At 50.9% G+C, this 135710-nt stretch overlaps 2 protein-coding genes and 61 non-coding genes across 63 annotated transcripts; 37 read left to right on the plus strand and 26 right to left on the minus strand.

Moving 5' to 3' along the window:
• Window positions 1–3221: 3221 nt before the first annotated feature.
• On the plus strand, window positions 3222–3279 carry LOC138243753 (U7 small nuclear RNA). The gene has a single exon (XR_011192371.1). It is a non-coding gene; the product is annotated as a U7 small nuclear RNA (small nuclear RNA).
• Window positions 3280–15471: 12192 nt separating this feature from the next.
• On the minus strand, window positions 15472–18810 carry LOC138242687 (protein diaphanous homolog 2-like). Its single transcript, XM_069198243.1, has 4 exons — window positions 18718–18810; window positions 17298–17390; window positions 16496–16792; window positions 15472–15477 (listed from the first exon to the last, which is right to left on the minus strand). The coding sequence occupies exons 1-4, from the start codon at window positions 18808–18810 to the stop codon at window positions 15472–15474; spliced, it is 489 nt and encodes a 162-aa protein (XP_069054344.1).
• A 10274-nt stretch (window positions 18811–29084) lies between these two features.
• Window positions 29085–29157, plus strand: trnaf-gaa (transfer RNA phenylalanine (anticodon GAA)). The gene has a single exon. It is a non-coding gene; the product is annotated as a tRNA-Phe (tRNA).
• A 109-nt stretch (window positions 29158–29266) lies between these two features.
• Window positions 29267–29339, plus strand: trnav-aac (transfer RNA valine (anticodon AAC)). Its single transcript has one exon. It is a non-coding gene; the product is annotated as a tRNA-Val (tRNA).
• A 574-nt stretch (window positions 29340–29913) lies between these two features.
• On the minus strand, window positions 29914–29985 carry trnah-gug (transfer RNA histidin (anticodon GUG)). The gene has a single exon. It is a non-coding gene; the product is annotated as a tRNA-His (tRNA).
• Window positions 29986–30679: 694 nt separating this feature from the next.
• On the plus strand, window positions 30680–30752 carry trnav-cac (transfer RNA valine (anticodon CAC)). The gene has a single exon. It is a non-coding gene; the product is annotated as a tRNA-Val (tRNA).
• Window positions 30753–31373: 621 nt separating this feature from the next.
• On the minus strand, window positions 31374–31445 carry trnad-guc (transfer RNA aspartic acid (anticodon GUC)). Its single transcript has one exon. It is a non-coding gene; the product is annotated as a tRNA-Asp (tRNA).
• A 1024-nt stretch (window positions 31446–32469) lies between these two features.
• trnaf-gaa (transfer RNA phenylalanine (anticodon GAA)) lies at window positions 32470–32542 on the plus strand. The gene has a single exon. It is a non-coding gene; the product is annotated as a tRNA-Phe (tRNA).
• A 109-nt stretch (window positions 32543–32651) lies between these two features.
• Window positions 32652–32724, plus strand: trnav-aac (transfer RNA valine (anticodon AAC)). The gene has a single exon. It is a non-coding gene; the product is annotated as a tRNA-Val (tRNA).
• Window positions 32725–33298: 574 nt separating this feature from the next.
• On the minus strand, window positions 33299–33370 carry trnah-gug (transfer RNA histidin (anticodon GUG)). The gene has a single exon. It is a non-coding gene; the product is annotated as a tRNA-His (tRNA).
• A 694-nt stretch (window positions 33371–34064) lies between these two features.
• trnav-cac (transfer RNA valine (anticodon CAC)) lies at window positions 34065–34137 on the plus strand. Its single transcript has one exon. It is a non-coding gene; the product is annotated as a tRNA-Val (tRNA).
• Window positions 34138–34758: 621 nt separating this feature from the next.
• Window positions 34759–34830, minus strand: trnad-guc (transfer RNA aspartic acid (anticodon GUC)). Its single transcript has one exon. It is a non-coding gene; the product is annotated as a tRNA-Asp (tRNA).
• A 1024-nt stretch (window positions 34831–35854) lies between these two features.
• Window positions 35855–35927, plus strand: trnaf-gaa (transfer RNA phenylalanine (anticodon GAA)). Its single transcript has one exon. It is a non-coding gene; the product is annotated as a tRNA-Phe (tRNA).
• Window positions 35928–36036: 109 nt separating this feature from the next.
• On the plus strand, window positions 36037–36109 carry trnav-aac (transfer RNA valine (anticodon AAC)). The gene has a single exon. It is a non-coding gene; the product is annotated as a tRNA-Val (tRNA).
• A 574-nt stretch (window positions 36110–36683) lies between these two features.
• Window positions 36684–36755, minus strand: trnah-gug (transfer RNA histidin (anticodon GUG)). Its single transcript has one exon. It is a non-coding gene; the product is annotated as a tRNA-His (tRNA).
• Window positions 36756–37449: 694 nt separating this feature from the next.
• trnav-cac (transfer RNA valine (anticodon CAC)) lies at window positions 37450–37522 on the plus strand. The gene has a single exon. It is a non-coding gene; the product is annotated as a tRNA-Val (tRNA).
• Window positions 37523–38143: 621 nt separating this feature from the next.
• On the minus strand, window positions 38144–38215 carry trnad-guc (transfer RNA aspartic acid (anticodon GUC)). The gene has a single exon. It is a non-coding gene; the product is annotated as a tRNA-Asp (tRNA).
• Window positions 38216–39239: 1024 nt separating this feature from the next.
• On the plus strand, window positions 39240–39312 carry trnaf-gaa (transfer RNA phenylalanine (anticodon GAA)). Its single transcript has one exon. It is a non-coding gene; the product is annotated as a tRNA-Phe (tRNA).
• A 109-nt stretch (window positions 39313–39421) lies between these two features.
• trnav-aac (transfer RNA valine (anticodon AAC)) lies at window positions 39422–39494 on the plus strand. Its single transcript has one exon. It is a non-coding gene; the product is annotated as a tRNA-Val (tRNA).
• Window positions 39495–40068: 574 nt separating this feature from the next.
• trnah-gug (transfer RNA histidin (anticodon GUG)) lies at window positions 40069–40140 on the minus strand. Its single transcript has one exon. It is a non-coding gene; the product is annotated as a tRNA-His (tRNA).
• Window positions 40141–40834: 694 nt separating this feature from the next.
• On the plus strand, window positions 40835–40907 carry trnav-cac (transfer RNA valine (anticodon CAC)). Its single transcript has one exon. It is a non-coding gene; the product is annotated as a tRNA-Val (tRNA).
• Window positions 40908–41528: 621 nt separating this feature from the next.
• Window positions 41529–41600, minus strand: trnad-guc (transfer RNA aspartic acid (anticodon GUC)). Its single transcript has one exon. It is a non-coding gene; the product is annotated as a tRNA-Asp (tRNA).
• A 1024-nt stretch (window positions 41601–42624) lies between these two features.
• Window positions 42625–42697, plus strand: trnaf-gaa (transfer RNA phenylalanine (anticodon GAA)). Its single transcript has one exon. It is a non-coding gene; the product is annotated as a tRNA-Phe (tRNA).
• A 109-nt stretch (window positions 42698–42806) lies between these two features.
• Window positions 42807–42879, plus strand: trnav-aac (transfer RNA valine (anticodon AAC)). The gene has a single exon. It is a non-coding gene; the product is annotated as a tRNA-Val (tRNA).
• Window positions 42880–43453: 574 nt separating this feature from the next.
• Window positions 43454–43525, minus strand: trnah-gug (transfer RNA histidin (anticodon GUG)). The gene has a single exon. It is a non-coding gene; the product is annotated as a tRNA-His (tRNA).
• Window positions 43526–44219: 694 nt separating this feature from the next.
• trnav-cac (transfer RNA valine (anticodon CAC)) lies at window positions 44220–44292 on the plus strand. Its single transcript has one exon. It is a non-coding gene; the product is annotated as a tRNA-Val (tRNA).
• Window positions 44293–44913: 621 nt separating this feature from the next.
• On the minus strand, window positions 44914–44985 carry trnad-guc (transfer RNA aspartic acid (anticodon GUC)). Its single transcript has one exon. It is a non-coding gene; the product is annotated as a tRNA-Asp (tRNA).
• A 1024-nt stretch (window positions 44986–46009) lies between these two features.
• Window positions 46010–46082, plus strand: trnaf-gaa (transfer RNA phenylalanine (anticodon GAA)). The gene has a single exon. It is a non-coding gene; the product is annotated as a tRNA-Phe (tRNA).
• A 109-nt stretch (window positions 46083–46191) lies between these two features.
• On the plus strand, window positions 46192–46264 carry trnav-aac (transfer RNA valine (anticodon AAC)). Its single transcript has one exon. It is a non-coding gene; the product is annotated as a tRNA-Val (tRNA).
• A 574-nt stretch (window positions 46265–46838) lies between these two features.
• trnah-gug (transfer RNA histidin (anticodon GUG)) lies at window positions 46839–46910 on the minus strand. The gene has a single exon. It is a non-coding gene; the product is annotated as a tRNA-His (tRNA).
• Window positions 46911–47604: 694 nt separating this feature from the next.
• trnav-cac (transfer RNA valine (anticodon CAC)) lies at window positions 47605–47677 on the plus strand. The gene has a single exon. It is a non-coding gene; the product is annotated as a tRNA-Val (tRNA).
• A 621-nt stretch (window positions 47678–48298) lies between these two features.
• trnad-guc (transfer RNA aspartic acid (anticodon GUC)) lies at window positions 48299–48370 on the minus strand. The gene has a single exon. It is a non-coding gene; the product is annotated as a tRNA-Asp (tRNA).
• Window positions 48371–49394: 1024 nt separating this feature from the next.
• On the plus strand, window positions 49395–49467 carry trnaf-gaa (transfer RNA phenylalanine (anticodon GAA)). Its single transcript has one exon. It is a non-coding gene; the product is annotated as a tRNA-Phe (tRNA).
• Window positions 49468–49576: 109 nt separating this feature from the next.
• trnav-aac (transfer RNA valine (anticodon AAC)) lies at window positions 49577–49649 on the plus strand. The gene has a single exon. It is a non-coding gene; the product is annotated as a tRNA-Val (tRNA).
• A 574-nt stretch (window positions 49650–50223) lies between these two features.
• Window positions 50224–50295, minus strand: trnah-gug (transfer RNA histidin (anticodon GUG)). The gene has a single exon. It is a non-coding gene; the product is annotated as a tRNA-His (tRNA).
• A 694-nt stretch (window positions 50296–50989) lies between these two features.
• trnav-cac (transfer RNA valine (anticodon CAC)) lies at window positions 50990–51062 on the plus strand. The gene has a single exon. It is a non-coding gene; the product is annotated as a tRNA-Val (tRNA).
• A 621-nt stretch (window positions 51063–51683) lies between these two features.
• On the minus strand, window positions 51684–51755 carry trnad-guc (transfer RNA aspartic acid (anticodon GUC)). Its single transcript has one exon. It is a non-coding gene; the product is annotated as a tRNA-Asp (tRNA).
• A 1024-nt stretch (window positions 51756–52779) lies between these two features.
• trnaf-gaa (transfer RNA phenylalanine (anticodon GAA)) lies at window positions 52780–52852 on the plus strand. The gene has a single exon. It is a non-coding gene; the product is annotated as a tRNA-Phe (tRNA).
• A 109-nt stretch (window positions 52853–52961) lies between these two features.
• On the plus strand, window positions 52962–53034 carry trnav-aac (transfer RNA valine (anticodon AAC)). The gene has a single exon. It is a non-coding gene; the product is annotated as a tRNA-Val (tRNA).
• Window positions 53035–53608: 574 nt separating this feature from the next.
• On the minus strand, window positions 53609–53680 carry trnah-gug (transfer RNA histidin (anticodon GUG)). The gene has a single exon. It is a non-coding gene; the product is annotated as a tRNA-His (tRNA).
• A 694-nt stretch (window positions 53681–54374) lies between these two features.
• On the plus strand, window positions 54375–54447 carry trnav-cac (transfer RNA valine (anticodon CAC)). The gene has a single exon. It is a non-coding gene; the product is annotated as a tRNA-Val (tRNA).
• Window positions 54448–55068: 621 nt separating this feature from the next.
• trnad-guc (transfer RNA aspartic acid (anticodon GUC)) lies at window positions 55069–55140 on the minus strand. Its single transcript has one exon. It is a non-coding gene; the product is annotated as a tRNA-Asp (tRNA).
• A 1024-nt stretch (window positions 55141–56164) lies between these two features.
• Window positions 56165–56237, plus strand: trnaf-gaa (transfer RNA phenylalanine (anticodon GAA)). Its single transcript has one exon. It is a non-coding gene; the product is annotated as a tRNA-Phe (tRNA).
• Window positions 56238–56346: 109 nt separating this feature from the next.
• trnav-aac (transfer RNA valine (anticodon AAC)) lies at window positions 56347–56419 on the plus strand. The gene has a single exon. It is a non-coding gene; the product is annotated as a tRNA-Val (tRNA).
• A 574-nt stretch (window positions 56420–56993) lies between these two features.
• Window positions 56994–57065, minus strand: trnah-gug (transfer RNA histidin (anticodon GUG)). The gene has a single exon. It is a non-coding gene; the product is annotated as a tRNA-His (tRNA).
• Window positions 57066–57759: 694 nt separating this feature from the next.
• On the plus strand, window positions 57760–57832 carry trnav-cac (transfer RNA valine (anticodon CAC)). The gene has a single exon. It is a non-coding gene; the product is annotated as a tRNA-Val (tRNA).
• A 1717-nt stretch (window positions 57833–59549) lies between these two features.
• trnaf-gaa (transfer RNA phenylalanine (anticodon GAA)) lies at window positions 59550–59622 on the plus strand. The gene has a single exon. It is a non-coding gene; the product is annotated as a tRNA-Phe (tRNA).
• A 109-nt stretch (window positions 59623–59731) lies between these two features.
• On the plus strand, window positions 59732–59804 carry trnav-aac (transfer RNA valine (anticodon AAC)). The gene has a single exon. It is a non-coding gene; the product is annotated as a tRNA-Val (tRNA).
• A 574-nt stretch (window positions 59805–60378) lies between these two features.
• On the minus strand, window positions 60379–60450 carry trnah-gug (transfer RNA histidin (anticodon GUG)). Its single transcript has one exon. It is a non-coding gene; the product is annotated as a tRNA-His (tRNA).
• A 694-nt stretch (window positions 60451–61144) lies between these two features.
• trnav-cac (transfer RNA valine (anticodon CAC)) lies at window positions 61145–61217 on the plus strand. The gene has a single exon. It is a non-coding gene; the product is annotated as a tRNA-Val (tRNA).
• Window positions 61218–61838: 621 nt separating this feature from the next.
• trnad-guc (transfer RNA aspartic acid (anticodon GUC)) lies at window positions 61839–61910 on the minus strand. The gene has a single exon. It is a non-coding gene; the product is annotated as a tRNA-Asp (tRNA).
• A 1024-nt stretch (window positions 61911–62934) lies between these two features.
• trnaf-gaa (transfer RNA phenylalanine (anticodon GAA)) lies at window positions 62935–63007 on the plus strand. The gene has a single exon. It is a non-coding gene; the product is annotated as a tRNA-Phe (tRNA).
• A 109-nt stretch (window positions 63008–63116) lies between these two features.
• Window positions 63117–63189, plus strand: trnav-aac (transfer RNA valine (anticodon AAC)). The gene has a single exon. It is a non-coding gene; the product is annotated as a tRNA-Val (tRNA).
• Window positions 63190–63763: 574 nt separating this feature from the next.
• On the minus strand, window positions 63764–63835 carry trnah-gug (transfer RNA histidin (anticodon GUG)). Its single transcript has one exon. It is a non-coding gene; the product is annotated as a tRNA-His (tRNA).
• A 694-nt stretch (window positions 63836–64529) lies between these two features.
• On the plus strand, window positions 64530–64602 carry trnav-cac (transfer RNA valine (anticodon CAC)). The gene has a single exon. It is a non-coding gene; the product is annotated as a tRNA-Val (tRNA).
• A 621-nt stretch (window positions 64603–65223) lies between these two features.
• On the minus strand, window positions 65224–65295 carry trnad-guc (transfer RNA aspartic acid (anticodon GUC)). Its single transcript has one exon. It is a non-coding gene; the product is annotated as a tRNA-Asp (tRNA).
• Window positions 65296–66303: 1008 nt separating this feature from the next.
• trnaf-gaa (transfer RNA phenylalanine (anticodon GAA)) lies at window positions 66304–66376 on the plus strand. Its single transcript has one exon. It is a non-coding gene; the product is annotated as a tRNA-Phe (tRNA).
• Window positions 66377–66485: 109 nt separating this feature from the next.
• trnav-aac (transfer RNA valine (anticodon AAC)) lies at window positions 66486–66558 on the plus strand. Its single transcript has one exon. It is a non-coding gene; the product is annotated as a tRNA-Val (tRNA).
• A 2674-nt stretch (window positions 66559–69232) lies between these two features.
• On the minus strand, window positions 69233–71604 carry LOC138242688 (zona pellucida sperm-binding protein 3-like). Its single transcript, XM_069198244.1, has 9 exons — window positions 71047–71604; window positions 70830–70945; window positions 70648–70754; window positions 70392–70566; window positions 70197–70314; window positions 69898–69998; window positions 69747–69820; window positions 69397–69579; window positions 69233–69321 (listed from the first exon to the last, which is right to left on the minus strand). Exons 1-9 carry the CDS (start codon window positions 71602–71604, stop codon window positions 69314–69316), a joined length of 1440 nt encoding a protein of 479 aa, XP_069054345.1. The 3' UTR covers window positions 69233–69313.
• Window positions 71605–74267: 2663 nt separating this feature from the next.
• On the minus strand, window positions 74268–74341 carry trnat-agu (transfer RNA threonine (anticodon AGU)). The gene has a single exon. It is a non-coding gene; the product is annotated as a tRNA-Thr (tRNA).
• A 6028-nt stretch (window positions 74342–80369) lies between these two features.
• Window positions 80370–80482, minus strand: trnal-caa (transfer RNA leucine (anticodon CAA)). Its single transcript has 2 exons — window positions 80445–80482; window positions 80370–80415 (listed from the first exon to the last, which is right to left on the minus strand). It is a non-coding gene; the product is annotated as a tRNA-Leu (tRNA).
• Window positions 80483–90550: 10068 nt separating this feature from the next.
• trnal-aag (transfer RNA leucine (anticodon AAG)) lies at window positions 90551–90632 on the minus strand. The gene has a single exon. It is a non-coding gene; the product is annotated as a tRNA-Leu (tRNA).
• Window positions 90633–91790: 1158 nt separating this feature from the next.
• trnal-caa (transfer RNA leucine (anticodon CAA)) lies at window positions 91791–91903 on the plus strand. Its single transcript has 2 exons — window positions 91791–91828; window positions 91858–91903. It is a non-coding gene; the product is annotated as a tRNA-Leu (tRNA).
• Window positions 91904–135710: the final 43807 nt, after the last annotated feature.

The following is a 135710-nucleotide window of genomic DNA, read 5'->3' on the forward strand; positions in this document are numbered from 1 at the left end:
CAAAGAACCCCCACCTCCCCCGCAGAGAACCGAAACTGCTGAGGCCACACCCCCAGCCGCACCAGTGCCACAAGATGGCCGCCAGGATGACGGACAAAATGGCTGACCGGAGGAAGGGCCCTGGATAACTCCCAGCAAGAAGGGAAAGCGAAAGTGGGAGAAGAGAGGCAGGGCGGATCCACCTTTGGAAGGACAGAAAAAAATGGTAATGGTAAGGGAGAACCGTTTCCTCGTCCTGGAGGAAATGGAACTTTCTTCCCTCGAGGCCCAGGAACAACCAGAGGAGGCACCCTAGGAAATGATAACCCTCCCCCCCGAGGCCCAAAGACGACAAGTAACAACCCAGCAAACGGAACCCCCCTCCCCTGAGTCCCACGGACAACAGGAGGAGGCAGCCCAGGAAGAGGTAACCCCCTCCCCTGAGTCCCAGGGACAACAGGAAGAGGCAACACAGGAAGTCGGAACCCCCTCCCCCGAGGCCCAGGAACAACAGGAAGAGACAGCCCAGGAAATGGAGCCCCCCCTCCCCCGAGGCCAAGGAGCAACTGGAGGTTCCCGAAACTCCTGGAGAAAGGGAAGAAAAGAGCCTTCCCGAAGCGGTGGCGGAGAGTATCTTCGAGGAAGACTAGGATTACTTTGAAGCCGCCCTGGAGCCGGGACTGATGGTAGGGCTGGACCTGTCCAGCATGTTTACCTTTCAGTCCCCAGCGAGACCTGGAGGGAGCCCAGCATATTCCCCCCAGGACCCGAACGAGAGGAGTTACATCTAGGCTAAACAGTGCCCAGATGTAGACTCCCAAGTTTTCCACTGTAAGCACAAAGAGAGGAGGTTCAACTTTCACTTGTTTAATCATGACTATGAAACTTATCTTTCTAACAACTAACGTGAGAGGGCTAAGAGACCCGGTGAAAAGACGGGGAGTCTTTCATGATCTGGCTTCAAAGTCTTTCTCAGTTTGTTTCTTACAGGAGGTCCACCTGAAGGATGAAAGCGACAAGCTGACATTCAGCAGGGAATGGACGAAGGGAGAATCATGCTGGAGCGTAGGAGGGGTCCACTCTTCCGGAGTGGGAATCCTCCTCGGAAACCCAGAGATGACGCTGGTTTCCTCCTTCTCGGTGGTGCAGGGCCGGATCCTGGTCGCAGACATCGACTGGAGGGGGCAGAAGTTGAGAGCAATTAACGTCTATGCTCCGACGGAACCCTCTATCCGGAAGGAAGTGTTTGCTGACCTGACCAGCTGCTGCACCACCAACCGACAGGTCTCCCGGACAACGACCGGGAGAAGGGGAGCGACGCTAGTTCGGCAGAGCTGGAGTCGCTACTCAAGCAGTTCTCCCCGGTAGACGGTTTCAGACGGTGCCTCCCTAACGACACCGGAACGACATGGAAAAACTCCCGGGGAGTGTGCAGCCGCCTGGACTACATCTTTCTGCACACGACCTGCTCCCTGGAATCAGCGACGGTGTCCCCGGAGTGGTATTCCGACCATGAGCGCTTGACGGTGGTGGCTAACACCAACCTGCCGGCATTCGGTCGTGGGTACTGGAAACTGAACCGGGAGATACTGGAGGAAGACGACTTCAAGGCACTGTTCCGTAAAGACTATGCGAGCTGGAAGTTGTGTACCCACTGCCGGCTAGACTCAGACGAGCGCTGCAAGGGATGATCTTCGGCTTCGTCTTGGGCGGCAAGTACGAGTACATCACGAGAAACCGGATGTGTCAGCTGGTCGAGGAAGGGGGTCCAGATGTCCCACATTTCCCCCTGAAACTCGACTGCATCTTCTACTGCAACCTCTGTTGGGCGCTGCGGGAGCCCATCAGCCACAAGTACCAGTACTTTGTCAGGCTGTGGCTCTCCGTCCCCATGAGGCACTTGGTCCAGTGGTCAAACACTGGGCCCAAGGCAGAGATGCGACCGGAGTTCTACACCCATGCTGTCAAGTGGAGCAGGAGGTACGAGGCCACGAGACAGCCAGAGCCCTGCAGCAACCACAGAGCTCTGTACAAAGAGGTGAGGGGGCATCTGGTCGCCACAAAAGGCTAAGAGTTCCCAGACAAGTCTGGGAAAGAACGCAGCCGAAAGAACTGGACAACCAACTGAAGGACCTCAACTGGATGGCTGTACACAAGTGACTGGCTACCAGAGAGGTCCTCTACAGACACTCGCTTACCAGGAACCCGCATTGCCCCCGGGACAAGTGATTCGTCGAGGAGACTCAGGAGCACGTGTTCTGGAGCTGCCCCTTCGCCAAGGCGTTGTGGGGCAGAATGGACAACATTATGCAACTCCTGGGAACGGATGCGGTGCTCAGTTACCAGTACATTCTGCTGGGGGCTGGCACCCACTGGACTGGACAAGGGGACACAGGACCTGCGGGGGCTGCTGCTGTCCCTCACAAAACAAGGACTGTGGAAGGCGAGGAACACTCTCATCCGGCACAACATAAAGTGGGGGGCGAGGGAGCTGGAGGAGAGGATCCTGGCGGACCTCAGGAGGAGGACGAAGCACCACGTCGCCAAATGGGGTTTCCCCACGGCGAGGGAGCGCTGGAAAGGACTTTGGGATATACAGGGATTAAAGGACGATAGCGAGTGGTAGGTTTGGAGGGACTCTCTTAATTGCGCAAATCCGCCCCCACTTGCAAAGATTGATAACGGACAATCAATCTCCGTTCCGCCGTTGTTTTTTATTACATGGAGTGTTAATATGTGTGAGATGTTCCTTTTGAGATGTTTTTTTTTTTTGTGGAATAAAGTATATTTTGTAGAACAAAAAAATCTTATGACAAGGTTTACAAGTTATCTGTTGAACTACATTCTAATAGGTGTGGTCACAGTCCAGGTCAGTTGTTTATGTTTTTGTTTCTGCAGCAACTGTTAGATGAAATGTGCTAATATGTAACCTAACTCCAGTGTGAATAACTAGAAGAGGGGAGCAGCTCCATTCCAGACCAAGGGAGCTTTGAGATTGGCTGGGCCAGATCTCTCATTTGCATATCTGATTTGGAAATATAACACTACACCCCCTTCTTGCATGGATTTAACTTGCACCCAAGAGTCCCATACTGTGTATTGCTACTTATTTTTTTTATGATAAGTGGTGATTAGCAGTTGACAGGTTTTATTTGTTGAATTATAAATGGTTTTGTATTATCACCCTGAATGGCCTGTACTCAAGGTTTGGTAGGGTATGTGTTTTCATTTCATTTACCAAATGGAATTTTTGCTCTTTTAGTATTTGTCTAGAAGGCTTTCTGAAGTCAGGAAGCCCATTTATTTGGTGAAAAAAGATTCTGTATTAATATTAATATTTCTCATACAACATAAAAAGGGTCTTTTAGGAATAAAAAGATCTTGCACTTGGAAATCTTAATAAAGCTGTGTGCTTCCATACACTCGAGCAGTTTTGATTCCTAATATTTGACCTTAGGTGTGGGAACGGGTCTTTTTTGCCATTTGATTTCCAATTGATCAGCACAGTATAGAAAATAGACCCATAAAGCAACCTCAGCAGTGACAAATGTGCAAAAAGTGATCACTTGTTTTCGCCCGCTTTGAAACTGAAACCCTTTGGTGTGTTAAGAGAATGCGATAACCACTACACTGCGCAAGGTGGGAATGGGTGACTTGCAGAGAGTGTTGAACTTCGAGAAAGGACTTCTCTCAGGAATATATTTCCACATTCTGAAGAGGAGATTTACTCCATTTCTGTAGTCTGACTTCCTCTTTTGCTAGAGAGCTGTAGAATGTGGAGTCACCTATCCAGCTCTGGGAGCAATGTGTAGATAACAGGTTTGTTACTGCCGGATGAGCACAGTAAATTAATACAGCAGAATAAACACACTGAGTATTTGAAGGGAATTAACAATCTTTTACGTCTCGTCATGTTCAATGCTGCTGTCATTTCTGTAATATTGTGATTATCATGTTCATCACACATGCGCAAGATCCCCTGTTTGAAATTGGGCAGAAACAGGTGTCTTTTTATCTTCTCACATTTTGCACTCCTGCCAGTGTTTTTGGATCTTGTTTTGTCTTATTGCAAGAATTCGAATTTCCTGTGTCATTCATCACATCACATCACATCAAACAGCCAGCAGATCGTGTCACCTTTCATATAGTCATTCTTCTGCTTCCTAAATTTCCTAGAGACAGGTCTTTTCAGCAGAACTGACAAACGTGGCAAAGCAACCTGATAAGACCAGGTCCTAGAAGTCACTACTCAGTCAGTTACTACTGCCGAAATGCAAGCCCTTCCTCCAGCCTGAAGAAGTTGATCCTACATTACTCATGAAGAAGATGTATCTACCAAACCTCAGAGAGCTGAGCTGGATCACTCCAGTGGAGGGGGAGAGACAGAGAGGCACCAGGCTGCAGGCTGTGGACTTCTGAGTGAGCTGAAAAGGGACAGGTAGAAACATGTTGAATATTTAGTTTTACAACAATACCTTGAGTTTGGACTGCGATCAGCTTCATTTTGTATTTCAGCTGTGAAAATGCAATTTCAAAAATGCACGCCCCAGTCATGTTAGGTTCAAGTTACAGTTGCATCACAACTCAATACATTTGCAATTCACTTCAAATGTTGTTTTTGTTTGATCCAGTCTGTCCTCACCTAAAGGAGATATCGACTCAGTCTTTGGAATTTGTATATATATATATTTCAGTGATCCCTCAGCCATTCCTTCTGTTTTGTAATTCAATTTCTCTTTTAAAATTCCTTCCCCACTTCTAGGACCTGCAGTTGCTGAACTCCACAATGGCTTCTATTGGAAAGTCTGTGACTGAGACCAAGTAAGTGTTCACTTTTTTATGAAACCATTATTTATTTTGGAGCAATGAGCAATTCTTATATAAATACAATAAAATCATTATGCTCAAACTATGAGAGAGAAAATTAAGGATAATTTAAGAAATCAGTCTTAGCTTGTTTCTATACACAGATGGTATTATTTATTTTCAAAGGAAACCCACGAGGATTCCCCTGGTGTGCAAGATGTGCCTGAATACTTTTGATCAGCTTCCTGCTCACTTGAAGAGGGCGTGTATGAAGCACGCCACGGCAGAAGAGATCAGGATGGCCTCTCAACAGGCGAGGAAGGACATGATAAATCACCTGAAGAACATCGTGGATTACAACAGAATAGAGATTGTGTCTGGCGAGGCAAACAGGGCAGTGGTTGTAAGACTGCTGGAGTCCTTGGCATTAGGGACTAAATATACTAAACGTATGATGCTAAAATGATGCTAAAATGTTATTTTCACATATATTAATGTAATAAATGATTGCTTATGCTTTATGCACTACTTCACTGCTTCACTGCTCTATGCTGTCTGGAAATAAATCCTCAGACTGCTTACTGCCCTGGGCATGTACCAATAAATCCGAATGCACATCTGAATCCCAAACAGAATCTCTAGTAAAATACGATCATTTGTGAAACAGGCAAATGACTGTCTCAGGGGCCCATTCCTCATTCTCAAGACACATGTATGTAGTACGTACACCATGCATTGAGCAATAGGGACTGAAGACACCACAGGTAAGGTTATAAGTCATTCTGAGGGATACAGCTAGGCATCTGAAATGCAGGGTTTGAGAGCCTTCAGGAGCACTGCATCCTTTGAGACAGACCCGTGCGTGTTAAACAAATGATCATTTCTTTCAGCATTAGGGACTAAATATACTAAACGTATGATGCTAAAATGTTATTTTCACATATATTAATGTAATAAATCATTGCTTATGCTTTAACAACAAATCTAATTAAAATAAAAGCTTAAATTTTGTATTTATCTTGTACCATAGAACATGATTTTCTTTGTATTTCATGCCCACAAAGTGTCCAAATGTTCTATGATCATTTCTTTCAGCATTAGGGACTAAATATACTAAACATATGATGCTAAAATCCTGAAAAAAGGATGTGCTCCATCTCGTCAGTAGATTGGATTCCAAAACTGATTTGGGTCAATATACATTACCTTTGAAGATAAGGTACAGTCTACTGTAGGGAACCATCAACGTAGAAAGCATTGGCCTTCCCTGGGGGGCAGGTAGGTGCAAAAGATAAACCTTTATCCTATCTTTATCCTAAGATAAGTGGCCAAGCTCATCATGTTGCCATAGTAGACAAAGTTCTATAAAATGTTGAATAACTTTTAAAAAAAGCATTTTGGTCTTTCAGTACTGTACAAGGTTAATTAAACTGTCCCTGGTAATGCAAAGTAATTAGAAGCATCCCAGAAACTTTATCTCTAGAAACATTAGCTGTTTTATATCATGTAATTTAGTGTGATGTTGTCAGAATTCAAGGACATTATCACACACAGAAATTGGTTCAGTTAAATCTAAAAAACACAGCTAAACATGGGTTTAAATGTAAAATAGAAGTCTTACCTCTTGTCAAAAGATTTAATTCAAGAAGTGAACCTCAGATCCTTTTTTGAAAAAAGTAAGTTCAAATGAAAATGATTGTTAAAAACTGGGCTTTCAATAAATGACAAATTTAATCTAATACTGCTCTGATCATGGTAGCAGGAAGGTGTGAAAATTACTCTGTACCTAGGAGTATTTTGATCCCGAGTTCTGAATCCCAAACAGAATCTCTAGTAAAATAGGAGGCACTGGACTATAAATACCCATCCATGTTATAACACACTCACCAAGGGTTTTTTAGTTTAACTCTGAGCTTTGAGAGATTTAATACCTATGGTACCCATATTCATCCTTTATTTAAGGGAAGTACACATCCTAGACACACAGGAAACCCTCTTGCCCCAAGGGAAGACCGATACTTTGGATGGTAATGATTGAACCTGGCTTACAACAGACATCTTTTGAAATGGTAATTCTTTCAGGTGGCTTGGCAAACTTCCTGCCCCAGCTAAGACAGGTACTTTGGATGTTAATGCTTGAGACTAGACATCTTTGGAAATGGTAATTCTTTCCGAGGGCTTGGGAAACTCTATTTCTTTGAATGCACCTGCACTGTTGAATATACTTTAAACCCATGCTTAGCCATGTTTTTAAAATTAAATTATAACGATTTCTGTGTTTGATAATGGTAGCAAAGGCTTACTGGATATGAGTGTCAAGTGTCGACACGAGTGTGAGCAGCGTCGATTCGAGTGTGAACGGTGTCAACACGAGTCCTGTTGTTCAGTACAGTGTCAATACGAGTGTGAACAGTGTCGACACGAGTGTGAACAGTGAGTCCCGTTGATCAAAAAAGTATCAATATAAGTGTGAACAGTGAGTCCTGTTGTTCAGTATAGTGTCAATACGAGTGTGAACAATGAGTCCTGTTGGTCAGTACAGTGTCAATACGAGTGTGATAAGTGTCGACATGAGTGTGAACACTGAGTCCTGTTGATCAAAAAAGTATTAATAGAAGTGTGAACAGTGAGTCCTGTTGTTCAGTATAGTGTCAATACGAGTGTGAACAGCGAGTCCTGTTGTTCAGTACAGTGTCAATATGAGTGTGAACAGTGAGTCCTGTTGTTCAGTACAGTGTCAATACGAGTGTGAACAGTGAGTCCGGTTCTGTACAGTGTCAATACGAGTGTGAACAGTGAGTCCGGTTCTGTACAGTGTTAACTCATTGAATTCCCTCTTGCTCTGCACAGTGTTACAGGTGAGAACACGTGTTTTATTCTTTGCAGAATTAACACAGACAGATACTGCTGTTGAATACTCCACAGTCAACAAACCCCGAGCCGCACAAAGTGAGGATCTTTTACTTCTATCTATTAAACTAGCAGAAATAAAACATCATGATAACTTCTTGCTGCTCTGTCCAGTTTAAACACAAGTGTGAACATTTGTAATAATAGTGAGTCCTGCTGTTGTGCACAGCGTGAATACAAGCGTGAACAGTGAGTCCTGTCGTCTGAACAGTGTCAATACGCGTGTGAACAGTGAGCCCTGTTGTTCAGTATGGTGTTAATGTAAGTCTTATCCTGTATAGTATAAGTTAACATAAGTATTGACCCGTATCCTGTTCTCTACAGACATCACACTACCCAACAGTGATGTGGAGTACGCCACCGTCAACAAACCGAGAGAAGCACAAAGTGAGGACTTTTTTAACTCTTTACCACAGTATAAAACCCACAGGAGTAATGAGAATGACACTAAAAACAACAACACTGATAGTGAACAAGAGATTTTGAACAATACACATTCTAGTCAGATTTAAATACCCACAGACCTGACCGTTGGAAGTAGTAAAAAAATGCAAATTATTTTTTTTCTGCGTGCAGGTTTTCTAAGAATTGAAGAAAGGTTAAAAACGAGAGAACGCCATTTGGTTTTTCAAACCTGTCTGGTAGTTAGTGATTAATTGGACCCATGATTTAATCCACCTGTATCTGGAGAGAAGCCAGGGTATCGGCATCAACAACAAGGCTGGGCAGCTTGTTCCCCACCCGCCTCTGTGTAAAGACGCGTCACCCATTCTTGGTTTTATTTTCACCTTTCACTATACGTGAAGAATTCCAAAAGGTGCACAAATGCTCTGGAGCTATTCTGTGGTTCGGCGATGTCTCTGGAGCCTTTTGTCACAGTGTGCGACTTCCCTGTGTGTCTCCCCGAACACAGGGTCTGACTGAAGGGGCACTGACCTGCAGGAATGGGAGGAGACCGAGCTGGGACGGTTCTGCCATGTCAGCGAAACTCTGGACCCCGACTTCATCTGCCAAAGAAACAGCAGCGTCAATTAACTCAGCCAGCGAGTTCAACTGTCGCCTCCCTTCTCTCCATCTCTGTGTGTCCCATCTCTTCATAACCCGTCTCCTATCAATCCTACTGTGTTTCATTTACTCTTCCTCACTCTGTCTCCTGTCCGGTTGTCTGCACTTAAAACTGAGGTATTTCCTGTGATCTCCTCTCTCTCGCTGTGTCTCCTGTCCTGTGTGTTTGTTACTGAGGGATTCTCTGTGATCTCCTCTCTCTCTCTCACTGTGTCTCCTGTCCTGTGTGTTAGTATGTTTGTTACTGAGGTATTTCCTGTGATCTCCTCTCTCTCACTGTGTCTCCTGTTCTTCAGTGTTTTAATTATTTTTAAATTAAAAATAATTTAGCTCATTCCTCTCTCACTCACTGCGACTCCTATCCATTCTGTGTTCAGTTCCTCTGACTTGCCTCTTGCATCAGCGCTAGCAATATCATGCATCTATCTAATTTAAAATTATTGATCTGTCACCTTGATAGTTCGATCTCTGCTACAGTTAGCATAGATGGCACAATTAAAAGGACGATGAGCTCAACATCTGTGCGCGTCTAATTAACTGAACCGTACAGAACATTGTGCCTCAGCTAGTCTCTCGCTGGCGGGGTCGCCCATCGGCGAGACAACGTCTCCAGGAAATTCTGTGGACTGGACACCGCGGGAGGGTGGGGCTGTGTTTCCGCACGAACGCCGGAAATCACTCAGGATCTCCAGAGAGACTCCTGTAGCCTTACAGCATCACAGTCACAGGCCTCAGCATTGCAACTGTATAATATCAAACGCCCAGACACCCTGAGGTGAGGCCGACCAGTCTGAAGTATTACCTGTAAACACCAGGCACACTGGAACCTGACTTCATCGTCCACTTAGCGCAGAGGTGGGGCGGACAGTCAGTTTTCTGGGGAGAAAAAAAACAACACCAGGAATTTAGCATACTGAAAGGATCATGGAGTGATGATCTGGCTGAACCCGCTTGGCTGAGGGCTCCTGGCCAGAGGACGAGGAGGCTGGGACCCCCCCCTGCACAGCGAGGAGGAGTGACCAGGGGGGGCAGCTACACAGGTGGAGACGGGGTGGGAGAGGGACGCGAGGGAGAGAGGGGGATCACGTGCAGTATTGACAGTGTTTCAGGAGAGGAGTCAGGAGTGATTGCTAAAATATCGACAGCCGAGTCTGACCGAACTAGGGTGTGGCCATCCCTCTCGAACTTTCATCACAAACTCCGGTCTTCCTGCGGTGTCTCTGAGGAAGCTACCATTTTTCATTGGCTACTAAGAGGTGGAAGAGGTGTTAGTGGGACAGCAGGGGGGCGCTCACCCTGCGGTCTGATACCCCAGTATAGTGACGGGGGACACTATACTGTAAACAGGCGCTGTCCTTCGGATGAGACGTAAAACCGAGGTCCTGACTCTCTGTGGTCATTAAAAATCCCGGGGCGTCTCTCGAAAAGAGTAGGGGTGTAACCCAGGCGTCCTGGCCAAATTTCCCATTGGCCCTTACCAATCATGACCTCCTAATAACCCCCCTCTCTGAACTGGCTTCATCTCTCTGCTCTCCACCCCACTGAGAGCTGGTGTGTGGGGAGCGTTCTGGCGCACTATGGCTGCCGTCGCATCATCCAGGTGGGGGCTGTACATTGGTGGCGGTAGAGGGATACCCCATTCCCTGTGCAGCGCATTGAGTGGGGTGTCCAGAAAAGCGCTATATAAGTGTTAGCAATTATATAGCTCAGCCCCTCAGTAGTTGAGATCTCTGTTATACCCATCTAGAAACATGCAATCAGCATGTTATTGTTGAAGCAATAGTCACAACATTATTCCACACCTGGGTGAGAGGCGGGTTATGATGACAGTCATGCTTTCTACACCTTATACTGAGCTCAGAAATGGACCGGGCGGACATCTCACGAGCAGATCCCTCTGCGTATAAGAAAGGCAACTTGTCTCTGCAAAAATACCACGGATTCACATCCAAAATATGATAAAAAGGCAAAAACCCCACACTTGGAATGCAAACGTACCCTACAAAGGAAACACGGTTTTAAAACCAACTTGATTTTCCCCTGGAGAAACCTTTTTATGGACACACATCGCATCTATTACACATGTATAACTAAATATAAAGATAAAACTTAATATAAGAAGTCATGACACATCACACATGACAAAGTCTGGTCCAGAATAAACAGTTTACACTGACCCACCTTTATTTACCCTGGTCACTCACTTCTATTAACTGTTTAATTGGGTAACAAATGAATATTTGTTTCAATTTGGGATCTACACCTGGGAGCCCTGAAATGTTGGCCAGAGGGGAGAAGCTGATATTCAGACGTGAGAATATATTATGATGTTGTTTTTCACCTGTCTAATCAAAGCTTGTTCAAAAATGATCTGATTATAGGACACCCGAGTTTATAATCATACTCATTCCACTTGTTACAATTATCAACCCCCCATGACGAGGCAATATTTCATACCTTTGTTTCTTTGTGGGTTCAAAGTTCTGTCCTGTCGTTTCACACGTAATGTTTTGGTAGTTATCTCAATTTTCCTTTGCAATTATCTCCAAGATCATCATCAACTTTTTGTAAAACGCTATGCACAACTGATATTTAAAGAAAGTCCTGTACCAAAAGGTCTTCGTAGGGAAAGACAACTTTTTCCTTACGTCAGTCGCTACACGGTTACTCTTAAAATCCATTCATCGCCTTTAAAAAAAAAGTTTCGTTTTTTATTGTGGTTCACTGACATTTCTGTCACAATTCTGAGGGACCCCAAATAAAATTAACTTGCCTGTTTGAAGACGCCGGCGAGGTTAAGACAGGTATCGAGCCACCTCCGTATCTAACGGACGTTTAAAATAAAAAAATGGCGTGTAATGTTGCGAAGGGCTACTGTTTTTTTATAGGTTGTCGATTGTAAGGGACGTGGGCCGCGACAGAAATACTTGTCGGGGTGGGAAAAGATTTATTGATGGTTTATTGTACCGCAACGGTCACAATTGACTCACCAGCAAAGATGGCGCCGAGGCCACATCGACTCCCTCCCGCCCTGCCTCGCACCGAAGCTCGAGCTGCGGAGCGCGACGCCGAACCGCCGGTCCGCGGGCGCGGGCGCCGGACATAGACGTCTTAACCCCTTCCGAGGCGCAGGAATTATAGATCACTGTAGTTTCTTCTAGACCCGGGTTAGGGACAGTGTGCCCTCCGTGAGAGTCTTCTGAGGAAGACAGTGTCTCATGGGTGTCCAGGCTGTCCATCACAGGACACACAGACATACACACTCACACACCCTGGACAGGACACCAGTCCAGCACAGGACACACACACACTCACTCACACATCCTGGACAGGACACCAGTCCATCACAGGACACACACACACTCACACACCCTGGACAGGACACCAGTCACTCACAGGACACACACACACACACACACACACACACACACACACACACACACACACCCTGGACAGGACACCAGTCCCTCACAGGACACACACACACACAACCTGGATAGGACACCAGTCCCTCACAGGACACACAGACACACACACTCACACACCCTGGACAGGACACCAGTCCATCACATGACACACACAGACTCACTCACACACCCTGGACAGTACAGCAGTCCATCACAGGACACACACACACCAGGGCCAGTTTTCCCAGAAGCCAATTAGCCCAAAAACCTGTCTTTGGACTCGGAGAACACAAGGAGAACATGCAGACTCCACACAAACAGTTCCGAAAGCCCGAAAAGTGGTTGACGTTTTAATTTGGCAACGCCACGATGGATCCCAGTTTTTTTTTTATTTTGGAGGCCAAAGAGGACAAAAAAGGAAACGTCCGGAGTCTTGTAGCGTGAAAAGGGTTTAAATTTCGACTTAAGGAGTTGGCCATCGTTATATTTCGCGAGGTATATAATACAGGGGGAAAAAGAACATTTACATTTATCAATCTACTAGTAATACTGGGTGGATGTCACGTTCCCCAAAGTTCAGTGTCTCTCTCTAATAAAGTAGAAACGCGACATTAAACTCCGTTCGAAACGGGAGAAATCACCAGGACACGATACAGCTGACGTCCGGAAAAGAAAAAAAGAACTCCTATTCCCATTTGTAATGACCCTGTCGTGTTTTTCCCGGTGTACGCTTCTCTTTCGGAGACCGTTTCTCTCTGGTGTTGTTTTGCTGTTGGAATAAATGCCGAGGTGACCCTTCTGTGTGGAGTCTGCGTGTTCTCTCCAGCGGGTCGTTTCCTCCACCGCAGGGGCTGGTCGAACCGGGGTCTCCCAATCGTCACAGAAGTGTGTGTCATTTTGGGTGGTGGGGGGGGGTGCATCGGGGATACTGCGCCCCGAGGGGGTGGCCTCTCACCTTGCTCCGGACGATGGGAGAAGACCTGTACCTTCACGAGTCCGGGTTGTGAAAACTTCTTCTGACAGTTCAAAACGTTTCAAAGAGACTACAGCGCTACCCTGTGTTCCATTTCTATCGTGTATTATTAGACAGTCATAAGTATCTGTCCTGATCACAGAGTCCCCCTCTCACTGCCAGGACAGGAGCCCAGTGCAGCACGAATAATAATAATAATTAATAAGTCTGGACCCTCCACTCAGAGCTCTTCCCAGGTCAGGGGGATCCCCTCCAGCCCCCCCAGTGTGCAGCCCCCACCTGGATGATGCTCCAGTCCGCTCAGCACACAGCAGCTCTCAGTGGGGAGGAGAGCAGAGGGATGGAGCCAGTTCAGAGAGGGGGGTGAGTAGGAGGCCATGATGGGTCAAGACCAGGGGGGGAATCAGGCCAGGACACTGGGGTAACACCCCTACTCTTCTCCAGAGACACCTCGGGATTGTTAATGAGTCTCATTAACGTCTGTTGACGTCTCATCCGAAGGACGGCGCCTGTTTACAGTCCAGTGTCCCCCGTCACTATACTGGGGCATCAGGACCCACACAGACCGCAGGGTGAGAGCGCCCCCTGCTGGCCCCACTCACACCTCTCCCAGCAGCAACTTTGGGGGGGGGGGGGGGGGGCAGGGAAAAAACCAAAAGCTAAACAGATTTTTTTTTAAAAAAATTTATTGATGCTTAACAAAAGGTCATCAGTCCAGTCTGGGGGCCATCAGCTTCAGTCCAGTGCAGTCTGGGGTCCCTCAGCTTCAGTCCAGACTGGGGTCCCTCAGCATCGGTCCAGCACAGTCTGGGGTCCCTCAGCTTCGGTCCAGCACAGACTGGGGTCCCTCAGCTTCGGTCCAGTCTGGGCTCCCTCAGCTTCGGTCCAGCACAGACTGGGGTCCCTCAGCTTCGGTCCAGCACAGTCTGGGGTCCCTCAGCTTCGGTACAGCACAGCCTGAGGTCCCTCAGCTTTGGTCCAGTCCAGTCTGGGGCCTCTCAGCTCCAGTCTAGTCCAGTCTGGGGCCCCTCAGCTCCAGTCCAGTCCAGTCTGGTGTCCCTCAGCTCCAGTGCAGTCCAGTCTGGGGTCCCTCAGCTTCAGACCAGCACAGTCTGGGGTCTCTCAGCTTCAGTCCAGCACAGACTGGGGTCCCTCAGCTTCGGTCCAGCACAGACTGGGGTTCCTCAGCTTCGGTCCAGCACAGTCTGGGGTCACTCAGCTTCAGTCCAGACTGGGGTCCCTCAGCTTCGGTCCAGCACAGTCTGGTGTACCTCAGCTCCAGTCCAGTCTAGTGCCTCTCAGCTCCGGTCCAGTCCAGTCTGGTGTCCCTAGGCTCCAGTCCAGTTGTCTGGTGTCCCTCAACTCCAGTCCAGTCCAGTCCAGTCCAGTCCAGTCCAGATGTTAGCAGGCACAGAACCAGGAAAGGAACCTGGAAAGAATATTGTTATTGCAGGTGTGAGGGACATAGACACAGACGTCACCATGACATCAAACAGCAAGAGGAGACTCCTCCTTGAATCACAGACATGACCGGGCGGCGCCCCCCTGTCTGCTCACCTGCTCCTCCTCTTCCTCTTCTTGTCCTTCCCGGCAGCCTGCTCCTCCTCTCCCTCGCTCTTTCTCTCCTGAGCTACAGGCTCCGCCACCTCCATCGGCTCGTCTTGATCTTCTGTCTCCACCGACACGCAGCTCAGGGACATCAAAAAGACGCATCGGCGCTTCTGAAGCAGAGACAGGAGAGTCACGTTAAGAGTCGGACTGGACACTCCAGTACATGAACACTGCACTGAGAGAGAGAGGGGTTCATACAGACACACTGACTGGACACTCCAGGACATGAACACTGCACTGAGAGAGAGAGGGGTTCATACAGACACACTGACTGGACACTCCAGGACATGAACACTGCACTGAGAGAGAGAGGGGTTCATACACACACACTGACTGGACACTCCAGTACATGAACACTGCACTGAGAGAGAGAGGGGTTCATACAGACACACTGACTGGACACTGGACAGGAGTAAAGAGAGGATCAGAGCATTACCCACCTTCTTTTTCTTCTGTCTCACAGGAGGTGGTGATTGGACCTCCTCCAGCTGGAGTCCGAGGAGGGAGAGAGGGGGCAGGAGAGGGACAGCACAGGGAGAGAAAGAGAGAGACAGGTGAGTCAAGTGTCCCAAGAGCACAGAGACTCTGCTGAGATCACACTTGCAGTGAGTGAGCCTGGGTGTAGCCCACTAATACTGACCCACTGGACACCACAGGACAGAGAGGAGGAGGAGAGAGACACACTGAGGACAGAGAGGAGGAGGAGAGAGACACTGACAGTCAGGGCTGAAATAGAGAGAGACAGAGAGGCAGGGACAGGCAGACAGCAGGCCGAGAGAGACACTGACAGACAGGGCTGAAAGAGACACTGAGACCCAGGGACAGACAAGACGGCAAAACTCCACCACAGACAGGACAGGGGGCAGGGTGGGACCAGCACTGACCTCCTTCCTCTCTCCTGCCGGAAGAGCTGTCTCCACCTCCTCTTCCTCCTGCAAGTCAAGAGACAGGCTTAGAGAGAGACGGGCTGGCGGGACATCGGCGAACAGAGCTGAAGTCAGAGAGCAGAGGAGACAGGCCCAGCTGGGACAACGCAGGACAGACAGAGAGACAGACAGGGAGACACACGGAGAGACACAGGGAGAGAGACCCAGCTGGGACAACGCAGGACAGACAGAGAGCAGGGAGACACACGGAGAGAGAGGAGGGAGGGAGACCCAGCTGGGACAACGCAGGACAGACAGAGAGACAGGCAGGGAGACACACGGAGAGACACAGGGAGAGAGACCCAGCTGGGACAACGCAGGATAGACAGAGAGCAGGGAGACATGGAAAGACACAGGGAGAGAGACAGGGAGAGAGGGACAGACACAGAGAAAAAGAGAGACTCAGACAGAAGGACAGAAAGACAGAAAGAGAGAAGTACAGATGGACAAAAAGACAGAGAAAAGGACAGAAAGACAGATGGACAGAAGGACAGATGGACAGAGAAAAGGATAGATAGAGTGATGGATAGAAAGACAGAAAAGGACAGAAAGACAGATGGACACAGAAAAGAACAGAAAGACAGAAGGACAGAGAAAAGGACAGAAGGACAGGACAGAGAAAAGGACAGATGGACAGAGGGACAGATGGACTGAAGGATAGACGGACAGATGGACGGACAGACGGACAGAAGGTCAGACGGACAGACGGACTTTGCCCCACTTGCCTCGTCAGACATCTCAGCCTCTCTCCTTGCCCTCCGCACCGGGGAGCCCCAGGCGGGGCCTGGCGGGGCCGGGCGGGCGATGGGGGGCAGGACGGGCGGGGGCAGGGGCAGGGGCACCGCCCCGGGCAGCAGGGGGGGCTCGAGGGGCATGGCGGCGAGGAAGGGGGGGCGGCAGGGCGGGGCGGGCAGGGGCCTGAGGGGGCTGGAGGGGGGGGCCGGGGGCGGGGAGCGGAGGGGGCTCTCGGGCGAGGAGGGGGGGGACACCGAGCGGAACGAGCCGGGCGAGCCCGAGCGGGACGAGCAGGGCGACCCCGGGAGCTCCAGCTGCAGCTCGGCCGCCCTCTCCAGCTTCTGGACGAGCTCGGGGAAACAGGAAGACACCACAGGATTCTGTCCAGCGGGGAGAGGGGGAGACACAACACAGGGGGGATGAGGAGCAGAGACTACGCCTGGACAGGTGAGTGTGTACAGTGTGTCCAATGAGAGTGTGGACAGGTGAGTGTGTACAGTGTGTCCAGTAAGAGTCTGGACAGGTGAGTGTGTACAGTGTGTCCAGTGAGAGTGTGGACAGGTGAGTGTGTACAGTGTGTCCAGTGAGAGTTTGGACAGGTGAGTGTGTCCAGTGTGTCCAGTGAGAGTCTGGACAGGTGAGTGTGTACAGTGTGTCCAGTGAGAGTGTTGGCAGGTGAGTGTGGACAGTGTGTCCAGTGAGAGTGTGTCCAGTAAGAGTCTGGACAGGTGAGTGTGGACAGGTGAGTCTGTACAGTGTGTCCAGTAAGAGTCCGGACAGGTGAGTGTGTCCAGTGTATCCAGTAAGTGTCTGGACAGGCGAGTGTGTCCAGTGTGTCCAGTAAGAGTGTGGACAGGTGTGTCCAACAGTAAGAAGCTGTCTTACCCTGTAACCCAGCTCAGGGGTGTTAGGGGGTGCTCTGTCTCCTCCCCAGATCTCACCTTCAGGTCGTGTGAAATGCCGGACCACTAGAAGACGCTGGAAACGAGGACACAAGACAGAGATCAGGTCCACAGAGCTCACTCAATCACTACAGCAAGCAGAGACCTCTCGGCCATCAGGACTGTGGGGGTCAGAGTGGGGAGCTGTAGGGTATCGGGAGTTTAGGGGTCAGTGTGGGGAGCTGTAGGGTATCGGGAGTTTAGGGGTCAGTGTGGGAAGCTGTAGGGTATCGGGAGTTTAGGGGTCAGTGTGGGGAGCTGTAGGGTATCGGGAGTTTAGGGGTCAGTGGGGGGAGCTGTAGGGTATCGGGAGTTTAGGGGTCAGTGTGGGGAGCTGTAGGGTATCGGGAGTTTAGGGGTCAGTGTGGGGAGCTGTAGGGTATCGGGAGTTTAGGGGTCAGTGTGGGGAGCTGTAGGGTATCGGGAGTTTAGGGGTCAGTGTGGGGAGCTGTAGGGTATCGGGAGTTTAGGGGTCAGTGGGGGGAGCTGTAGGGTATCGGGAGTTTAGGGGTCAGTGTGGGGAGCTGTAGGGTATCGGGAGTTTAGGGGTCAGTGGGGGGAGCTGTAGGGTATCGGGAGTTTAGGGGTCAGTGGGGGGAGCTGTAGGGTATCGGGAGTTTAGGGGTCAGTGGGGGGAGCTGTAGGGTATCGGGAGTTTAGGGGTCAGTGTGGGGAGCTGTAGGGTATCGGGAGTTTAGGGGTCAGTGTGGGGAGCTGTAGGGTATCGGGAGTTTAGGGGTCAGTGTGGGGAGCTGTAGGGTATCGGGGGTTTAGGGGTCAGTGTGGGGAGCTGTAGGGTATCGGGGGTTTAGGGGTCAGTGTGGGGAGCTGTAGGGTATCGGGGGTTTAGGGGTCAGTGTGGGGAGCTGTAGGGTATCGGGAGTTTAGGGGTCAGTGTGAGCAGCTGTAGGGTATCGGGAGTTTAGGGGTCAGTGGGGGGAGCTGTAGGGTATCGGGAGTTTAGGGGTCAGTGGGGGGAGCTGTAGGGTATCGGGAGTTTAGGGGTCAGTGTGAGCAGCTGTAGGGTATCGGGAGTTTAGGGGTCAGTGGGGGGAGCTGTAGGGTATCGGGAGTTTAGGGGTCAGTGGGGGGAGCTGTAGGGTATCGGGAGTTTAGGGGTCAGTGTGGGGAGCTGTAGGGTATCGGGAGTTTAGGGGTCAGTGTGTGGAGTTGTAGGGTATCGGGAGTTTAGGGGTCAGTGTGTGGAGCTGTAGGGTATCGGGAGTTTAGGGGTCAGTGGGGGGAGCTGTAGGGTATCGGGAGTTTAGGGGTCAGTGTGGGGAGCTGTAGGGTAGATGTGGGGCACCGGGCCCACCACAGGGCGGCCGGTCCAGTCTCGCGGAAGGCGACCGGGTCAGACTTACGGAAAAGCACCGGGACTTGGGCCGGGATCTCTCCCGCTGCCAGTCCGGGTTCGGCCTGACCGGTGTGACCTGTGAAGACGCCAAACTGCTCATCTCCAAGACAGCTCTGACCACATAGCCCAGCCCAGTCGTGTCGAGACTAGAGGCCTTGGGCAGTCTCTACAGTGTGTCCAGTGAGAGTGTGGACAGGTGAGTCTCTACAGTCTGTCCAGTGAGAGTCTGGACAGGTGAGTGTGTACAGTGTGTCCAGTGAGAGTGTGGACAGGTGAGTGTGTACAGTGTGTCCAGTGAGAGTCTGGACAGGTGAGTCTCTACAGTGTGTCCAGTAAGAGTCTGGGACGTCCAGAGGCAATCTGTGCTCTCAGAAGGCCATAATGGACCCGCGACCCTGTCTCTTGAGCCGAGGCATGTCCTCAGTCAAGATCACCACTGGAAGTGTCTCTCCTCGTCTGGAGGTGTTACCGTGAGACCTGGTCTGTCAAGCGCTTTGCGCTGCTATGTGTGTGAAAGGTGCTCTATCAGTGAAGTTTATTATTATTATTATTATAATACAGCGAGCGCTGCTGGGGGCGGAGAGGTCAGTCGGAGGAGGGCTGGACGCTGGACGCTGGACGGCGGGCGGGAGGGGTGGACTTACGACGCCTCGCCAGGCTCGGGTCCTGCTGCGACCGCGCACGGCCGTGCGGCATCTCTGTCGGTCCATCGTCCTGCCGAGACAAGCAGAGTCACAGAGGGGAGGGGAGGGGGCGGAGCCACACAGCTGGGCGGCTTGTTCCCCACCCCCGCCCCCCTCTGTGTATAGAAGAGCCTCCTGTCCTGACTGGAGGACCTCACCCAGCTGTGGCTGGAGAGAAGCCAGGGTATCGGCTTCAACCACAGGGCTGGGCGGCTTGTTCCCCACCCCCACCACCCTCTGTGTACAGTAGAGCCTCCTGTCCTGACAGGAGGAGCTCACCCAGCTGTGTCTGGAGAGGAGCCAGGTTATCAGCTTTGTTCCACACCCCCGCCACCCTCTGTGTACAGAAGAGCCTCCTGTCCTGACTGGAGGAGCTCACCCAGCTGTGTCTGGAGAGAAGCCAGGGTATCGGCTTCAACCACAGGGCTGGGCAGCTTGTTCCCCACCCCCACCACTCTCTGAGTAGAGGTGCACCTCCTCTCAATATCTTTTTACAGCACGATCACACCCATAAGAGTTGAGTAACGGTAAAAAAAACAACTTATTTCTCCACTTATTTTGTTATTTCTCACTTTTGACTGACTTACCGATTTCACGGGGATTCTGAAGAGCGTTTCTGAAGCTGAAACTAACGATCTAAGTCGAAGTAACTTTATTGGAAGAAACACGTGTTTAGAAAGGACTATATAGCGCTTTCCTCCTCCTCTTCTCTCTTCACTCCTCTGAGCTCATGGGGCTCCGGCGCCGCCCCCGCTCTGTGACGTCAGGCGGCTCATTGTGACGCCCCCGTGACGTCGCCCCAAACGCGCTCACGGCTCGGCCGCGAAACAAAAATGGCCGACATTTTTCACGGTTGCTGTTTTTTTTTGGGTGGACATTTTATTTTTCCCAACTCTCGGCGGCCAGCCGGGTGTCCCTGTACGACCCCGGTAGTCGCCACCTCGGACAGGCAGGGGAAACGGGTCCAGCTGTTTCCGGCCCAAGGCTTACAAAAGCTGCACTTGAATTTAAAGACAAAATCACGTCGAGGGCGCATTCAGCACCCCCACGTCCAACACGGGTTTCCGTGGGGTTTGGTTCAGTGAAATTAGACCCCCCCGCCGACCCCCAAATCAAAGAAAGACCAAACTCCACCCCCCTCTAGCGCCCAAGGGCGGAAATTTCGGGCCACGCCACGTCCAAAAAACACGGGTTCCCCCCCCCCCCGTCCTGCGGGGAAAAGAAACGTCATTTTCTTTTCCGAGCGCTGCGTGGGACCTCACGACCCCCCCCCACCCCAAAAAAAAAAAACGGGCTTCGCAGACAAGGAAAACCGGGCACGTCGACCTCTCTACAACACCACCCGGCTGTTTCTGTTTCAAACCGTGGGAAAAAAATAAATACAATTTCGCCCTTCACCGACCGCCGCGCAAAAAAACACAACTTCACGCTACAGAAACGGCCTGTGTGAGGGGGGGGCACGGGAAAAAAATAAAACCTGCGTGTTTTTGGCAGAGTAAGCTCAGCGGGGAAACTCCCTGAATCTCGGGGTTGCTTCTTGAACCCCGAAAACGACCTTTTTTCTCTCTCGTTTTCTTGGTGTCTGGGACGTTCACGAACTCCCGCGTCGGTGCGATTCCCAGCGGGACTTGAACATAACGCCCCCCGTGGAGCCACAGCACCCCCGTGTGGCCGAGAGGACTACCACCCGCAGGGCTGAGCTTTTACTGCCGTGTCCCGCTTTCACTCTGGTGATGAAGGAGGGAATCAAGGAGGAGAATTAATATTGTGATCCACCAGTCCATCACAGGACACACACACCCTCACACACCCTGGACAGGACACCAGTCCATCACAGGATGTTCAGTGCCTCTCTCTAATAAAGTAGAAATGCGACATTAAACTCCGTTCGAAACGGGAGAAATCACCAGGACACGATACACCTTGCTCCGGACGATGGGAGAAGACCTGTACCTTCACGAGTCCGGGTTGTGAAAACTTCTTCTGACAGTTCAAAACGTTTCGAAGAGACTACAGCGCTACCCTGTTTTCCATTTCTATCGTGTATTATTATACAGTCATAAGTATCTGTACTGATCACAGAGTCCCCCTCTCACTGCCAGGACTGAAGCCCAGTGCAGCACGAATAATAATAATAATTAATTCGTCTGGACTCTCCACTCAGAGCTCTTCCCAGGTCAGGGGGATCCCCTCCAGCCCCCCCAGTGTGCAGCCCCCACCTGGATGATGCTCCAGTCCGCTCAGCACACAGCAGAGGGAACAGAGGGATGGAGCCAGATCAGAGAGGGGGGTGAGTAGGAGGCCATGATGGGTCAAGACCAGGGGGGGAATCAGGCCAGGACACTGGGGTAACACCCCTACTCTTCTCCAGAGACACCCCGGGATTGTTAATGAGCACAGAGAGTCAGGACCTTGGTTTGACCTCCCATCCGAAGGACGGCGCCTGTTTACAGTCCAGTGTCCCCCGTCACTATACTGGGGCATCAGGACTCACACAGACCACAGGGTGAGAGCGCCCCCTGCTGGCCCCACTCACACCTCTCCCAGCAGCAACTTTGGGGGGGGGGAGGGAAAAAACCAAAACCAAAAGCTAAATAGATTTTTTTTTAAAAAAATTTATTGATGCTTAACAAAAGAACAAAAATTACAAGCTTCAGTCCAGACTGGGGTCTGGGGTCCCTCAGCTTCAGTCCAGTCCAGTTTGGGGCCCCTCAGCTTCAGTCCAGTCCAGTCTGGGGCCCCTCAGCTCCAGTGCAGTCCAGACTGGGGTCCCTCAGCTTCAGTCCAGCACAGACTGGGTTCCCTCAGCTTCGGTCCAGCACAGTCTGGTGTCCCTCAGCTTCAGTCCAGACTGGGGTCCCTCAGCTTAGGTCCAGCACAGTCTGGGGTCCCTCAGCTCCAGTCCAGTCCAGTCTGGTGTCTCTCAGCTCCGGTGCAGTCCAGTCTGGTGTCTCTCAGCTCCGGTCCAGTCCAGTCTGGTGTCCCTAGGCTCCAGTCCAGTCCAGTCTGGTGTCCCTCAGCTCCTGTCCAGTTCAGTCTGGGGCCCCTCAGCTTCAGTGCAGTCCAGTCTGGTGTCCCTCAGCTCCACTCCAGTCCAGTCCAGTCCAGATCTTAGCTGGCACAGAACCAGGAAAGGAACCTGGAAAGAATATTGTTATTGCAGGTGTGAGGGACACAGACACAGACGTCACCATGACATCAAACAGCAAGAGGAGACTCCTCCTTGAATCACAGACATGACCGGGCGGCGCCCCCCTGTCTGCTCACCTGCACCTCCTCTTCCTCTACTTGTCCTTCCCGGCATCCTGCTCCTCCTCTCCCTCGCTCTTCCTCTCCTGACCCACGGTCTCCGCCGCCTCCATCGGCTCGTCTTGATCTTCTGTCTCCACCGACACGCAGCTCAGGGACTTTAAAAAGACGCACCAGTGCTTCTGAAGCAGAGACAGGAGAGTCACGTTAAGAGTCGGACTGGACACTCCAGGACATGAACACTGCACTGAGAGAGAGAGAGGGGTTCATACAGACACATGACTGGACACTCCAGTACATGAACACTGCACTGAGAGAGAGAGGGGTTCATACAGACACACTGACTGGACACTCCAGTACATGAACACTGCACTGAGAGAGAGAGAGGGGTTCATACAGACACACTGACTGGATACTGACTGGACACTGGACAGATGTAAAGAGAGGATCAGAGCATTACCCACCTTATTTTTCTTCTGTCTCACAGGAGGTGGTGATTGGACCTCCTCCAGCTGGAGTCCGAGGAGGGAGAGAGGGGGCAGGAGAGGGACAGCACAGGGAGAGAAAGAGAGAGACAGGTGAGTCAAGTGTCCCAAGAGTACAGAGACTCTGCTGAGATCACACTCGCAGTGAGTGACACCGACACTAACCAGCCTCAGGACAGCACTGCTAGAGCACCACAACCCAGACTCAACCACATCACAGCACAGATCAAACAGCAATATCTCACACACTGGGACACACACACACAAACACAACATAAACTGGAATGCTACAGAACCTTAAACAGACAATACACACTAGCTGAATATTTGACCAAAATAAAAAATAACAAACAGAAACAGACCCTGACGAAGTACAGGCTCAGTGACCACAACCTGGCCATAGAAACTGGGCGACACAGGCAGACCTGGCTGCCCAGAGAGGACATGCTGTGCTCCCACTGCCAGCGGGGAGAAATAGAGACAGAGGTGCACTTCCTACTGCACTGTGACAGATACTCTGGGATTAGAGAAACATTCTTCCCGAAATTCAGAAATCTAATCCCAGAGTTCCCACACCTGCCAGAATCACAACGGGTCCCAATCCTACTGGGAGAGGGAGGAGTGAACTCAGTTGATCTGGCAGCCCAGTATGTGATCTCCTGTCACAGCCTGAGGAACAGTGAGTCTGTCTCCCAATAATGCTCCAGCCGCCTACAGTATATGTCAATATTTTATAATATGTCTTTGTTGTAAATGTCTGTAACGTGTCTGCTTTATGCAGAGAGTGGCGGGGGTTGGATGTCAAGGCCTGACGATACCGTATTACGCAGAGAGTGGAGGGGTGGGATGTCAGGGCCATACGACACTTCTTTATTCAGAGAGTGGAGGGGGTAGGATGTCAGGGCTAGATGACACTGCTTTACACAGAGAGTGGAGAGGTGGGTGTCAAGGCTATACGACAGTGCTTTCCGCAGAGAGTGGTGGGGGTGTGATGTCAGGGCCATACAACAGTGCTTTACACAGAGAGTGGTGGGGGTGGGATGTCAATGCCATATGACACTGCTTTACACAGAGAGTGGCGGGGCTAGGATGTCAGGGCCATATGACACTGCTTTACACAGAGAGTGGTGGGGGTGGGATGTCAGAGCTTGACGACACTGCTTTATGCAGAGAGTGGAGGGGTGGGATGTCAGGGCTATACGACAGTGCTTTCGACAGAGAGTGGTGGGGGTGTGATGTCAGGGCCATATGACACTTCTTTACGCAGGGAGTGGCAGGGGTGGGATGTCAGGGCCTGACGATACTACTTTACACAGTTAGTGGTGGGGGTGGGATTTCAGGGCCATACGACACTTCTTTACGCAGAGAGTGGCAGGGCTTGACGACACTGCTTTATGCAAAAAATGGAGGGGTGGGTGTCAGGGCTATATGACAGTGCTTTCCGCAGAGAGTGGTGGCGGTGTGATGTCAGGGCCATACAGCAGTGCTTTACACAGAGAGTGGTGGAGGTGGGATGTCAGGGCCATATGACACTGCTTTACACAGAGAGTGGCGGGGGTGGGATATCAGGGCCTGACAACACAGCTTAACGCAGAGTGTGGAGGGGTGGGTGTCAGGGTTATACGGCAGTGCTTTACGCAGAGAGTGGTGGGGGAGGGATGTCAGGGCTTGACAACACTGCTTTATGTAGAGAGTGGAGGGGAGGGTTTCAGGGCCATAAGACACTGCTTTATGCAGAGAGTGGAGGGATTGGTGTCAGGGCCATATGACACTACTTTACACAGAGAGTGGCGGGAGTGGGATGTCAGGCCCTGACGATACTACTTTACGTAGACAGTGGCGGGGGTGGGATGTCAGGGCCTGACGATACTTATTTACGCAGAGAGTGGCAGGGGTGGGATGTCAGGGCCTGAAGATACTGCTTTTCGCAGAGAGCGGAGGAGGTGGGATACAACCTCTCAGTGGGGCCAGCAGGGGGCACTCACCCTGCGCTCTGTGTGGGTCTTAATGCCCCAGTGTAGTGACGGGGGACACGATCTGGCCCACCAGCGACGAGCAGGTTACCAGATCTAGACAAAGGGGGCAACTCTTAGTCGTATGAGCTTAGACACACATCGCAGCGATTAAAAAAACAAAACAAACATATTATGTCTGTTACTAACGACTTTTTTTTCCTACATTGAAAGTCTCTTTCCCAGGTGATTTTCTAGCGCGACTGGGGCTCTTCATTTCTCCTCGGTGTCTCATCGCGGGCGGATTTGAAACAGACCACAGAAGATGGTCACACACTATATTATTATTGAGAGACAGGCTCACTGTACCTCAGGCTGGGACAATAGATCACACTGTATTATTATTATTAAGATTATTGAGAGTCTGGCTCACTGTTCCCCAGGCTGGGACAGGAGATCCCACACTGTATTATTATTATTGAGAGACAGGCTTACTCTCTGTTCCTCAAGCTCAGACAGGACATCACATACTGTATTATTATTGATTGACAGGCTCACTGTTCCTCAGGCTGGGACAGGAGATCACACACTGTATTATTATTATTTAGAGACAGGCTCACTGTCTGTTCCTCAGAGTTGGACAGGAGATCCCACACTGAATTATTATTTTAGAGAGACAGGCTCACTGTATGTTCCCCAGGCTGGGTCAGGAGCTCACACAGTATTATTATAATTATTGAGAGACAGTCTCACTGTCTGTTCCTCAGTCTGGGACAGGAGATCACACACTGTATTATTATTATTGAAAGACAGGCTCACTGTCTGTTCCCCAGGCTGGGACAGGAGATAACACTGTATTATTATTGAGAGACAAACTCACTGTCTGTTCCTCAGGCTGGGACAGTAGATCACACTGTATTATTATTATTGAGAGTCTGGCTCACTGTTCCCCAGGCTGGGACAAGAGATCCCACACTGTATTATTATTATTTAGAGACAGACTCACTGTCTTTTCCTCGGTCTGGGACAGTAGATCACATTGTATTATTATTATTAATATTATTGAGAGTCTGGCACACTGTTCCCCAGGCTGGGACAGGAGATCCCACACTGTATTATTATTATTTTGAGAAAGGCTCACTGTTTGTTCCTCAGGCTGGGACAGGAGATCACACACTGTATTATTTTTATTGAGAGAGAGGCTCATTGTCTGTTCATCAGACTGGGACAGGAGATCCCACACTGAATTGTTATTATTGAGAGACAGGCTTACTCTCTGTTCCTCAGGCGAAGACAGGACATCACATACTGTATTATTATTGATTGACAGGCTCATTGTTCCTCAGGCTGGGACAGGAGATCAGACACTGTATTATTATTATAGTGAGACAGGCTCACTGTATATTCCCCAGGCTGGGACAGGAGGTCATACATTATATTATTATTATAGAGAGACAGGCTCACTGTATGTTCCACAAGCTGAGACAGGAATTCACACTGTATTATTATTATTGAGAGACAGGCTCACTGTCTGTTCCTCAGGCTGGGACAGAGGATCACACACTGTATTATTATTGAGAGACAGGCTCACTGTCTGTTTCTCAGGCTGGGACAGAGGATCACACACTGTATTATTATTGAGAGACAGGCTCACTCTCTGTTCCTCAGGCTGGGACAGGAGATCACACATTGGCTTGTTATTGAGAGGCAGGCTCACTGTCTGTTCCTCAGGCTGGGACAGGAGATCACACGCTGTATTATTATTATTGAGAGACAGGCTCACTGTCTGTTTCTCAGGCTGGGACAGGAGATCACACACTGTATTACTATTATTGACAGATAGGCTCACTGTGTCTTCACTTGGGCTTGAACAGGAGATCACACACTGGATTATTATTATTGAGAGAGGCTCTCAGTCTGTTCCTCAGGCTGAGACAGGAAATCACACACTATTATTATTACTGAGAGACAGGCTCACAGTCTGTTCCTCAGGCTGGGACAGGAGATCACACACTCTATTATTATTATTGAGAGACAGGCTCACAGTCTGTTCCTCAGGCTGGGACAGTAAATCACACACTCTATTATTATTATTGAGAGACAGGCTCACTGTCTGTTCCTCAGGCTAGGGTAGGATATCACACACTGTATTATTAGTATTGAGAGAAAGCCTCAGTGTTCCCCAGGCCGGGAAAGGAGATAACACATTGTATTTTTATTATTGAGAGACAGGCTCACTGTTCCTCAGGCTGGGACAGGAGATCCCACACTGTATTATTATTATTGAGAGACAGGCTCACTGTCTGTTCCTCAGGCTGGGACAGGAGATCACAAACTGTATTATTATTATAGAGAGACCTGCTCTTTCCTGACTGTTCCTTAGGCTGGGACAGCAGATCATAATCTGCTTTATTATTATTGAGAGACTGGCTCACTCCTGTCTGTTCCTCAGGCTGGGACAGGAGATCACACACTGTATTATTATTATTGAGAGACGGGCTCACTGTCTGTTCCTCTGACTGGGGCAGGAAATGACACACTGTATAATTAGTATTGAGAGACAGGCTCAGTGTTCCCCAGGCTGAGACAGGAGATCACACACTGTATTATTATTATTGAGTATCTGGTTCACTGTTCCCCAGGCTGGGACAGGAAATCACACACTGTATTATTATTATTGAGAGACAGGCTCACTGTCTGTTCCTCAGGCTGGGGCAGGATATCACACACTGTATTATTAGTATTGAGATACAGACTCACTGTCTGTTCCTCCTGCTGGGACTGGAGAACACACACTGTTCTATTATAACTGAGGGACATGCTCACTGTTTGTCCTTCAGACTGGGACAGGACATTCCATACTAGGTTATCATTATTGAGAGACAGGCTCGCTGTCTGTTCCTCAGGCTAGTACAGGAGATCACGCACTGTATTATTATTATTTAGATACAGGCTCACTGTGTGTTCCTCTGGCTGGGACAGTAGATCACACTGTATTATAATTATTGAGAGGCTGACTCACTGTTTCCCAAGCTGGGACAGGGGATCACACACTGTATTATTATTGAGAGACAGGCTCACTGTCTGTTCCTCTGGCTGGGGCAGGGAATCACACACTGTATTATTATTATTGAGAGACAGGCTCACTGTCTGTTTCTCAGGCTGGGACAGGAGATCACACACTGTATTATTATTGAGAGACAGGCTCACTGTCTGTTCCTCTGGCTGGGGCAGGGAATCACACACTGTATTATTAGCATTATTAAGAGACAGGCTCGCTGTCTGCTCCTCAGGCTGGGACAGGATATCACACACTGTTGTAGTGTTCTCTCACGAGGCACCAGTTCTGTAGGGGTTTGGGCATTTACTGGGACAATTATTTTTGTGGCAGTAAATCACAAAATTGATTATTTTAATGGTCTTAGAATCCAACCATGCGACATAACTCAAACAATGCACACACAGGTACTAATACACGAGGATACATTTGTTAATATATAGAATATGCATGCAAACCTAACAGATCTTATCGTAAGGCTTAACAGAATACAAAAGATATAAATTCATTCAGTTACAAAGAGTTACACATATCAAGAGGACATAAGTATATCATTCATTTAGACCGTTTCGTAATTGAACTTGTTTACAACGTCTACATGAGATACTCAAAACAAGAACATAACCCTTAGGAATTAAATTGATATCAACTGGTTGGGAGCAGTAATGCAATAAGGTTCAATACTCACTGCCAGTGGGTCCCTTTTCTCACCGTTTCCGTAGTGCAGCGGTTATCACGTTTGCCTCACACGCGAAAAATCCCCGGTTCGAAACCGGACGGGAACAGCCTCTTTCTGTACGCTCCTGTACTTCACAGAGGTCTTGAGCGACCGGTCACATGTTCCTTTCCTTCTGAGTGACGTTCCTGCAACACTCTCCCGCTGCTCTTGGTGCGCTCATGCCGCAACACAGGAAGGCTGGAGCAGGTGGCTGTGGGCTTTGCGCACTGCCGAAATAGCTCAGTTGGGAGAGCGTTAGACTGAAGATCTAAAGGTCCCTGGTTCGATCCCGGGTTTCGGCATTTTGTTTCATCGCGCCCTTTGTTCCTCTCTCCAGCGCCCCCTGCCTACAGTGACGCGTCCCTTTCTCAGCCCGAAACGCAAGCGAGACACCAGCAGCAGTCCCTGCAGGTTTCCGTAGTGTAGAGGCTATCACGTTCACCTAACACGCGAAAGGTCCCCGGTTCGAGACCGGGCGGAAACAGCCTCGTTTTGCACGCTCCTGTACTTCACAGAGGTCTTGAGCGACCGGTCATTTGTTCCCAATGTATTTCCGGTGCCTTCGTGCACTCCTGTACCAAACGCACGTTCCTTCTGTACGCGGAGCCGATCATTTGCAATTGGGCTGTGCCGACAGACCAGGTCGAGCTCTGTCGGCTCAAAAGCAGCGCAGGACCTGCAAGAACAACAGAAAGATTAGCATCCAGCGGGGGCCTCTTAGTGAGCCCAAGAGCTCATCAAGAATCGGCTCCAGCAACAGGGCTGGGCGCATTGTTCCATTCTCCGCCCACTCTCGGTGTAAACAAGTCCCTCCTGGTCTCTGCTTGAAATGCACTTTCCTGCGTTTGCTTTGGTGTAACTGGCTTCCCCTGCATGGGCGAATGTGAAGAAGATCCTTAGTAAGTCATTGAAGAAAACCGAGAAGAGGTCGGAGTGGCCTCTGTCGTTCATCAACGATCCAGTCAGGCAGTACTCCTCTGTAAAGCGCCGTTCGTTCACGTCGATTGGCTTTTTTTTGCCTTCATTCGTGCGAGTAGTAAAAGCAGACGCCCCTATTCTGCCGTGACCCGGATTCGAACCGGGGTTGTTGCGGCCACAACGCAAAGTACTGACCACTATACGATCACAGCGAGTTACCGAGACACACGCGGCAGGGCGGAAAGGGCTGTGCTCTCTTCGTGTGACATAATTCGGAAAAGTCCTGACGTTGCATTTCAACTGAGCCCCAGTATACATCGACCCTTCGACACTCTGAGTGACAACTCTCTTGCGTGTTTTCTCATATTTATGTAGTTTGCTTGCTTGATGCCGTGAACAGCATGGTTGTTCGCTGCCATATAGTCTAGCGGTTAGGGTTCCTGGTTTTCACCCAGGCGGTTCGACTCGGTTTTGCCTCCTGCTTTCCAAAAGATCAGCACCGTGTACGAAAGAGCCGCATTAAAACTACTCGAACGTGCAAAACGTGCGAGAAGAGGGGGCGCTTGTTTCCAACCGAAACTTCTCGCGTGTGAGACGAGCTGATCATCGCTGTGGGAGGGTTACTCTGGTAGACAGGGCTGACCTTCGGCAATAGGATTTATAGTCTCCAAGATGATATTTGCACTTTCTGGAGAGGCGATTTTCTCCACTTCAGTAGCCCGATTTCGTCGATTGCGTGGAGAGGGCTGTAGAATGTGGCGCCGCCTTTCCTGCTCCGTCCATGACAGGCGTGCTGGTCTCTGGAGAGAGAGCACGGTCCATCAGCGCACTCCAATAAAGGCACTGGAAGCAGCTAAATCGCATTGGCGAAGCTCAGCGCTGGGCCGCTGGGCACGTCTTACCACCGTTTCCGTAGTGTAGTGGTTATCACGTTCGCCTCACACGCGAAAGGTCCCCGGTTCGAAACCGGGCGGAAACAGACATCTTTTGTCGCCAGGCACAAAAGGGGATTGGGGATTCGCCTAGCGCTGTGATCGAACAGACCCACTGGACCCACCTCTTAGTGTGGCGGGATCTGCACAGTGCATGTCACAGCGCATCCTGCTTTCACTTCAAGGCGCGTCCTGATGCACCCCAGTCTCCCGCGTGACAGGTGGGGACAGGTGACAGGTCCTATACTAACGAGGAAGACATCGCTCTCTCCGACCCCCGGCATCGTGTCCCGACCCACCGTGCTGGAAGCCGACGCGTGCTGTGATTCCTTTACGGAGCAGAAATGACAACCGAGGAGCCGAGAGATCATTTCAGCATTTCGCGTCTGAACGGAAAACACAAACGACCAACTCGGAATGACTTGCCTTTGACGCTTCTCAAAGCGTTCTTTGTGCATCGAACAGACCCACTCACCTCTTAGTGTGGCGGGATCTGCACAGTGCATGTCGCAGCGCTTCCTGCTTTCACTTCAATGTGCTTCCTGATGTCGAGTCGACTGCCGTGCGGAGGCTCTGAAAGCGAGAGCAATGAAAAGGTGCACGACGCTGTGAAAGAAAACAGAGAAGTGAAAGGCAGTCATTTCTCTAAGGAGGTGAAAGAAAAGCTACTCCCCGTCGGGGAATCGAACCCCGGTCTCCCGCGTGACAGGCGGGGATACTTGCCACTATACTAACGAGGAAGACATCGCTCTCTCCAACCCCCGGCATCGTGTCCCGACCCAGCATGCTGGAAGCCGACGCGTGCTGTGATCCCTTTACGGAGCAGAAATGACAACCGAGGAGCCGAGAGATCATGTCAGCATTTCGCGTCTGAACGGAAAACACAAACGACCAACTCGGAATGACTTGCCTTTGACGCTTTTCAAAGTGTTCTTTGTGCACGACGACTGCGCCGCCTAGCAGATACAAAGGGGTTGTACAACTTTGAACTAGCAAATGGAAGAGGGCTAAGCCCCCTCTCTTTTAGCCCAGGTTCGATCTGTCTCCCAGAATCACCAGGGCGCACACACACACACACCCGTGCCGTTGAAGTGCTCTGCTTCATTTCTAAGTGCAACTCAACATTCACTCCTACCCCGAGTGCAGAAAAGACAGCATCCACAGCAACAACAGCTCAGGTCTCTGCACAGGAGCTAAGCTGCCCTCATCTCCTCTGCTCTGCGGCTCCTGCGGAGTGGAGTCCTGCCTGGAGCCGTGTTTGCAGGCGGCGGCTCCCCGCGCCCTGTCTGGGCGTCGTGTCCAAGAGCTCCTGGGAGGAAGAGCGAGCCCTCCCACTCGGGGGCTTTTCCACGGTCTGTGTGAGGAGGGGCGGGTGTGTCCAGTAGCTTATCGAGCGGAAGCCTGGGGCGGCGGAGAGCTGTGATCGTGCAGACCTTGAGGTGTCACCTCTTTGTCTGCTTTCCCGCCCCCCCTCCGCCCAAGCTCTGCTCCAAAGTAGCCCGGCAACCCCTCACACCTGCACGTGTCACAACCTAAGGTGCGGTCATGAGACACCCATGGCGTGTCGTTCTGTTCTTGCTAATTGTTTCCTGCCCGTCGCAGGCAGGAGTCCATGCGAGGAAGATGCGCTGGACAGAGCTCAGAGGGCGCAGCTGGGTGGCTTTCCTTCTGAGTGACGTTCCTGCAACACTCTCCCGCTGCTCTTGGTGCGCTCATGCCACAACACAGGAAGGCTGGAGCAGGTGGCTGTGGGTTTTGCGCGCTGCCGAAATAGCTCAGTTGGGAGAGCGTTAGACTGAAGATCTAAAGGTCCCTGGTTCGATCCCGGGTTTCGGCATTTTGTTTCATCGCGCCCTTTGTTCCTCTCTCCAGCGCCACCTGCCTAAAGTGACGCGTCCCTTTCTCAGCCCGAAACGCAAGCGAGACACCAGCAGCAGTCCCTACAGGTTTCCGTAGTGTAGCGGCTATCACGTTCGCCTAACACGCGAAAGGTCCCCGGTTCGAGACCGGGCGGAAACAGCCTCGTTTTGCACGCTCCTGTACTTCACAGAGGTCTTGAGCGACCGGTCATTTGTTCCCAATGTATTTCCGGTGCCTTCGTGCACTCTTGTACCAAACGCACGTTCCTTCTGTACGCGGAGCCGATCATTTGCAATTGGGCTGTGCCGACAGACCAGGTCGAGCTCTGTCGGCTCAAAAGCAGCGCAGGACCTGCAAGAACAACAGAAAGATTAGCATCCAGCGGGGGCCTCTTAGTGAGCCCAAGAGCTCATCAAGAATCGGCTCCAGCAACAGGGCTGGGCGCATTGTTCCATTCTCCGCCCACTCTCGGTGTAAACAAGTCCCTCCTGGTCTCTGCTTGAAATGCACTTTCCTGCGTTTGCTTTGGTGTAACTGGCTTCCCCTGCATGGGCGAATGTGAAGAAGATCCTTAGTAAGTCATTGAAGAAAACCGAGAAGAGGTCGGAGTGGCCTCTGTCGTTCATCAACGATCCAGTCAGGCAGTACTCCTCTGTAAAGCGCCGTTCGTTCACGTCGATTGGCTTTTTTTTGCCTTCATTCGTGCGAGTAGTAAAAGCAGACGCCCCTATTCTGCCGTGACCCGGATTCGAACCGGGGTTGTTGCGGCCACAACGCAAAGTACTGACCACTATACGATCACAGCGAGTTACCGAGACACACGCGGCAGGGCGGAAAGGGCTGTGCTCTCGTCGTGTGACATAATTCGGAAAAGTCCTGACGTTGCATTTCAACTGAGCCCCAGTATACATCGACCCTTCGACACTCTGAGTGACAACTCTCTTGCTTGTTTTCTCATATTTATGTAGTTTGCTTGCTTGATGCCGTGAACAGCATGGTTGTTCGCTGCCATATAGTCTAGCGGTTAGGGTTCCTGGTTTTCACCCAGGCGGTTCGACTCGGTTTTGCCTCCTGCTTTCCAAAAGATCAGCACCGTGTACGAAAGAGCCGCATTAAAACTACTCGAACGTGCAAAACGTGCGAGAAGAGGGGGCGCTTGTTTCCAACCGAAACTTCTCGCGTGTGAGACGAGCTGATCATCGCTGTGGGAGGGTTACTCTGGTAGACAGGGCTGACCTTCGGCAATAGGATTTATAGTCTCCAAGATGATATTTGCACTTTCTGGAGAGGCGATTTTCTCCACTTCAGTAGCCCGATTTCGTCGATTGCGTGGAGAGGGCTGTAGAATGTGGCGCCGCCTTTCCTGCTCCGTCCATGACAGGCGTGCTGGTCTCTGGAGAGAGAGCACGGTCCATCAGCGCACTCCAATAAAGGCACTGGAAGCAGCTAAATCGCATTGGCGAAGCTCAGCGCTGGGCCGCTGGGCACGTCTTACCACCGTTTCCGTAGTGTAGTGGTTATCACGTTCGCCTCACACGCGAAAGGTCCCCGGTTCGAAACCGGGCGGAAACAGACATCTTTTGTCGCCAGGCACAAAAGGGGATTGGGGATTCGCCTAGCGCTGTGATCGAACAGACCCACTGGACCCACCTCTTAGTGTGGCGGGATCTGCACAGTGCATGTCACAGCGCATCCTGCTTTCACTTCAAGGCGCGTCCTGATGCACCCCAGTCTCCCGCGTGACAGGTGGGGACAGGTGACAGGTCCTATACTAACGAGGAAGACATCGCTCTCTCCGACCCCCGGCATCGTGTCCCGACCCACCGTGCTGGAAGCCGACGCGTGCTGTGATTCCTTTACGGAGCAGAAATGACAACCGAGGAGCCGAGAGATCATTTCAGCATTTCGCGTCTGAACGGAAAACACAAACGACCAACTCGGAATGACTTGCCTTTGACGCTTCTCAAAGCGTTCTTTGTGCATCGAACAGACCCACTCACCTCTTAGTGTGGCGGGATCTGCACAGTGCATGTCGCAGCGCTTCCTGCTTTCACTTCAATGTGCTTCCTGATGTCGAGTCGACTGCCGTGCGGAGGCTCTGAAAGCGAGAGCAATGAAAAGGTGCACGACGCTGTGAAAGAAAACAGAGAAGTGAAAGGCAGTCATTTCTCTAAGGAGGTGAAAGAAAAGCTACTCCCCGTCGGGGAATCGAACCCCGGTCTCCCGCGTGACAGGCGGGGATACTTGCCACTATACTAACGAGGAAGACATCGCTCTCTCCAACCCCCGGCATCGTGTCCCGACCCAGCATGCTGGAAGCCGACGCGTGCTGTGATCCCTTTACGGAGCAGAAATGACAACCGAGGAGCCGAGAGATCATGTCAGCATTTCGCGTCTGAACGGAAAACACAAACGACCAACTCGGAATGACTTGCCTTTGACGCTTTTCAAAGTGTTCTTTGTGCACGACGACTGCGCCGCCTAGCAGATACAAAGGGGTTGTACAACTTTGAACTAGCAAATGGAAGAGGGCTAAGCCCCCTCTCTTTTAGCCCAGGTTCGATCTGTCTCCCAGAATCACCAGGGCGCACACACACACACACCCGTGCCGTTGAAGTGCTCTGCTTCATTTCTAAGTGCAACTCAACATTCACTCCTACCCCGAGTGCAGAAAAGACAGCATCCACAGCAACAACAGCTCAGGTCTCTGCACAGGAGCTAAGCTGCCCTCATCTCCTCTGCTCTGCGGCTCCTGCGGAGTGGAGTCCTGCCTGGAGCCGTGTTTGCAGGCGGCGGCTCCCCGCGCCCTGTCTGGGCGTCGTGTCCAAGAGCTCCTGGGAGGAAGAGCGAGCCCTCCCACTCGGGGGCTTTTCCACGGTCTGTGTGAGGAGGGGCGGGTGTGTCCAGTAGCTTATCGAGCGGAAGCCTGGGGCGGCGGAGAGCTGTGATCGTGCAGACCTTGAGGTGTCACCTCTTTGTCTGCTTTCCCGCCCCCCCTCCGCCCAAGCTCTGCTCCAAAGTAGCCCGGCAACCCCTCACACCTGCACGTGTCACAACCTAAGGTGCGGTCATGAGACACCCATGGCGTGTCGTTCTGTTCTTGCTAATTGTTTCCTGCCCGTCGCAGGCAGGAGTCCATGCGAGGAAGATGCGCTGGACAGAGCTCAGAGGGCGCAGCTGGGTGGCTTTCCTTCTGAGTGACGTTCCTGCAACACTCTCCCGCTGCTCTTGGTGCGCTCATGCCACAACACAGGAAGGCTGGAGCAGGTGGCGGTGGGTTTTGCGCGCTGCCGAAATAGCTCAGTTGGGAGAGCGTTAGACTGAAGATCTAAAGGTCCCTGGTTCGATCCCGGGTTTCGGCATTTTGTTTCATCGCGCCCTTTGTTCCTCTCTCCAGCGCCACCTGCCTAAAGTGACGCGTCCCTTTCTCAGCCCGAAACGCAAGCGAGACACCAGCAGCAGTCCCTACAGGTTTCCGTAGTGTAGCGGCTATCACGTTCGCCTAACACGCGAAAGGTCCCCGGTTCGAGACCGGGCGGAAACAGCCTCGTTTTGCACGCTCCTGTACTTCACAGAGGTCTTGAGCGACCGGTCATTTGTTCCCAATGTATTTCCGGTGCCTTCGTGCACTCTTGTACCAAACGCACGTTCCTTCTGTACGCGGAGCCGATCATTTGCAATTGGGCTGTGCCGACAGACCAGGTCGAGCTCTGTCGGCTCAAAAGCAGCGCAGGACCTGCAAGAACAACAGAAAGATTAGCATCCAGCGGGGGCCTCTTAGTGAGCCCAAGAGCTCATCAAGAATCGGCTCCAGCAACAGGGCTGGGCGCATTGTTCCATTCTCCGCCCACTCTCGGTGTAAACAAGTCCCTCCTGGTCTCTGCTTGAAATGCACTTTCCTGCGTTTGCTTTGGTGTAACTGGCTTCCCCTGCATGGGCGAATGTGAAGAAGATCCTTAGTAAGTCATTGAAGAAAACCGAGAAGAGGTCGGAGTGGCCTCTGTCGTTCATCAACGATCCAGGCAGGCAGTACTCCTCTGTAAAGCGCCGTTCGTTCACGTCGATTGGCTTTTTTTTGCCTTCATTCGTGCGAGTAGTAAAAGCAGACGCCCCTATTCTGCCGTGACCCGGATTCGAACCGGGGTTGTTGCGGCCACAACGCAAAGTACTGACCACTATACGATCACAGCGAGTTACCGAGACACACGCGGCAGGGCGGAAAGGGCTGTGCTCTCTTCGTGTGACATAATTCGGAAAAGTCCTGACGTTGCATTTCAACTGAGCCCCAGTATACATCGACCCTTCGACACTCTGAGTGACAACTCTCTTGCGTGTTTTCTCATATTTATGTAGTTTGCTTGCTTGATGCCGTGAACAGCATGGTTGTTCGCTGCCATATAGTCTAGCGGTTAGGGTTCCTGGTTTTCACCCAGGCGGTTCGACTCGGTTTTGCCTCCTGCTTTCCAAAAGATCAGCACCGTGTACGAAAGAGCCGCATTAAAACTACTCGAACGTGCAAAACGTGCGAGAAGAGGGGGCGCTTGTTTCCAACCGAAACTTCTCGCGTGTGAGACGAGCTGATCATCGCTGTGGGAGGGTTACTCTGGTAGACAGGGCTGACCTTCGGCAATAGGATTTATAGTCTCCAAGATGATATTTGCACTTTCTGGAGAGGCGATTTTCTCCACTTCAGTAGCCCGATTTCGTCGATTGCGTGGAGAGGGCTGTAGAATGTGGCGCCGCCTTTCCTGCTCCGTCCATGACAGGCGTGCTGGTCTCTGGAGAGAGAGCACGGTCCATCAGCGCACTCCAATAAAGGCACTGGAAGCAGCTAAATCGCATTGGCGAAGCTCAGCGCTGGGCCGCTGGGCACGTCTTACCACCGTTTCCGTAGTGTAGTGGTTATCACGTTCGCCTCACACGCGAAAGGTCCCCGGTTCGAAACCGGGCGGAAACAGACATCTTTTGTCGCCAGGCACAAAAGGGGATTGGGGATTCGCCTAGCGCTGTGATCGAACAGACCCACTGGACCCACCTCTTAGTGTGGCGGGATCTGCACAGTGCATGTCACAGCGCATCCTGCTTTCACTTCAAGGCGCGTCCTGATGCACCCCAGTCTCCCGCGTGACAGGTGGGGACAGGTGACAGGTCCTATACTAACGAGGAAGACATCGCTCTCTCCGACCCCCGGCATCGTGTCCCGACCCACCGTGCTGGAAGCCGACGCGTGCTGTGATTCCTTTACGGAGCAGAAATGACAACCGAGGAGCCGAGAGATCATTTCAGCATTTCGCGTCTGAACGGAAAACACAAACGACCAACTCGGAATGACTTGCCTTTGACGCTTCTCAAAGCGTTCTTTGTGCATCGAACAGACCCACTCACCTCTTAGTGTGGCGGGATCTGCACAGTGCATGTCGCAGCGCTTCCTGCTTTCACTTCAATGTGCTTCCTGATGTCGAGTCGACTGCCGTGCGGAGGCTCTGAAAGCGAGAGCAATGAAAAGGTGCACGACGCTGTGAAAGAAAACAGAGAAGTGAAAGGCAGTCATTTCTCTAAGGAGGTGAAAGAAAAGCTACTCCCCGTCGGGGAATCGAACCCCGGTCTCCCGCGTGACAGGCGGGGATACTTGCCACTATACTAACGAGGAAGCCATCGCTCTCTCCAACCCCCGGCATCGTGTCCCGACCCAGCATGCTGGAAGCCGACGCGTGCTGTGATCCCTTTACGGAGCAGAAATGACAACCGAGGAGCCGAGAGATCATGTCAGCATTTCGCGTCTGAACGGAAAACACAAACGACCAACTCGGAATGACTTGCCTTTGACGCTTTTCAAAGTGTTCTTTGTGCACGACGACTGCGCCGCCTAGCAGATACAAAGGGGTTGTACAACTTTGAACTAGCAAATGGAAGAGGGCTAAGCCCCCTCTCTTTTAGCCCAGGTTCGATCTGTCTCCCAGAATCACCAGGGCGCACACACACACACACCCGTGCCGTTGAAGTGCTCTGCTTCATTTCTAAGTGCAACTCAACATTCACTCCTACCCCGAGTGCAGAAAAGACAGCATCCACAGCAACAACAGCTCAGGTCTCTGCACAGGAGCTAAGCTGCCCTCATCTCCTCTGCTCTGCGGCTCCTGCGGAGTGGAGTCCTGCCTGGAGCCGTGTTTGCAGGCGGCGGCTCCCCGCGCCCTGTCTGGGCGTCGTGTCCAAGAGCTCCTGGGAGGAAGAGCGAGCCCTCCCACTCGGGGGCTTTTCCACGGTCTGTGTGAGGAGGGGCGGGTGTGTCCAGTAGCTTATCGAGCGGAAGCCTGGGGCGGCGGAGAGCTGTGATCGTGCAGACCTTGAGGTGTCACCTCTTTGTCTGCTTTCCCGCCCCCCCTCCGCCCAAGCTCTGCTCCAAAGTAGCCCGGCAACCCCTCACACCTGCACGTGTCACAACCTAAGGTGCGGTCATGAGACACCCATGGCGTGTCGTTCTGTTCTTGCTAATTGTTTCCTGCCCGTCGCAGGCAGGAGTCCATGCGAGGAAGATGCGCTGGACAGAGCTCAGAGGGCGCAGCTGGGTGGCTTTCCTTCTGAGTGACGTTCCTGCAACACTCTCCCGCTGCTCTTGGTGCGCTCATGCCACAACACAGGAAGGCTGGAGCAGGTGGCTGTGGGCTTTGCGCACTGCCGAAATAGCTCAGTTGGGAGAGCGTTAGACTGAAGATCTAAAGGTCCCTGGTTCGATCCCGGGTTTCGGCATTTTGTTTCATCGCGCCCTTTGTTCCTCTCTCCAGCGCCACCTGCCTAAAGTGACGCGTCCCTTTCTCAGCCCGAAACGCAAGCGAGACACCAGCAGCAGTCCCTACAGGTTTCCGTAGTGTAGCGGCTATCACGTTCGCCTAACACGCGAAAGGTCCCCGGTTCGAGACCGGGCGGAAACAGCCTCGTTTTGCACGCTCCTGTACTTCACAGAGGTCTTGAGCGACCGGTCATTTGTTCCCAATGTATTTCCGGTGCCTTCGTGCACTCTTGTACCAAACGCACGTTCCTTCTGTACGCGGAGCCGATCATTTGCAATTGGGCTGTGCCGACAGACCAGGTCGAGCTCTGTCGGCTCAATAGCAGCGCAGGACCTGCAAGAACAACAGAAAGATTAGCATCCAGCGGGGGCCTCTTAGTGAGCCCAAGAGCTCATCAAGAATCGGCTCCAGCAACAGGGCTGGGCGCATTGTTCCATTCTCCGCCCACTCTCGGTGTAAACAAGTCCCTCCTGGTCTCTGCTTGAAATGCACTTTCCTGCGTTTGCTTTGGTGTAACTGGCTTCCCCTGCATGGGCGAATGTGAAGAAGATCCTTAGTAAGTCATTGAAGAAAACCGAGAAGAGGTCGGAGTGGCCTCTGTCGTTCATCAACGATCCAGTCAGGCAGTACTCCTCTGTAAAGCGCCGTTCGTTCACGTCGATTGGCTTTTTTTTGCCTTCATTCGTGCGAGTAGTAAAAGCAGACGCCCCTATTCTGCCGTGACCCGGATTCGAACCGGGGTTGTTGCGGCCACAACGCAAAGTACTGACCACTATACGATCACAGCGAGTTACCGAGACACACGCGGCAGGGCGGAAAGGGCTGTGCTCTCGTCGTGTGACATAATTCGGAAAAGTCCTGACGTTGCATTTCAACTGAGCCCCAGTATACATCGACCCTTCGACACTCTGAGTGACAACTCTCTTGCGTGTTTTCTCATATTTATGTAGTTTGCTTGCTTGATGCCGTGAACAGCATGGTTGTTCGCTGCCATATAGTCTAGCGGTTAGGGTTCCTGGTTTTCACCCAGGCGGTTCGACTCGGTTTTGCCTCCTGCTTTCCAAAAGATCAGCACCGTGTACGAAAGAGCCGCATTAAAACTACTCGAACGTGCAAAACGTGCGAGAAGAGGGGGCGCTTGTTTCCAACCGAAACTTCTCGCGTGTGAGACGAGCTGATCATCGCTGTGGGAGGGTTACTCTGGTAGACAGGGCTGACCTTCGGCAATAGGATTTATAGTCTCCAAGATGATATTTGCACTTTCTGGAGAGGCGATTTTCTCCACTTCAGTAGCCCGATTTCGTCGATTGCGTGGAGAGGGCTGTAGAATGTGGCGCCGCCTTTCCTGCTCCGTCCATGACAGGCGTGCTGGTCTCTGGAGAGAGAGCACGGTCCATCAGCGCACTCCAATAAAGGCACTGGAAGCAGCTAAATCGCATTGGCGAAGCTCAGCGCTGGGCCGCTGGGCACGTCTTACCACCGTTTCCGTAGTGTAGTGGTTATCACGTTCGCCTCACACGCGAAAGGTCCCCGGTTCGAAACCGGGCGGAAACAGACATCTTTTGTCGCCAGGCACAAAAGGGGATTGGGGATTCGCCTAGCGCTGTGATCGAACAGACCCACTGGACCCACCTCTTAGTGTGGCGGGATCTGCACAGTGCATGTCACAGCGCATCCTGCTTTCACTTCAAGGCGCGTCCTGATGCACCCCAGTCTCCCGCGTGACAGGTGGGGACAGGTGACAGGTCCTATACTAACGAGGAAGACATCGCTCTCTCCGACCCCCGGCATCGTGTCCCGACCCACCGTGCTGGAAGCCGACGCGTGCTGTGATTCCTTTACGGAGCAGAAATGACAACCGAGGAGCCGAGAGATCATTTCAGCATTTCGCGTCTGAACGGAAAACACAAACGACCAACTCGGAATGACTTGCCTTTGACGCTTCTCAAAGCGTTCTTTGTGCATCGAACAGACCCACTCACCTCTTAGTGTGGCGGGATCTGCACAGTGCATGTCGCAGCGCTTCCTGCTTTCACTTCAATGTGCTTCCTGATGTCGAGTCGACTGCCGTGCGGAGGCTCTGAAAGCGAGAGCAATGAAAAGGTGCACGACGCTGTGAAAGAAAACAGAGAAGTGAAAGGCAGTCATTTCTCTAAGGAGGTGAAAGAAAAGCTACTCCCCGTCGGGGAATCGAACCCCGGTCTCCCGCGTGACAGGCGGGGATACTTGCCACTATACTAACGAGGAAGACATCGCTCTCTCCAACCCCCGGCATCGTGTCCCGACCCAGCATGCTGGAAGCCGACGCGTGCTGTGATCAATTTACGGAGCAGAAATGACAACCGAGGAGCCGAGAGATCATGTCAGCATTTCGCGTCTGAACGGAAAACACAAACGACCAACTCGGAATGACTTGCCTTTGACGCTTTTCAAAGTGTTCTTTGTGCACGACGACTGCGCCGCCTAGCAGATACAAAGGGGTTGTACAACTTTGAACTAGCAAATGGAAGAGGGCTAAGCCCCCTCTCTTTTAGCCCAGGTTCGATCTGTCTCCCAGAATCACCAGGGCGCACACACACACACACCCGTGCCGTTGAAGTGCTCTGCTTCATTTCTAAGTGCAACTCAACATTCACTCCTACCCCGAGTGCAGAAAAGACAGCATCCACAGCAACAACAGCTCAGGTCTCTGCACAGGAGCTAAGCTGCCCTCATCTCCTCTGCTCTGCGGCTCCTGCGGAGTGGAGTCCTGCCTGGAGCCGTGTTTGCAGGCGGCGGCTCCCCGCGCCCTGTCTGGGCGTCGTGTCCAAGAGCTCCTGGGAGGAAGAGCGAGCCCTCCCACTCGGGGGCTTTTCCACGGTCTGTGTGAGGAGGGGCGGGTGTGTCCAGTAGCTTATCGAGCGGAAGCCTGGGGCGGCGGAGAGCTGTGATCGTGCAGACCTTGAGGTGTCACCTCTTTGTCTGCTTTCCCGCCCCCCCTCCGCCCAAGCTCTGCTCCAAAGTAGCCCGGCAACCCCTCACACCTGCACGTGTCACAACCTAAGGTGCGGTCATGAGACACCCATGGCGTGTCGTTCTGTTCTTGCTAATTGTTTCCTGCCCGTCGCAGGCAGGAGTCCATGCGAGGAAGATGCGCTGGACAGAGCTCAGAGGGCGCAGCTGGGTGGCTTTCCTTCTGAGTGACGTTCCTGCAACACTCTCCCGCTGCTCTTGGTGCGCTCATGCCACAACACAGGAAGGCTGGAGCAGGTGGCTGTGGGCTTTGCGCACTGCCGAAATAGCTCAGTTGGGAGAGCGTTAGACTGAAGATCTAAAGGTCCCTGGTTCGATCCCGGGTTTCGGCATTTTGTTTCATCGCGCCCTTTGTTCCTCTCTCCAGCGCCACCTGCCTAAAGTGACGCGTCCCTTTCTCAGCCCGAAACGCAAGCGAGACACCAGCAGCAGTCCCTACAGGTTTCCGTAGTGTAGCGGCTATCACGTTCGCCTAACACGCGAAAGGTCCCCGGTTCGAGACCGGGCGGAAACAGCCTCGTTTTGCACGCTCCTGTACTTCACAGAGGTCTTGAGCGACCGGTCATTTGTTCCCAATGTATTTCCGGTGCCTTCGTGCACTCTTGTACCAAACGCACGTTCCTTCTGTACGCGGAGCCGATCATTTGCAATTGGGCTGTGCCGACAGACCAGGTCGAGCTCTGTCGGCTCAATAGCAGCGCAGGACCTGCAAGAACAACAGAAAGATTAGCATCCAGCGGGGGCCTCTTAGTGAGCCCAAGAGCTCATCAAGAATCGGCTCCAGCAACAGGGCTGGGCGCATTGTTCTATTCTCCGCCCACTCTCGGTGTAAACAAGTCCCTCCTGGTCTCTGCTTGAAATGCACTTTCCTGCGTTTGCTTTGGTGTAACTGGCTTCCCCTGCATGGGCGAATGTGAAGAAGATCCTTAGTAAGTCATTGAAGAAAACCGAGAAGAGGTCGGAGTGGCCTCTGTCGTTCATCAACGATCCAGTCAGGCAGTACTCCTCTGTAAAGCGCCGTTCGTTCACGTCGATTGGCTTTTTTTTGCCTTCATTCGTGCGAGTAGTAAAAGCAGACGCCCCTATTCTGCCGTGACCCGGATTCGAACCGGGGTTGTTGCGGCCACAACGCAAAGTACTGACCACTATACGATCACAGCGAGTTACCGAGACACACGCGGCAGGGCGGAAAGGGCTGTGCTCTCGTCGTGTGACATAATTCGGAAAAGTCCTGACGTTGCATTTCAACTGAGCCCCAGTATACATCGACCCTTCGACACTCTGAGTGACAACTCTCTTGCGTGTTTTCTCATATTTATGTAGTTTGCTTGCTTGATGCCGTGAACAGCATGGTTGTTCGCTGCCATATAGTCTAGCGGTTAGGGTTCCTGGTTTTCACCCAGGCGGTTCGACTCGGTTTTGCCTCCTGCTTTCCAAAAGATCAGCACCGTGTACGAAAGAGCCGCATTAAAACTACTCGAACGTGCAAAACGTGCGAGAAGAGGGGGCGCTTGTTTCCAACCGAAACTTCTCGCGTGTGAGACGAGCTGATCATCGCTGTGGGAGGGTTACTCTGGTAGACAGGGCTGACCTTCGGCAATAGGATTTATAGTCTCCAAGATGATATTTGCACTTTCTGGAGAGGCGATTTTCTCCACTTCAGTAGCCCGATTTCGTCGATTGCGTGGAGAGGGCTGTAGAATGTGGCGCCGCCTTTCCTGCTCCGTCCATGACAGGCGTGCTGGTCTCTGGAGAGAGAGCACGGTCCATCAGCGCACTCCAATAAAGGCACTGGAAGCAGCTAAATCGCATTGGCGAAGCTCAGCGCTGGGCCGCTGGGCACGTCTTACCACCGTTTCCGTAGTGTAGTGGTTATCACGTTCGCCTCACACGCGAAAGGTCCCCGGTTCGAAACCGGGCGGAAACAGACATCTTTTGTCGCCAGGCACAAAAGGGGATTGGGGATTCGCCTAGCGCTGTGATCGAACAGACCCACTGGACCCACCTCTTAGTGTGGCGGGATCTGCACAGTGCATGTCACAGCGCATCCTGCTTTCACTTCAAGGCGCGTCCTGATGCACCCCAGTCTCCCGCGTGACAGGTGGGGACAGGTGACAGGTCCTATACTAACGAGGAAGACATCGCTCTCTCCGACCCCCGGCATCGTGTCCCGACCCACCGTGCTGGAAGCCGACGCGTGCTGTGATTCCTTTACGGAGCAGAAATGACAACCGAGGAGCCGAGAGATCATTTCAGCATTTCGCGTCTGAACGGAAAACACAAACGACCAACTCGGAATGACTTGCCTTTGACGCTTCTCAAAGCGTTCTTTGTGCATCGAACAGACCCACTCACCTCTTAGTGTGGCGGGATCTGCACAGTGCATGTCGCAGCGCTTCCTGCTTTCACTTCAATGTGCTTCCTGATGTCGAGTCGACTGCCGTGCGGAGGCTCTGAAAGCGAGAGCAATGAAAAGGTGCACGACGCTGTGAAAGAAAACAGAGAAGTGAAAGGCAGTCATTTCTCTAAGGAGGTGAAAGAAAAGCTACTCCCCGTCGGGGAATCGAACCCCGGTCTCCCGCGTGACAGGCGGGGATACTTGCCACTATACTAACGAGGAAGACATCGCTCTCTCCAACCCCCGGCATCGTGTCCCGACCCAGCATGCTGGAAGCCGACGCGTGCTGTGATCCCTTTACGGAGCAGAAATGACAACCGAGGAGCCGAGAGATCATGTCAGCATTTCGCGTCTGAACGGAAAACACAAACGACCAACTCGGAATGACTTGCCTTTGACGCTTTTCAAAGTGTTCTTTGTGCACGACGACTGCGCCGCCTAGCAGATACAAAGGGGTTGTACAACTTTGAACTAGCAAATGGAAGAGGGCTAAGCCCCCTCTCTTTTAGCCCAGGTTCGATCTGTCTCCCAGAATCACCAGGGCGCGCACACACACACACCCGTGCCGTTGAAGTGCTCTGCTTCATTTCTAAGTGCAACTCAACATTCACTCCTACCCCGAGTGCAGAAAAGACAGCATCCACAGCAACAACAGCTCAGGTCTCTGCACAGGAGCTAAGCTGCCCTCATCTCCTCTGCTCTGCGGCTCCTGCGGAGTGGAGTCCTGCCTGGAGCCGTGTTTGCAGGCGGCGGCTCCCCGCGCCCTGTCTGGGCGTCGTGTCCAAGAGCTCCTGGGAGGAAGAGCGAGCCCTCCCACTCGGGGGCTTTTCCACGGTCTGTGTGAGGAGGGGCGGGTGTGTCCAGTAGCTTATCGAGCGGAAGCCTGGGGCGGCGGAGAGCTGTGATCGTGCAGACCTTGAGGTGTCACCTCTTTGTCTGCTTTCCCGCCCCCCCTCCGCCCAAGCTCTGCTCCAAAGTAGCCCGGCAACCCCTCACACCTGCACGTGTCACAACCTAAGGTGCGGTCATGAGACACCCATGGCGTGTCGTTCTGTTCTTGCTAATTGTTTCCTGCCCGTCGCAGGCAGGAGTCCATGCGAGGAAGATGCGCTGGACAGAGCTCAGAGGGCGCAGCTGGGTGGCTTTCCTTCTGAGTGACGTTCCTGCAACACTCTCCCGCTGCTCTTGGTGCGCTCATGCCACAACACAGGAAGGCTGGAGCAGGTGGCTGTGGGCTTTGCGCACTGCCGAAATAGCTCAGTTGGGAGAGCGTTAGACTGAAGATCTAAAGGTCCCTGGTTCGATCCCGGGTTTCGGCATTTTGTTTCATCGCGCCCTTTGTTCCTCTCTCCAGCGCCACCTGCCTAAAGTGACGCGTCCCTTTCTCAGCCCGAAACGCAAGCGAGACACCAGCAGCAGTCCCTACAGGTTTCCGTAGTGTAGCGGCTATCACGTTCGCCTAACACGCGAAAGGTCCCCGGTTCGAGACCGGGCGGAAACAGCCTCGTTTTGCACGCTCCTGTACTTCACAGAGGTCTTGAGCGACCGGTCATTTGTTCCCAATGTATTTCCGGTGCCTTCGTGCACTCTTGTACCAAACGCACGTTCCTTCTGTACGCGGAGCCGATCATTTGCAATTGGGCTGTGCCGACAGACCAGGTCGAGCTCTGTCGGCTCAAAAGCAGCGCAGGACCTGCAAGAACAACAGAAAGATTAGCATCCAGCGGGGGCCTCTTAGTGAGCCCAAGAGCTCATCAAGAATCGGCTCCAGCAACAGGGCTGGGCGCATTGTTCCATTCTCCGCCCACTCTCGGTGTAAACAAGTCCCTCCTGGTCTCTGCTTGAAATGCACTTTCCTGCGTTTGCTTTGGTGTAACTGGCTTCCCCTGCATGGGCGAATGTGAAGAAGATCCTTAGTAAGTCATTGAAGAAAACCGAGAAGAGGTCGGAGTGGCCTCTGTCGTTCATCAACGATCCAGTCAGGCAGTACTCCTCTGTAAAGCGCCGTTCGTTCACGTCGATTGGCTTTTTTTTGCCTTCATTCGTGCGAGTAGTAAAAGCAGACGCCCCTATTCTGCCGTGACCCGGATTCGAACCGGGGTTGTTGCGGCCACAACGCAAAGTACTGACCACTATACGATCACAGCGAGTTACCGAGACACACGCGGCAGGGCGGAAAGGGCTGTGCTCTCGTCGTGTGACATAATTCGGAAAAGTCCTGACGTTGCATTTCAACTGAGCCCCAGTATACATCGACCCTTCGACACTCTGAGTGACAACTCTCTTGCGTGTTTTCTCATATTTATGTAGTTTGCTTGCTTGATGCCGTGAACAGCATGGTTGTTCGCTGCCATATAGTCTAGCGGTTAGGGTTCCTGGTTTTCACCCAGGCGGTTCGACTCGGTTTTGCCTCCTGCTTTCCAAAAGATCAGCACCGTGTACGAAAGAGCCGCATTAAAACTACTCGAACGTGCAAAACGTGCGAGAAGAGGGGGCGCTTGTTTCCAACCGAAACTTCTCGCGTGTGAGACGAGCTGATCATCGCTGTGGGAGGGTTACTCTGGTAGACAGGGCTGACCTTCGGCAATAGGATTTATAGTCTCCAAGATGATATTTGCACTTTCTGGAGAGGCGATTTTCTCCACTTCAGTAGCCCGATTTCGTCGATTGCGTGGAGAGGGCTGTAGAATGTGGCGCCGCCTTTCCTGCTCCGTCCATGACAGGCGTGCTGGTCTCTGGAGAGAGAGCACGGTCCATCAGCGCACTCCAATAAAGGCACTGGAAGCAGCTAAATCGCATTGGCGAAGCTCAGCGCTGGGCCGCTGGGCACGTCTTACCACCGTTTCCGTAGTGTAGTGGTTATCACGTTCGCCTCACACGCGAAAGGTCCCCGGTTCAAAACCGGGCGGAAACAGACATCTTTTGTCGCCAGGCACAAAAGGGGATTGGGGATTCGCCTAGCGCTGTGATCGAACAGACCCACTGGACCCACCTCTTAGTGTGGCGGGATCTGCACAGTGCATGTCACAGCGCATCCTGCTTTCACTTCAAGGCGCGTCCTGATGCACCCCAGTCTCCCGCGTGACAGGTGGGGACAGGTGACAGGTCCTATACTAACGAGGAAGACATCGCTCTCTCCGACCCCCGGCATCGTGTCCCGACCCACCGTGCTGGAAGCCGACGCGTGCTGTGATTCCTTTACGGAGCAGAAATGACAACCGAGGAGCCGAGAGATCATTTCAGCATTTCGCGTCTGAACGGAAAACACAAACGACCAACTCGGAATGACTTGCCTTTGACGCTTCTCAAAGCGTTCTTTGTGCATCGAACAGACCCACTCACCTCTTAGTGTGGCGGGATCTGCACAGTGCATGTCGCAGCGCTTCCTGCTTTCACTTCAATGTGCTTCCTGATGTCGAGTCGACTGCCGTGCGGAGGCTCTGAAAGCGAGAGCAATGAAAAGGTGCACGACGCTGTGAAAGAAAACAGAGAAGTGAAAGGCAGTCATTTCTCTAAGGAGGTGAAAGAAAAGCTACTCCCCGTCGGGGAATCGAACCCCGGTCTCCCGCGTGACAGGCGGGGATACTTGCCACTATACTAACGAGGAAGACATCGCTCTCTCCAACCCCCGGCATCGTGTCCCGACCCAGCATGCTGGAAGCCGACGCGTGCTGTGATCCCTTTACGGAGCAGAAATGACAACCGAGGAGCCGAGAGATCATGTCAGCATTTCGCGTCTGAACGGAAAACACAAACGACCAACTCGGAATGACTTGCCTTTGACGCTTTTCAAAGTGTTCTTTGTGCACGACGACTGCGCCGCCTAGCAGATACAAAGGGGTTGTACAACTTTGAACTAGCAAATGGAAGAGGGCTAAGCCCCCTCTCTTTTAGCCCAGGTTCGATCTGTCTCCCAGAATCACCAGGGCGCGCACACACACACACCCGTGCCGTTGAAGTGCTCTGCTTCATTTCTAAGTGCAACTCAACATTCACTCCTACCCCGAGTGCAGAAAAGACAGCATCCACAGCAACAACAGCTCAGGTCTCTGCACAGGAGCTAAGCTGCCCTCATCTCCTCTGCTCTGCGGCTCCTGCGGAGTGGAGTCCTGCCTGGAGCCGTGTTTGCAGGCGGCGGCTCCCCGCGCCCTGTCTGGGCGTCGTGTCCAAGAGCTCCTGGGAGGAAGAGCGAGCCCTCCCACTCGGGGGCTTTTCCACGGTCTGTGTGAGGAGGGGCGGGTGTGTCCAGTAGCTTATCGAGCGGAAGCCTGGGGCGGCGGAGAGCTGTGATCGTGCAGACCTTGAGGTGTCACCTCTTTGTCTGCTTTCCCGCCCCCCCTCCGCCCAAGCTCTGCTCCAAAGTAGCCCGGCAACCCCTCACACCTGCACGTGTCACAACCTAAGGTGCGGTCATGAGACACCCATGGCGTGTCGTTCTGTTCTTGCTAATTGTTTCCTGCCCGTCGCAGGCAGGAGTCCATGCGAGGAAGATGCGCTGGACAGAGCTCAGAGGGCGCAGCTGGGTGGCTTTCCTTCTGAGTGACGTTCCTGCAACACTCTCCCGCTGCTCTTGGTGCGCTCATGCCACAACACAGGAAGGCTGGAGCAGGTGGCTGTGGGCTTTGCGCACTGCCGAAATAGCTCAGTTGGGAGAGCGTTAGACTGAAGATCTAAAGGTCCCTGGTTCGATCCCGGGTTTCGGCATTTTGTTTCATCGCGCCCTTTGTTCCTCTCTCCAGCGCCACCTGCCTAAAGTGACGCGTCCCTTTCTCAGCCCGAAACGCAAGCGAGACACCAGCAGCAGTCCCTACAGGTTTCCGTAGTGTAGCGGCTATCACGTTCGCCTAACACGCGAAAGGTCCCCGGTTCGAGACCGGGCGGAAACAGCCTTGTTTTGCACGCTCCTGTACTTCACAGAGGTCTTGAGCGACCGGTCATTTGTTCCCAATGTATTTCCGGTGCCTTCGTGCACTCTTGTACCAAACGCACGTTCCTTCTGTACGCGGAGCCGATCATTTGCAATTGGGCTGTGCCGACAGACCAGGTCGAGCTCTGTCGGCTCAAAAGCAGCGCAGGACCTGCAAGAACAACAGAAAGATTAGCATCCAGCGGGGGCCTCTTAGTGAGCCCAAGAGCTCATCAAGAATCGGCTCCAGCAACAGGGCTGGGCGCATTGTTCCATTCTCCGCCCACTCTCGGTGTAAACAAGTCCCTCCTGGTCTCTGCTTGAAATGCACTTTCCTGCGTTTGCTTTGGTGTAACTGGCTTCCCCTGCATGGGCGAATGTGAAGAAGATCCTTAGTAAGTCATTGAAGAAAACCGAGAAGAGGTCGGAGTGGCCTCTGTCGTTCATCAACGATCCAGTCAGGCAGTACTCCTCTGTAAAGCGCCGTTCGTTCACGTCGATTGGCTTTTTTTTGCCTTCATTCGTGCGAGTAGTAAAAGCAGACGCCCCTATTCTGCCGTGACCCGGATTCGAACCGGGGTTGTTGCGGCCACAACGCAAAGTACTGACCACTATACGATCACAGCGAGTTACCGAGACACACGCGGCAGGGCGGAAAGGGCTGTGCTCTCGTCGTGTGACATAATTCGGAAAAGTCCTGACGTTGCATTTCAACTGAGCCCCAGTATACATCGACCCTTCGACACTCTGAGTGACAACTCTCTTGCGTGTTTTCTCATATTTATGTAGTTTGCTTGCTTGATGCCGTGAACAGCATGGTTGTTCGCTGCCATATAGTCTAGCGGTTAGGGTTCCTGGTTTTCACCCAGGCGGTTCGACTCGGTTTTGCCTCCTGCTTTCCAAAAGATCAGCACCGTGTACGAAAGAGCCGCATTAAAACTACTCGAACGTGCAAAACGTGCGAGAAGAGGGGGCGCTTGTTTCCAACCGAAACTTCTCGCGTGTGAGACGAGCTGATCATCGCTGTGGGAGGGTTACTCTGGTAGACAGGGCTGACCTTCGGCAATAGGATTTATAGTCTCCAAGATGATATTTGCACTTTCTGGAGAGGCGATTTTCTCCACTTCAGTAGCCCGATTTCGTCGATTGCGTGGAGAGGGCTGTAGAATGTGGCGCCGCCTTTCCTGCTCCGTCCATGACAGGCGTGCTGGTCTCTGGAGAGAGAGCACGGTCCATCAGCGCACTCCAATAAAGGCACTGGAAGCAGCTAAATCGCATTGGCGAAGCTCAGCGCTGGGCCGCTGGGCACGTCTTACCACCGTTTCCGTAGTGTAGTGGTTATCACGTTCGCCTCACACGCGAAAGGTCCCCGGTTCGAAACCGGGCGGAAACAGACATCTTTTGTCGCCAGGCACAAAAGGGGATTGGGGATTCGCCTAGCGCTGTGATCGAACAGACCCACTGGACCCACCTCTTAGTGTGGCGGGATCTGCACAGTGCATGTCACAGCGCATCCTGCTTTCACTTCAAGGCGCGTCCTGATGCACCCCAGTCTCCCGCGTGACAGGTGGGGACAGGTGACAGGTCCTATACTAACGAGGAAGACATCGCTCTCTCCGACCCCCGGCATCGTGTCCCGACCCACCGTGCTGGAAGCCGACGCGTGCTGTGATTCCTTTACGGAGCAGAAATGACAACCGAGGAGCCGAGAGATCATTTCAGCATTTCGCGTCTGAACGGAAAACACAAACGACCAACTCGGAATGACTTGCCTTTGACGCTTCTCAAAGCGTTCTTTGTGCATCGAACAGACCCACTCACCTCTTAGTGTGGCGGGATCTGCACAGTGCATGTCGCAGCGCTTCCTGCTTTCACTTCAATGTGCTTCCTGATGTCGAGTCGACTGCCGTGCGGAGGCTCTGAAAGCGAGAGCAATGAAAAGGTGCACGACGCTGTGAAAGAAAACAGAGAAGTGAAAGGCAGTCATTTCTCTAAGGAGGTGAAAGAAAAGCTACTCCCCGTCGGGGAATCGAACCCCGGTCTCCCGCGTGACAGGCGGGGATACTTGCCACTATACTAACGAGGAAGACATCGCTCTCTCCAACCCCCGGCATCGTGTCCCGACCCAGCATGCTGGAAGCCGACGCGTGCTGTGATCCCTTTACGGAGCAGAAATGACAACCGAGGAGCCGAGAGATCATGTCAGCATTTCGCGTCTGAACGGAAAACACAAACGACCAACTCGGAATGACTTGCCTTTGACGCTTTTCAAAGTGTTCTTTGTGCACGACGACTGCGCCGCCTAGCAGATACAAAGGGGTTGTACAACTTTGAACTAGCAAATGGAAGAGGGCTAAGCCCCCTCTCTTTTAGCCCAGGTTCGATCTGTCTCCCAGAATCACCAGGGCGCACACACACACACACCCGTGCCGTTGAAGTGCTCTGCTTCATTTCTAAGTGCAACTCAACATTCACTCCTACCCCGAGTGCAGAAAAGACAGCATCCACAGCAACAACAGCTCAGGTCTCTGCACAGGAGCTAAGCTGCCCTCATCTCCTCTGCTCTGCGGCTCCTGCGGAGTGGAGTCCTGCCTGGAGCCGTGTTTGCAGGCGGCGGCTCCCCGCGCCCTGTCTGGGCGTCGTGTCCAAGAGCTCCTGGGAGGAAGAGCGAGCCCTCCCACTCGGGGGCTTTTCCACGGTCTGTGTGAGGAGGGGCGGGTGTGTCCAGTAGCTTATCGAGCGGAAGCCTGGGGCGGCGGAGAGCTGTGATCGTGCAGACCTTGAGGTGTCACCTCTTTGTCTGCTTTCCCGCCCCCCCTCCGCCCAAGCTCTGCTCCAAAGTAGCCCGGCAACCCCTCACACCTGCACGTGTCACAACCTAAGGTGCGGTCATGAGACACCCATGGCGTGTCGTTCTGTTCTTGCTAATTGTTTCCTGCCCGTCGCAGGCAGGAGTCCATGCGAGGAAGATGCGCTGGACAGAGCTCAGAGGGCGCAGCTGGGTGGCTTTCCTTCTGAGTGACGTTCCTGCAACACTCTCCCGCTGCTCTTGGTGCGCTCATGCCACAACACAGGAAGGCTGGAGCAGGTGGCTGTGGGCTTTGCGCACTGCCGAAATAGCTCAGTTGGGAGAGCGTTAGACTGAAGATCTAAAGGTCCCTGGTTCGATCCCGGGTTTCGGCATTTTGTTTCATCGCGCCCTTTGTTCCTCTCTCCAGCGCCACCTGCCTAAAGTGACGCGTCCCTTTCTCAGCCCGAAACGCAAGCGAGACACCAGCAGCAGTCCCTACAGGTTTCCGTAGTGTAGCGGCTATCACGTTCGCCTAACACGCGAAAGGTCCCCGGTTCGAGACCGGGCGGAAACAGCCTTGTTTTGCACGCTCCTGTACTTCACAGAGGTCTTGAGCGACCGGTCATTTGTTCCCAATGTATTTCCGGTGCCTTCGTGCACTCTTGTACCAAACGCACGTTCCTTCTGTACGCGGAGCCGATCATTTGCAATTGGGCTGTGCCGACAGACCAGGTCGAGCTCTGTCGGCTCAAAAGCAGCGCAGGACCTGCAAGAACAACAGAAAGATTAGCATCCAGCGGGGGCCTCTTAGTGAGCCCAAGAGCTCATCAAGAATCGGCTCCAGCAACAGGGCTGGGCGCATTGTTCCATTCTCCGCCCACTCTCGGTGTAAACAAGTCCCTCCTGGTCTCTGCTTGAAATGCACTTTCCTGCGTTTGCTTTGGTGTAACTGGCTTCCCCTGCATGGGCGAATGTGAAGAAGATCCTTAGTAAGTCATTGAAGAAAACCGAGAAGAGGTCGGAGTGGCCTCTGTCGTTCATCAACGATCCAGTCAGGCAGTACTCCTCTGTAAAGCGCCGTTCGTTCACGTCGATTGGCTTTTTTTTGCCTTCATTCGTGCGAGTAGTAAAAGCAGACGCCCCTATTCTGCCGTGACCCGGATTCGAACCGGGGTTGTTGCGGCCACAACGCAAAGTACTGACCACTATACGATCACAGCGAGTTACCGAGACACACGCGGCAGGGCGGAAAGGGCTGTGCTCTCGTCGTGTGACATAATTCGGAAAAGTCCTGACGTTGCATTTCAACTGAGCCCCAGTATACATCGACCCTTCGACACTCTGAGTGACAACTCTCTTGCGTGTTTTCTCATATTTATGTAGTTTGCTTGCTTGATGCCGTGAACAGCATGGTTGTTCGCTGCCATATAGTCTAGCGGTTAGGGTTCCTGGTTTTCACCCAGGCGGTTCGACTCGGTTTTGCCTCCTGCTTTCCAAAAGATCAGCACCGTGTACGAAAGAGCCGCATTAAAACTACTCGAACGTGCAAAACGTGCGAGAAGAGGGGGCGCTTGTTTCCAACCGAAACTTCTCGCGTGTGAGACGAGCTGATCATCGCTGTGGGAGGGTTACTCTGGTAGACAGGGCTGACCTTCGGCAATAGGATTTATAGTCTCCAAGATGATATTTGCACTTTCTGGAGAGGCGATTTTCTCCACTTCAGTAGCCCGATTTCGTCGATTGCGTGGAGAGGGCTGTAGAATGTGGCGCCGCCTTTCCTGCTCCGTCCATGACAGGCGTGCTGGTCTCTGGAGAGAGAGCACGGTCCATCAGCGCACTCCAATAAAGGCACTGGAAGCAGCTAAATCGCATTGGCGAAGCTCAGCGCTGGGCCGCTGGGCACGTCTTACCACCGTTTCCGTAGTGTAGTGGTTATCACGTTCGCCTCACACGCGAAAGGTCCCCGGTTCGAAACCGGGCGGAAACAGACATCTTTTGTCGCCAGGCACAAAAGGGGATTGGGGATTCGCCTAGCGCTGTGATCGAACAGACCCACTGGACCCACCTCTTAGTGTGGCGGGATCTGCACAGTGCATGTCACAGCGCATCCTGCTTTCACTTCAAGGCGCGTCCTGATGCACCCCAGTCTCCCGCGTGACAGGTGGGGACAGGTGACAGGTCCTATACTAACGAGGAAGACATCGCTCTCTCCGACCCCCGGCATCGTGTCCCGACCCACCGTGCTGGAAGCCGACGCGTGCTGTGATTCCTTTACGGAGCAGAAATGACAACCGAGGAGCCGAGAGATCATTTCAGCATTTCGCGTCTGAACGGAAAACACAAACGACCAACTCGGAATGACTTGCCTTTGACGCTTCTCAAAGCGTTCTTTGTGCATCGAACAGACCCACTCACCTCTTAGTGTGGCGGGATCTGCACAGTGCATGTCGCAGCGCTTCCTGCTTTCACTTCAATGTGCTTCCTGATGTCGAGTCGACTGCCGTGCGGAGGCTCTGAAAGCGAGAGCAATGAAAAGGTGCACGACGCTGTGAAAGAAAACAGAGAAGTGAAAGGCAGTCATTTCTCTAAGGAGGTGAAAGAAAAGCTACTCCCCGTCGGGGAATCGAACCCCGGTCTCCCGCGTGACAGGCGGGGATACTTGCCACTATACTAACGAGGAAGACATCGCTCTCTCCAACCCCCGGCATCGTGTCCCGACCCAGCATGCTGGAAGCCGACGCGTGCTGTGATCCCTTTACGGAGCAGAAATGACAACCGAGGAGCCGAGAGATCATGTCAGCATTTCGCGTCTGAACGGAAAACACAAACGACCAACTCGGAATGACTTGCCTTTGACGCTTTTCAAAGTGTTCTTTGTGCACGACGACTGCGCCGCCTAGCAGATACAAAGGGGTTGTACAACTTTGAACTAGCAAATGGAAGAGGGCTAAGCCCCCTCTCTTTTAGCCCAGGTTCGATCTGTCTCCCAGAATCACCAGGGCGCACACACACACACACCCGTGCCGTTGAAGTGCTCTGCTTCATTTCTAAGTGCAACTCAACATTCACTCCTACCCCGAGTGCAGAAAAGACAGCATCCACAGCAACAACAGCTCAGGTCTCTGCACAGGAGCTAAGCTGCCCTCATCTCCTCTGCTCTGCGGCTCCTGCGGAGTGGAGTCCTGCCTGGAGCCGTGTTTGCAGGCGGCGGCTCCCCGCGCCCTGTCTGGGCGTCGTGTCCAAGAGCTCCTGGGAGGAAGAGCGAGCCCTCCCACTCGGGGGCTTTTCCACGGTCTGTGTGAGGAGGGGCGGGTGTGTCCAGTAGCTTATCGAGCGGAAGCCTGGGGCGGCGGAGAGCTGTGATCGTGCAGACCTTGAGGTGTCACCTCTTTGTCTGCTTTCCCGCCCCCCCTCCGCCCAAGCTCTGCTCCAAAGTAGCCCGGCAACCCCTCACACCTGCACGTGTCACAACCTAAGGTGCGGTCATGAGACACCCATGGCGTGTCGTTCTGTTCTTGCTAATTGTTTCCTGCCCGTCGCAGGCAGGAGTCCATGCGAGGAAGATGCGCTGGACAGAGCTCAGAGGGCGCAGCTGGGTGGCTTTCCTTCTGAGTGACGTTCCTGCAACACTCTCCCGCTGCTCTTGGTGCGCTCATGCCACAACACAGGAAGGCTGGAGCAGGTGGCTGTGGGCTTTGCGCACTGCCGAAATAGCTCAGTTGGGAGAGCGTTAGACTGAAGATCTAAAGGTCCCTGGTTCGATCCCGGGTTTCGGCATTTTGTTTCATCGCGCCCTTTGTTCCTCTCTCCAGCGCCACCTGCCTAAAGTGACGCGTCCCTTTCTCAGCCCGAAACGCAAGCGAGACACCAGCAGCAGTCCCTACAGGTTTCCGTAGTGTAGCGGCTATCACGTTCGCCTAACACGCGAAAGGTCCCCGGTTCGAGACCGGGCGGAAACAGCCTCGTTTTGCACGCTCCTGTACTTCACAGAGGTCTTGAGCGACCGGTCATTTGTTCCCAATGTATTTCCGGTGCCTTCGTGCACTCTTGTACCAAACGCACGTTCCTTCTGTATGCGGAGCCGATCATTTGCAATTGGGCTGTGCCGACAGACCAGGTCGAGCTCTGTCGGCTCAAAAGCAGCGCAGGACCTGCAAGAACAACAGAAAGATTAGCATCCAGCGGGGGCCTCTTAGTGAGCCCAAGAGCTCATCAAGAATCGGCTCCAGCAACAGGGCTGGGCGCATTGTTCCATTCTCCGCCCACTCTCGGTGTAAACAAGTCCCTCCTGGTCTCTGCTTGAAATGCACTTTCCTGCGTTTGCTTTGGTGTAACTGGCTTCCCCTGCATGGGCGAATGTGAAGAAGATCCTTAGTAAGTCATTGAAGAAAACCGAGAAGAGGTCGGAGTGGCCTCTGTCGTTCATCAACGATCCAGGCAGGCAGTACTCCTCTGTAAAGAGCCGTTCGTTCACGTCGATTGGCTTTTTTTTGCCTTCATTCGTGCGAGTAGTAAAAGCAGACGCCCCTATTCTGCCGTGACCCGGATTCGAACCGGGGTTGTTGCGGCCACAACGCAAAGTACTGACCACTATACGATCACAGCGAGTTACCGAGACACACGCGGCAGGGCGGAAAGGGCTGTGCTCTCTTCGTGTGACATAATTCGGAAAAGTCCTGACGTTGCATTTCAACTGAGCCCCAGTATACATCGACCCTTCGACACTCTGAGTGACAACTCTCTTGCGTGTTTTCTCATATTTATGTAGTTTGCTTGCTTGATGCCGTGAACAGCATGGTTGTTCGCTGCCATATAGTCTAGCGGTTAGGGTTCCTGGTTTTCACCCAGGCGGTTCGACTCGGTTTTGCCTCCTGCTTTCCAAAAGATCAGCACCGTGTACGAAAGAGCCGCATTAAAACTACTCGAACGTGCAAAACGTGCGAGAAGAGGGGGCGCTTGTTTCCAACCGAAACTTCTCGCGTGTGAGACGAGCTGATCATCGCTGTGGGAGGGTTACTCTGGTAGACAGGGCTGACCTTCGGCAATAGGATTTATAGTCTCCAAGATGATATTTGCACTTTCTGGAGAGGCGATTTTCTCCACTTCAGTAGCCCGATTTCGTCGATTGCGTGGAGAGGGCTGTAGAATGTGGCGCCGCCTTTCCTGCTCCGTCCATGACAGGCGTGCTGGTCTCTGGAGAGAGAGCACGGTCCATCAGCGCACTCCAATAAAGGCACTGGAAGCAGCTAAATCGCATTGGCGAAGCTCAGCGCTGGGCCGCTGGGCACGTCTTACCACCGTTTCCGTAGTGTAGTGGTTATCACGTTCGCCTCACACGCGAAAGGTCCCCGGTTCGAAACCGGGCGGAAACAGACATCTTTTGTCGCCAGGCACAAAAGGGGATTGGGGATTCGCCTAGCGCTGTGATCGAACAGACCCACTGGACCCACCTCTTAGTGTGGCGGGATCTGCACAGTGCATGTCACAGCGCATCCTGCTTTCACTTCAAGGCGCGTCCTGATGCACCCCAGTCTCCCGCGTGACAGGTGGGGACAGGTGACAGGTCCTATACTAACGAGGAAGACATCGCTCTCTCCGACCCCCGGCATCGTGTCCCGACCCACCGTGCTGGAAGCCGACGCGTGCTGTGATTCCTTTACGGAGCAGAAATGACAACCGAGGAGCCGAGAGATCATTTCAGCATTTCGCGTCTGAACGGAAAACACAAACGACCAACTCGGAATGACTTGCCTTTGACGCTTCTCAAAGCGTTCTTTGTGCATCGAACAGACCCACTCACCTCTTAGTGTGGCGGGATCTGCACAGTGCATGTCGCAGCGCTTCCTGCTTTCACTTCAATGTGCTTCCTGATGTCGAGTCGACTGCCGTGCGGAGGCTCTGAAAGCGAGAGCAATGAAAAGGTGCACGACGCTGTGAAAGAAAACAGAGAAGTGAAAGGCAGTCATTTCTCTAAGGAGGTGAAAGAAAAGCTACACCCCGTCGGGGAATCGAACCCCGGTCTCCCGCGTGACAGGCGGGGATACTTGCCACTATACTAACGAGGAAGACATCGCTCTCTCCAACCCCCGGCATCGTGTCCCGACCCAGCATGCTGGAAGCCGACGCGTGCTGTGATCCCTTTACGGAGCAGAAATGACAACCGAGGAGCCGAGAGATCATGTCAGCATTTCGCGTCTGAACGGAAAACACAAACGACCAACTCGGAATGACTTGCCTTTGACGCTTTTCAAAGTGTTCTTTGTGCACGACGACTGCGCCGCCTAGCAGATACAAAGGGGTTGTACAACTTTGAACTAGCAAATGGAAGAGGGCTAAGCCCCCTCTCTTTTAGCCCAGGTTCGATCTGTCTCCCAGAATCACCAGGGCGCACACACACACACACCCGTGCCGTTGAAGTGCTCTGCTTCATTTCTAAGTGCAACTCAACATTCACTCCTACCCCGAGTGCAGAAAAGACAGCATCCACAGCAACAACAGCTCAGGTCTCTGCACAGGAGCTAAGCTGCCCTCATCTCCTCTGCTCTGCGGCTCCTGCGGAGTGGAGTCCTGCCTGGAGCCGTGTTTGCAGGCGGCGGCTCCCCGCGCCCTGTCTGGGCGTCGTGTCCAAGAGCTCCTGGGAGGAAGAGCGAGCCCTCCCACTCGGGGGCTTTTCCACGGTCTGTGTGAGGAGGGGCGGGTGTGTCCAGTAGCTTATCGAGCGGAAGCCTGGGGCGGCGGAGAGCTGTGATCGTGCAGACCTTGAGGTGTCACCTCTTTGTCTGCTTTCCCGCCCCCCCTCCGCCCAAGCTCTGCTCCAAAGTAGCCCGGCAACCCCTCACACCTGCACGTGTCACAACCTAAGGTGCGGTCATGAGACACCCATGGCGTGTCGTTCTGTTCTTGCTAATTGTTTCCTGCCCGTCGCAGGCAGGAGTCCATGCGAGGAAGATGCGCTGGACAGAGCTCAGAGGGCGCAGCTGGGTGGCTTTCCTTCTGAGTGACGTTCCTGCAACACTCTCCCGCTGCTCTTGGTGCGCTCATGCCACAACACAGGAAGGCTGGAGCAGGTGGCTGTGGGCTTTGCGCACTGCCGAAATAGCTCAGTTGGGAGAGCGTTAGACTGAAGATCTAAAGGTCCCTGGTTCGATCCCGGGTTTCGGCATTTTGTTTCATCGCGCCCTTTGTTCCTCTCTCCAGCGCCACCTGCCTAAAGTGACGCGTCCCTTTCTCAGCCCGAAACGCAAGCGAGACACCAGCAGCAGTCCCTACAGGTTTCCGTAGTGTAGCGGCTATCACGTTCGCCTAACACGCGAAAGGTCCCCGGTTCGAGACCGGGCGGAAACAGCCTCGTTTTGCACGCTCCTGTACTTCACAGAGGTCTTGAGCGACCGGTCATTTGTTCCCAATGTATTTCCGGTGCCTTCGTGCACTCTTGTACCAAACGCACGTTCCTTCTGTACGCGGAGCCGATCATTTGCAATTGGGCTGTGCCGACAGACCAGGTCGAGCTCTGTCGGCTCAATAGCAGCGCAGGACCTGCAAGAACAACAGAAAGATTAGCATCCAGCGGGGGCCTCTTAGTGAGCCCAAGAGCTCATCAAGAATCGGCTCCAGCAACAGGGCTGGGCGCATTGTTCCATTCTCCGCCCACTCTCGGTGTAAACAAGTCCCTCCTGGTCTCTGCTTGAAATGCACTTTCCTGCGTTTGCTTTGGTGTAACTGGCTTCCCCTGCATGGGCGAATGTGAAGAAGATCCTTAGTAAGTCATTGAAGAAAACCGAGAAGAGGTCGGAGTGGCCTCTGTCGTTCATCAACGATCCAGTCAGGCAGTACTCCTCTGTAAAGCGCCGTTCGTTCACGTCGATTGGCTTTTTTTTGCCTTCATTCGTGCGAGTAGTAAAAGCAGACGCCCCTATTCTGCCGTGACCCGGATTCGAACCGGGGTTGTTGCGGCCACAACGCAAAGTACTGACCACTATACGATCACAGCGAGTTACCGAGACACACGCGGCAGGGCGGAAAGGGCTGTGCTCTCTTCGTGTGACATAATTCGGAAAAGTCCTGACGTTGCATTTCAACTGAGCCCCAGTATACATCGACCCTTCGACACTCTGAGTGACAACTCTCTTGCGTGTTTTCTCATATTTATGTAGTTTGCTTGCTTGATGCCGTGAACAGCATGGTTGTTCGCTGCCATATAGTCTAGCGGTTAGGGTTCCTGGTTTTCACCCAGGCGGTTCGACTCGGTTTTGCCTCCTGCTTTCCAAAAGATCAGCACCGTGTACGAAAGAGCCGCATTAAAACTACTCGAACGTGCAAAACGTGCGAGAAGAGGGGGCGCTTGTTTCCAACCGAAACTTCTCGCGTGTGAGACGAGCTGATCATCGCTGTGGGAGGGTTACTCTGGTAGACAGGGCTGACCTTCGGCAATAGGATTTATAGTCTCCAAGATGATATTTGCACTTTCTGGAGAGGCGATTTTCTCCACTTCAGTAGCCCGATTTCGTCGATTGCGTGGAGAGGGCTGTAGAATGTGGCGCCGCCTTTCCTGCTCCGTCCATGACAGGCGTGCTGGTCTCTGGAGAGAGAGCACGGTCCATCAGCGCACTCCAATAAAGGCACTGGAAGCAGCTAAATCGCATTGGCGAAGCTCAGCGCTGGGCCGCTGGGCACGTCTTACCACCGTTTCCGTAGTGTAGTGGTTATCACGTTCGCCTCACACGCGAAAGGTCCCCGGTTCGAAACCGGGCGGAAACAGACATCTTTTGTCGCCAGGCACAAAAGGGGATTGGGGATTCGCCTAGCGCTGTGACCGAACAGACCCACTGGACCCACCTCTTAGTGTGGCGGGATCTGCACAGTGCATGTCACAGCGCATCCTGCTTTCACTTCAAGGCGCGTCCTGATGCACCCCAGTCTCCCGCGTGACAGGTGGGGACAGGTGACAGGTCCTATACTAACGAGGAAGACATCGCTCTCTCCGACCCCCGGCATCGTGTCCCGACCCACCGTGCTGGAAGCCGACGCGTGCTGTGATTCCTTTACGGAGCAGAAATGACAACCGAGGAGCCGAGAGATCATTTCAGCATTTCGCGTCTGAACGGAAAACACAAACGACCAACTCGGAATGACTTGCCTTTGACGCTTCTCAAAGCGTTCTTTGTGCATCGAACAGACCCACTCACCTCTTAGTGTGGCGGGATCTGCACAGTGCATGTCGCAGCGCTTCCTGCTTTCACTTCAATGTGCTTCCTGATGTCGAGTCGACTGCCGTGCGGAGGCTCTGAAAGCGAGAGCAATGAAAAGGTGCACGACGCTGTGAAAGAAAACAGAGAAGTGAAAGGCAGTCATTTCTCTAAGGAGGTGAAAGAAAAGCTACTCCCCGTCGGGGAATCGAACCCCGGTCTCCCGCGTGACAGGCGGGGATACTTGCCACTATACTAACGAGGAAGACATCGCTCTCTCCAACCCCCGGCATCGTGTCCCGACCCAGCATGCTGGAAGCCGACGCGTGCTGTGATCCCTTTACGGAGCAGAAATGACAACCGAGGAGCCGAGAGATCATGTCAGCATTTCGCGTCTGAACGGAAAACACAAACGACCAACTCGGAATGACTTGCCTTTGACGCTTTTCAAAGTGTTCTTTGTGCACGACGACTGCGCCGCCTAGCAGATACAAAGGGGTTGTACAACTTTGAACTAGCAAATGGAAGAGGGCTAAGCCCCCTCTCTTTTAGCCCAGGTTCGATCTGTCTCCCAGAATCACCAGGGCGCACACACACACACACCCGTGCCGTTGAAGTGCTCTGCTTCATTTCTAAGTGCAACTCAACATTCACTCCTACCCCGAGTGCAGAAAAGACAGCATCCACAGCAACAACAGCTCAGGTCTCTGCACAGGAGCTAAGCTGCCCTCATCTCCTCTGCTCTGCGGCTCCTGCGGAGTGGAGTCCTGCCTGGAGCCGTGTTTGCAGGCGGCGGCTCCCCGCGCCCTGTCTGGGCGTCGTGTCCAAGAGCTCCTGGGAGGAAGAGCGAGCCCTCCCACTCGGGGGCTTTTCCACGGTCTGTGTGAGGAGGGGCGGGTGTGTCCAGTAGCTTATCGAGCGGAAGCCTGGGGCGGCGGAGAGCTGTGATCGTGCAGACCTTGAGGTGTCACCTCTTTGTCTGCTTTCCCGCCCCCCCTCCGCCCAAGCTCTGCTCCAAAGTAGCCCGGCAACCCCTCACACCTGCACGTGTCACAACCTAAGGTGCGGTCATGAGACACCCATGGCGTGTCGTTCTGTTCTTGCTAATTGTTTCCTGCCCGTCGCAGGCAGGAGTCCATGCGAGGAAGATGCGCTGGACAGAGCTCAGAGGGCGCAGCTGGGTGGCTTTCCTTCTGAGTGACGTTCCTGCAACACTCTCCCGCTGCTCTTGGTGCGCTCATGCCACAACACAGGAAGGCTGGAGCAGGTGGCTGTGGGCTTTGCGCACTGCCGAAATAGCTCAGTTGGGAGAGCGTTAGACTGAAGATCTAAAGGTCCCTGGTTCGATCCCGGGTTTCGGCATTTTGTTTCATCGCGCCCTTTGTTCCTCTCTCCAGCGCCACCTGCCTAAAGTGACGCGTCCCTTTCTCAGCCCGAAACGCAAGCGAGACACCAGCAGCAGTCCCTACAGGTTTCCGTAGTGTAGCGGCTATCACGTTCGCCTAACACGCGAAAGGTCCCCGGTTCGAGACCGGGCGGAAACAGCCTCGTTTTGCACGCTCCTGTACTTCACAGAGGTCTTGAGCGACCGGTCATTTGTTCCCAATGTATTTCCGGTGCCTTCGTGCACTCTTGTACCAAACGCACGTTCCTTCTGTACGCGGAGCCGATCATTTGCAATTGGGCTGTGCCGACAGACCAGGTCGAGCTCTGTCGGCTCAAAAGCAGCGCAGGACCTGCAAGAACAACAGAAAGATTAGCATCCAGCGGGGGCCTCTTAGTGAGCCCAAGAGCTCATCAAGAATCGGCTCCAGCAACAGGGCTGGGCGCATTGTTCCATTCTCCGCCCACTCTCGGTGTAAACAAGTCCCTCCTGGTCTCTGCTTGAAATGCACTTTCCTGCGTTTGCTTTGGTGTAACTGGCTTCCCCTGCATGGGCGAATGTGAAGAAGATCCTTAGTAAGTCATTGAAGAAAACCGAGAAGAGGTCGGAGTGGCCTCTGTCGTTCATCAACGATCCAGTCAGGCAGTACTCCTCTGTAAAGCGCCGTTCGTTCACGTCGATTGGCTTTTTTTTGCCTTCATTCGTGCGAGTAGTAAAAGCAGACGCCCCTATTCTGCCGTGACCCGGATTCGAACCGGGGTTGTTGCGGCCACAACGCAAAGTACTGACCACTATACGATCACAGCGAGTTACCGAGACACACGCGGCAGGGCGGAAAGGGCTGTGCTCTCGTCGTGTGACATAATTCGGAAAAGTCCTGACGTTGCATTTCAACTGAGCCCCAGTATACATCGACCCTTCGACACTCTGAGTGACAACTCTCTTGCGTGTTTTCTCATATTTATGTAGTTTGCTTGCTTGATGCCGTGAACAGCATGGTTGTTCGCTGCCATATAGTCTAGCGGTTAGGGTTCCTGGTTTTCACCCAGGCGGTTCGACTCGGTTTTGCCTCCTGCTTTCCAAAAGATCAGCACCGTGTACGAAAGAGCCGCATTAAAACTACTCGAACGTGCAAAACGTGCGAGAAGAGGGGGCGCTTGTTTCCAACCGAAACTTCTCGCGTGTGAGACGAGCTGATCATCGCTGTGGGAGGGTTACTCTGGTAGACAGGGCTGACCTTCGGCAATAGGATTTATAGTCTCCAAGATGATATTTGCACTTTCTGGAGAGGCGATTTTCTCCACTTCAGTAGCCCGATTTCGTCGATTGCGTGGAGAGGGCTGTAGAATGTGGCGCCGCCTTTCCTGCTCCGTCCATGACAGGCGTGCTGGTCTCTGGAGAGAGAGCACGGTCCATCAGCGCACTCCAATAAAGGCACTGGAAGCAGCTAAATCGCATTGGCGAAGCTCAGCGCTGGGCCGCTGGGCACGTCTTACCACCGTTTCCGTAGTGTAGTGGTTATCACGTTCGCCTCACACGCGAAAGGTCCCCGGTTCGAAACCGGGCGGAAACAGACATCTTTTGTCGCCAGGCACAAAAGGGGATTGGGGATTCGCCTAGCGCTGTGATCGAACAGACCCACTGGACCCACCTCTTAGTGTGGCGGGATCTGCACAGTGCATGTCACAGCGCATCCTGCTTTCACTTCAAGGCGCGTCCTGATGCACCCCAGTCTCCCGCGTGACAGGTGGGGACAGGTGACAGGTCCTATACTAACGAGGAAGACATCGCTCTCTCCGACCCCCGGCATCGTGTCCCGACCCACCGTGCTGGAAGCCGACGCGTGCTGTGATTCCTTTACGGAGCAGAAATGACAACCGAGGAGCCGAGAGATCATTTCAGCATTTCGCGTCTGAACGGAAAACACAAACGACCAACTCGGAATGACTTGCCTTTGACGCTTCTCAAAGCGTTCTTTGTGCATCGAACAGACCCACTCACCTCTTAGTGTGGCGGGATCTGCACAGTGCATGTCGCAGCGCTTCCTGCTTTCACTTCAATGTGCTTCCTGATGTCGAGTCGACTGCCGTGCGGAGGCTCTGAAAGCGAGAGCAATGAAAAGGTGCACGACGCTGTGAAAGAAAACAGAGAAGTGAAAGGCAGTCATTTCTCTAAGGAGGTGAAAGAAAAGCTACTCCCCGTCGGGGAATCGAACCCCGGTCTCCCGCGTGACAGGCGGGGATACTTGCCACTATACTAACGAGGAAGACATCGCTCTCTCCAACCCCCGGCATCGTGTCCCGACCCAGCATGCTGGAAGCCGACGCGTGCTGTGATCCCTTTACGGAGCAGAAATGACAACCGAGGAGCCGAGAGATCATGTCAGCATTTCGCGTCTGAACGGAAAACACAAACGACCAACTCGGAATGACTTGCCTTTGACGCTTTTCAAAGTGTTCTTTGTGCACGACGACTGCGCCGCCTAGCAGATACAAAGGGGTTGTACAACTTTGAACTAGCAAATGGAAGAGGGCTAAGCCCCCTCTCTTTTAGCCCAGGTTCGATCTGTCTCCCAGAATCACCAGGGCGCACACACACACACACCCGTGCCGTTGAAGTGCTCTGCTTCATTTCTAAGTGCAACTCAACATTCACTCCTACCCGAGTGCAGAAAAGACAGCATCCACAGCAACAACAGCTCAGGTCTCTGCACAGGAGCTAAGCTGCCCTCATCTCCTCTGCTCTGCGGCTCCTGCGGAGTGGAGTCCTGCCTGGAGCCGTGTTTGCAGGCGGCGGCTCCCCGCGCCCTGTCTGGGCGTCGTGTCCAAGAGCTCCTGGGAGGAAGAGCGAGCCCTCCCACTCGGGGGCTTTTCCACGGTCTGTGTGAGGAGGGGCGGGTGTGTCCAGTAGCTTATCGAGCGGAAGCCTGGGGCGGCGGAGAGCTGTGATCGTGCAGACCTTGAGGTGTCACCTCTTTGTCTGCTTTCCCGCCCCCCCTCCGCCCAAGCTCTGCTCCAAAGTAGCCCGGCAACCCCTCACACCTGCACGTGTCACAACCTAAGGTGCGGTCATGAGACACCCATGGCGTGTCGTTCTGTTCTTGCTAATTGTTTCAGGAGTCCATGCGAGGAAGATGCGCTGGACAGAGCTCAGAGGGCGCAGCTTGGTGGCTTTCCTTCTGAGTGACGTTCCTGCAACACTCTCCCGCTACTCTTGGTGCGCTCATGCCACAACACAGGAAGGCTGGAGCAGGTGGCTGTGGGCTTTGCGCACTGCCGAAATAGCTCAGTTGGGAGAGCGTTAGACTGAAGATCTAAAGGTCCCTGGTTCGATCCCGGGTTTCGGCATTTTGTTTCATCGCGCCCTTTGTTCCTCTCTCAAGCGCCACCTACCTAAAGTGACGCGTCCCTTTCTCAGCCCGAAACGCAAGCGAGACACCAGCAGCAGTCCCTACAGGTTTCCGTAGTGTAGCGGCTATCACGTTCACCTAACACGCGAAAGGTCCCCGGTTCGAGACCGGGTGGAAACAGCCTCGTTTTGCACGCTCCTGTACTTCACAGAGGTCTTGAGCGACCGGTCATTTGTTCCCAATGTATTTCCGGTGCCTTCGTGCACTCTTGTACCAAACGCACGTTCCTTCTGTACGCGGAGCCGATCATTTGCAATTGGGCTGTGCCGGCAAACCAGGACGAGCTCTGTCGGCTCAAAAGCAGCGCAGGACCTGCAAGAACAACAGAAAGATTAGCATCCAGCGGTGGCCTCTTAGTGAGCCTAAGAGCTCATCAAGAATCGGCTCCAGCAACAGGGCTGGGCGCATTGTTCCATTCTCCGCCCACTCTCGGTGTAAACAAGTCCCTCCTGGTCTCTGCTTGAAATGCACTTTCCTGCGTTTGCTTTGGTGTAACTGGCTTCCCCTGCATGGGCGAATGTGAAGAAGATCCTTAGTAAGTCATTGAAGAAAACCGAGAAGAGGTCGGAGTGGCCTCTGTCGTTCATGAACGATCAGTCAGGCAGTACTCCTCTGTAAAGCGCCGTTCGTTCACATCGATTGGCTTTTTTTTGCCTTCATTTGTGCGAGTAGAAAAGCAGACGCCCCTAATCTGCCGTGATCCGAATTCGAACCGGGATTGTTGCGGCCACAACGCAAAGTACTGACCACTATACGATCACAGCGAGTTACCGAGACACACGCGGCAGGGCGGAAAGGGCTGTGCTCTCTTCGTGTGACATAATTCGTCCTGACGTTGCATTTCAACTGATCCCCAGTATACATCGACCCTTCGACACTCTGAGTGACAACTCTCTTGCGTGTTTTCTCATATTTATGTAGTTTGCTTGGTGGCGCAGTCGTCGTGCACAAAGAACGCTTTGAAAAGCGTCAAAAGCAAGTCATTCCAAGTTGGTCGTTTGTGTTTTCCGTTCAGACGCGAAATGCTGAAATAATCTCTCGGCTCCTCGGTTGTCATTTCTGCTACATAGAGGAATCACAGCACGCGTGTTAAAAGAAGACTGTGATATTCGGTGCGTCTTGGATTAGACGAGATTAAAGAGTGAGTAGTTTTGTTTTTCTGTGATGTAATGGGACCAATGAAGAATGTGGCATTCAGACTAATGTGGAGTATTTGTTTCCTTAGGGAAATTGGCACTACCATATACTGGGGCATTAGGACCCATATGGACCGCAGGGTGAGCGCCCAGCGACAGAAACCAGACGGTACAGTGTGTCGGGCTCGGCCGCGAGCAGGACAATGACTTCACTGAAATGTTTAACTGATAAAACCCAAATGAACCAAACCTGTATAAATTAGTGGTGGAAAGGAGTCTTTTTATATAGCAAAAGGTCCCTGATCCTTTGGTAAGAACGATGGGTATATAACCCATTGTCCTCAATATTAGAAATGAATCCTTGAGCACTGCTGTTGTACCAACGGTCCATAAAAGCCTAACATTACCCTTTCTTGCATAAATTGTAGAACATGCCGTCACATTTCAGTTGCACCTCAGTAGCAGTTTGATCTATTATCACCCTACTCCCCACCTCATAACCTTCACTCTTCTAATTCTGGTCTCCTAATTGTCCCCAAAGCCCGTCTACACTGTATGAGTGACAAGGCCTTCTCCTGTTATGCCCCCAAGCTCTGGAACTCTCTCCCCAAGGATAGCAGAGTCACCTTCCCTAAACTCCTTCAAATTCAGACTCAACACCTTCTTCTGTAGAAGAGCCTTTACTGAACTGGTTCCATTCTTTACCCCTCTGCTTCTACTTTCCTTAGTACCACCATCCATGGTCTCCTCTGTCTATTGGAATTGTTTTATCCTGTGTATTCTTATTGTAATTCTGTCAAGTGCTTTGAGAAGCCACCTTTGGAACCATTATATAAAATAGTTTAGCCTAAATCCTTGAAGCTTTAATAGGGCAGTGCAGTAGGGCTAATAATTGACAGTGTTAGTGGGCCAGCAGGATTTGTGCAAATTATAGGTAGTCACAACGGGAGACTAGAATTCACTTGAAATTCATGACATGGGACACTGAAACAGTGGAGAGGCTTTGTGTAGTAAGCGTTCAGTCTCAATCTACACAGTCTGTACTGCTGGTAGAGGTGGTTGTGAACACTTGTCTTCCGGATCAAGTACTGGGATCTCCAGTTTCAATCCTAATACTTCCCGTGACTGTCCAATACTGTGAAACCAATACCCATAAGACAAGACCTCCAAGATTCTAACTGTACCTTTATTCACTGATGTTTGGGCACCAGAATTGTTCCTCTGGTGAGGAAGGGAAGGCCTACTTTACACCAAGCCCCTGTTGACAATCCCTTCCTTGTGTTTCTTTTAGTCAGTTTGTGCAGCCTAGAATAGGACATCAGATCTCACTCTTACTGGGCACTACAGTAGCAACTGACACTCCATAAGCACTACCCCTCTAGGAAACAGGAGGACTGCCAGTATATTGAAGACCTCTGTCTCTCCCCCAGTAAAAAAGTCACAATGACCTGCCCAAGGAATAGTGCGGCTATCTTCCCCCAGTACAATGCTTTATTACTCCAGCCATTTTCAGTCCTCATTGGCAGCAATATGGGAAGCATTCTTGAAAGGGGAACCCCCACAAATACTTCCATTGATTAATGGGTCTCACTTCCCTTGAACTCCTCCACCCAATTCAAACCTATAAACCATAAAGAAACAAGGGCAGGCAGAAGGGTCTTTCATAGCTTTATTGAGATGTTGCCATTACAAGGCAAGTGGAGGCAGGAGAGTCACAAGGGCCAGGCTGGAGCCTTCATTCAGGCACCTGGGGAGGAAGGAGAACAATCCAGCTACACTGTAGGACACCACCCCTACAGGAGCTCCTCCTGCCAGACCCTACCTGTCCACTGGCCAACATCTCCAAAGTCATCTGCTCCCTCCACATCCTCACTGGTGCTCTCAGCATCTTCACTGCAGCTCTGAGGGTCTCCTTCCTCATCCTCAGTCCAGTCAGCTCCCACATCCAGAGGAGCTTCTACTGGTGCCACAGCCACCCGACTACTGGTCACCAGGCTCCTGGTACCTGTGGACAAGCAGCACCCAGGAGTGAGGGATCCGCTATACCCAGAGACCCACAGTCTACTCATCTAAACAGTCCCTTTGTCCAGCACGTTATCATTCCTCAGTTGTCCAAGCATGGTTGTCTCTTGGGCAGAGATGCATCCACAAGGGAAAGAGAACCAGACCCACCTTCATTCCGACTGCCAGCACACCTGGACTCACAGCAGGCACAGACCTCATGGTCACCATACAGCTCCTCCCACCTGGAGGAGAGGAGGACAGGTGAGGCCTCCACCTGGCATGTCCCAGAGCACCCTCAGCAGGCTCCTTGCAGAAGTACCTCTTAGCCTCCCTGTTGTAGGTGCAGGACTTGGCCCCTGGTGTTGCTTTAGCAGGAGCCACAGCCATGACACAGTGCATGTACAGCTCAGTCACTTCATGCTGCAAGAGGGAAGGTCACAGCATTAAGGGATCAAGGCCAATAGAGGGACAGAGAAAGACCTTCTGCCATCAGTGAAAGCAAGCTGGCAGCTATAGGCACTACAGCTGCCACAGTCTGGTTCACATCTAGATCATGGATGAAAAAGCAGACAATGGATCAGTAGAGCGAGAAGGCGGAGCAGCCATTGAGAGCAGTACCTTCCTGGACAGCTTCTTCTGGAAGAGGAAGGCATCAATTGTGAAGTGGAGCACATCCTTCTGCTTGGAGGGGACAAACCTGGACAGGCAGCCATCTGCCTTGCTGTCCACCATGCACCTGGGGACAAGGACAAGGATGAACCCCTGCAGGCTCTCAGGGCTCCTGCCCACCTCCCCTCCCAGAAGGGGCCGTACCCCAAGTTGTCGATCACGGGGAAACGGGGCTGGGAGTGCTGGTCTGGTTTCTCCGTTACGTAACACGAGTGGATGTACAGCCTCTGCTCCGCTGTGGCAAAGTAGGCAGTGGCCTGGAAGTACATGGGCTGACCCAGGAAGTACTCATCCTTAGGAGAGAGCCGGACCCAGTGGGCTGGAGAGAGAGAGAGGCAGCATCACACCTGCACACAGCACCCCCTGCAGGCAGGAGGAGCCACTCGCTCAAGGAGCTTACAGTTGGTGGTGAGCAGCACAAAGCTGTGTTTGTTCTTCAGGTCCTTGAAGAAGGTCCTTCTCCTGGCCCACGTGGGGACATAGCCAACCTTGTAGGAGTAGTGGAACCTGCAGGACAGAGGGGATGAGGGGCTTCTGGACACTTTCCCAGCGGCTTCTCAGCAGCAGCAGAGCCCTGCCTACCTGTTGTAGGAGCACTTGACCGGCACAGAGAAGGGAATGAAGCGATGCACAGGTGCACTGGAGGAGGGCGGGGCATAGCGGAGAGTGTTGGAGTACACCAGGCGGCCCTGGACAACCTGCAGGGTCACAGAGGAAGGGATATTCCCAGGAAAGGCAACCCCGATACTGGCCCTACAGCTCACATCGATACACTGCCTGTAGATGAAGAGCCGCTTACCGATCGCTCGGTGCCGCACTCGTGAAGCCCGTAGATGAAGTAGAAGTAACTGCGTGTGGTTCGGCTGACGCTGCAGTTGCCCAAGGTCACCTCCGATGGCCGACAGCTGAAGCCGAACAGGAGCCGACTGACCCTCACGTACATCCTGCTGGAGTCGCACCACACGGCCACTCCTCGGGTGCCCCCGATGGCCGGGCGAGCCGGCTGCCGCCCTCCCTGGGGAGGAAACAGGACGCTCTTGATGTAGGCGGGTAAGGGGCGGCTGCCGGCTTCGGGCTTCATCTTCTCCTTGTCGAAGTAGGGCGAGTACGCGTCTCTGGACACGGGAAGGCGGCGAAAGTCGGGAGCCAAGGTCTGCGAGTCGTTCTCGATTGCAGACATGTCTTCTGAGGGCGCATCTGCCAGGTTCAAATCCTCCGACTGGGCTGCGTCTTCAGGAGCAGGGAGGTCGGCCTGGAGAGCTAATTCCCGAGAGTCCCAGCCAGCCGGCCCGGCGGAGATCAGTGCGGGGAGCCCGGCCCCTGCGCACAGGCACAGCACAAAGAGAAACGAGCGCATTGCCAAATTGATGTCCCACTAAACTGCTACAGAAGTAAGACACATAAACCACCAAACTGTGACCGGGGTAAAGTTAGCTTGAAGTTCGAAAACGATTTTGGCACGCCTGTAGCGCTTTTTGTAATTGAAATTTGTAATTGAAATTTTCAAAAACTATATTGAAAATACTACTGACAGCAGGAAGATTAAAATATTCTTTACTCAGCAGCTTATTAAAAACAGCTCCCACGATGTTCAAACCGATTTTTTACACAGAACACTGACACATAGAAAGGTTTATAAGGTTCTGGGGGCTGTCTGGTGTGTAAAACACTTGGTTTCAGCAGTGTGGGTGCTGTATTTGAAATGCTATTGAGCCATGAAGACGACCCACCTGTCCCAGTGTATTACCTGTAGTGCTATCTTCAGAAAATCATTACAAAATAAAGAAAGGGGCCACAGCCACAGTAAGGTTGTATGAGGTTTGGGGGCCTGTCTGGTGTGAAAAACACTTGGTTTCAGCAGTGTGGGTGCTGTATTTGAAATGCTATTGAGCCATGAAGACGACCCACCCGTCCCAGTGTATTACCTGTAGTGTTATCTTCAGAAACTCATTACAAAATAAAGAAAGGAGCCACAGCCACAGTAAGGTTGTACGAGGTTTGGGGGCCTGTCTGGTGTGTAAAACGCTTATTTTCAGCAGAGTGGGTACTGTATTTGAAATGCTATTGAGCCATGAAGACTACCCACCCGTCCCAGTGTATTACCTGTAGTGTTATCTTCAGAAACTCATTACAAAATAAAGAAAGGAGCCACAGCCACAGTAAGGTTGTATGAGATTTGGGGGCCTGTCTGGTGTGAAAAACACTTGGTTTCAGCAGTGTGGGTGCTGTATTTGAAATGCTATTGAGCCATGAAGACGACCCACCCGTCCCAGTGTATTACCTGTAGTGTTATCGTCAGAAACTCATTACAAAATAAAGAAAGGGGCCACAGCCACAGTAAGGTTGTATGAGGTTCGGGGGCCTGTCTGGTGTGTAAAACACTTGGTTTCAGCAGTGTGGGTGCTGTATTTGAAATGCTATTGAGCCATGAAGACAACCCACCCATCCCACCTGTAGTGTTATCTTCAGAAAATCATAAAGAAATAAAGGTTCCATAACCCAAAACAAAGCTGGGAATAGTCAGATGACCTGCTTAGTGTGCAAAACACTTACCTGCAGCATTGTGGGTGCTGTGGTTTAAATGCTATTGGTTTGTGAACAGAATACCCCTATCCCAGTGCATTGTGCCACATTAAATAAAAGCAAGAGAAAAAGAGATTCAGAACACAAAGCTGTGTCAGTGTTTTGTGTAAAAAGTCGGTATGAACATCATGGGAGCTGTTTTTAATAAGCTGCTGAGTAAAGAATATTTTAATCTTCCTGCTGTCAGTAGTATTTTCAATATAGTTGACCCTTACCTGAATGAAAACAGGACGTAAAGGAAGGGTTTCAGAAATCAAACAAAGCTTTATTCCCGTGCTTACAGTCTGGGTAATTGGAGACCGCGCTGTTCTGCTTCCTATGGTCATATACGGGTTTTTCGCACGAAGCCGTATTGAACAGTATTTCTCGCTTTGTGAACGTGTGCACACAGCGGTCCCCCGGGTTCCAGTTCGTGCGTAATTACGCATCGATGAAAAACCGGAGGTTTAAAAAAAGATAATTAGCTCACCGATAGTTTGATGTAAAGGCTGTGGAAATATCCACAAGTCGTGGTCTTTAAAATGCTTTTGGTTTGAAGGCGTTCTGTGCTTCCATTGCGGAGATATGGACAAAAGCATATTCGTGCTTGGTCAAAAAAATGTCATAAAAACGAAAAAGTAAAGGCTGAGAAATCATCCACAATGTATTTTATACACAAAGCAAGTGTTTTTGTAACTCTAAGAGATTTCGTGAAGGCGTGCCAAAATCATTTTCGAACTTCAAGCTAACTTTACCCCGGTATCGTCTGCGGGGGTTGAGCTTGTTAAATCTTTGCGCATAGCGCTCCTTTGGAAGTACTTTGTCCAAGTTCAAAAGCGATCGTGGGATTTACTTCATGCGTGCAAAAAGCATGCCTCGCACGACAGATTTAAATGGGGAATGGAGCCTGCTTCTTGCTGTTTTTCCTGTGGTTGCAGTTACAAAGTTGATCGTGCTTTCACATTCTGCTAACAGTATTCACTGGCTGAGCTTTATCAGTTGGTTCGTAAAGGAATCTCTGCTTCGGTTCCAGAAAAGTCATCTGTAGTGTGTTTTTTTCCGTGCCCATGGCAGTCTTTTAAAGCTGGTAGTAATGGCGGCGAAGTTAATTTTTTATCCTCTTTAAAAGAATAAGGACGGGCTGGGGCGAGCTCCATTTACCACTCTTTCAGCTAACCGCCGAACTCGCGAACTGATTACACTGCAGAGCCACAGGCGCCTCGCTTTTCTCCATTCTCTGGGTTAGGGTGAAAAAAAAACTTTGCTGGTATTAGCTGGCCTGCTGGGAGCACCTCTTCTTCACTGATAAGCAAGATTTGTGTTTCATCTTTCGCAAGCTGTATAGATTTCTTTTAAAACAAGTTGTTCCAGAAAGGAAACGAACACTTGCATGCACCTGAATTTAAAGGCATGGGATTTGCCCATAAGGATAAATTCTGTACAGTAAGACAGGAAGAAAGGCACCGCTGGGAATCGGACCCAGGATCTCCTGTTTACTAGACAGGCGCTTTAGCCAACTAAACCACGGCGCCGGCAAAGTGCTGTCCTTTGACAGCCACTTGGACACGTCTCAACTGCTCTGAGACATCTGCGTTCGGTGTGCACCGAGCCTGCTCGCCTTGCAAGTTTCCTCATTTACATGCGATAGTTCCACCACTAAGAGAAAGGATGAGAAATGGCTTTTATCTGTCACTTTTCATGTCAGAGGATCTCAATCTGCTTTCCCTGTACAAGAGGATGTCCAACTCATGTAGCTAAAGACGTAGACGACAGTGCTCCACTGAAATCTTGATCTCACAACCCTCGGCATGACTCCGCTGTGTTCTGCTTTAGACAAAGGGGGGAAAAGACTTCTTTCATCACACGTTTTGCACTGCTTACGGTGTTTGCAGTGCTCTTTCTTAAATGAAAACCAGGAATCGGCACCATATGAGGTGAGACTAGATAATATTGGAACAAGTAGCCTCGCCATTCCATGCGTGACGTGAGCAAAGTGTAATTCCTGTCTTTATAGTGTGCTTGTTAGAGACATAGCTGGCACCCAGAGCGCTTTAAATCCGGGAGTCAGCAGCCCAAGACAAGAGAGTTTCCTTCATCTATGTTTTTTGCGTGAAGGGGGAAACCATGCGTGTGCTGCAAACGATCTTAGTATCGAAGTGCCGTCCCACATAACCGATCCGAACAATCTGCTTTACAGAGGAGCACTGCCGGAGCTTATCGTTGGCAAACTGAAGACCAGGCTGACCTCTTCTGTGACTTTGAACACTGAGTCTCAAGGTTGTGAATTCAAGCTCCACGCTGGCGGGAAATTCCATAGGTAATGATCACATTTTCTTGCATGCTAATCAAAAGAAATATTAAGAAACTTTTCCCGATAACAGTTTTTTACAAAAGTAAAGGCACACGGCACATGTGTGCCACATCACGTCCGAGTTTAGTGACAACTACCTCAGAGATTTTAAGCTGGGTAGTTTCAGATCAGATCACTTTTTTTATCAAAGGTTCAAGCAAACCTGAATACTTTTGCAAGAGACATTTCAGAATCCCAGTCAAATCCAGTAAGATTGCTGGATCCTTTGAATTCGACTGAACTATAGCACAGATCTGCAGTCCACCATTAGAATACTGTGGGTGTGTTGTATAAGCCATACCGCCCAAAATAGTTCTAAAACAGGAGAAGCATCCTCGTTTAGGAATGTGGTATAAAGTGAAATGGTCTGGGAAGAGTCCTACGTTTGAACAGTTCAAAATAGACGTAAAGGGGTATTTACGGACTCTTTCGAAATGTAAGAACAAGCTGTGCGGACCTTATCTTTATTTACCTTGTGTAATCGTTTTTCATAAAGTGTAATTGTATTATAGCATGTGCCCCTGACGATTTTCTTGATACGTTATATGTGCTCTTGTTTGTATTGTATGTAGTTTTGTTGTTCAAATAAAACGTAAAAGACACAACTTTCCGGATGCGGCTGCTGTAAAAATAAAATGACATCAAGGGTGCTGTACGCAGAGGTCTGAAACCTGCTCCACAGAAGATCTTTATCCAGAGGTGTTAAAGAAGTCGAGATCTCGCCATGAGAGGGGAAGCATCTCAGAAAAAGCAGGTGCAGTCGGTTCCACTGTCATAACGCCACTAATTCGGGCGACAAGAGCAAAACCCACCCGGCTTCCTCCGGGCAAGTAATGAGACAAAGAGACAGCACACAGCGGGTAGCGTGGCCGAGCGGTCTAAGGCGCTGGATTAAGGCTCCAGTCTCTTTTGGGGTGTGGGCTTGAATCCCACTGCTGCTAGGAGTTTTTGTGTTACAACCACCAAATGGAGCAATGTGTTAAAAGCTACTTTATCAGCTTAACATCAAAGCAGGGAGAAAAAAGTGTTTTTTCTTCTCAACACAAATTATCGTTTCCACCTTCAGCAGGGAAGTTTGTCTACCAAGATCACTTTTGAGTCAGTGCAAATCACACGGGCACACGGCACATGTGTGGCACATCACGTCCGAGTTTAGTGACAACTACCTCAGAGATTGTAAAGCTGGGTAGTTTCAGATAACTTTTTTATTAAAGGATCAAGCAAACCCGAATACCTTTGCAAGAGACATTTCAGAATCCCAGTCAAATCCTTTGAATTCGACTGAACTATAGCACAGATCTGCAGTCCACCATTAGAATACTGTGGGTGTGTTGTATAAGCCATACCGCCCAAAATAGTTCTAAAACAGGAGATGCATCCTCGTTTAGGAATGTGGTATAAAGTGAAATGGTCTGCGAAGAGTCCTACGTTTGAACAGTTCAAAATAGACGTAAGGGGGTATTTACAGACTCTTTCGAAAATGTAAGAACAAGCTGTGTGGACATCATCTTTATTTACCTTGTGTAATCGTTTTTTAAGTGTTATTGAATTATAGCATGTGCCCCTGACGATTTTCTTGATACGTTATATGTGCTCTTGTTTGTATTGTATGTAGTTTTGTTGTTCAAATAAAAAGTAAAAGACACAACTTTCCAGATGCGGCTGCTTTAAAAATAAAATGACATCAAGGGTGCTGTACGCAGAGGTCTGAAACCTGCTCCACAGAAGATCTTTATCCAGAGGTGTTAAAGAAGTCGAGATCTCGCCATGAGAGGGGAACCATCTCAGAAAAAGCAGGTGCAGTCGGTTCCACGGTCATAACGCCACTAATTCGGGTGACAAGAGCAAAACCCACCCGGCTTCCTCCGGGCAAGTAATGAGACAAAAAAAAGAGGGCCCAGTGGGTAGCGTGGCCGAGCGGTCTAAGGTGCTGGATTAAGGCTCTAGTCTCTTTGGGGGTGTGGGCTTGAATCCCACTGCTGCTAGGAGTTTTTGTGTTACAACCACCAAATGGAGCAATGTGTTGAAAGCTACTTTATCAGCTTAACATCAAAGCAGGGAGAAAAAAGTGTTTCTTCTTCTCAACACAATTTATCGTTTCCACCTTCAGCAGGGAAGTTTGTCTACCAAGATCACTTTTGAGTCAGTGCAAATCACAGTGCGCCCTCAATTTTAATGTCGGTTGTGCTCCTTTTATCTGTGAAACGTTAATGTTCTGCATTTTCAAGTCGAGTCATCCTCAGGGGTAGAGCTGATTATGTCTTTCCGCATAGCGCTCCATCAGAAATAACTTGTCTAAGTCCAAAAGAGATTGTGGGTTTCACTTCAAGCAATCACAAAGCATACCTCACATGTCAGATCTAAATGGGGAATTTGTTGGTTACGAAGCTGAACGTTTGTCCATGTTCTGCTAGAGTATCCACTGGCTTGCCTTTATAAGCAGTCTTGGAAAGATAAGCTGTGCTTCATCTCAGGAAAAATCATCAGTACTGTCATTTTATTCTGTGTGTATGGCAGTTATTTAAAGTATATAAAAATCACGAGTTCATAGACTTATCCAAATATCAACGGGACCTTGTAAACCTGTCAGAAGAATTCCTTCAATCCAATAGTTTCACTCCAGGGAAAAGGCAGGGAAACATAGAGAATTCTTATTTAAAGACAACATCCGTATTGGATTGCATGTAAGCAGGCACCACTCAGAATTCCTAATATGATTTTGAATTCAGTTTTGCAGTGCTTTAGTGCTTTACTACTTTCAGAGAGTCCTTTATTGACCTTGCTGAAGCAGAGAAGCGACATAATCACAATTGTGACCAGTTTTTCTGCTGTTTCTGGTTAATAATGATTATTATTTTGTATTTTGATTAGTATTTTTCGTAGCGTTCTTCCTCAGCTTTTAAGATATTTGGTGAGCAAGAACCACTGAGAACGAGTCTGAATCAATCAAGAACACATATGGTACTGCTGTCCTGTGTACAACTGATTCGTCCTCATTGAGCTTTTCAGTGTTGAAGAAGACGTTTCCAATTTCGATTGCTGGTTTCAGAGGATGTGCTACAAGATCACAGATTCATTTGAAAAGATTTGGAGATGCATTGGCTGGGATTCAAACCTGGCTCAATTGCATGAAGGCACCTATACTCAGCAACGAGAGGAAAGGAGAAGGGGCCCGAGGTTCTGTGGCTGAATGGTCTAATATGTTGGATTTTAGGGTCCACTTGCTCAGGGGTGTGGGTTTAAATCCCACTACTGCCCAATGTTTTAAGACCTTACTTCCTGAGATTTGTAATATGGTCAGTAAAAGCACTTTATGTAAGTATCTCTTATGTCAGCGCTACAAGTCACTTACTGCTCCACAGGTCTGGGGTTCAATCCCTGGCATCTCCAGGTGTTTTATATTACTGTACTCACATCGCAATCTTCTGTTGAGTGAGAACTCTTTGCTCGTGTTCATAGAGAGCCAGGTTTACCTTTTAAATCTCACCCGGGATTTCCTGAGAGATCATTCAGCGAGCAAGTCCTCCCTCTGGATTCCGCTCTGAGCTGAAAGCTGCGCGAATTCCTCACTGCGTGTCCTGTACTGTTACAGGTGGTCCAGCGTAAATGTGCAGCACAGTGACTAGAACGCCTTGAGTTTTTTTCCGTATGTGAAGGAAAATGCAAAAGAGCATGAAAAGTATTGATGGTATAAAATATCCATGGTACAACTCGAGAAAGAACTGACGGACAAAACAATGACATTTGATGATTACAAGAGAAACACAACCGTCCGAACATGGGCTTGGATCCTGACAGCTTGCGTTAAAAGACAAAGCAAAGGATATAACCTGTAAATGTCTTCATGTCTTACAGTTTATGAAATAACACAATTTCTTACTTTCTTGATAATTTCTTACTATTGATAGATGCTTTTTTAAATTTTAACAGAATCACAATTACAAACAAATGGGGTTTAACTGTTATTCACATACTCTAACGAAGAGAAACGTTAGTGTCTTCCGGTGTGTGAGCCCATCTCTCAAAAAATAAAAAAATAAGTTCTATAAATTGAATTGTTCTATTTTTCAGGCTTGCATAGTCTTATTCATATTTCAGTTAAGCCTTTTCCTCTGTAGTGATTTCATTTGATATTAAAATTAGTCCTGATTTACAATTTTTGGACATGGTTCATCTTAAAGAATTTTGTAATAAGTTTCAGTTTAGGAAAATCGTGCCCAGAAGCTACCAAAACTGGTAATGTTCACATAATGTGTAAAGCAAAAGCAGCAGTTGGGGTGGGAAACAAAAGGCATTTCTTGGTATGAATCCTTAAACTTCATAGATGGCGTTCTAGGACTTCTCGCTTCAGATAAAGCTGTCAATACATCATAGATTTCTACTCAATCAATATCAGCAGTGTTATCACTACCGAACGCTAAATATAGATCCTGGCAATAATTCATGAGTTGTTTGTTAGAAAATTGTTCATGGTTTTTTTTAAACATATTTTCAATACCAGACAAAAAGTCGAAAGTTTCAATTTCATGCAACTGATGAAGTCTCTCTTCGATGGAAGTTATAAGTACAGTACATCCAAAATACTGCGGAATCAATCAAATTTACATGTTTCTTGTGGATCCAGAAGATCATTTTGAGACTCAAAACATGCCTGTCTTTTCTTTTTTCGAGGACGAAGGAGTAGCAGCAGGAGTAGCAGTAATGGCAAGAACGTGTTTAGAGTTCAGCACTTCTCATTTCTAATGCAGAGCCATCGACTCGGAAAGCACCGCCCGCGATAAAAGAAATTGCAGAATTGGTCTGTTCATGCTGCCTACACGCTTTGAATTGCTGGCATTTTCTGCAAGCATTCCTTTTTGAGGGTTCATGAAATTCCTCACATTTGAGCCAACACTAAAATATTTCATTCGGGGTCGCCTAATTCATAGTGCAAACCGAATCTACAGGGGAATGCTGTGGCACATGAAGCCGTTTGTTATTCTGTTGTGAGGTGTGAGGGGCGGAATGCAAATCGAGTTGGTGAATAGAAAATGAAACAGGAGTCACTTCTTGAGCTACGAATTCCAAAAAGTATGAAAACCTGTGCATTTTAACAGTGCAGAATACTCACAAATTGCACTGAGTTGCTTGCTTTCTTCTGCTGCTTTTATATTTCAGTCATTCACTGTCAGCTAGCACTGGAACAATTCAAGAGAGGTAAAAACGGAAGCTGTCAGGAGTGGGATTTGAACCCACGCCTCCATTTGGAGACCAGAACACCCAAGCCAGCTGGAAAGACACATGTCCTTGAGTCTGGCGCCTTAGACCACTCGGCCACCCTGACAAGCGAAAGCAAGTGGTGTGCTGAATGCACCAGTAGTTGACTAAACTGAGTTTCTTCCCTGAAATGATTTGCTTGCGAAGACCCAAGTTGCCTTGAATGGATCTTGGAAATCAAATATACGGATGGATTGTTATTCGGTTGTGAGTTTTGAGGGGCGTATTATAAATTGAGTTGGTGAAAAGGCGCTTTTTGTTAGTCTGTCGGGAGGCTGCACAAGGTGTTTAGAGGGAGAACTTCTAAAAGGCAGGCTCTCTATGTTTAACATCAAGAAAGATTTTTTTTCTCAATGGAAATGCTCTTTGGCGCTTTCAGCTTTACGTAGGGAACAACGTCTGCCGAGACCACTTTTGAGCCAGTGCAAATGGTAATGTGCCACCAAGTACATTTAATATTGGCTGTGGTAGCGAGCTGCTTTTGTTTGTGAAGCTTTTACTTCTTTAAGCTGAATCATCGGCAGGAGTAGCTTATTAAATCTTTGCTCATAGCTCTCCATCAGAAATACCTTATCCATGTTCAAAAGAGATCAGAGGATTTACTTCATGCTTTCACATGGCATACCTAACACGAAAGATTTAAATGGGGAATTGATTGTGCTTCTTGATGTTGTTCCTGTGGTTGCCTCGGTTACAATGGTGATCGTTCTACCACGTTCTGCTAGAGTATCCACTGGGTGGGCTTTATCAATTGGCTCGGATAGGTCATCAGTGCTCCGTCTCCAGAAAAATAATCAGCACTGTCTTTTTTCTGTGCGCATAACCGTCTTTTAAAACATATAAAATCACGAGTTCATTGATTTCTCCAAATAACAACAATACATTTTAACCCTTCAATCCAATAGTTTTACTCCAAGTAAAAAGCAGCGCAATATATAGAGAGATGATATTCAAAGATTTCAACGTTCTTTTTGGATTGCCTGTATGCAGATATCGCTCAGAATTGCTAATATGATTTTAATTCGGTTTTTCTCTACTACTTTCAGAGTCTTTTATTGACCTTGCTGAAGCAGAGAAGTGACATAATCACAAATGCGGCCAGTTGTGCAGCTGTTTCTGGTTAATAATTAATGCGGAAAAAAAAAACAGCTCCTTGCATTAAGAGCAAGAGCAACCAACGCGCTCGCTTGTTGAGTTGGGTATTTTCCGAGCTACTCTTCCATAGCTGTGTAGAGGTTTGATGGGTTTACTGAGACAATTATTCATTGCAGCAGTAATCACGAGGTGATTCGTTGTGGCTTTTAGAAAATCAATCGTCAGAACAACTAACAACGCACACACACGGGTTCAATACACGAGATACAGTTATTAATATAAATTGTGCACCAAACATATACCAGTCTGCCTGGATACAAGCGGCAGAACTTACTGTGAGGGTTATCAATATACAAGGTATATAATGTCGAAGAGATGCAAACACAAAGAGATACACAACAGAGAATATATGTCAATATATATCGTTCGGTTACCAAATCGCTAATCAGTGTTATTACCCACTGTTACTCTAAACTCGGAAGTAAATGCAATACTCATGAATTAAATTGATAACAACTTGTGTTGAGGTACAATTGAATTCTCGAGACGCAATGTAGAACATGGGGTTTACTTATCCACTGTGTATGGATTTGGAATTTCCCGGCACGAACACCAAACCAGCTGACAGGCTCTGTTGCAGCCTCGGTTCCAGCGGTTGTCCAATGGGCGTTGTCCCGGCGTCCTCTGGCTACCGGCCAACCAGTCGAGGTGCAGCTCGGAGTTGGACGGGCGCGCAGGGCAGTTGTTGCTCCGAGGGGATCTACCAGCAGTCCGGCTGGCTAGTAGAAAGTATCTATGCACAGAGTGTGACCGCAAGTCCTCACAAGTCACTCTTTTGCCCGGGAAGAAGCTGGTTCGTTCCCGGACCAGCGCTGCTTCTGAATAAGCTATTCAGGTTGTTGACGAGGGTCCAACTGTAGGCTGCCGTTGATCAAGCAGAGCATTCACGTTGGTAGAATTCTGAGTACGTACGGGATCCTCGGCCTCGCGCTTAGAACAAAGTCCAAGTCCCAGTGCAGACAACAGCAGTTGTCACGTGATTGTCTCTGAGGATGCGCGGAAATGGCCAAGGAGAGCCCCGATCTGAGCTTGCGCTCCCTTTTTGACCAAGACACAGATGTGTGCTGATTGGTTGAGAGTTTGGCGGGCATTGGAGACCCACGTGGTATTACCACGCCCTGCCAATCCCTGATTGGTTGATCAAGGTGAGATATGAGTCACTTACTCCTGACACTTAGGAATACAGTCCAGATGTCCATTCGGCACTCCCTAGACAGATAGGCGCCAATGGATGACCATTGATCATGATAGTTAGGCTTAGCTAAGTGCATCTCCGTTTAAGAGCTGTCCCTTATCAAAAGAAAACATCTTAAATCAGCCTGCATGAATACTTTCTCAGTGGCTGCACCACAGAAAGGGAGAGTGAGATGGGGCCTCATTTAGCTTTTAAGATTTTTGGTGAGCAAGAACCACTGAGAACGAGTCTGAATCAATCAAGAACACATATGGTACTGCTGTCCTGTGTACAACTGCTTCGTCCTAATTGAGCTTTTCAGTGTTGAAGAAGACGTTTCCAATTTCGATTGCTGGTTTCAGAGGATGTGCTACAGGATCACAGATTCAATTGAAAAGATTTGGAGATGCATTGGCTGGGATTCAAACCTGGCTCAATTTCATGAAGGCACCTATACTCAGCAACGAGAGGAAAGGAGAAGGGGCCAGAGGTAGTGTGGCTGAATGGTCTAATATGCTGGATTTTAGGCTCCACTCTCTCAGTGGTGTGGGTTTAAATCCCACTACTGCCCAATGTTTTAAGACCTTACTTCCTGTGATTTGTAATATGGTCAGTAAAAGCACTTTATGTGAGTATCTCTTATGTTAGCGAATTCCTCACTGCGTGTCCTGTACTGTGCAGCACAGTGACAAGAACGCCTTGAGTTCTTTTCCGTATGTGAAGAAAAATGCGAAAGAGCATGAAAAGTATTGATGGTATAAAATATCCATGGTACAACTCGAGAAAGAACTGACGGACAAAACAATGACAATTGATGAGTACAAGAGAAACACAACCGTCCGAACATGGGCTTGGATCCTGACCGCTTGCGTTAAAAGACAAAGCAAAGGATATAACCTGTAAATGTCTTCATGTCTTACAGTTTATGAAATAACACAATTTCTTTCTTTCTTAATAATTTCTTACTATTGATAGATGCTTTTTTTAATTTGAACAGAATCACAATTACAAACATTTGGGGTTAAACTGTTATTCACATACTCTAACGAAGAGAAACGTTAGTGTCTTCCGGTGTGTGAGCCCATTTCTCAAAAAATAAAAAAATAAGTTATAAATATTGAATTGTTCTATTTTTCAGGCTTGCATAGTCTTATTCATATTTCAGTTAAGCCTTTTCTTCTGTAGTAATTTCATTTAATATTAAAATTAGTCCTGATTTACAATTTTTGGACATGGTTCATCTTAAAGAATTTTGTAATAAGTTTCAGTTTAGGAAAATCGTGCCCAGAAGCTACCAAAACTGGTAATGTTCACATTATGTGTAATGCAAAAGCAGTAGTTGGGGTGGGAAACAAAAGGCATTTCTTGGTATGAATCCTAAAACTTCATAGATGGCGTTCTAGGACTTTTCGCTTCAGATAAAGCTGTCAATACATCATAGATTTCTACTCAATCAATATCAGCAGTGTTATCACTACCGAACGCTAAATATAGATCCTGGCAATACTTCGTGAGATCTTCGTAAGAAAATCCAAAAAAGTACAGAAGCAATCAACGTTTCTTTTTGATCGAGAAGAGGATAATTATGAGACTCAAAATATGCCTGTCTTTTCTTTTTTCGAGGACAAATGGATTATTGAGGTGTAAAGATGGGTTCAAAACCAAAATCATCTGCTATTGCTGCTGTTTCTTTGATAGTTTCTTCAAATCCTTCAATTGATCATTGATATCGAGGAATAATATTATACAAATTGTGGTTTTCTGTTAATTGCCAATTTTATTGTAATTACATCTTCGTTTACAGATGTCTTGCATGTATCACAAGGTATAATAGTCGCCGTGTGTCCTCAGCTAAAATGTTTTAAAAAGTACGACAAAAGTTCAATATGCTTAACATAATTTATGGTTATATCTATATTAAAATGAAGGTAAATATACCAAGATATTAAAAAACAATTTTACAGTCCTAACCTAATAATGCTTGTGAAGTTTTCTAATAAATCCGAACTGTAATTTTGAAATATTATTGCTCATTACTTGCCCGGAGGAAGCCGGGTGGGTTTTGCTCTTGTCGCCCGACTTAGTGGCGTTATGACCATGGAACCGACTGCACCTGCTTTTTCTGAGATGCTTCCCCTCTCATGGCGAGATCTCGACTTCTTTAACACCTCTGGATAAAGATCTTCTGTGGAGCAGGTTTCAGACCTCTGCGTACAGCACCCTTGATGTCATTTTATTTTTACAGCAGCCGCATCCGGAAAGTTGTGTCTTTTACTTTTAATTTGAACAACAAAAATACATACAATACAAACGAGCACATAAAACGTATCAAGAAAATCGTCAGGGGTTCATGCTATAATACTGTACTGTTTTCAGGTTCCCTCAGGAAAAGGACAAGTGGCGACGTGATAGTTAACCAAGCGACAGCTTTATTCTTTTATCGAAACCACACAAAACCAAACACAGGACATACACACACATGAGGAGACTGATGGAACACGTTCACATATTTAGGGTGGTAATTACTTAACAACAGGCTATACACTTATAAGGCTACACAGGACACTAAAACTACTATAACACTATTCACATATGCAGAGTCAGCTGCTGGTCATCGAGCTGACCCTCACTCTCCCCGGCTACATCTCCCAACCTGCTCCACGGTACCATGAGTGCCTAGGTGCACTTCCTCCTCACCACCGGGCCAGGGGGGTTACACTGTCCCCACCTGAAGCGTCTGGCATCCCGCCGACATCGAACACCCCCCTCAGGCTATACTCATACTAGGCTAAAGGCTGTGGAACTCTGCGTGAGCAGCTGTTACGAAGCGGTGGTTGCCGGCGGCCCGCGGTCACCCCATTGTCCCTCCCCGCGGGGCTCCTCCTCCCGGTCCCAGTAGGGGGCCAGGCGGTCTCGGTGCAGAACCACCACTCTCCCCTGGTAGCAGTCCTTGCCTACCACCCCGAGGACCTCAGCGGCCCCCTCCCACAAAGGCGCCAGCTTAGGTCTGAGGCCTTTGCGGCGGTGCGGGCTGTACACCCAAACCAAGTCCCAGGGCAGGAAGGCAGGCCCCCTGCAGAGCAGGTCGTAGTGCCGCTTCTGCCGGACTCCCGCCTGAGTCAGATGGGTCCGGGTTAAGCTGTCCGGTCGTAGTCCGGTCCAGCTGGTGGTGCCAACTCGTCTCCGGGAGGCGGGCCGAAGACCAGGTCCACCAGGGTTTGCATTTCCCGGCCCAGCATGAGTGAGGCCAGGGTACACCCGGTAGATTCCTGGACTGTGGTCCGATAAGCCCAGAGCTCGAGGGGGAGGTGGCGGTCCCAGTCCCGTTGGTGACAGGACACCAGGGAGGCCAGCTGGGTGGGGAGCGTCCGATTAAACCGCTCCACAGACCCGTCGCTCTGGGGATGCAGCGGGATGGTCTGAGTCTTAGAGATCCCCAGGCGCTGGCACACTCTGGCGAAGACCTGGGACTTGAAGTTACGCCCCTGGTCACTGTGTAACTCCTCCGGCACCCCCAGCCTGGCAAACATCCCCTCCAGTAGTGCATCGGCCACCGTGGGGGCACTCTGGTCCAGGAGGGCATAGGCCTCCGGCCACTTCGTGAAATAGTCCATTGCTACCAGGATATAGTGGTTTCTGGCCTCGGTGCGCGGAAACAGGCCCAAAACATCCACCCCCACCCGCTCCATAGGAGCCCCCACCTGGTGTTGTTGGAGGGGGGCCCGAGAGCACTCGAGGGGACCTTTCTGCGCCACGCACACCGCACACGTTTGGCAATACCGCCCCACGTCCCGGTGGCAAAGACCCCAATAAAAATGGCCTCGGAGACGCTGCAGGGTTTTTTTACAGCCGAAATCCCCCATGCCCGGCTGGCCATGCACCACTCTGAGCACAGCCGCGCGGAGCGACTGTGGCACCACCAGCTGCCACCATATCTCGCCACTGGAGGGTACCTGCCACCCCCGGCGCAGCACCCCGTCCTTTACCTCCAAGGCCTCCTACAGGACGCAGAGGGCCTTGACGGACTTTGGGTGCTGGGGGAGCTCCTCTCGCACAGGCCGCGCTCCTGCTGCCTTCCAGCGGAGCACCGGCCCCACGTCAGGATCAGCTGCCTGTTGCTGTGCCAGGTCTGACATGCCCACCCCCAGCAGCCCCTCCAGGGCTGTGGCCGAGGTGCTCGCCTCCGTCACTGTGCAGACGGCTCCCTCACACTGCTCCCACCGGGCGCAGTAGTGGCAGTCCGCAACCTCACAGGGGCGCCGCGAGAGAATGCCGGCATTGAGATGGCGAGATCCAGCACGGTGCACAACAGTGAAGTCATACTCCTGCAGGACCTCTATCCATCGCACCATCTGCGCCTCCGGCTCCTTAAAGTGGAGCAGCCAGGTGAGGGACGCATGGTCGGTCCTCAACAGGAATCGGGTCCCGAATAGGTATGGCCTGAAGCTCGCGACGGGTCACGCAGTAGTTCCGTTCAGCCTTATTCAAAGCCCGACTGTAGTAGGCAACTACCCGCTCCCATCTGGCCCCTCCTGTGCCAGCACCACGCCCACCCCCAAGTCACTTGCATCGGTATCCAGGATATACGGTAACCACGGATCGGGATAGGCTAGCACGGAGGGAATGGGAATGACAGTAAAGTGCCAGGGGCCCTGGCCGATGGAAAAGGCTGTCTTCGAGCGAGCATTGGGAGCGAGCGGTACCTGTCATTACCTGCTTAGTGAGCCCAAGATCTAATCAAGAATCGTATACAGCAACAGCATTTGGCGCATTGTTCCATACTCCGACCACTCTCGGTGTAAACAGGTCCCTCCTTGAAATGCACTGGTCTCTGCTTGAAATGCACTTTCCTGCATTTGCTTTGGTGTAACTGGCTTCCCCTGCATGGGCAAATGTGAAGAAGATCCTTAGTAAGTCATTGAAGAAAACCGAGAAGAGGTCGGAGTGGCCTCTGTCGTTCATCAACGATCCACTCAGGCAGTACTCCGCCGTTTGTTCACATCGATAGGCTTTTTTTTGCCTTCATTTGTGCAAGTAGTAAAAGCAGACACCCCTATTCTGCCGTGACACGGATTCGAACCGGGGTTGTAGCAGCCACAACGCAAAGTACTGACCACTATACAATCACGGCGAGTTACCAATACACACGTGCAGGGCAGAAAAGGCTGTGCTCTCTTCGTGTGACAGGAGTCGGAAAAGTCCTGATGTTGCATTTCAACTGAGCCCCAGTATACATCGACCCTTTGACACTCTAAGTGCAAACAGCAATTACAGTTTGCTTGCATGACACACGGAAGAAGGCTGCGTGCTCCCATATGGGCTAGTGGTTAGGATTCCTGGTTTTCACCCAGGCGGGCCAGGTTCATTTCCCGGTATGGGAATGTGTCAGTTTTGCCTCCTGCTTTCCAAAAGATCAGCACCGTGTACGAAGGAGCCACACTAAAACCACTCGATCATGTGCAAAACGTGCAAGAAGAAGGGGCGCGTGTTTCCAACCGAGGACCTCTCGCTTGTGAGCCGAAGTGATCATCACTGCAGCTCGGAAACCTGCAGGAGGTGGGAGGGGTGACTCTGGTAGATAGTGTTGACCTTCGGCAATAGGATTTATACTCTCCAAGATGATATTTGCACTTTCTGGAGAGGAGATTTTCTCCACTTCAGTAGCCCGATTGCGTCGATTGCGTGGAGAGGGCTGTAGAATGTGGCGCAGCCTTTCCTGCTCCGTCCATGACAGGCGTGCTGGTCTCTGGTGAGCACGGTCAATCAGCGCACTCCAACGAAGGCACTGGAAGCAGCTGAATAGCATTGGCGAAGCTCAGCGCTGGGTCACTGTGCATGGTTTCCCATCGTTTCCGTTGTGTAGTGGTTCTCACGTTTGCCTCACACGCGAAAGGTCCCTGGTTCAAAACCGGGTGGAAACACAGTGGCCACGCTCACTGTTTGGGGATTCCTAGTGTGGGGATCTATGGGATCTGCACAGTGCATGTCGCAAAGCTTCCTGCTGTCACTTCAATGCGCATCCTGATGTCGAGTCGTGTGCTGTGCACAGGCTCTGAAAGTGATGAAAAGGTGCACGACGCTGTGAAAGAAAATGCAAAGAAGTGAAAGGCAGTCCTTTCTATAAGGAGGTAGAAGGAGAGCAACTCGCTGTCGGGGAATCAAACCACGGTCTCTAACGAGGAAGACATCGCTCTCTGTCTCCCGGTATTTCACATCTGAACGGAAAACACAAACGACCAACTCGGAATGACATGCTTTTGATGCTTTTCAAAGCCTTCTTTGTGCACGACAACTGCGCCGCCTAGCAGATACAGCTTCGGCTGTGGAGACTTGTTCGGCTGGCGTTCTGGGAGTCGCGTTTTTCAGAATTGTATTGTGATCGTTTTCCACAGAGCTCAGATGTCAAAGCACAGCAGCAGCTCTTCACAGCGATCATCTATAACGCCCTTTCTCCCGCAGCTCCGTCCTTATTGGAAGGAAGCAAGAGTGAAATAGTGCAGGGAAATAGACTGTGTGTAGTGTCTATGTGAGTATTAATGATCATGACATTACTGATAGTTTCAGTATTAATGCTAGTATTCATGTTAATATTAGTGAGAGTATATCTGGTAGTTTTACTAATAATACAAGTATACATGTGTCTTTGTGATGATAGATACTTTTAAATTTAGTTTTAATGCTAGTTTTCATGTTAAATTTAGTGATAATTATACTGTTAGTGTCAGAGTATTAACACTCATCATCATGTTAGGTTTCATGACAGTATTACTGTTATTATACATATAATTAGTCTAGTAGTTGTTTTTGTCAGTGTTAGTAACAATGATAGGGTTTGATGATAGTGTTAGTGTTGTAATATTGGCAGTATCTGCATTAGTGTTAGTTATAGTGTATCTGTACCTAAGAGTGGATGCGGTGTCTATGTGTGTACAGATGCAGCCATTCAAAGTGAGCGGTACAGACACGTACCGCAGGTAAGATGACACGGGGTACCGCGGTGCGTGATTGGTTGACCGACAGGGGCACTCGTGGTCCGTTGGTCTGTCGTAGAAAGACTTACTGTAAACGTCTTTACTGTGCCCGTTGTAGATATTGAATTTTACCACTGAAGGGAAATCTTAGTAGCTGAGCATAAAAAGAATAGGAGCATACTGTAACGCGTGTGAATGCCATAAACGATATTAATTTTGGAACATAAACGTACAGTATATGGCTGGTCTTGGTACTTTAAAGAAAAAAATACACTGAAAAATATTCAATACTTAAACGGGCACAGTTAAGACATTAAATATACATATACATATTGTATACAGTACAGTTTGCATACGGTAATATGTTTATTTTACGCGATTAAAAAATAAATAAATAAAACTGGAAGGTCCAGCACCAGCTGGATTCAAACACACATCCTGCCAGTTGGTAGTCAGGCACCTAAACCAGTAGGCTACAAGACAGCTCGCATGAACAGGCAGGCGATACAGCCCTACACAGCCCTGCCGCAGTACACGGATATAATCATACTGTTATTAAATTCTTGAGATACGCGATTCCATATTATATTCCCTTTTAATCAAATTCTAAAAGTATGCTTGTTGACTCCGGTATCACGTTAGTTAAAGACTTTGAAGCTTACAATGTTTAGGGAGAAATGGAATACTGGTGTGTATTTTTTTCTTTTCATGATAGGTGTCGCATTTTAAATCATTTTTGTAGTTAGAAATTATGAAACGCCCTGTTAAAAGCAAGGAAGTTTTTATGCCCGTTGAAGTAAAACAAAATGCCTGACAAAGTCTTGACAGAAGCACCTGGCAGCGGTGGGATTTGAACCCACACCCCTGAAGAGACTGGAGCCTTAATCCAGCGCCTTAGACCGCTCAGCCACGCTACCCGCTGTGTGTTGTCTCTTTGTCTCATTACTTGCCCGGAGGAAGCCGGGTGGGTTTTGCTCTTGTCACCCGAATTAGTGGCGTTATGACCGTGGAACCGACTGCACCTGCTTTTTTTGAGATGCTGCCATTCTCGTAGTGAGATCTCGACTTCTTTAACACGTCTGGATATAGTTCTTCTATGAAACAGGCTTCACACCTCTGCGTACAGCGCCCTTGATGTCATTTTATTTTTACAGCAGCCGCATCCGGAAAGTTGTGTCTTTTACGTTTTATTTGAACAACAAAACTACATACAATACAAACAAGAGCACATATAACGTATCAAGAAAATCGTCAGGGGCACATGCTATAATACAATTACACTTTATGTAAAACATTTACACGACGTAAATAAAGATAAGGTCCGCACAGCTTGTTCTTACATTTCGAAAGAGTCCGTAAATACCCCTTTACGTCTATTTTGAACTGTTCAAACGTAGGACTCTTCCCAGACCATTTCACTTTATACCACATTCCGAAACGAGGATGCTTCTCCTGTTTTAGAACTATTTTGGGCGGTATGGCTTATACAGCACACCCACAGTATTCTAATGGTGGACTGCAGATCTGTGCTATAGTTCAGTCGAATTCGAAGGATCCAGCAATCGTACTGGATTTGACTGGGATTCTGAAATGTCTCTTGCAAAAGTATTCGGGTTTGCTTGATCCTTTGATAAAAAAAGTGATCTAATCTGAAACTACCCAGCTTACAATCTCTGAGGTAGTTGTCACTAAACTCGGACGTGATGTGGCACACATGTGCCGTGTGCCTTTACTTTTGTAAAAAACTGGTATCGGGAAAAGTTTCTTAATATTTCTTTTGATAAGCATGCAAGAAAATGTGATCATTACCTATGGAGCCTGCCTTTAAGAAGTTCTCCCTCTAAACACCTTGTTTAGAGGGAGAACTTCTCCCGACAGACTAACAAAAAGTGCCTTTTCACCAACTCAATTTATAATACGCCCCTCAAAACTCACAACCGAATAACAATCCATCCGTATATTTGATTTCCAGGATCCATTCAAGGCAACTTGGCTCTTCGCAAGCAAATCATTTCAGGGAAGAAACTCAGTTTAGTCAACTACTGGTGCATTCAGCACATCACTTGCTCTTGCTTGTCAGGGTGGCCGAGTAGTCTAAGGCGCCAGACTCAAAGACATATGTCTTTCGAGCTGGCTCGGGTGTTCTGGTCTCCAAATGGAGGTGTGGGTTCAAATCCCCCTCCTGACAGCTTCTGTTTTTACCTCTCTTGAATTGTTCCAGTGCTAGCTGACAGTGAATGACTGAAATATAAAAGCAGCAGAAGAAAGCAAGCAATTCCGTGCAATTTGTGAGTATTCTGCACTGTTAAAATGCACAGATTTTCATACTTTTTGGAATTCGTAGCTCAAGAAGTGACTCCTGTTTCATTTTCTATTCACCAACTGGATTTGCATTCCGCCCCTCACACCTCACAACAGAATAACAAACGGCTTCATGTGCCACAGCATTCCCCTGTAGATTCGGTTTGTACTATGAATTAGGCGACCCCGAATGAAATATTTTAGTGTTGGCTCAAATGTGAGGAATTTCATGAACCCTCAAAAAGGAACGCTTGCAGAAAATGCCAGCAATTCAAAGCGTGTAGGCAGCATGAACAGACCAATTCTGCAATTTCTTTTATCGCGGGCGGTGCTTTCTGAGTCGATGGCTCTGCATTAGAAATGAGAAGTGCTGAACTCTAAACACGTTCTTGCCATTACTTCTACTCCTGCTGCTACTCCTTTGTCCTTGAAAAAAGAAAAGACAGGCATGTTTTGATTCTCAAAATGATCTTCTGGATCCACAAGAAACATGTACATTTGATTGATTCCGCAGTATTTTGGATGTACTGTACTTATAACTTCCATTGAAGAGAGATTTCATCAGTTGCATGAAATTGAAACTTTCGACTTTTTGTCTGGTATTGAAAATATGTTAAAAAAAAACCATAAACAATTTTCTAACAACCAACTCATGAATTATTGCCAGGATCTATATTTAGCGTTCGGTGGTGATAACACTGCTTATATTGATTGAGTAGAAATCTGTGATGTATTGACAGCTTTATCTGAAGCGAGAAGTCCTAGAACGCCATCTATGAAGTTTTAGGTTTCATACCAAGAAATGCCTTTTGTTTCCCACCCCAACTGCTGCTTTTGCATTACACATTATGTGAACGTTACCAGTTTTGGTAGCTTCTGGGCATGATTAAACTGAAACTGAAACTTATTATAAAATTCTTAAATCAGGACTAATTTTAATATCAAATGAAATTACTATAGAAGAAAAGGTTTAACTGAAATATGATATGCAAGCCTGAAAAATAGAACAATTCAATTTATACAGATGCAGCCATTCAAAGTACCAGGTACAGACACGTACCGGAGGTAATTGGCTACGGCGTCGCGCATTTTGGCTGAATATGACGCAAGATGACGCGGGGTACCGCGGTACGTGATTGGTTGACCGACAGGGGCACTCTTGGTCTGTTGGTCTGTCGTAGAAAAATTTACTGTAAACGTCTTTACTGTGCCCGTTGTAGTATTGAATATTCATATGGAATTTTACCACTGAAGGGAAATCTTAATAGCTGAGCATAAAAAGAATAGGAGCATACTGTATGGCGTGTGAAGGCCATAAACAATATTAATTTTGGAACATAAACATACAGTATATGGCTGGTCTCGGTACTTTAAAGAAAACATACACGAAACATGGTTTCATTATGACCAGAATCGGTCTTGAGATATTTTTAACTTGATTTACAGTATTTGAGAGGTATGTCTTGACACCGATACTACGTAAATACTGCTCACGTATATGTTTCTAGGTTTATATTATGCATTTCATACGGTCAAATTACTTTTGAGCATCTGATAAGAAGCGCGAAACGGTATGCCCAGGGCGTTTTAGTTTCGTTTTGTGCGGGGACTCTGCTTTAACTATATCGCCGTGGATTGATTAGAGATATCAAGTACATACAAGTCATTTTTTAAATGTTGTAGTTCGTCTTGTAAAAATGTTACGAGTACATCACCTGTGAACAATTGCACAGGTTCTGTTTCCATATTGCGGATTTTGGTTACGTAATATTATTTTCTAATTTCACGTTGTGAATATATGATTTGGGCAAACAGAGCCGCAAAGAAGTACATTATGGGTTGTTGTTTTTTTTTTTGCAGTTTTATCTAGAACAAGCGATGCTTAAACCTTTGTCTGATTCTTGTGAAACTATCCACACGAGAGTTCCCTAGGAGTTGACATCAGTGATGTCACTGATAGGATGTTTCTAAAAATCCATCCACTGTAAAACGTCTTCTCCAGTTGTCCTGCATATGTATTTGCTAATGAAGCTGTGTGTTCTGAGCCTGGTTCTCTACATTTCTGTATGAACCAGCTTAGAGGGCTAAAGCCAGCCTGTGTTTAAATTGAGTGTAAGGTAATTTATGCTTCTAAAGTCATGGTCAGCATTTATTATTGTACTGTGCTGTAAACTTGTTCTGTGCCTAATTACATTATTTTATAGCTTTATCAAATCTGTACATTGTCTGTCGATAATTTTTCTGTAGTGCTTTTTCAGCCCTCAGCATGTGACTGCGCTGGCAGCGCTGTGGGTTAGTTTGCTGATTCCCATGTTATACGGTCTGTGATTGAATCCCATGTAACTATGACTTTATTTTTTAACAAATATTTCTTTGAAAAAATGAAATGTTTCCCTTGGTCAGAGATTAAATAAAACCTCACTCGCACCAAACAAATTTATATTTCTAAATATCACAACATGATCGAATTTAAGTATTTTTAATAACAATGAATAGTCACCTATGCGTTACAAAATAAACATTTATATTGATTTGAATCGCGTTTTGATTTAAGTCGTAAACGCGTGTTTAAATATATGTGTTTAAAGGCGATATATTGTATAAAAGCACTGATTCTTATGGAATGTGTTCCGCCGGGGATTCAAAAAATTTATTTTTTTTAATCGCGTATCTTAGGAAAATCTCAGTATTACTTTGTTCATGCACAAACAGTGGCATGTTACATTATTAATTTGGGTGTCTCCTCTTGCCAGAAAGCTCTAAATTGCATTTTGAGTGCGGGTTTTTGACTTTTTCTAAATTGCAACCCATAAATAAACTGCGACACTTATCATTCAACCAGAGCTCGAAATACCACAAGGACCCTCAAGAGCACAGCAAAGACTGTATTAAAAGACTGTATCACACCTAAAGAAGTCTATTTTAAATTTCTTGGCGCAGTTCATTGTGCAATTAACCCTTGTATGTGCTGTCCGCGCTCAAAATGCAATTTAAAAAAAGTCAAAAACCGCGCTCAAAATGCAATTTAGAGCTTTCTGGGAAGAGGAGACACCCAAATTAATAATGTAACATGCCACTGTTTGTGCATGAACAGGGTTATACTGCTATTCCCTTTGATACCCGATTAAAAAAAAAATAAAAAATGTTTTGAATCCCCGGCGGAACCAGGCATCCATATGAATCAAGTAACAGGTTTATTCCATGCTGAAAAAAAGAAGAAAGAAAACACATTCCATAAGAATTGACTGAGCTCCGCTCTGTACCACGCAATGATCCCCCCAGAGTCTCAGCCCCGGGTTATTGGGTTTTTAGACAGAGGGTAAAAAACTCTCTCTCTGGCTTGACCTCCCCCTCCCTGTGTATTGTCTGTTTTTTTGTTAACAAGGCTCGCCAGCTAATATGAATCGAAACCTGTCTTTCTAGCTTTTAAAGTCGTGCGAAGTGTAAGCCACAATTCAAATAGAGAAAAAAGAGCTGACTGGCAAGATTTAAGATGTGGCTGTCAATGTTGGATTAAAAAAAACACATTGCCAGACGTTTGTTGCATTGCTTGAAAAATAACTTTATTTCGAGAGACTGGATAAGTATTTCATGTGGTTTTTTTTTAACTTCCTGAAAAACAACTAATAATTTAACTATATGTGCAAACGTTTTATGATAAGTCACTGTTGTGAATGTCTGTGGACATGTGCTGGCTGGACAGTAGGCTCTACTGTACACAGAGAGGGGCAGGAGGAGTGGACAAGCCGGTACATACTCTTAGAGTTTGATTAATAGGGAATATAATACAAACGTTGTTTGGTGTTAATGTGTTGTTAAGTGTGAATTTCTACCTGTTTCCCTGAGGTCTGGCTTTTTTTCTGGAAAACCATAACTCTGGTCTTGTCCAGATTGACTGTCGGCGCCCAGGTCTGACAGTGCTGCTCCAGCAGCGCCAGGTTCTGGCGCAGCCTGTGTTCTGTGGGCGACAGCGGGACCAGGTTGTCTGCAAAGAGCAGGAACTCGATTTCCATAATTAATGCAGATCAGTAAATCAAGGGACAAAACAATTATTGCGCCCGGCTCCTCAATGGGCTTTGACGTGCTAATGCGTTGGTTTAACAGTCCGGGTGTGGCAAGCCTCTAATGTCTCCCGACTTCGGCAAGAGGCACCCGCCTTTCATTGGAAGACAATGAACATTCTAGCCGTACATGTGAATATAGCATAAATACACAAAGGGATTGGGTGAGCTCCCATCACAAAAAAAACTGCGAACCTGCACTACAGCGACCACAGTACAGTATGGAGACCAAGACCTTTTACGGGAAGAGAGGGGGGCTTCTGCCGCCCCAGCTTCCAAAGAGCGAAGGGTAAGCAAATACAGCAGACTTCATCTGAAATACGTGATTACAGCGTATATTACAAGGTATTATTGCCGTTTTGAATTTTAAATTCAATTATAATTATTTCTTTGTAGCCTGTTCTTCAAGAAAACACCGCACGGGCGAAACGATCTACCACCAGGACAGTAAAAAAGAAAGCGGTAAGACGGAAAAAAAGAAAAGTTTATTTTGACTTCTGTTCCGCGACTGATGAATACTACTGTGTGACTTTATTTCTTACATGAATTATGTTATTTTGCCACAGGCCGTGGGTCTCTGCTCTCGGCCACTGGCCAGGGTGCCAACCTGTAGAAGCAGCACCTGTGTGGAGACAATTCGGCAGCAGCGGGAGCAGTACGATGCATTACTGGGGAGGACTGGGAGGCTAGAGACACTCCTGAAAATGCAGAGGAAGGAGACAGTATGTTCCAGCAGTCAAACAGTTGAGCAGCTGTCTCTCGAAAAGTGCCTCTCCCCGCCGCGCAGGTTGCAATTCCTGGCGGAAGCTCTGCCCCCCGCAGAGCACACACCGCCTCAGTACACTCCATCCCGGCCTCTCCGTTCACCACCGCATGGGAATTGGTTGATGCTGTCCCCGTCATCTATCTCCCCCCAGGAAGCACAGCAGAAGTCACAGACGCCAGTGGGAAAAATAATTCTCCCAGATGTCCAACTGCTACCCATCACTCAGGAGATGGAGGGAGGGTTGTACTTGCAGTGCATCGGCATAGACGGGAAAACAAGAGCCGACCGCTACGCCACCCTCATGTTTCGAAATCTTGTGACTTTTGAAATTTACTGGGGGTGGACCACGTCTGTAAATTTCGATGGGTCCAGAGGCAAAAGTGCCTTGCCTTGCAATCTCCGGGAAACCATTAGTAGCATGGTGAATCGGAGATTCTCAACCCTTACTTTGTGCGACTGGAAAATAATTCGTGATCGGATCAACGAAATGCTTCGTAGAAGGAGGTGCTCTTTTCCTCTCGTCTAACAGTCTGTCCACAAACACAACATTCCTGTTAGACAAGAGGAATGTAAAAAAACAATTACTTTTGTCAATGGAAACCTGTGTGTGTGTGTCTCTCTCTGCTGGATGTCCCTCTCACTCTCTGCTGAATGAATAAAAGCATTTTTATTAAAAACGCGTTTGCGTTTGTCTGGTATTTACTTTTGTCCCTTTTAACTGTTTTTCCCATCTACGTTTTTGCTTTGAGATGCCACTTTTAAAGGTGATATGTAAAATAATGTTTTTTATTATTGTTATAGAGAAACATGATCAGATTTTCCCTGGTTCAGAAAAAAAAGATCTAAAGTGCTACATCTAACTTTCTTAATTCAATGTATTTAAAGCAGTGAACTACTGTAGATGTAACATAACACTCAGAAATACAATCGAGAATAGTTTTGTGGTGTTTGTTTAGATGAAATATTCCTAAAACGTATAACGTAACAAAATTAAAGACGATTAAAATCTGTAATCTTTCCACTTGTACTGTATGTCATCGGAAAGTTCCTGCTTTGTGTAAGGATGGTATCAAAAAGTAATCTTAAGTGGTGAGAAAGCTGTGCTCAATGTATTTAAGGGACTTAAAAGTAAAAGGAGATGCTTCATATTGCTTGACTAATTTTAAGAACTAAGTTATAAATGCAGACGCTCCCTCGGTGCCACGCCAGGTGTAAAGATCAAAATATACATTCGTCCCGGGCAGAGGCCGAAGAGCGCCCGGCTGGGGTGCGCGGGGAAGAGCAGGACAGGAGTGAAAGTGGTCAGGGTGGAGTTTAGGAAGGCGTACAGTCTGGGCAGGTATAGATTACACTTTTCTAAAACGTATTTGAAAAATAAAAACGATTACAATCTAATCCTTCCACGTTTGATCCCAAAATCCCAAGAAAAATAAATCTAAATGGGTAGAAAGCTATGCTGAAAGTTTATTAAGATACTTAGAAGACAAAGATACTGTATCAATTTATGTTGCATTAGCCTGATTATGATTAAAAAAACACATATAATTAAACATGCGTTTGCGATTTAAATCAAAACACGATTTAAATAAATATAAATGTTTATATTGTAACGCATACTCTCCAGCCTCCATTTCTCTATAAAAATTTACTCTATTACACACACACACAATAGAAGCAGGAAGCAGAAGCAGGGACCGTTGTCAGAAGGGAAGAAGGTGACTATTCATTGTTATCAAAAATGACTTAGAATCGATCATGTTGTGATATTTTGAAATATAAAAGTCAATTGATTGTCCATAATATTGCTATTCTATTTTTTCAAAGAAATGTTTGTTAAAAGAAAAGTCCAGCACCAGCTGGATTTGAACACACAACCCGTGAGTTGGTCATCGGGCACGTAGACCAGTGGGCTACAAGGGAAGTCGCATGAAGAGAGAGGCGAAACAGCCCTACACAGCCCTGTCGCAGTACACGACTATAATCATATCGTTATTAATTTCTTGAGATACGCGATTCCATATTATATTCCCTTTTAATTGAATTCTAAAAGTATGCTTGTTGACTCCGGTATCACGTTAGTTAAAGACTTCGATGCTTAAAATGTTTAGGGAGAAATGGAATACTGGTGTGTATGTTTTCTTTAAAGTACCGAAACCAGCCATATACTGTATGTTTAAGTTCCAAAATTAATATAGTTTATGGCCTTCACACGCGTTGCAGTATGCTCCTATTCTTTTTATGCTCAGGCACTAAGATTTCCCTTCAGTGGTAAAATTCCATATAAATATTCAATACTTAAAGGGCACAGTTAAGACATTAAATATACATATACATACTGTATACAGTACAGTTTGCATACGGTAATATGTTTAGGTTCCTAAATCAATCTCTTTTATGAGCATGTGAAAGGTGTAGAGAAAACCGGTTTAGGGACGCCAAATAGGTAATCATAGTGGCTCTCTGAAGGCACCAGTTCTGTAGGGTTTGGGCATTTACTGAGACAACTATTAATTGTAGCAGTAAATCACAAAGTTGATTCTTTTGATGGCTTTAGAATCCAACCATGCGACATAACTCAAACAACGCGCACACACAGGTACTAATACACAAGGATACATTTATTAATACATAGAATATGCATATAAACCTAACAGATCTTATCGAGAGGGTTATCAGAATACAAAAGATATATATTCAATCAGTTACAAAGTGTTACACATATCAAGAGGACATACGTTCAGTATATCATTCATTAAGACCGTTTCGTAAAGTGAACTTGGTTACAACTTCTACATTAGATACTCAAACAAGTACATAACTCTTAGGAATTAAATTGATATCAACTGGTTGGGATAACAATTGAATTCTCGAGCTGTAATGCATTGAAGTTGAATACTCATCCAATCTCTGGGGATTCAGATCTCCTGCGGACTCAAAGAAACAGTTGCAGGCTGTTGCTGTCCAATCCGCGCTCTCTGGCTCGGTGCCAGGCTGTGCTGTGCGGCTTGCGACGGTGCGCTGCTGATGCTCATTGTTGGCTTTAACTAGCAAAGTTTGTGCACAGGAGAAAAGATGACTGTGGGTCCCAGCAAGTCAGGAAGAGGACCGGTTGGTTCCTGATGAAGAGCTAGTTCTGAATAGTAATTCAGCTGTCCACAGTTCCGACCTGTTCACGAGGCCTGCTGCTGGTTACTCTCTGGCAACCTCAACTCTAGACTCTTAGAACAAAGGAAAGTTCTGGCACTCGGACACACTGGCCGTTCTGTGGTTGTCCGGGCTGAGTCTCAGGATGGTCAGGAGGTGCGCTGCGAGAATGTCCTGCCGTTGGGAGCCTTCTGCTCCTGGGCCGTCCTGCCCTGGAATTCTCACAGAATCTTGTTGAATCTGAATCTGAAAACTCCAGGCTCTCTGTGTTGCCTGTTTTTACCTGGAGGAACTTCAGCTCATTGATTGGCTGAAAGTTCCATGGGCATCAGAGTCCCACGTGGGTTACTCGGCCCTACCAGTCCCTGATTGGTTGATTAAGGTGAGATATGAGTCACTTAGTCCTGACACTTAGTAATGCAGTCCAGATGTCCAACTGGCACTCCCTAGACAGATAGGCACCAATGGATGACCATTGATCATGATAGCCAGGCTTAGCTTAGTGCATCCCCCTGTGGGAGCTGTCCTTATCAAAAGAAAACATCTTGCATGAATAGTTTCTCTGTGGCTGCACCACAGAGATGAACAGAGAAATGGGGCCTCATTTGGGAAGCTCAGAAACACTTAATTCTGCATTATTATTAAGCCTCGCCGCTACATATCCCCCCTTTTTGAAGGTCACGAGGTCCTGAGGCGTTGTTGCCTTCAAAACAAAACAGAGTTAAGTGATGTCCCTTGCCATTAGAACATTAATCTTAAATGTCTACATTACTCCTCGAGAATTCATACCGGAACCAGCATTGGATACAAACAGGATGAATAACATCTGGAGTATGTATAAACACGGTAGGAGACATTATCTCAGTCTAGGAATTACACATCAGGAAGTTCACTGTCAATATCTGATACCTCTGTGGTAGATATTTGGGGAGAAGTCACTTCCTTTCTTTTGACATGCTACCTTTGACTCATTCATGCTACCCAGAGTACATCTTGATGTGAGAGTACATCATTCAGAGTACACTGTCAGTCATGATCCAGCTACCTGGCAGTAGTGTTACAATAACAACAGTTCCTGTTCCCAGCCCCCGATAAACCACAACACCTGTGTTGGGTATCTGCTAGGGTGGTTTGGAGGTTTGTTCCATTAAAGCAAACTAACTACCTGTACCTCTTCAGGGTTTACTGTTTCTTGGATTTCTATCCAATTGAATAGTGTGGCACCTGAAGGCATCTTAGACCTCAAGTTTGGTCTTATATTGTCTGGTTCCAGACCGTACAGTGTTAAGTTACCATGCTGTACTATGGCCTCCTCGGGAACTTACAGGAAAACTATTGGTTAGATAGCTGCATTGTGGTAGCTGTATCATGCCCGTCACAAGTCATAGTGTCAGTTAAATGTGGTGTGCTGACCAGCCATTTACTTCCCACCTGCTCTTCATGGGGTTCATTAACCTCCCTCTGCCCATTAGTAGCTTTACACCCTTCATTGGTGAATCGTTTAGACACAGCCAATGGATAGTTTTGGTAGCCATACCCATCTCAAGATTTGGAACCAAATTCAATCTTGGTTTGCCTTCTGGGTGAGCTATGAGCGATGGGGTTAATGTCACATACTCCTCTACTGAGAAGAGTGGAATCAAGTGGGTTGGGAATTGTGCCATGGCTAGACTGGCTACAGTGGCACTAAACTCCCTTAACAGGTCTTGTGTCAACATTCTGGCCTGTTGCACACAAGCATAAACCCACTGTATAACACCAACAATCATGTCCACTGGTTGGGGAATAAGATTTAACCCTGTTGCATAGGAAATTGCCTGTAGGGTTTTCCCTAAGCTTTCCAACTTTTGCTGCTGTCGATACAGTCTGTCACTACCCTCTGGCATCTCTGACCCCTGCCTTCTTGGGGCAGTCAGGGTGAGAGTGCCAGTAGCACACAAACCTACCAGAAATAGCAAATGCACAACAGTGGTGGCAGCAATCAGTCCTCCCAAAAGTCTTTTCGGGTGGCTGATCCCAGTCATCTCCTTCTGTGTGACTGTTGCCTTTCTAAGCTGGCGCAGCATGTACATGGTGTCTTTCTCAGTATGCCCTGTGGCATCTTGGGCACCAACATCCTGGAAATCTGGGGGGATCTGACGCAGCGGCTGATGCTGCTCCTCCGTTTCCAGGGCATCTGCTTTTTCGATTTGTTCATGCCTGTGCTCTAGGAACCCTGCAGGGGGCGGTGCAGCGGTGGAGCATGCCTGACCCTCGGCTGAGTGGTCATCTGGAGCACCTGAGTGATCTGGGATTGTTACCCTATTCTCACTGTTCAGGTCCACCCTGCACACCTCCTGATTGAGGAATCCCTCTATCGGCATGTTTACAATCGTTCGCTGGGCATGGGTGTAGGACACCAGCTCGCTCCCCCCTTCCCTCGCTAGGGGTTCAGGGAGCTGCCCCAGCAGTGCGATAGCTAGTTCACTGTCTTTGAACTCACTATCACTCACCAGGCCCATGTCAGTGCAGGCGGGGATTCTGACACCCCTCTTTGCGATGTCCTGCACTGGCAGGCGGGTGACTTTACCATCCAGCTCCAGTCTGGCTGAACCACTGTTGGTCAGACTCAGACTGACAGACTGAGCTGGTGGCTGTAAGAAAACCGGCTCGGCTTTCATTCCCTGTCCCTTCTGGGGGACTGGGTGTGTTGGCAACCCTGCCGTTGAGGCAGGAACAATCAGGTCAGTCTCACTCACTACCTGGTAGTTGTGAGAAATAATGTTACCTGACTGCAGGTTCCCTGGGTCACAGCAGAGGGAATCGGCATCTGGGATCAGGTGTGTCCACAGCGCAGTAGTCTCAGCGTCCAGCTGGACCTCCTGTCTAACCTGTGAATGTTGCACCAGGGGCTCCTGGCGGTGGCCCTGTGACAGCTGCTCAAGCAGATCCTCACTAATAGAGGACCTCTCAGGGCTAAGGGTGAGGGCTACATCACCAACCTGCTCTCCTGCCATCTGGATCCCTTCCACCACTGCAGGGTGGTGGTCCTGACCCCTCTTGGGTGCCAGGGTGTACAGGGAAAGCTCCTTTTCATCGCCAGGTGGGGAGATCTGCTCCTCTTTAGGGATGTAAAAGGGGTGTGCTTTACCTGGTGGATCAGCTGGCTGCTCGGAGCACCGCTCCTGTGGCAGGGAGGCTGTTGGGACCTCAGCCGGGACACGACTTCCCTGTATATCTGGGGAACAAGGAAATATTTTTATTTCTTGTCCAGAGGGAACAGAAGGAATCTCCGCATAGGCTTCTGTGTTCGGTGGGCACTGTCTGAGCACAGTCTGCCTCTTGGCCCCCCTTTCCTTCTGTACAGAAGGCTTAGGAGCCTTGACCTGTTTCCACACCTTGCCTTTCTGGTGATCCACCAAAGGTTCCTCTCTGAGTCGCATGCCCTTTTCTTTTTCTACCCGTTTGAGCTTGCCGTGTGACTTCAAACACCTTTCAACCTCAGTGTCAATCAGTGTCTCACTGGGTAAGACATCTCCTATGGCAGCCTTGAGGTAAAAGCTTCTTGCTTTTCCTCTGCGTTTTACTGCCTGCTCTGTGACTTCAGGGGTGGAGTCAGCACTTACTTGGGAGTGGCTGACCTTATCCAGGCAGGAACCCTTCCGCTCAATCAGATAGACTGAGGGAGGGAGAGGGGGCGGGTCTCCGCCTCCTCCAGTGGAGAGTATCAGCTCATTCACGCTTCCGGCAGCCTTGGGGAGCGGTTGTCCCTGTCCTAATAAAGCTTGTTCAAGCCTGGCCAGGCGGGCGGCTACTGAATCCTTTTGTTCAGCCTTTTCTAGCCCTTTCCCTCCCCCGGTGTTCTCATGGCACTTAGGACGCTGGGTGCGGTCCTGTGTGAGTGCTTTGGAACGGGGCTTAGCCAGCTCAGGAGCCTGTGCTCCTTCGAGCAGGGGGGAATTAACCCTGCTGGCTCTGACGGCGAACACAGTCGCTTTAACAGCTTTTTGCTCAGAGCAACTTTGGACATCATACTCCCAGGCCTTCTGCACGAATCTCTTAATATCAGTCATTTTCATGGTCTGTGCATCTGTATGCATTAAGATCATCTTTCTGACTGATGGGTGGAGATTCACAATGAATAAACCCTTGAAATGTGTGTTCTTTTTGCAACCCTCATCATTTCACCCTGCAAAATAAGTTCGCCTAAGTCTCTCCTAATATTCGCGAGGGGACTCTGCTCTCTCGTGCTTAATGTTAAGAGCGGCGGCTATCGCAGCAGTCGGGTCAATAAACGCACTGTATTCTTCGATAAGTGCTTGACAAAGCTGCTCAAAGTCATTACAGACTTCTTTCATCTGCCTAGCCATCCACTCATGTACAGCTCTGCTGGTAGTTTTCCTGACCAGAAACACTTTCTCCTGTTCTGTGGCGTTTGGCAGGTACTGCAGGTTATACCTGAGGTCCTGAATATAACTCTCGATATTATTCTCTGACACTGCGGGGTCAAATCTCTCTATGTCCTTCGTTAGCTCTCTCAGAGAATGGAGATTTATTCTCCTAGCTTCTCCGCTGACGGAGATATGGAAGAGATCGTGGTCAGACCTGTCGCTGCTAGAGAGAGTGCTTAATAGCGACTCGAATTCAGACCTTTTAGCAACCATCGTTAAACTTAAAGAGTATTACTTTTAAGTACGAAATCACAGTTTTACCACAGAAAACCACAAGATCAAGTATGCAATCAACCCGGTAGATCGCAAATGATCACAAAACAATCAAGCACTGCTTAAAGAGCAAGGGGAACTTTTTCTTTCGGCTTTCAGCACACTGTATTGTCGTGTATGAAACCCGCGGCGTTTTATATTGAATTATTCCGCTTGGTTGACTCATTTCAGTCTTGCCACGCCCGTGCCAGAGACGCCAAATAATGTAGATTAAGCCGGTTCATAGCCGTTTCAGGGACGCCAAATATGTAATCATAGTGGCTCTCTGAAGGCACCAGTTCTGTAGGGTTTGGGCATTTACTGAGACAATTATTAATTGTAGCAGTAAATCACAAAGTTGATTCTTTTGATGGCTTTAGAATCCAACCATGCGACATAACTCAAACAACGCGCACACACAGGTACTAATACACGAGGATACATTTATTAATACATAGAATATGCATATAAACCTAACAGATCTTATCGAGAGGGTTATCAGAATACAAAAGATATATATTCAATCAGTTACAAAGAGTTACACATCAAGAGGACATACGTTCAGTATATCATTCATTAAGACCGTTTCGTAAAGTGGACTTGGTTACAACTTCTACATTAGATACTCAAACCAGTACATAACTCTTAGGAATTAAATTGATATCAACTGGTTGGGATAACAATTGAATTCTCGAGCAGTAATGCAGTGAAGTTGAATACTCATCCAATCTCTGGGGATTCAGATCTCCTGCGGGCACAAAGAAACAGTTGCAGGCTGTTGCTGTCCAATCCGCGCTCTCTGGCTCGGTGCCAGGCTGTGCTGTGCGGCTTGCGACGGTGCGCTGCTGATGCTCACTGACCGGCTAGTTGGTGTTGTTTAACTAGCACAGTTTGTGCACAGGAGAAAAGATGACTGTGGGTCCCAGCAAGTCAGGAAGAGGACCAGTTCGTTTACGATGAAGAGCTAGTTCTGAATAGTGATTCAGCTGTCCACAGTTCCGACCTGTTCACGAGGCCTGCTGCTGGTTACTCTCTGGCAACCTCCACTCTAGACTCTTAGAACAAAGGAAAGTTCTGGCGCTCGGACACACTGGCCGTTCTGTGGTTGTCCGGGCTGAGTCTCAGGATGGTCAGGAGGCGCGCTGCGAGAATGTCCTGCCCTTGGGATTCTCCTTTGAATTCCTTTTAGAATTGTTGAATCTGAATCTCAGTCTGAATCTGAATCTGAATCTGAATCTCTCAGGCTCTCTGTGTTGCCTGTTTTTACCTGGAGGAACTTCAGCTCATTGATTGGCTGAAAGTTCCATGGGCATCAGAGTCCCACGTGGGTTACTCGGCCCTAACAGTCCTTGATTGGTTGATCAAGGTGAGATATGAGTCACTTACTCCTGACACTTAGTAATGCAGTCCAGATGTCCAACTGGCACTCCCTAGACAGATAGGCACCAATGGATGACCATTGATCATGATAGCCAGGCTTAGCTAAGTGCATCCCCCTTTGGGAGCTGTCCTTATCAAAAGAAAACATCTTGCATGAATAGTTTCTCTGTGGCTGCACCACAGAGATGAACAGAGAAATGAGGCCTAATTTGGGAAAGCTCAGAAACACTTAATTCTGCCTTATTATTAAGCCTCGCCGCTACACTGTGTTGCCTGTTTTTACCTGGAGGAACTTCAGCTCATTGATTGGCCGAAAGTTCCATGGGCATCAGAGTCCCACGTGGGTTACTCTGCCCTACCAGTCCCTGATTGGTTGATCAAGGCGAGATATGAGTCGCTTACTCCTGACACTTAGTAATGCAGTCCAGATGTCCAACTGGCACTCCCTAGACAGGCTTAGCTAAGTGCATCCCCCTTTTGGAGCTGTCCTTATCAAAAGAAAACATCTTGCATGAATGGTTTCTCTGTGGCTGCACCACAGAGATGAACAGAGAAATGGGGCCTCATTTTGGAAGGCTCAGAACACTTAATTCTTTCTTATTAATAAGCCTCGCCGCTACACAAGGAACAATAAAGCCGAAGTCTTGTTTCCCGCAAGAAATAACAAAACCGAAGTATTGTTCCCCGTACCGGTACAAACTTTTGGGTTATATAGTATCTTCTTCTCCGTTTCTGAAGTCACTCGGTCTGATGGAAAAAAAGGGGGGTTCATGGTATTTGGCCAGTTTAAGAGGTCCTGTCCTAATGGTCAGTTTAAGATTACACCCAGGGGGGTGCCTAGCTCGCATCTGGAATCCTTATCAGTTAACCCCCTTTCCTGCCATAAACAAAAGCTTGTAATTTAGAAGTCTAAACCTCATACAGAAAGGATTAAATTTAAACCCCCGTCTTCACATCTTTCTTCAGCCCTGAAACCCACCCCTCCACTGTCAGCGTTAAGCAGTGTCGTCAAGCCCTGACATCCCACCCCCGCCACAGTCTACGTAAAGAAGTGTCATATGGCCCTGACACCCAGCCCTCCACTCTCTGCATAAAGCAGTCTTATCAGGCCTTGACATCCCACCCCCGCCACTCTCTGCATAAAAAGCACTATCGTCACGCCCTGACATCCAACACCTGGCACTCTCTGCGTAAAGCACTATCGTCAGAACCTGACATCCAACCCCCACCACTCTCTGCGTAAAGCAGTATCTTCAGGCCCTGACATCCCACCACCGCCACTCTCTAAATAAAAAAGTTTCGTATAGCCCTGACATACACCGGTCCACTCTCTGTATTAAACAGTCTCGTCAGGCCCTGACATCCCACCCCCGCCACTCTCTGCGTAAAGCAGTATGGTCATGCCCTGTCATCCCACCCCCGTCACTCTCTGCATTAACCCCTGTCGTATGGCCCTGACACCCACCCCTCCACTCTCTGCATAAAGCAGTGTCGTCAAGCCCTGACATCCCAACCCCGCCACTATCAGCGTAAAGCAGTATCGTCAAGCCCTGACATCCCACCCATGCCACTCTCTGCGTTAAGCACTGTCGTACGGTACTGACATCCCACCCCCTCCACTCTCTGCGTTAACCCATGTCGTATGGCCCTGACACCCACCCCTCCACTCTCTGCGTAAAGTAGTGTTTTCATGCCCTGTCACCCTACCCCCGTCACTCTCTGCGTTAACCCCTGTCGTATTGCCCTGATACCCACCCCTCCACTCTCTGCATAAAGCAGTGTCGTCAAGAACTGATATCCCACCCCCGCCACTATCACCATAAAGCAGTACCGTCAGGCCCTGACATCCCACCCCCTCCACTCTCTGTGTTAACCCATGTCGTATGTCCCTGACACCCACCCTTCCACTCTCTGCATAAAGCAGTCTCTTCAGGCTCTGACATCCCACCTCCGCCACTATCTGCGTGAAGAAGTATCGTCAGTCCCTGATAACCCACCCCGCCACTCTCTACCTAAAAAAGTGTCGTATGACCCTGAAACCCACCCCTCCACTCTCTGCGTTAAGCAGTGTTGTCATGCCCTGAAATCTCACCTCTGCCACTTCCTGCGTAAAGAAGTGTCGTATGGCCCTGACATCCCACCCCCGCCACTCTTTGCATAAATCAGTGTCGTCAAGCCCTGACATCCCACCCTCGCCACTCTCTGCGTAAAGAATTGTCGTTTGGCCCTGAGATCCCACCCTCGCCACTCTCTGCGTTAACCCCTGTCCTATGGCCCTGACACCCAACCTTCCACTCTCTGCATAAAGCAATGTTGTCAAGCCCTGACATCCTACCCCTTCCACTCTCTGCGTAATGAAGTGTCGTATAGCCCTGACACCCACCCCTCCGCTCTCTGTGTTAAGCAGTGTTCTCAGGCTCTGACATCCCACCCCTGCCATTGTCTACGTAAAGAAGTGTGGTATGGCCCTGACACCCACCCATACACTCTCTGCAAAAAGTAGTCTCATCAGGCCCTGACTTCACAGCCCCGCCAGTTTCTGTGTAAAGCACTGTCGTATCGCCCTGACATCCAACCCCCGCCACTCTCTGCGTAAAGCAGTATTGTCAGGCCCTGACATCCTTCCCCTGCCACTCTCTGCGTAAAGAATTATCGTATGGCCCTGACACCCAACCCTCCACTTTCTGCATAAAGTAGTGTCTTCATGCCCTGACATTCCACCCCGGTCACTCTCTGCGTTAACCCCTGTCGTATGGCCCTGACATCCCACCCCCGCCACTAACTGCGTAAAGCAGTATCGTCAAGCCCTGACATCCCACCCCCGCCACTAACTGCGTAAAGCAGTACCGTCAGGCCCTGACATCCCACCCCTGCCACTCTCTGCGTAAAGAAGTGTCGTATAGCCCTGATACCCACCCCTCCACTCTCTGAGTTAAGCAGTGCTTTCAGGCTCTGACATCCAACCCCTGCCACTCTCTGCATAAAGAAGTGTCGTATGGCCCTGAGTCCCACCCATCCACTCTCTGCGTTAAGCACTGTTGTCAGGCCCTGACATCGCACCCCTGCCACTCTCTGCGTAAAGAAGTGTTGTATGGCCCTGACATCCCTCCCCCACCACTCTCTGCATTAAGCAGTATCTTATGACTCTGACAACCACCCCTCCACTCTATGCATAAAGCAGTGTCGTCAAGCCTTGACATCCCACCCCCGCCACTCTCTGCGTAAAGCAGTATGGTGAGGCCCTGACATCCTACCCCTGCCACTCTCTGCCTAAAGCACTGACATATGGCCCTGATACCCACCCCTCCACTCTCTGCGTTAAGTAGTGTTGTCAGGCCCTGACAATCCGCCCCCTCCACTCTCTGCGTAAAGCACTGTCGTATGGCCCTAATATCCCAACCTCGCCACTCACTGCGTTAAGCACTGTCGTATGAGCCTGACACCAATCCCTCCACTCTCTGCGTAAAGAATTGTCGGATGGCCCTGACACCCACCCCCGCCACTATCTGCGTGAAGCAGTATGATCACGCCCTGACATCCCACCCCCGCCACTCTCTGCCTAAGGATGTGTCGTATGGCTTTGAGACCCACCCCTCCACTCTCTGAGTTAAGCAGTGTTGTCAGGCCCTGACATCGCACCCCTGCCACTCTCTGCGTAAAGAAGTGTCGTATGGCCCTGACATCCCACCCCCGCCACTCTCTGCATAAATCAGTGTCGTCAAGCCCTGACATCCTACCCCCGCAGCTCTCTGCATAAAACAGTTTCGCCAAGATCTTACATCCAACCACCGCCATTCTCTGCGTAAAGCAGTATCGTCAGGCCCTGACATCCCACCCCTGTCACTATCTGCATAAAGCAGTGTCGTCAAGCCCTGACATCCGACCCCCGCCACTATCTGCGTAAAGCAGTATCGTCAGGCCCTGACATCCTACGCCTGCCACTCTCTGCGTAAAGAAGTGTCGTATGGCCCTGAAACCCACCCCTCCACTCTCTGCATAAAGCAGTGTCGTCAAGCCCTGCCATCCCACCCCTTCCACTATCTGCGTAAAGCACTGTCGTATGGTCCTGACATCCCACCCCTGCCACTCTCTGTTTAAAGAAGTGTCGTATGGCCCTGACACCCATCCCTCCACACTCTGCATAAAGAAGTGTCGTATGGCCCCGACACCCACCCCTCCTATCTCTGCATAAAGCAGTCTCCTCAGGCCCTGACATCCCACACCCACCACTCTCTGCGTAAAGCACAGTCGTATGGCCCTGACATCCAAACCCCGCCAATCTCTGCGTAAAGCAGCCTCGTCAGGCCCTGACATCCCAGCCCCGCCACTCTCTGCGTAAAGCAGTATGGTCAGACCTAGCATCCCAGCCACGCCACTCTCTGCCTAAAGCACTGTCATATGACCCTGACACTCACCCCTCCACTCTCTGCGTTAAGCAGTGTTGTCAGGCCCTGACATCCCACCCCCTCCACTCTCTGCATAGAGTAGTGTCGTCAAGCCCTGACATCCCACCCCCGCCACTATCTGCGTAAAGCAGTATCGTCAGGCCCTGACATCCTACGCCTGCCACTCTCTGTTTAAAGAAGAGTCGTATGGCCCTGACAACCATCCCTCCACACTCTGCATAAAGAAGTGTCGTATGACCCTGACATCCCACCCCTGCCACTCTCTGCATAAAGCAGTTTCCTCAAGCCCTGACATCCCACCCCCGCCACTCTCTGCATGAAGCAGTTTCGTCAAGCTCTGACATCCCACCGCCGCCAATCTCTGCGTAAAGCAGTATGGTCAGGCCCTAACATCCCAGCCACGCCACTCTCTGCCTAAACCACTGTCATATGGCCCTGACACTCACCCCTCCACTCTCTGCGTTAAGCAGTGTTGTCAGGCCCTGACATCCAACCCCTGCCACTCTCTGCATATAGCAGTATCGTCAGGCCCTGACATCCCACCCCTGCCACTCTCTGCATAAAGAAGTGTCGTATGGCCTTGACGTATGGCCACCCCTCCACTCTCTCCATAAAGCAATGTCGTATGGCCCTGTGTCCCACCCCCCCACTCTCTGCGTTAAGCACTGTTGTCAGGCCCTGACATCGCACCCCTGCCACTCTCTATGTAAAGATGTGTTGTATGGCCCTGACATCCCACCCCGACACTCTCTACATAAAGCAGTGTCGTCAAGCCTTGACATCCCACCCCCGCCACTCTCTGCGGAAAGCAGTATGGTCAGGCCCTGACATCCCACCTCCGCCACTCTCTGTGTAAAGCAGTATGGTCAGGCCCTGACATCCTACCCCTGCCACTCTCTGCCTAAAGCACTGTCATATGGCCCTATTACCCACCCCTCCACTCTCTGCGTTAAGTAGTGTTGTCAGGCCCTGACATCCCGCCCCCTCCACTCTCTGCGTAAAGCACTGTCGTTTGGCCCTAATATCCCAACCTCGCCACTCACTGCGTTAAGCACTGTCGTATGGGCCTGACACCAATCCCTCCATTCTCTGCGTAAAGAATTGTCGGATGGCCCTGACACCCAACCCCGCCACTATCTGCGTAAAGCAGTATGATCACATCCTGACATCCCACCCCTGCCACTCTCTGCCTAAGGATGTGTCGTATGGCCTATAGACCCACCCCTCCACTCTCTGCGTTAACCCCTGTCGTATGGCCCTGACACACAACCTTCCACTCTATGCATAAAGCAATGTTTTCAAGCCCTGACATCCCACCCCCGCCACTATCTCCGTAAACCAGTACCGTCAAGCCCTGACATCCCTACCCCGCCAGTCTCTGCGAAAAGCACTGTCGTATCGCCCTGACATCCATCCCCCTCCACTCTCAGCGTAAAGCACTGTCGTATGGGCCTGACATCCCAGCCTCGCCACTCACTGCATTTAGCACTGTCGTATGGGCCTGACACCAACCCCTAAAATCTCTCTGCATAAAGTAGTGTCCTCATGCCCTGACATCCCACCCCGGTCACTCTCTGCGTTAACCGCTGTCGTATGGCCCTGACACCCAGCCCTCCACTACCTGCATAAAGCGGTGTCGTCAAGCCCTGACATCCCACCCCCGCCACTATCAGCGTAAAGCAGTATCGTCAGGCCCTGACATCCCACCCCTGCCACTCTCTGCGTAAAGAAGTGTCGTATAGCCCTGATACCCACCCCTCCACTCTCTGAGTTAAGCAGTGCTTTCAGGCTCTGACATCCCATACCCTCCACTCTCTGCGTTAACCCATGTCGTATTGCCCTGACACCCACCCTTCCACTCTCTGCATGAAGTAGTCTAGTCAGGCCTTGACATCCCACCGCCGCCAATCTCTGCGTAAAGCAGTATGGTCAGGCCCTAACATCCCAGCCACGCCACTCTCTGCCTAAAGCACTGTCATATGGCCCTGACACTCACCCCTCCACTCTCTGCGTTAAGCAGTGTTGTCGGGCCCTGACATCCCACCCCCTCCACTCTCTGCGTAAGGCAATGTCTTCTGACACTGACATCCAACCCCTGCCACTCTCTGCGTATAGCAGTATCGTCAGGCCCTGACATCCCACCCCTTCCATTCTCTTCATAAAGATGTGTCGTATGGCCCTGACAACCACCCCTCCTCTCTCTGCATAAAGCAGTGTCCTATGGCCCTGAGTCCCACCCCTCCACTCTCTGCTTTGCACACTGTTTTCAGGCTCTGACATCGCACCCCTGCCACTCTCTGCATAAAGAAGTGTTGTATGGCCCTGATACCCACCCCTCCACTCTCTGCGTTAAGTAGTGTTGTCAGCCCCTGACGTCCCGCCCCCTCCACTCTCTGCGTAAAGCACAGTCGTATGGCCATAATATCCCAACCTCTCCACTCACTGCGTTAAGCACTGTCGTATGGGCCTGACACCAATCCTGACCTGCGTAAAGAATTGTAGTATGGCCCTAAAATCCCACCCTCGCCACTCTCTGCGTTAACCCGTCGTATGGCCCTGACACCCAACCTTCCACTCTCTGCATATAGCAATGTTGTCAAGTCCTGACATCCCAACCCTGCCATTATCTGCGTAAAGAAGTGTCATATGGCCCTGACACCCACCCCTGCACTCTCTGCGTTAAGCAGTCTCATCAGGCCCTGACTTCCCACCCCCGCCAGTGTTTGCGAAAAGCACAGTCGTATCGCCCTGCTATCCAACCCCCACCACTCTCTGCGTAAAGCACTATCATAAGACTCTGACATCCTACCCCTGCCACTCTCTGAGTAAAGAAGTGTCATTTGGCCCTGACACCCACTCCTCCACTCCCTGTGTTAAGAAGTGTTCTAAGGCTCTGACATACCACCCCCGCTACTGTCTACGTAAAGAAGTGTCGTTTGGACCTGACATCCACCCCTCCACTCTCTGCATAAAGCAGTCTCATCAGGCCCTGACTTTCCACCCCCGCCAGTCTTTGCGAAAAGCACTGTCGTATTGCCCTGACATCCAACCCCCGCCACTCTCTACGTAAAGCACTTTCATCAGGCTCTGACATTCTACCCCTGCCACACTTTGCGTTAAGATGTGTCGTATGGCCCTGACACCCGCCCCTCAACTCTCTGCATAAAGCAGTCTCATCAGGCCCTGACATCCTTCCCCATCCACTCTGAGCCTAAAGCACTGTCATATGGCCCTGATTCCAATCCCTCCACTCTCTGCATAAAGAATTGTCGTATGACCCTAACACCCAACCCTCAACTCTCTGCGTTAAGCAGTGTTGTTAGGCCCTGACATCCCACCCCCTACACTCTCTGCATAAAGCACTGTCGTATGGCCCTGACATCCCACCCCCGCCACTCTCTGCGTAAAGCATTACGGTCAGGCCCTTACATCCCACCCCCGCCACTCTCTGCCTAAAGCACTGTCATAGGGCCCTGACACCGAACCCTACACTCTCTGCTTTAAGCAGTGTTGTTAGGCCCTGACATCCCACCCCCGCCACTCTCTGCCTAAAGCACTGTCGTATGGCCTTGACATCCCACCCCCGCCACTCTCTGCCTAAAGCACTGTCATAGGGCCTTGACACCCAACCCTCCACTCTCTGCGTTAAGCAGTGTAGTCAGGCCCTGACATACCGCACCCTCCACTTTCTGCGTAAAGCACTGTCGTATGGTCCTGACATCCCAGCCTCGCCACTCACTACGTTAAGTACTTTCGTATGGCCCTGAAACCAATCCCTAAAATCTCTGCGTAAAGAATTGTCATAAGGCCCTGACACACATCCCCGCCACTCTCTGCTTAAAGAAGTGTCATATGGCCCTTACATCCCACTCCCGCCACTCTCTGCATAAAGCAGTGTCGTCAAGCCCTGACATCCCACCCCCGCCACTCTCTGCGTAAAGCAGTATGGTCAGGCCCTGACATCCTACCCCTGAAACTCCCTGCCTAAAGCACTGTCATATTGCACTGACACCCCCCCCTCCACTCTCTGCGTTAAGCAGTGTTGTCAGGCCCTGACATACCGCATCCTCCACTATCTGCGTAAAGCACTGTCGTGTGGCCCTGACATCCAAGCCTCGCCACTCACTGCGTTAAGCACTGTCGTATGGGCCTGACACCAATCCCTCCACTTTCTGCGTAAAGAATTGTCGTATGGCCCTGACACACATCCCCGCCACTTTCTGCGTAAAGTAGTATCGTCAGGCCCTGACATCCCACCCTCACCACTCTCTGCGTAAGGAATTGTCGTATGGCACAAGCACCCACCACTCCACTCTCTGCATAAAGCAGTCTCAACAGGCCCTGACATCCCACCCCCGCAACTCTCTGCGTGAAGCACTGTCTTATGGCCCTGACATCCACCCTACACTCTCTGCATAAAGCAGTGTCTTCATGCCTGAGATCCCACCCCCGCCACTCTCTGTGTAAAGCAGTATCATCAGGCCCTGAAATCCCACCCCCGCCACTCTCTGCCTAAAGCACTGTCATATGACTCTGACACCCACCCCTCCACTCTCAGCGTAAAGCAGTGTCTTCATGCCCTGACATCCCACCCCTGCCACTCTCTGCGTAAAGCAGTGTCTTCATGCCCTGACACCCACCCCTCCACTCTCTGCATGAAGCTGTCTTATCAGGCCTTGACATCCCACCCCCGACTCTCTCTGCGTAAAGCACTGTCGTATGGCCCTGACATCCAACCCCCGCCACTCTCTGCGTAAAGCACTATCGTCAGGCCCTGACACCCACCCCTCCACTCTCTGCGTAAAGCACTGTCATATGGCCCTGATATCCCAGCCTCGCCACTCAGTGCGTTAAGCACTTTCGTATGGCCCTGACACCAATCCCTCCACTCTGTGCGTAAAGAATTGTCGTATGGCCCTGGCACCCACCCCTCCACTCTCTGCATGAAGCAGTGTCTTCATACCCTGATATCCCACCCCCGCCACTATCTGCGTAAAGCACTGTCGTATGGCAATGACATCCAACCAACGCCACTATCTGCGTAAAGCAGCATCGTCAGGCTCTGACATCCCACCCCTGCAACTCCCTGTGTAAAGAAGTGTCGTATGGCCCTGACATCCAACCCCTACACTCTCTGCATTAAGCAGTGTTCTCAGGTTTTCACATCCCACCCCCGCCACTGTTTATGTAAAGAAGTGTTGTATGGCCCAGACACCCACCCCTCCATTCTCTGCATGAAGCAGTGTCGTCAAGCCCTGATATCCCACCCCTGCCACTCTCTGCGTAAAGGAGTATCGTCAGGCCCTGACATCCCTCCCCTGCCACTCTCTGTGTAAAGAAGTGCCATATGGCCCTGACAACCACCCCTCCACTCTCTGCATAACGCAGTGTCATCAAGCCCTGACATCCCATCCCCGCCACTCTCTACGTAAAGCAGTAACGTCAGGCCCTAACATCCCACCCCTGTCACTCTCAGCGTAAAGAAGTGTCGGATGGCCCTGACACCCAACCTTTCAAACTCTTCTGAAAGAAGTATCGTCAGGCCCTGACACCCACCCCTCCACTCTCTGCATAAAGCAGTGTCGTCAAGCCCTGACATCCCAACTCCTCCACTCTCTGCGTAAAGCATTATCATCAGGCCCTGACATCCCACCCCTTTCACTCTCAGCGTAAAGAATTGTCGTATGGCCCTGACACCCACCCCTCAACTCTCTTCGTAAAGAAGTATTGTCAGGCTCTGACATCCCACCCCCGCCAATCTCTGCCTAAAGAAGTCGTATGGCCCTGACACCTACCCCTCCACTCTCTGCATAAAGCAGTGTCGTCAAGCCCTGACATCCCACCTCCTCCACTCTCTGCGTAAAGCATTATCGTCAGGCCCTGACATCACACCCCTGTAATTCTCTGCTTAAAGAAGTGTCGTATGGCCCTGACAACCACCCCTCCTCTCTTTTCGTTAAACAGTGTTGTCAGGCCCTGACATCCCACCAATGCCACTTTCTGCGTAAAGCAGTATCGTCAGGCCCTGACATCCCACCCCCGCCACTATCTACGAGTATAAGTGTTGTATGGCCCTAAAACCCACCCCTCCACTCTCTGCATAAAGCTGTGTCTTCATGCCCTGACATCCCACCCCCGGCACTCTCTGCGTAAAGGAGTATCGTCAGGGTCTGACATCCCACCCCCGCCACTCTCTACGTAAATAAGTGTCGTATGGCCCTGACACCCACCTTTACACTCTCTGTATGTAGTAGTCTCGTCAGGCCCTGACATCCCACCCCCGCCACTCTCTGCGTAAAGCACTGTCGTATGGCCCTGACACCCACCCCTCCATTCTCTGCGTAAAGCAGTATCGTCAGGCCCTGACATCCCACCCCTGCCACTCTCTGCGTAAAGAAGTGTCGTATGGCCTTTACACCTACACCTCCACTCTGTGCTTTAAGTAGTGTTGTCAGGCCCTGACTTCCTACCTCTGCCACTCTCTGCGTAAAGAAGTGTCGTTAGGCCCTGACATCCCGCCCCCGCCACTGTCTACAGAAATAAGTGTCGTATGGCCCTGACACCCAGCCCTCCACTCTTTACATAAAGCATTCTCATCAGGCCCTGACATCCCACCCCCGCCACTTTCTGCGTAAAGCATTCTCATCAGGCCCTGACATCCCACCCCCGCCACTCTCTGCCTAAAGCACTGTCATATGGCCCTAACATCCAACCCTCGCCAATCTCTGCGTAAAGAAGTGTCGTATGGACCTGACACCCACCCCTCCACTCTCTGTATAAAACAGTGTCGTCAAGCCCTGACATCCCACACCCGCCAATATCTGCGTAAAGCACTGTCATTTGGCCCTGACATAAAACCCCTGCCACTCACTGCGTAAAGCAGTATCGTCAGGCACTGAAATCCCACCCCTACCACTCTCTGCCTAAAGAAGGGTCGTATGGCCCTGACATCCCACCTCCGCCACTCGCTGCGTAAAGTGGTATCGTCAGGCCATGATATCCAACCCCTCCACTCTCTGCGGTAAGCAGTGTTGTCTGGCTCTGACATCCCACCACCGACAATATCTTCCTAAAGAAGTGTCGTATGGCAATGACACCCACCCCTCCACTCTCTGCATAAAGCAATGTCATCAAGCCCTGACATCCCACCTCCTCCACTCTCTGCATAAAGCATTATCGTCATCCCCTGACATCACACCCCTGTAACTCTCTGCTTAAAGAAGTGTCATATGACCCTAACACCCACCCCTCCATTCTCTGCGTAAAGCAGTATAGTCATGCCCTGACATCCCACCTCTGCCACTCTCTGCGTAAAGAAGTGTCGTATGGCCTTAACATCCCACCCCCACCACTCTCTGCTGAAAGCACTGTCGTATGGTCCTGACATCGAATCCCAGCCACTCTCTGCGTAAAGCAGTATCATCAGGCCGTGACATCCCACCACTGCAACTCTCTGCCTAAAGAAGTGTCGTATGGCCCTGACACCCACCCCTCCACTCTCTGCATAAAGCAGTGTCGTCAGGCCGTGACATCCCACCCCTGTCACTCTCTGCTTAAAAAGGTGTCGTATTGCCCTTAAACCCACCCCTCCACTCTCTGCGTTAAGCAGTGTTATCAGGTCCTGACATCCCACCAATGCCACTCTCTGCGTAATGAAGTGTCGTATGGCCCTGACATACCCCCCCCGCCACTCTCTGCGTAAAGCAGTATCCTCAGGCCCTGACATCCCACCCCTGCCACTCTCTACGTAAATGAGTGTCGTATGGCCCTGACACCCACCACTCCACTCTCTGCATAAAGCAGTGTCGTCAGGCACTGATATCCCATCCCCGCCACTCTCTCGTAAAGCAGTGTCGTCAGGCCGTGACATCCCACCCCTGTCACTCTCTGCTTAAAAAGGTGTCGTATAGCCCTGAAACCCACCCCTCCACTCTCTGCGTTAGGCAGTGTTGTCAGGTCCTGACATCCCACCAATGCCACTCTCTGCATAAAGAAGTGTCGTATGGCCCTGACATCCCCACCCCTGCCACTCTCTGCATAAAACAGTGTTGTCAAGCCCTGACATCCCACCCCTGCCACTCTCTGCGTAAAGAAGTGTCGTATGGCTCTGACACCCACCCCTCCACTCTCTGCTTAAAGCAGTGTCATATGGCCCTTACATTCCACCCCCGCCACTCTCTGCATAAAGCAGTTTCATCAAGCCCTGACATCCCATCCCCGCTACTCTCTGAGTAAAGCAGTACCATCAGGTCATGACATCCCACCCCCGCCACTCTCTGCATAAAGAAGATTCGTCAGACCATGACACCCCACCCCTGCCACTCACTGCGTTAACCACTGTCTTATGGCCCTGACACCCACCCCTCCACTCTCTGCTTAAAGCACTGTCGTATGGTCCTGACTTTGAACCCCAGCAGCTCTCTGCGTAAAGCAGTATCATCAGGCCCTGACATCCCACCCCTCCACTCTCTGCCTTAAGCAGTGTTGTCAGGCTCTGGGATTGCCCCCCTTCTACTCTCTGCCTAAAGCACTATCATATGGCACTGACACCCCCCCTCCACTCTCTACGTTAAGCAGTGTTGTCAGGCCCTGACATCCCACCCCCTCCACTCTCTGCGTAAAGCAGTCTCATCTGGCCCAGACATCCCACCCCCGCCAATCTCTGCGTAAAGCAATGTCTTATGACCCTGACATCCAACCCCTGCCACTCTCTGCGTAAAGAATTGTCGGATGGCCCTGACACCCACCCCCGCCACTATCTGCGTAAAGCAGTATGATTACACCCTGACATCCCACCCCCGCCACTCTCTGCCTAAGGATGTGTCGTATGGCCTATAGACCCACCCCTCCACTCTCTGCGTTAAGCAGTGTTGTCAGGCCCTGACATCGCACCACTGCCACTCTCTGCGTAAAGAAGTGTCTTATGGCCCTGACATCCCACCCCCGCCACTCTCTGCATAAATCAGTGTCGTCAAGCCCTGACATCCTACCCCCGCCACTCTCTGCCTAAAGCACTGTCATATGGCCCTGACACCCACCTCTCCACTCTCTGCGTTAAGCAGTGTTGTCAGTCCCTGACATCCCTCCCCCTCCACTGTCTTCGTAAAGCACTGTCGTATGGCCCTGACATCCCACCCCATCACTCTCTGTGTTAAGCAGTGTTGTTAGGCCCTGACATCCCACCCCCGCCAGTCTCTTCGTAAATTAGTGTCGTATGTCCCTGACACCCACCTCTCCACTCTCTGCTTTAAGCATTGTTGTCAGGCCCTGACATCCCACCCCTACCACTCTCTGCGTAAAGAAGTGTCGTAAGGCCCTGACATCCCACCCCTGCCACTCTCTGCATAAAGCAGTTTCGTCAAGCCCTAACATCCCACCCCCGCCACTCTCTTCATGAAGCAGTTTCGTCAAGCCCTGACATCCCACCTCTGCCACTCTCTGCGTTAACCCCTGTCGTATGGCCCTGATATCCCACCCCTGCCACTCTCTGCATAAAGCAGTTTCGTCAAGCCCTGACATCCCACCCCCGCCACTCTCTGCATGAAGCAGTTTCGTCAAGCTCTGACATCCCAGCCCCGCCACAATCTGCGTAAAGCAGTATCGTCAGGCCCTAACATCCCAGCCACGCCACTCTCTGCCTAAAGCACTGTCATATGGCCCTTACACTCACCCATCCACTCTCTGCGTTAAGCAGTGTTGTCAGGCCCTTACACCCCACCAATGCCACTCTCTGCCTAAAGAAGTGTCGTATTCTCCTGACACTCACCTCTCCACTCTCTGCGTTAAACAGTGTTCTCATGCCCTGACATCCCACCCCCTCCACTTTCTGCGTAAAGCAGTGTCGTCAAGCCCTGACATCCCACCCCCTCCACTCTCTGCTTAAAACAGTGTCGAACGGCCCTGACACCCAACTCTCCACTCTCTGCGTAAAGCAGTATGGTCAGGCCTTGATATCCCAGCATCGCCACTCACTGCTTTCAGCACTTTCGTATGGCTCTGACACCAATCCGGCTACTCTCTGCGTAAAGAATTGTCGTATGGCCCTGACAACCACCCCTCCCCTCTCTGCATGAAGCAGTGTCTTCATGCCTTGTCATCCCACCCCCGCCACTATCTGCGTAAAACAGTATCGTCAGGCCCTGACATCCCACCCCTGCCACTCTCTGCGTAAAGAAGTGTCGTATGGCCCTGACATCCCAGCCCCGCCACTCTCTGCATAATGCAGTGTCGTTAAGCCCTGACATCCCAACCCTGACACTCTCTGCTTAAAGCAGAATCGTCAGGCTCTGACGTCCCACCCCCGCCACTCTCTACGTAAATAAGTGTCGTATGGCCCTGACAACCACCCCTCCCCTCTCTGAATGAAGCAGTGTCTTCATGCCTTGTCATCCCACCCCCGCCACTATCTGCGTAAAACAGTATCGTCAGGCCCTGACATCCCACCCCTGCCACTCTCTGCGTAAAGAAGTGTCGTATGACCCTGACACCCACACCTCAACTCTCTGCGTTAAGCAGTGTCATATGGCCCTGATATCCCAGCCTCTCCACTCACTGCGTTAAGCACTTTCGTATGGCCCTGACACCAATCCCTTCACTCTCTGCGTAAACAATTGTCGTATGGCCCTGACACCCACCCCTCCACTCTGTGCATAAAGCCTTGTCTTCATGCCCAGACATCCCCCCCCCCAACACTATCTGCGTTAAGCAGTATCGTCAGGCTCTGACATCCCACCTCTGCCACTCTCTGTGTAAAGAAGTCCCGTATGGCCCTGACACCCACCCCTCCACTCTCTGCATGAAGCAGAGTCGTCAATCCCTGACATCCCACCCTCACCACTAACTGCGTAAAATTGTGTCGTAGGGCCCTGACATCTCACTCCTGCCACTCTCTGCGTGAAGCACTGTCGTATGGCCCTGATATCCCACCCCTCCACTCTCTATGTAAAGCACTGTCGTATGTCCCTGACATCCCACCCTCGCCACTCACTGCGTTAAGGAGTATCGTCAGACCCTGACATCCCACCCCGTCCACTCTCTGCATAAAGCCGTGTCGTCAAACCCTGATATCCCATCCCTGCCACTCTCTGCGTATGGAGTATCGTCAGGCCCTGACATCCCACCCCTGCCACTCTCTGCATAAAGACTTGTCATTTGTCTTTGACATCCCACCCCCGCCACTCTCTACGTAAATAAGTGTCGTCAGGCCCTGACATCCCACCCCCGCCACTCTCTACATAAAGCAGTGTCTTATGACTCTGTCACCCACCCCTCCACTCTCTGCATAAAGCAGGGTCGTCAAGCCCTGATATCCAACCCTCGCAACTCACTGCGTAAAGGAGTATCGTCAGGCCCTGACATCTCACCCCTGCCATTCTCTGCGTAAAGAAGTGTCGTATGGCCCTGAAATCCCACCCCCGCCACTCTCTGCATAAAGCAGTGTCTTCAAGCCCTGATATCCCACAACTGCCACTCTCTGCGTAAAGGAGTATCGTCAGGCCCTGACATCCCACCCCCACCATTCTCTGCATGAAGCATTCTCGTCAGGTCCTGACATCCCACCCCCGCCACTCTCTACGTAAAGCAGTATGGTCATGCCCTGAAATCCCACCCCCGCCACTCTCTGTCTAAAGCACTGTCATATAACTCTGACACCCACCCCTCCACTCCCTGCGTTAAGCAGTGTCTTCATGCCCTGACATCCCACCCCCGCCACTCTCTGTGTAAAGCATTATCATCAGGCCCTGAAATCCCACCCCCGCCACTCTCTGCCTAAAGCACTGTCATATGATTCTGACACCCACCCCTCCACTCTCTGCGTATAGCAGTATCGTCAGGCCCTGACATACCACCCCTGCCATTCTCTGTATAAACAATTGTCGTATGACCCTGACACCCACACCTCCACTCTCTGCATAAAGCAGTGTCTTCATGCCCAGACATCCCACCCCTGCCACTCTCTGCGTAAAGAAGTGTCGAGTGGCCCTGACACCCACCTCTCATCTCTGTGCGTTAAGCAGTGTTGTCAGGCGCTGACATCCCACCCCTGCAACTCTCTACGTAAATAAGTGTCATATGGCCCTGACATCCCACCCCTCCCATTCTCTGCATAAAGCAGTGTCGTTAAGCCCAGACATCCCACCCCCTCCACTCTCTGCATAAAGCAGTGTCGTCAGGCCGTGACATCCCACCCCTGTCACTCTCTGCTTAAAAAGGTGTCGTATTGCCCTTAAACCCACCCGTCCACTCTCTGCGTTAAGCAGTGTTATCAGGTCCTGACATCCCACCAATGCCACTCTCTGCGTAAAGAAGTGTCGTATGGCCCTGACATACCCCCCCCGCCACTCTCTGCGTAAAGCAGTATCCTCAGGCCCTGACATCCCACCCCTGCCACTCTCTACGTAAATGAGTGTCGTATGGCCCTGACACCCACCACTCCACTCTCTGCATAAAGCAGTGTCGTCAGGCACTGATATCCCATCCCCGCCACTCTCTCGTAAAGCAGTATCATCAGGCCGTGACATCCCACCCCTGTCACTCTCTGCTTAAAAAGGTGTCGTATAGCCCTGAAACCCACCCCTCCACTCTCTGCGTTAGGCAGTGTTGTCAGGTCCTGACATCCCACCAATGCCACTCTCTGCATAAAGAAGTGTCGTATGGCCCTGACATCCCCACCCCTGCCACTCTCTGCATAAAACAGTGTTGTCAAGCCCTGACATCCCACCCCTGCCACTCTCTGCGTAAAGAAGTGTCGTATGGCTCTGACACCCACCCCTCCACTCTCTGCTTAAAGCAGTGTCATATGGCCCTTACATTCCACCCCCGCCACTCTCTGCATAAAGCAGTTTCATCAAGCCCTGACACCCACCCCTCCACTCTCTGCTTAAAGCACTGTCGTATGGTCCTGACGTTGAACCCCCGCAGCTCTCTGCGTAAAGCAGTATCATCAGGCCCTGACATCCCACCCCTCCACTCTCTGCCTTAAGCAGTGTTGTCAGGCTCTGGGATTGCCCCCCTTCTACTCTCTGCCTAAAGCACTATCATATGGCACTGACACCCCCCCTCCACTCTCTACGTTAAGCAGTGTTGTCAGGCCCTGACATCCCACCCCCTCCACTCTCTGCGTAAAGCAGTCTCATCTGGCCCAGACATCCCACCCCCGCCAATCTCTGCGTAAAGCAATGTCTTATGACCCTGACATCCAACCCCTGCCACTCTCTGCGTAAAGAATTGTCGGATGGCCCTGACACCCACCCCCGCCACTATCTGCGTAAAGCAGTATGATTACACCCTGACATCCCACCCCCGCCACTCTCTGCCTAAGGATGTGTCGTATGGCCTATAGACCCACCCCTCCACTCTCTGCGTTAAGCAGTGTTGTCAGGCCCTGTCATCGCACCACTACCACTCTGTGCGTAAAGAAGTGTCTTATGGCCCTGACATCCCACCCCCGCCACTCTCTGCATAAATCAGTGTCGTCAAGCCCTGACATCCTACCCCCGCCACTCTCTGCCTAAAGCACTGTCATATGGCCCTGACACCCACCTCTCCACTCTCTGCGTTAAGCAGTGTTGTCAGTCCCTGACATCCCTCCCCCTCCACTGTCTTCGTAAAGCACTGTCGTATGGCCCTGACATCCCAGCCTCGCCACTCACTGCGCTAAGCAATGTCGTATGGGCCTGACACCAATTCCTCCACTCCCTGCGTAAAGAATTGTCGTATGGCCCTGAGATCCCACCCTCCCCACTCTCTGCGTTAACCCCTGTCGTATGGCCCTGACACACAACCTTCCACTTTATGCATAAAGCAATGTTTTCAAGCCCTGACATCCCACCCCCGCCACTATCTCCGTAAACCAGTACCGTCAAGCCCTGACATCCCTACCCCGCCAGTCTCTGCGTAAAGCACTGTCGTATCGCCCTGACATCCATCCCCCTCCACTCTCAGCGTAAAGCACTGTTGTATGGCCCTGACACCAATCCCTCCACTCTCTGCATAAGGAATTGTCGTATAGCCCTGAAACCCAACCCTCCACTCTCTGCATAAAGTAGTGTCTTCAAGCCCTGACATCCCACCCCATCACTCTCTGTGTTAAGCAGTGTTGTTAGGCCCTGACATCCCACCCCCGCCAGTCTCTTCGTAAATTAGTGTCGTATGTCCCTGACACCCACCTCTCCACTCTCTGCTTTAAGCATTGTTGTCAGGCCCTGACATCCCACCCCTACCACTCTCTGCGTAAAGAAGTGTCGTAAGGCCCTGACATCCCACCCCTGCCACTCTCTGCATAAAGCAGTTTCGTCAAGCCCTAACATCCCACCCCCGCCACTCTCTTCATGAAGCAGTTTCGTCAAGCCCTGACATCCCACCTCTGCCACTCTCTGCGTTAACCCCTGTCGTATGGCCCTGATATCCCACCCCTGCCACTCTCTGCATAAAGCAGTTTCGTCAAGCCCTGACATCCCACCCCCGCCACTCTCTGCATGAAGCAGTTTCGTCAAGCTCTGACATCCCAGCCCCGCCACAATCTGCGTAAAGCAGTATCGTCAGGCCCTAACATCCCAGCCACGCCACTCTCTGCCTAAAGCACTGTCATATGGCCCTTACACTCACCCATCCACTCTCTGCGTTAAGCAGTGTTGTCAGGCCCTTACACCCCACCCCCTCCGCTCTCTGCGTAAAGCAGTATTGTATGGGCCTGACATCCCAGCCTCGCCACTCACTGCATTTAGCACTGTCGTATGGCCCTGACACACAACGTTCCACTCTATGCATAAAGCAATGTTGTCAAGCCCTGACATCCCAACCCCGCCACTATCTCCGTAAACCAGTACTGTCAAGCCCTGAAATCCATCCCCCTCCACTCTCAGCGTAAAGCACTGTCGTATGGCCCTGACACCAATCCCTCCACTCTCTGCATAAGGAATTGTCGTATAACCCTGATACCCAACCCTCCACTCTCTGCATAAAGTAGTGTCGTCAAGCCCTGACATCCCACCCCACCACTCTCTGCGTTAAGCAGTGTTGTCAGGCCCTGACATCCCACCCCTACCACTCTCTACGTAAAGAAGTGTCGTAAGGCCCTGACATCCCACCCCTGCCACTCTCTGCATAAAGCAGTTTCGTCAAGCCCTAACATCCCACCCCCGCCACTCTCTGCATGAAGCAGTTTCGTCAGGCCCTGACATACCAGCCCCGCCACTCTCTGCGTAAAGCAGTATGGTCAGGCCCTAACATCCCACTCCCGCCAATCTCTGCGTAAAGCAGTCTCGTCAGGCCCTGACATACCAGCCCCGCCACTCTCTGCGTAAAGAAGTGTCGTATAGCCCCGATTCCCACCCCTCCACTCTCTGCGTTAACCCATGTCGTATGGCCCTGACATCCCACCCCCGCCACTCTCTGCGTAAAGCAATGTCTTATGACCCTGACATCCAACCCCTGCCACTCTCTGCGTATAGCAGAATCGTCAGGCCCTGACATCCCACCCCTGCCACTCTCTGCATAAAGCAGTGTCGTATGGCCCTGAGTCCCACCCCTCCACTCTCTGCGTTAAGCACTGTTGTCAGGCCCTGACATCGCACCCCTGCCACTCTCTGCGTAAAGAAGTGTTGTATGGCCCTGACATCCCACCCCCACCACTCTCTACATAAAGCAGTGTCGTCAAGCCTTTACATACCACCCCCGCCACTCTCTGCGTAAAGCAGCATGGTCAGGCCCTGACATCCCACCCCCGCCACTCTTTGCATGAAGCAGTTTCCTCAATCCCTGACATCCCACCCCCGCCAATCTCTGTGTAAAGCAGTCTCGTCAGGCCCTGACATCCCAGCCCCGCCACTCTCTGCGTAAAGCAGTATGGTCAGGCCCTGACATCCCACCCCTGCCACTCTCTGCGTTAACCGCTGTCGTATGGCCCTGACACCCACCCTTCCACTCTCTGCATAAAACAGTCTCATAAGGCCCTGACATCCCACCCCCGCTACTCTCTGCGTAAAGCACTGTCTTATGGACCTGACATCCAACCCCCTGTACTCACTGCGTAAAGCACTGTCATATGGCCTTGACACCAATCTCTCTACTCTTTGCGTAAAGATTTGTCGCATGGCCCTGACACCCACCAATCAACTCTCTGCATAAAGCAGTGTCTTCATGCCCTAACATCCCACCCTCACCACTCTCTGCGTAAAGAATTGTCGTATTGCCCTATCACCCACCCCTCTACTCTCTGAATAAAGAACTGTCCTATGGCCGTGACATCCCACCCCTGCCACTCTCTGCATAAGGCAGTTTCGTCAGGCCCTGACATCCCAACCCTGCCACTCTCTGCATAAAGCAGTGTCGTCAGGCCCTGACATCCCATCCCAACCACTCTCTGTGTAAAGACATGTCGTATGGCCCTGACATCAAATCCCGCCACTCTCTGCGTAAAGCAGTTTCGTCAGGCCCTGACATCCCACCCCTGTCACTCTCTGCCTAAAGAAGTGTCGTATGGCCCTGACACCCACCCCCTCTACTCTCTGCGTACAGCACTTTCGTATGGCCCTTTCATCCAAGCCTCGCCACTCACTGCGTAAAGCACTGTTGTATGGCCCTGACACCAATCCCTCCACTCTCTGCGTAAAGAAATGTCGCATGGCCCTGACACCCACCACTCCACTCTCTGCGTCAAGCAGTATCGTCAGGCTCTGACATCCCACCCTCACCACTCTCTGCGTATAGAATTGTCGTATGGCCCTTACACCCACCCCTCCACTCTTGCATAAAGAAGTGTCGTTAGGCCCTGACATCCCACCCCTGCCACTCTCTGCGTAAAGCAGTATCGTCAGGCCCTGACATCCCACCCCTGCCACTCTCTGCATAAAGAAGTGTTGTATGGCCCTGATACCCACCCCTCCACTCTCTGCGTTAAGTAGTGTTGTCAGCCCCTGACGTCCCGCCCCCTCCACTCTCTGCGTAAAGCACAGTCGTATGGCCATAATATCCCAACCTCTCCACTCACTGCGTTAAGCACTGTCGTATGGGCCTGACACCAATCCTGACCTGCGTAAAGAATTGTAGTATGGCCCTAAAATCCCACCCTCGCCACTCTCTGCGTTAACCCGTCGTATGGCCCTGACACCCAACCTTCCACTCTCTGCATATAGCAATGTTGTCAAGTCCTGACATCCCAACCCTGCCATTATCTGCGTAAAGAAGTGTCATATGGCCCTGACACCCACCCCTGCACTCTCTGCGTTAAGCAGTCTCATCAGGCCCTGACTTCCCACCCCCGCCAGTGTTTGCGAAAAGCACAGTCGTATCGCCCTGCTATCCAACCCCCACCACTCTCTGCGTAAAGCACTATCATAAGACTCTGACATCCTACCCCTGCCACTCTCTGAGTAAAGAAGTGTCATTTGGCCCTGACACCCACTCCTCCACTCCCTGTGTTAAGAAGTGTTCTAAGGCTCTGACATACCACCCCCGCTACTGTCTACGTAAAGAAGTGTCGTTTGGACCTGACATCCACCCCTCCACTCTCTGCATAAAGCAGTCTCATCAGGCCCTGACTTTCCACCCCCGCCAGTCTTTGCGAAAAGCACTGTCGTATTGCCCTGACATCCAACCCCCGCCACTCTCTACGTAAAGCACTTTCATCAGGCTCTGACATTCTACCCCTGCCACACTTTGCGTTAAGATGTGTCGTATGGCCCTGACACCCGCCCCTCAACTCTCTGCATAAAGCAGTCTCATCAGGCCCTGACATCCTTCCCCATCCACTCTGAGCCTAAAGCACTGTCATATGGCCCTGATTCCAATCCCTCCACTCTCTGCATAAAGAATTGTCGTATGACCCTAACACCCAACCCTCAACTCTCTGCGTTAAGCAGTGTTGTTAGGCCCTGACATCCCACCCCCTACACTCTCTGCATAAAGCACTGTCGTATGGCCCTGACATCCCACCCCCGCCACTCTCTGCGTAAAGCATTACGGTCAGGCCCTTACATCCCACCCCCGCCACTCTCTGCCTAAAGCACTGTCATAGGGCCCTGACACCGAACCCTACACTCTCTGCTTTAAGCAGTGTTGTTAGGCCCTGACATCCCACCCCCGCCACTCTCTGCCTAAAGCACTGTCGTATGGCCTTGACATCCCACCCCCGCCACTCTCTGCCTAAAGCACTGTCATAGGGCCTTGACACCCAACCCTCCACTCTCTGCGTTAAGCAGTGTAGTCAGGCCCTGACATACCGCACCCTCCACTTTCTGCGTAAAGCACTGTCGTATGGTCCTGACATCCCAGCCTCGCCACTCACTACGTTAAGTACTTTCGTATGGCCCTGAAACCAATCCCTAAAATCTCTGCGTAAAGAATTGTCATAAGGCCCTGACACACATCCCCGCCACTCTCTGCTTAAAGAAGTGTCATATGGCCCTTACATCCCACTCCCGCCACTCTCTGCATAAAGCAGTGTCGTCAAGCCCTGACATCCCACCCCCGCCACTCTCTGCGTAAAGCAGTATGGTCAGGCCCTGACATCCTACCCCTGAAACTCCCTGCCTAAAGCACTGTCATATTGCACTGACACCCCCCCCTCCACTCTCTGCGTTAAGCAGTGTTGTCAGGCCCTGACATACCGCATCCTCCACTATCTGCGTAAAGCACTGTCGTGTGGCCCTGACATCCAAGCCTCGCCACTCACTGCGTTAAGCACTGTCGTATGGGCCTGACACCAATCCCTCCACTTTCTGCGTAAAGAATTGTCGTATGGCCCTGACACACATCCCCGCCACTTTCTGCGTAAAGTAGTATCGTCAGGCCCTGACATCCCACCCTCACCACTCTCTGCGTAAGGAATTGTCGTATGGCACAAGCACCCACCACTCCACTCTCTGCATAAAGCAGTCTCAACAGGCCCTGACATCCCACCCCCGCAACTCTCTGCGTGAAGCACTGTCTTATGGCCCTGACATCCACCCTACACTCTCTGCATAAAGCAGTGTCTTCATGCCTGAGATCCCACCCCCGCCACTCTCTGTGTAAAGCAGTATCATCAGGCCCTGAAATCCCACCCCCGCCACTCTCTGCCTAAAGCACTGTCATATGACTCTGACACCCACCCCTCCACTCTCTGCGTAAAGCAGTGTCTTCATGCCCTGACATCCCACCCCTGCCACTCTCTGCGTAAAGCAGTGTCTTCATGCCCTGACACCCACCCCTCCACTCTCTGCATGAAGCTGTCTTATCAGGCCTTGACATCCCACCCCCGACTCTCTCTGCGTAAAGCACTGTCGTATGGCCCTGACATCCAACCCCCGCCACTCTCTGCGTAAAGCACTATCGTCAGGCCCTGACACCCACCCCTCCACTCTCTGCGTAAAGCACTGTCATATGGCCCTGATATCCCAGCCTCGCCACTCAGTGCGTTAAGCACTTTCGTATGGCCCTGACACCAATCCCTCCACTCTGTGCGTAAAGAATTGTCGTATGGCCCTGGCACCCACCCCTCCACTCTCTGCATGAAGCAGTGTCTTCATACCCTGATATCCCACCCCCGCCACTATCTGCGTAAAGCACTGTCGTATGGCAATGACATCCAACCAACGCCACTATCTGCGTAAAGCAGCATCGTCAGGCTCTGACATCCCACCCCTGCAACTCCCTGTGTAAAGAAGTGTCGTATGGCCCTGACATCCAACCCCTACACTCTCTGCATTAAGCAGTGTTCTCAGGTTTTCACATCCCACCCCCGCCACTGTTTATGTAAAGAAGTGTTGTATGGCCCAGACACCCACCCCTCCATTCTCTGCATGAAGCAGTGTCGTCAAGCCCTGATATCCCACCCCTGCCACTCTCTGCGTAAAGGAGTATCGTCAGGCCCTGACATCCCTCCCCTGCCACTCTCTGTGTAAAGAAGTGCCATATGGCCCTGACAACCACCCCTCCACTCTCTGCATAACGCAGTGTCATCAAGCCCTGACATCCCATCCCCGCCACTCTCTACGTAAAGCAGTAACGTCAGGCCCTAACATCCCACCCCTGTCACTCTCAGCGTAAAGAAGTGTCGGATGGCCCTGACACCCAACCTTTCAAACTCTTCTGAAAGAAGTATCGTCAGGCCCTGACACCCACCCCTCCACTCTCTGCATAAAGCAGTGTCGTCAAGCCCTGACATCCCAACTCCTCCACTCTCTGCGTAAAGCATTATCATCAGGCCCTGACATCCCACCCCTTTCACTCTCAGCGTAAAGAATTGTCGTATGGCCCTGACACCCACCCCTCAACTCTCTTCGTAAAGAAGTATTGTCAGGCTCTGACATCCCACCCCCGCCAATCTCTGCCTAAAGAAGTCGTATGGCCCTGACACCTACCCCTCCACTCTCTGCATAAAGCAGTGTCGTCAAGCCCTGACATCCCACCTCCTCCACTCTCTGCGTAAAGCATTATCGTCAGGCCCTGACATCACACCCCTGTAATTCTCTGCTTAAAGAAGTGTCGTATGGCCCTGACAACCACCCCTCCTCTCTTTTCGTTAAACAGTGTTGTCAGGCCCTGACATCCCACCAATGCCACTTTCTGCGTAAAGCAGTATCGTCAGGCCCTGACATCCCACCCCCGCCACTATCTACGAGTATAAGTGTTGTATGGCCCTAAAACCCACCCCTCCACTCTCTGCATAAAGCTGTGTCTTCATGCCCTGACATCCCACCCCCGGCACTCTCTGCGTAAAGGAGTATCGTCAGGGTCTGACATCCCACCCCCGCCACTCTCTACGTAAATAAGTGTCGTATGGCCCTGACACCCACCTTTACACTCTCTGTATGTAGTAGTCTCGTCAGGCCCTGACATCCCACCCCCGCCACTCTCTGCGTAAAGCACTGTCGTATGGCCCTGACACCCACCCCTCCATTCTCTGCGTAAAGCAGTATCGTCAGGCCCTGACATCCCACCCCTGCCACTCTCTGCGTAAAGAAGTGTCGTATGGCCTTTACACCTACACCTCCACTCTGTGCTTTAAGTAGTGTTGTCAGGCCCTGACTTCCTACCTCTGCCACTCTCTGCCTAAAGAAGTGTCGTTAGGCCCTGACATCCCGCCCCCGCCACTGTCTACAGAAATAAGTGTCGTATGGCCCTGACACCCAGCCCTCCACTCTTTACATAAAGCATTCTCATCAGGCCCTGACATCCCACCCCCGCCACTTTCTGCGTAAAGCATTCTCATCAGGCCCTGACATCCCACCCCCGCCACTCTCTGCCTAAAGCACTGTCATATGGCCCTAACATCCAACCCTCGCCAATCTCTGCGTAAAGAAGTGTCGTATGGACCTGACACCCACCCCTCCACTCTCTGTATAAAACAGTGTCGTCAAGCCCTGACATCCCACACCCGCCAATATCTGCGTAAAGCACTGTCATTTGGCCCTGACATAAAACCCCTGCCACTCACTGCGTAAAGCAGTATCGTCAGGCACTGAAATCCCACCCCTACCACTCTCTGCCTAAAGAAGGGTCGTATGGCCCTGACATCCCACCTCCGCCACTCGCTGCGTAAAGTGGTATCGTCAGGCCATGATATCCAACCCCTCCACTCTCTGCGGTAAGCAGTGTTGTCTGGCTCTGACATCCCACCACCGACAATATCTTCCTAAAGAAGTGTCGTATGGCAATGACACCCACCCCTCCACTCTCTGCATAAAGCAATGTCATCAAGCCCTGACATCCCACCTCCTCCACTCTCTGCATAAAGCATTATCGTCATCCCCTGACATCACACCCCTGTAACTCTCTGCTTAAAGAAGTGTCATATGACCCTAACACCCACCCCTCCATTCTCTGCGTAAAGCAGTATAGTCATGCCCTGACATCCCACCTCTGCCACTCTCTGCGTAAAGAAGTGTCGTATGGCCTTAACATCCCACCCCCACCACTCTCTGCTGAAAGCACTGTCGTATGGTCCTGACATCGAATCCCAGCCACTCTCTGCGTAAAGCAGTGTCATCAGGCCGTGACATCCCACCACTGCAACTCTCTGCCTAAAGAAGTGTCGTATGGCCCTGACACCCACCCCTCCACTCTCTGCATAAAGCAGTGTCGTCAGGCCGTGACATCCCACCCCTGTCACTCTCTGCTTAAAAAGGTGTCGTATTGCCCTTAAACCCACCCCTCCACTCTCTGCGTTAAGCAGTGTTATCAGGTCCTGACATCCCACCAATGCCACTCTCTGCGTAATGAAGTGTCGTATGGCCCTGACATACCCCCCCCGCCACTCTCTGCGTAAAGCAGTATCCTCAGGCCCTGACATCCCACCCCTGCCACTCTCTACGTAAATGAGTGTCGTATGGCCCTGACACCCACCACTCCACTCTCTGCATAAAGCAGTGTCGTCAGGCACTGATATCCCATCCCCGCCACTCTCTCGTAAAGCAGTGTCGTCAGGCCGTGACATCCCACCCCTGTCACTCTCTGCTTAAAAAGGTGTCGTATAGCCCTGAAACCCACCCCTCCACTCTCTGCGTTAGGCAGTGTTGTCAGGTCCTGACATCCCACCAATGCCACTCTCTGCATAAAGAAGTGTCGTATGGCCCTGACATCCCCACCCCTGCCACTCTCTGCATAAAACAGTGTTGTCAAGCCCTGACATCCCACCCCTGCCACTCTCTGCGTAAAGAAGTGTCGTATGGCTCTGACACCCACCCCTCCACTCTCTGCTTAAAGCAGTGTCATATGGCCCTTACATTCCACCCCCGCCACTCTCTGCATAAAGCAGTTTCATCAAGCCCTGACATCCCATCCCCGCTACTCTCTGAGTAAAGCAGTACCATCAGGTCATGACATCCCACCCCCGCCACTCTCTGCATAAAGAAGATTCGTCAGACCATGACACCCCACCCCTGCCACTCACTGCGTTAACCACTGTCTTATGGCCCTGACACCCACCCCTCCACTCTCTGCTTAAAGCACTGTCGTATGGTCCTGACTTTGAACCCCCGCAGCTCTCTGCGTAAAGCAGTATCATCAGGCCCTGACATCCCACCCCTCCACTCTCTGCCTTAAGCAGTGTTGTCAGGCTCTGGGATTGCCCCCCTTCTACTCTCTGCCTAAAGCACTATCATATGGCACTGACACCCCCCCTCCACTCTCTACGTTAAGCAGTGTTGTCAGGCCCTGACATCCCACCCCCTCCACTCTCTGCGTAAAGCAGTCTCATCTGGCCCAGACATCCCACCCCCGCCAATCTCTGCGTAAAGCAATGTCTTATGACCCTGACATCCAACCCCTGCCACTCTCTGCGTAAAGAATTGTCGGATGGCCCTGACACCCACCCCCGCCACTATCTGCGTAAAGCAGTATGATTACACCCTGACATCCCACCCCCGCCACTCTCTGCCTAAGGATGTGTCGTATGGCCTATAGACCCACCCCTCCACTCTCTGCGTTAAGCAGTGTTGTCAGGCCCTGACATCGCACCACTGCCACTCTCTGCGTAAAGAAGTGTCTTATGGCCCTGACATCCCACCCCCGCCACTCTCTGCATAAATCAGTGTCGTCAAGCCCTGACATCCTACCCCCGCCACTCTCTGCCTAAAGCACTGTCATATGGCCCTGACACCCACCTCTCCACTCTCTGCGTTAAGCAGTGTTGTCAGTCCCTGACATCCCTCCCCCTCCACTGTCTTCGTAAAGCACTGTCGTATGGCCCTGACATCCCACCCCATCACTCTCTGTGTTAAGCAGTGTTGTTAGGCCCTGACATCCCACCCCCGCCAGTCTCTTCGTAAATTAGTGTCGTATGTCCCTGACACCCACCTCTCCACTCTCTGCTTTAAGCATTGTTGTCAGGCCCTGACATCCCACACCTACCACTCTCTGCGTAAAGAAGTGTCGTAAGGCCCTGACATCCCACCCCTGCCACTCTCTGCATAAAGCAGTTTCGTCAAGCCCTAACATCCCACCCCCGCCACTCTCTTCATGAAGCAGTTTCGTCAAGCCCTGACATCCCACCTCTGCCACTCTCTGCGTTAACCCCTGTCGTATGGCCCTGATATCCCACCCCTGCCACTCTCTGCATAAAGCAGTTTCGTCAAGCCCTGACATCCCACCCCCGCCACTCTCTGCATGAAGCAGTTTCGTCAAGCTCTGACATCCCAGCCCCGCCACAATCTGCGTAAAGCAGTATCGTCAGGCCCTAACATCCCAGCCACGCCACTCTCTGCCTAAAGCACTGTCATATGGCCCTTACACTCACCCATCCACTCTCTGCGTTAAGCAGTGTTGTCAGGCCCTTACACCCCACCAATGCCACTCTCTGCCTAAAGAAGTGTCGTATTCTCCTGACACTCACCTCTCCACTCTCTGCGTTAAGCAGTGTTCTCATGCCCTGACATCCCACCCCCTCCACTTTCTGCGTAAAGCAGTGTCGTCAAGCCCTGACATCCCACCCCCTCCACTCTCTGCTTAAAACAGTGTCGAACGGCCCTGACACCCAACTCTCCACTCTCTGCGTAAAGCAGTATGGTCAGGCCTTGATATCCCAGCATCGCCACTCACTGCTTTCAGCACTTTCGTATGGCTCTGACACCAATCCGGCTACTCTCTGCGTAAAGAATTGTCGTATGGCCCTGACAACCACCCCTCCCCTCTCTGCATGAAGCAGTGTCTTCATGCCTTGTCATCCCACCCCCGCCACTATCTGCGTAAAACAGTATCGTCAGGCCCTGACATCCCACCCCTGCCACTCTCTGCGTAAAGAAGTGTCGTATGGCCCTGACATCCCAGCCCCGCCACTCTCTGCATAATGCAGTGTCGTTAAGCCCTGACATCCCAACCCTGACACTCTCTGCTTAAAGCAGAATCGTCAGGCTCTGACGTCCCACCCCCGCCACTCTCTACGTAAATAAGTGTCGTATGGCCCTGACAACCACCCCTCCCCTCTCTGAATGAAGCAGTGTCTTCATGCCTTGTCATCCCACCCCCGCCACTATCTGCGTAAAACAGTATCGTCAGGCCCTGACATCCCACCCCTGCCACTCTCTGCGTAAAGAAGTGTCGTATGACCCTGACACCCACACCTCAACTCTCTGCGTTAAGCAGTGTCATATGGCCCTGATATCCCAGCCTCTCCACTCACTGCGTTAAGCACTTTCGTATGGCCCTGACACCAATCCCTTCACTCTCTGCGTAAACAATTGTCGTATGGCCCTGACACCCACCCCTCCACTCTGTGCATAAAGCCTTGTCTTCATGCCCAGACATCCCCCCCCCCAACACTATCTGCATTAAGCAG

The sequence above is a fragment of the Lepisosteus oculatus genome, chromosome 14, assembly GCF_040954835.1.
Source record: "Lepisosteus oculatus isolate fLepOcu1 chromosome 14, fLepOcu1.hap2, whole genome shotgun sequence".
NCBI classification, from domain to species: domain Eukaryota; kingdom Metazoa; phylum Chordata; class Actinopteri; order Semionotiformes; family Lepisosteidae; genus Lepisosteus; species Lepisosteus oculatus.

Bases quoted from the DNA above. Each gene is read 5' to 3' on its own strand.
- LOC138242688 (XM_069198244.1), bottom strand. From the start codon at position 71,604: ATGCGCTCGTTTCTCTTTGTGCTGTGCCTGTGCGCAGGGGCCGGGCTC. The intron at 70,315-70,391 runs GTACGGCCCCTT...CCTTGTCCCCAG, and splicing joins CCCGTGATCGACAACTTGGG to GTGCATGGTGGACAGCAAGG. The intron at 69,580-69,746 runs GTGGGTCTGGTT...GCTTGTCCACAG, and splicing joins TGCTGGCAGTCGGAATGAAG to GTACCAGGAGCCTGGTGACC.
- LOC138242687 (XM_069198243.1), bottom strand. From the start codon at position 18,810: ATGAGCAGTTTGGCGTCTTCACAGGTCACACCGGTCAGGCCGAACCCG. The intron at 17,391-18,717 runs GTAAGTCTGACC...CCTCGTTTCCAG, and splicing joins CCAAGTCCCGGTGCTTTTCC to CGTCTTCTAGTGGTCCGGCA. The intron at 16,793-17,297 runs GTAAGACAGCTT...CCCGCTGGACAG, and splicing joins CCCCTGAGCTGGGTTACAGG to AATCCTGTGGTGTCTTCCTG.